The 128,439-nt window shown below is 42.0% G+C and overlaps 2 protein-coding genes across 5 annotated transcripts; both read right to left on the reverse strand.

The window, feature by feature from the left end:
* Nucleotides 1–4,479: 4,479 nt before the first annotated feature.
* arhgap32a (Rho GTPase activating protein 32a) lies at nt 4,480–34,458 on the reverse strand. 2 transcript variants are annotated; one of them, XM_037122191.1, is made up of 22 exons: nt 34,314–34,458; nt 25,407–25,520; nt 24,470–24,575; nt 22,777–22,868; nt 22,436–22,520; nt 17,403–17,489; nt 17,181–17,318; nt 16,912–17,004; nt 16,105–16,227; nt 15,916–15,993; nt 14,248–14,329; nt 13,960–14,109; nt 12,696–12,798; nt 11,429–11,573; nt 10,956–11,038; nt 10,459–10,566; nt 10,141–10,286; nt 9,841–10,054; nt 8,940–9,091; nt 8,695–8,769; nt 7,919–8,584; nt 4,480–7,735 (listed from the first exon to the last, which is right to left on the reverse strand). In XM_037122191.1, exons 2-22 carry the CDS (start codon nt 25,493–25,495, stop codon nt 5,508–5,510), a joined length of 5,043 nt encoding a protein of 1,680 aa, XP_036978086.1. In that variant the 5' UTR covers nt 25,496–25,520; nt 34,314–34,458; the 3' UTR covers nt 4,480–5,507. The 2 variants fall into 2 exon arrangements, with proteins under 2 accessions (XP_036978086.1, XP_036978095.1); XM_037122200.1 differs by lacking the exons at nt 22,436–22,520; nt 22,777–22,868; nt 24,470–24,575; nt 25,407–25,520; nt 34,314–34,458 and adding an exon at nt 19,736–19,967.
* A 6,957-nt stretch (nt 34,459–41,415) lies between these two features.
* igsf9ba (immunoglobulin superfamily, member 9Ba) lies at nt 41,416–112,726 on the reverse strand. 3 transcript variants are annotated; one of them, XM_037122210.1, is made up of 21 exons: nt 112,479–112,725; nt 93,310–93,507; nt 84,027–84,173; nt 76,145–76,296; nt 69,974–70,091; nt 66,005–66,146; nt 63,411–63,556; nt 61,026–61,168; nt 60,195–60,335; nt 59,976–60,095; nt 59,742–59,892; nt 57,010–57,133; nt 55,151–55,326; nt 51,737–51,963; nt 51,261–51,345; nt 50,994–51,155; nt 50,456–50,501; nt 49,491–49,577; nt 47,188–48,801; nt 43,144–43,274; nt 41,416–42,306 (listed from the first exon to the last, which is right to left on the reverse strand). In XM_037122210.1, the coding sequence occupies exons 1-21, from the start codon at nt 112,540–112,542 to the stop codon at nt 42,098–42,100; spliced, it is 4,383 nt and encodes a 1,460-aa protein (XP_036978105.1). In that variant the 5' UTR covers nt 112,543–112,725; the 3' UTR covers nt 41,416–42,097. The 3 variants fall into 3 exon arrangements, with proteins under 3 accessions (XP_036978105.1, XP_036978113.1, XP_036978121.1); XM_037122226.1 differs by lacking the exon at nt 41,416–42,306 and adding an exon at nt 45,279–45,321 and having other exon boundaries at nt 43,142–43,274; nt 112,479–112,726; XM_037122218.1 differs by lacking the exon at nt 49,491–49,577 and having other exon boundaries at nt 112,479–112,724.
* Nucleotides 112,727–128,439: the final 15,713 nt, after the last annotated feature.

Raw genomic sequence — 128,439 nt, forward strand, 5'->3', positions numbered from 1 at the left:
TTGAACCAACTGTAATGCCTCGGATAATTACGGTTTGTTTCTCAGGCTATTATTCATCAGTTAAAGGTCAAGAGCATTATTTGCAACACAAACTGAGCCTTGCATTGCACGGGCCAGCACACAGTCGCCTGGTTGCTTTGTCACTTTGATATGCACATGAATGTCAAATTAAAAAACTGAGCCTTAATAGGCAGCCATTACTTGCAAGTGAGGAGCCTTTGTGTAAACCTGGGGTCTAATCACTTATTCAATCACTAAGCTCTCCTCCAGTGCGCCCTGTATGAAGCAGCTGATTTTTTTTATTTTCCAAAAACCATGATGCACATGAATAAAAAAAATATATTACTGCCCATAGCAACCTACCTAATTGGTACTAACAAGGTTCTCTTGGTTGCTATAATTAAATTAGAATCCTTTGTCATGTTAACTAGGTAATTAAGTGAGCCGGAGATGATCTTCCTTTCTCTTATCGTTGGCAACACAAACACACATTGGGAAAGGATACCAAATCCGGAAAATACGCCGGTAACCACGGTGCAGAAGGCAGCAGCGACTTCTCCTAACTCCATAATCAGCAAGATGTCGAAAAAGATAACAGGAACGTGCCTAAAAGTAGAAACTGCCATCTACTTGTTTAGCTCTTGTGAAGCTCATCTCCTAACCGTCAACAGCGAGGACAAAGTGGCGCCGAGCCAGGAAGGCAGAGTGCGGATCAGACTTCTCCTCTGTCACAGCGACGGGGAGAAGCTACCAAAAAAAGGATGCTTGAGCTCATTATAAGCTGTGCTTCATGTGCTCGCCAAAGCCCTCTATTTTAAAGGCACAATTTCAGGCCATCAAACGGTGTCATCTATATACAGTGGCAGCAGTTTAAAAAACAATATTTCTGAATACATATTCAAGAGAGGGGAGGGAAAAAATCTGCCCGTATGTAGACCGATATGAACTCCAAAAATAAGCCTCGGCAGGATCTTATTAATGCTCCTGCTGCACCATTTTACTATTCAAATACACTCTGCACTTCACAGTCAAGATGCATCAAAGAAGCAACGAGGAAGTGTACATTCATAAAGTTCCAATAATGTTTTGTAATGGAACATTACTCTGTAATGAACAACCAAAAATGGTTCTTTATGGAGCCTCTAAAGTGCCGTGAACCAGAGAAACACAGCTCCCGCCATAATAGATCTGCAGACTGCAGTCGCAGTCAGAGCCATTAAGGATTAAATTGTTCCCCAGAATGTAAAGAGTCTATGATGCACAATTTTGTTCAATTCTCAAGAGTCATCTGCTCAAGTGTGCGGGGCGACTATTATCGCACAGATCACCTGCCCCTGGAGAGGTGACGGTCCTTCACCTTGCAGCTGCCGGTGTTTGGCACCGCAAGCCTCGCACATCCCGTCTCCGCATCTGGACGCCAGCAGATGTTCTTGAATAATTTCTCGCACAGGTGAAAGTTCCTTCCCTTTGCAGCTGAACCTCGACTCGCGCTCCATTTTCTGCCAATTCAGACACGTCGAGACATGTGCGTGCAATTTTTCTTCTCGGATTGTCTTACTTTAAAAACTGCATCGAGGGGGGGAAGGCGAAAACCGCACCACCACACACACACTCACACTTTTTTTTTTCCCACTCATTTCATTTGCCCCCAGCTGAAAAATAAGACTTTAACCTGATCCTGAAAGGTAGCGTGTCTCGAATGCATCGCAATGTCCAAAAAGCAGATGGCTGTCTAGCAGGGCAACAATTCTCTCTCTCTGAAATGCTGAATAATACATGCATATCTTGCTGTGATCCGGCGAATTCAATAGCCTATAGAAAAGGATTGCTCTCAACGTAAACCATTTTGCTACAGGCCGGTCTCTTTCCCCCGGTCCAGTCTCCCATAAATAATTTGCCTTCAACCTTCACATGCATAAAAATTGCAACTTGTTGGTTATGAGAGAGAACAGTGAGGATGCACTTTGAATGCCAATGCAGCGATGAATAAACAATGGCTCGCTGCTCCAGGAGCAATGCAGAGCTGCCAGGAGACAGTCCGCGGGCTCTTCTTAATGGTTTTTGCCACAGACCAGGCCTTTCACTCAGCCGTGAATGGGCGGCTGTTTTGATCTGAGGGGGAACACTTTAATAATTTCCAACAAAGCAACAATTCCAAAGGCACTTGGGACAACCTTGGCCGATTATCCCTCCAGCCACTCAGGTCGCTTTTAAAACCGGGATTGAATGTGCTTTCTATAGCGACAAGCTTACGTTGTGTAGAGGAATAGCCTCACACTCATTTTTTTTTTTTTCTTCTTTCCAGAGCGTGTCATCTTCAGACGAGGTCACTGCCAAAGCCAACTGCAGGGATCTGAATTAGTGTTTCTCCCTTAAAAAAAATCGCGGCACCTCTTCCCAAAAACACCTCCATACAAAAACTTTAAAAGTAACACAAATAGTAATACAGGCAAAAGCCTTCTGCAATGTTTTTTTTTTTTTTTTCTGAGCAGATATGAGGAGTCTCAGAAGCAAATCAAAGTCTGTGATCTCCTCCCAGAATGCAATCTGAAGCCTTCTCATGTCTGCAGTGTTACAGTGCCACCTGGTGGTGATGAGCAGAAGCCCCTCCAACCCTGGGGGTCAAGTCACAAGATGATTGATAAATAAATAAATATACAATTTTTTAAACTGGTTGTTTCCATTGAGTCTTTGCCAGATTTTACTTTTGTTTCTATATCAGATACCAGTTTTACCTCTCAGTGCCTCCAAATAATATTCAGATCAAACAATCTGACAAAGAGAAAAGCACTCCGGTCACGAGCGCCCCTTTAGCATTCATCAGAGGTAATCACTTTCTCCAGAAGATAATTTTCTGGCAATGTTTGAAGCCAGAAGGTAATTTAAAAAAATGAACACTTACAATTGTTCTGAAGGTATGTCCAGACTCCCAAAAGACTCTTTGAACCATCTGGGTGAAAAATATTCCATCGGTCGAATGCAAAAAAAAAAAAAAAAAAAAAAAACGCTTTTCAAAGTTACATCTGTTTCCAAATCAAAACAAAGATGGCAACCTGCTGGAATTGCAACTTGGGGAATGGTTTAAAAATCTTTTGTACCGTGTAACAGATGGAATATTTTTTCCATCGGCAGAGTTAAAGGACATTTTGAAGGGATTCTGCAGATGCTGTGACAACTTGTTTGCATTCTGTAGTAAGGAGAAATTGCAAAGTGTAATGGCTGAAAAATGACACCAGCCGCGCATGGATTGGTTCCCTATGAACTCTCAATATTCTATCTGGCCGTGGCCACCTTGATGGATATTTCCCCCGCAAAAAATGAAGGCAGCATAATGGCACAACGGCAGCGCTTCTGCCATTTTGCAACCAAAACAGGAAGAGGCATTGTTTTCCTCCGGTCATTATCCCATTGATTGAAACTCATTGATGTAGGAGGCAAAGAAGGCAGAAAAGGGAGAGATTTGATACCGTGGTAAAACAAGAGTGAACAGATGGGCATTAGCTTAATAGAGAGCGCTGGGGTGTCGAGTCAAAGTCTGTTCCCTCGCTGGTATGTGTTTCTTCTTTTTACCAGGGGGACTCAGGGCGGTTCGAAACCGGCATCCTATCAGCTGATCAGTACGTAGCAAAACCTGCCTTCTTAATATCATTTTTCATAGAACTGAGATCAGTGATTCTGGGTAAAAAAAAAATGGTGAAAGTTGTTGTATTTTCGTTGGACAGTAACAGGCTGCTAAGTAGCCATGATGCTAACACTGTGTTTTCAGCATGACGCTAACAGTGATATCACAGGGAAAGACTCTGGATTCTGCTTTAAACAACCAAACACAGCCAGGTAATCATCATTTACAGAAACTCATGTTTACCTCTGTGTTTTGCAAACAGGAGCGGCACAAATTGTTGCTAGAAGAGTATTACGGCTAAGTGATCATTTATTCTGATTTGTAATGGTAATGTAGCTGCAAGGTGGTAGAAAACATTCCCAAATTATCAACAGAATGTGAAGAAATAACTTGAAAGTTCTAACATTTATGTATTGTGTTGCACAGGTATCTACTGAGGTTAGCATGCTACCCAGCTAGCCACAGCCTGTGTCAGTTGAAAGCTCCTGTGCTAGTGGTGGAAAAAACAGCATGGACCAGCACCAAAACACAACATATGCTGGTCTTGTTAGCGACTGGTCACCAACAAGTGTGTTTGGTGCTGTTTTTTTAGTGTTGGTCTATGCTGGTTTTTCCAGCAGGGACCAACACTCTCAAAGTGTTTATAGCTCCAAGTCAGGACAGCTAGCTGCATGGCTAACTGATATAACCAACTAACCGCAGATACAGTTAGCAGCAGTTAGCGGGTTCTATTAATGTGCCTATTTGTTTGCATGAATTTAACAGGTGGCCCATTCTTTCATATTGCACCTTTTAAAGCTGGTTTTATGTACATTTCTCTCCTCTAAAATACACCAATGACAAATGAGTTCATCAGCTATATTCACTGATATAATATATCTTTATTTTTTTTAAGACTCTCACTAAAATAACATGTCTTAACAGAATATCCTCATCTACATGTTCAGATTTGAAATAGCATCTTTAATGAATAAAACAACATCATAATTTATGTAAAACACCACATTGTTAAAAGTTCCCTAAAAGAGGAGAGAAATTTTCATTTTTGTGACAAAAACACAATGCAATACAAAATACACCTTTTTTTCACCTAACTGAATGCGCTGATTTGCATTGACTGTATGTCTAGCGTATTTCTCCACAGTAGCTTTGACCTTAACAGCAATCATCGTTGTTATTTTAAGATTGCGGTATACAATGTGTGATAAAGAAAACAAGCGAAAAATATTAGAAACCTTGAGGTTACAGTATCTTCCGTTTTACCCCCCAAAAAGTGCCATTTTAGTATTTACGATGATTCAAAGCAAGCTGAAAAAAAATATATATACTGTATATCAAGAGGCTTCATGTACACCACGTTAAGACAATGTGTTTCATATACAGTTATCCTCAAAAGTGCTTGTTGAAGTCTGAGCAGACTAGAATAGAAAACAAAATGTACAGTACGTTGGGCACATGTTAGCGGTGTGTTATTTATACAAATATAATACATTTAAAACAAATGTTATTTTATACACATTCCTATACTGAAATCATGTGATAAAACCAGTTACTTTAGCTTTTTTCATCTCTTGCTGTTTTAGACATTAAATAAAATATATAAGCCGTCATTTTCTCAAACATGCCTCCCAAAATCTTTTAAGACAATATCTGCATATGATTCACTTGTTCCCTTTGAGCTCCCTCAAAAAAGCAAAATATGAAACTACCAGCGGTGGCGACAGTATGATGCCCAGCAGCAGCCTCACTTCACACTTTTTTTTTAGCAGCTCCTGAAGGTTAAAACAAACACACTTTCAACACAACAGTCTGTTGGTCTGGCAGAGGATAAAGTGCTGTTCTCCTTTGGCCCCGATGTGGAATCAGATGAAACCAGTGGTCAGAATCAGTCGTAGACCCCGGCCTCTGATCTCAGTGCAGCATGATAAAACGCCTCGTGACCCAGAGCCTTGGACAGCAGTCTGTGCCCGCGGGGGGACATGCAGCCCTGGCCAGGCACATATCCGGCCCCGGCTTTGCTGGATCTTGTGGGTTTAGGTCTGGGTGCTGCGTAATACCCCTCCATGTGGTCGTATTGTGTGGGCCTGATTTTAGTGCTCTGAGTCCTTCTGTTGGGTTGAGTGGAAAAGGATCCCAGATGTTCAGGATCCTGAGGGGATTTGGCTTGGTGATAATAGTGGTGGCGATTTTCTCTGGTGCTCTGCGACCTCCCGGGTCTCCTGAGGATGCCGGGCTTCACAATAGCTGAGTAGCTGTTGACAGCATTGGTCATCATCAGTCGATCCTGGTCGTGACCCCGTGTATGGCTTCTGTTATTGTGCTCCATGTTCTTGAGGTTGGGACAGCTCCGCTCTGGAAGCGAGGGGACTTTGCGAAGTGGTGGCTGCTGCTTGATCTGAATCCGCCTGGATGGTCCTGGCTCGGCACCCGAACGGTAACCGTACTGCTGTTGCTGCCTGACCTCAAGGTCGGCCTGCAGGGAAGGTGGGGATGTAGCTACCACAGCACTTTGATTTTCTGTCCTGTTGCTGGAGAGGAGGCAGCCGTTTCCAGGATCTGACTTGCTTCTCGTGTGCATTATGTCTCTGCCTCTCATGTCAGTCGGTGAGACAGGGCTCTCGGCAGGAGACACAGCTGGACTGGCGATGTTGCGTCTGGATTTACTCTCCTGCTTGACTGGTTGATAAACGACTCGTTCAAAAACTTCTGCGTCTCTAGCCTCGTAAACAACAGTGTCCCTGCTTTCTATGTAAAGCTCCCTGTTCACAGGTGGGACACGGCGCGGAGAGTAGTTGTAGTAATCTGATTGTCCACTTTCCCTTGTGGATCTCACGGTGTAAGACTGACTGTGGCGGATACCACTTTGCCGGGAGGGCTCTACATAATAGCGGGAGCCATCTGTTGGATTCATTTCAGAGTAGGGGCTGTAACGATAGTCGGCACGTGCGTTGTCAAACTGCGGCCGAGCAGGGTGGATGCCTGTCTGAATCAGCCTCTGGTAGGGCACATCCTGGCTGTCCTCGACATAAAACATGGTGTCAGGGGGCAGGACTTCTGCCTCTGCCAGCTCGTAGTGACTAATCTGAGGGGCATGAAAGGAGCGAGCCCTCCGGATGGCCGGGTGCCCAACGATTCTATCTTCTGACCTCTGCCACGGGCCTTGCTGCCTGTGGCAGCCACTGATAAGGTGCTCGTCTCTGTGATAACGTCTGTACTGAGGTGACAAAGGGTGCCTTAACCCTAAAGTGCTGTAGCGGCTTTCAGATGACTGCCTGTATAAGCCCTTTGGCCCCACAAGGTGAGGTGGCAGAGCATCAGGTCGTGGGATTCGTCCAGTTTGAACTGGCCGATGGTGATGGTGATGATGATTACTGTAGACATCCTCAACCAAGCCTCGAGGTCTGTCCTCCTCTGGACTGTAGTAATGAGTTGAGGAGGACTGTAACTGACGTGGAAGGACCTCTTCGATAGAGGCAGGCATGGAGGCCTCTGCCAGAACAGCTCGAAAATTAAACACATTGATAGAGTCGGTGTTCACGTACACCGGAGAAGTCGATGGGCTCTGAGCAGAGCACACGGGTTGGGTAGGTGTTGAAACGCCAACGCTCTGATAGGTGGGTTCAGCTTGTGCGACATCTATGAGCTCTTTTTCCTCCCTGCGCTCCCTCCTCTCAGCGCTGCCTTCATCCAAGCTCCCTGAGCCGAGCGGGCTGACATTAGGTGTAAAATTGCAAGTGCTTTCCTGTCCATCAGTGACCTGCGACGGCTCCGAGTCGAGGTGCGCAGGAAGGAAATGAACAGGATGAGGGCAGCAGTGGCTCTCCACGGGACTGTGCGCTGATGTTTGCCACTGTGAAGCAGAGCAGACATGAGGGCTGCAGTAGTCCTGTGGGTACACTTTAAGGTCAAGAACAGAAGGCCGGGGCGGTCTGTCCTGGGCGTGAGGAGCTTCCTGTCTCTGGAGAGGGTACGATGGGACGTTGTGTCTTCTCTGGGAGCCACTGCTGGCCTTCTGGGCAGATTCAGCCAGAGCCAACGCCAACTTGCGGGCAGCACTCGTCAAGGGAGGGTGAGGAGGGAGAACAGATACTGAACTCATAAGTCTATCTGTTCCTGGGGAGGGATAAGACAAACAACGCTACAGTATGACAGGACAAACAAAGCTATGGTAAGACATGATGGGACAAGACACAAAAGCTTTCATAAGAAACTACAGAATGCATTATTATTATTTAAATAGATACTAACTATTTACATTAAATCCTATGTGTAATGTTAGAGAGGCATGGTACTGACCTGGATCAGGCAGATTCTGTGCAGACTGACTGAGGTCAGTCAGGGCTGACGCCTGGCTCGCTGTGCTGAGCGGGCTGCAGTGTGGGTAGGGCGCTTTTGCCACCTTTCCATCTGCCAGTTTTGCTTCACACCTATCCACCGGGGGAGACGAAGAAGGAAGAGGAGGAGGAGTGGCGGATGCATTCTGAACATCTGCTTGTGTTTTAAAAGATTTCTTCCTGAGTTTAGGAGAGATCGGCTTAGAGGTGACCTTCTTCCCACCTTTACCAAGAACGGGACTAATGTCTGGAGAGCAACTAATGTTGTTGTTCGGAGAGATGGGCTCTGATTCACTCGAACAACCTGCGCTCTTCCTCCATTTATTTCCGTCTTTGTTGTGTTGCAGCCCGGGTGTCCCTGAGGGTGGGCTGAACTGAAAAGACATGGGGTCAAAGTCCAAACTGGAGATACCTGCAGCTGGCGGACAAAGATCAAGTTCATCCTCCTGGTGTGGAGGTGAGATACACGCCGCGGTGCGGACGCGCTCAGAACCATTATGAGTCTCATTCAGAGGGTGGTTTCTGTGGCCGTCTTTACTTCTGGAGTGGCGTAAGTCGTCTCTACAGGCAGCAGAAATGGCCTCACTAGTGGAACGAGGTCTGCGGGGGGCATAACTCGGAGGTTCCCCTGGGATGGAGACAAACACATACATCAGTCTCGCGAGTTGTCAATAATCCAGATAATACAGTCTCATTTTATAAATTGATTAACTGATTATATCATTATTGAATAATTACCTTCCACATTGTGCAAAGAGGTGAGAGATTCCTCACTCTTGGTAGAGCGCAATGTGCCACTGTCTCCTCTCCCACCTGCCAATGTATTCAGAGCAAATTAATTTTTCACAATTAATATTTAAACATCGAATTATGTAGATGGATGGAAGAAATCGCCACGTTCATTAAAAAGTACAGAGACAGAATCTGGGAGAGTCACAGAGGCTTTATGTATTCTGGCTGTGTAACGGCAGCAGCGATCTGACCTGGCAGTGCGATGCTCTTTATCTCGTTAGGCTCGCTGGGGTGTCGCTTCAGTTTACGTTTGGACACAGACTGGGACTTGCCCAGGTGGAAGAAAGAGAGCCAGTTCCCCACAGGAGACTTCTTAGCTTTAGGAGGGGGCCGCTTGCTGCTGCTACAACACAGAGACAAATCATCTTCAACACTCCTTGTTTCAATAGAAGTGCCAGTTACCTCAATCACGGGGAGACAACATAAAAAAATCAGGGCTGTAATTAACAATCATTTTCATCAGTGATTAATCTATTTCCCCAATTAAATCAATTAATTACTTAGTCAATAAAATGTTTAAATGTGAAAAACTCAAAAAGTGATGTTTCCAAATTGCTTCATTTGTACAATAAACAGTCCAAAACCCAAATCACTCTTCATCTGCTGTCATATATAACAATGAAAAGCAGCAAATCCTCACATTTGAGAAGCTGGAACCAGCTATTGTTTGACATTTTTGCCCGAAAAATAACTGAAAATGTCGATTATCAAAAGTAGTTGATGATTAATGTTCTTTCAATCCACTAATCGACTGATCGACTAATCATGTCAGCTCTACCTCACATAGGCAGAAACAAATACAAGTAACAAAAACAAAATATCAGGGCTACAACTAAAAATGTTTCTATATATTTTAGTCAGATTTTTTTGTGAACAATATGTCAGGAAAACTATTACTCAAAGTAAAATCAGTATAAAAAGTACTGTGAAATGTTTTGTCTGACCAACTGTTGAACTAATTTACAAACTGATTTATCAACTAATTGTTTCAGCACTACAAACCTTTAAAGCAACTCATATCACAAATGATAACATGTGTACTGATGCTCACGAAGCAGATTCATTCATACATTAAATGATAACAAGGACTACCTCTCCATCGGGAGCTCGATGACGGTGTGGAACTTGCCGAGCAGAGCTCCGGGTCCCTCTCCGACCTCGATGTAGTCACTGTGTGTGAGGCAGGGTGTGGTGGCCGGGGAGCCCAGCTGTGCCTGAGTGCGAGCCTGGGCCTCCTCCAGTGACAGTAACTTTGTGGAAGGGGAGCAGACCAGCAGGGATTTTGGTCTGGATAAGGTGTTGTTGCCTAAAAGTGAGTGTTTAGAGTGTGTTAGAGATTCATATCACCTTGGAACAGACATCACATGTCCTGTTGTTTATATCTTGATCTACCTGTGCTTTCCCGTATGATGGCATTAAGTTTAGGGCTGAAGAGGGCCTCCGTGTTGTTGAGGATGAACTCCACCACCACTGACTGGATGCGCACCTCCATGAACGCCGCTGTGCCGCTAAAACAGGCCGACTCGATCTGTCTGGACCTGAAACACAGTTACAGTACATCACAACCTATTTCACAGCTCTGGACTACAGAGACGTGCCCCAGTTCACTGTCACAGAAACACCAGACGGAAACAGGGTTTTTGTCGCTAATGGTGCCACTTTAACAGTTAGCATGGAGCCGCACATGAAGAGCGATAGTTTAAGAGTCACCTGAGGAGGTTAGGTGCCCAGACGATAGCCAGGTTCTTAGTATGCATGTTAGTGATGGAGCTGAAGGTGGCCAGGTGGGAGAGGTGTCTCATGAGGTACTCCAGAGTCCTGAAGAATAAGAAGGCAAATATTTAGACTGTGATAAATGTCAATCCTGGGTCAGAATATCCTCCCTATTACTCACAGGTTGTGTCACAGGACCGGTCCACTAACAAGCAGGATTAATGTCACTTTCCGTTGACGTTATTAAAAAAAAAAAAGCCCATGCACAGCGAGGATACTGTGCTGTATTCGTCAGTGATGAGACTGACGTTTTTGGCACTTATTTAAAGCAGAGTTTCACATCTGAGAGCAGGATTTTCTCTGTAGTTGAGATGTAAGTAAAAAGAAAAAAGGTTTTTTATCTTCGCACATCAAAATTAGCATCACAGCGTTGACAGAAATCAAACACTTCCCCTTCGGGCCACCAGAGTGCAACGTTGAGCTTTAAAGCTGACCTGTAATGTGGCGGAGGCAGCTGCTGGATGACATTGTGGATTTTGACCAGCCTCTCCTCATCTGTGGCTGCAGACACGGCCTCCTGTGTAGACAGAGGATAAGCGTCACATCACTGAGTGGGCTGATAATCACAACAGACGGAGTTGCTTTAACTTGCCTTCTCTTCTTTCCCCTTTAATATTTGGAGCAGCCTCTGTTTCAGCTCCCTTAATCTGCTGTTCGGTTTTAACGTGCACAATCCCCCCTGCTGTTCCTAGAAAGCTCAGTGCAATGCAGTGACCCCGTTTTGAACAGCACTCAGAAACGAGCCGAAAATTTTGCATTGTCTCACCAGTTCTTTGATTATCACTGAGTAACATTTGTCCTCTGCAGCCTTGTCCTCCTCACGATGCTTAAAAGCTTTGCCAGTTTCTATTCCCATATTCATTCCCAGCATAAATCCCTGCCCCAGTTCCACTGCTCGGGTCCTTACTGAGAATCTGTCGTAGAGCTGGTAGGTGAGCAGAGGGTTGGGCAGCTCTCTGAAGTACAGCTTGCAGAGGGAGCCCACTGAGTGGATGTCCTGCCTGAAGGAGTCTCTGGTGAGGTCTGGGATCTGCTCGGAGTCAAACTCGTGCCTAGACGACAGAGAGAAGAAGAAGAAGATATAGAAGAGCGTGGGAGTCATCCTACTGCCCATCTGTCAGTGTGAAACCACAAAAACAAGGAGGACACGAACACTTATATCTAAAATATATATATATATATATATATATTTTTTTTTATCTTCAATTATCATTATTTTCACATTGTTAAACTATTGGACAATCAGACATCAACAGAAAATAAGGTGCAGTGTCGAGCAAGCATATTGTGAGGTTATTTTGCAAAATTATGTTATGTAATATGACAATTACACAACAGTTGCCAACAAAGTAAAACATAGAATTTACTCTCAAAATGAGGATTTGTTGCTGTTTTTATCTCCATTTGCCTGGAAAACAGTCAGTCACGTCAATAGATGTTTTTGATTAAAAACCTGGTTTACTACTCCAGCAAGTGGGCTGACCCTCAGTAGGGACCGAGCAACAAGGATGATTCCTAGTCTCTCTTGAACCAGCCATCTAACTTGGTCTTACATTAATGATTCCTAGAGTCCAAGTAAAGAAGGAAGTCATTGAGTACCCTTGATGAGATGAAACAGAGAACCATCAACAAATGACCAGATATGTCTAATTTCCTGTAACGTTGAATGTGATGTGGCAATGGTTAACAAGAAAATCCTTTCTGATTGGCTGCCAACAGCCCATCAGATTATGTGCCTTCCAGTTTATCTACTAATGGTGGTTTGTCTCATGGCAGCCTCCTGGCAAGCATGAAATAGACAAGAAAATCATTGCAGCCATTCAAAGCTGCACAGCTTGAATCAGATTGGATTTGATTTCAGAAGCAGCTCAAAGAAACAAAACTTAGAGAGCAGCGTCCATGAAGTTGAAGCTCTACAGCTGAAGCAACTGTATCAATGCTCTCTGTGTATTTCTCTGTGTAACTGATTCCTAATTAGCATTGGCTTGTGTGTCATATCAGTCCATAATGCCCCACGGAAACAGAACTAAGTTACTTTCCAAGTAGCTTGCCATGCTAACACACATTCGCAGCCCCAAACTTGTCAGGCTCTCGTTAAACAACAAATCATCCTGTAGAAGGCATTGGTTGGTGTTAAATTCATCATCAGCATGAAGAATAAAAGTAATACAAACCTCAGTTTCTGGATGTTGGAGGAGATCCCAGACAGTCTGTAGATTCCATCCACGACTCCGTGTTTCTCTATAAAGTCTGCACAGCTCTTAACAACCTGTGGGACTGCAGGAGAGAGAAGAGAGCCATGAGAGGCTGAAAGAAAAGAAACCGAAACAACCTAAACGTCATCTCTAGTATTGCTATTCTACTTAAATTACATTGCGGAAATCAATTCAGTCTACATCAGTGGTTCCTGGCACCCTCAAGAGGTTGCAAGAAGAATCTCAACAGCTCAATAAAACAACCTTGGCCATGATTTTACTAAAGCTGAGGAAACTAGAAGTTACTATCTAGTGCACACAAGTTAAAAACATATCATCTGGGACTGACTGGGACTTAAGAAAAAGAAAAAAAGACTGAAGAAAAAACAAGGATAGATGATTGCTGAGTGTTACTGTGTGGTCATATGCTGTAGAAAACATGGCATACGAAAGCAAACATTAGATTGACGGCAAGGAGCTTTTACTGAAGTAACTGTATTGTCAGGTGATTGTATTGTTGTAGTTTTATGCTTCCTTGTTACTCTTACGTTAATGTTGCCCCCATATTCCGACATGAGACACATGAACATGTAAAAGTCTGACGGAACCAGCTCGGGAGATGGTCCCATTTGAGAAGCACGTGGATCCAGCATTATTCCCAGATCATCAAATACTGTAGCTACACGAAACCTTTAAAGCAGTATTGGTTAAATCTAAAAACGACTGGAATATGAAATATAATAGCCACATTCCAAGTTTTTTTTGTGTGCTTAATGTTAGCCAGAACTCTGCATAGACATATACAACCTCAGACAATGTCTCAGGGTAAACAATACTTTGAAAAACTGATTTCCTGATCATTAATCCAATAAACTGCATAAACTAATATAACATGACATGAATGGTTAAAGATTCATGTGAGCCTCGCCTGTATCATACCACATGCAGTTTAACAACTCTTAAAAAGAGAAATAAAGAAACAGCTTTTGGAAAATCCACAGGAACCTACGCAGACGAACATCCTGCCGGCAAACATAAAACAGCCATTTACACCATCACAACCACAGCAGTGTAGCACAAATCCGCTACACAGGCAGCAGATCCACTGTGAAATCCCTTCTTGGGCTATTTACAGTTTGAAAAAGTGAAACATTGCAGTGTGACCTGCCGGCAGGTGAGAATTACACGTTGGAAAATGAGAGAGGAAATTAAATAGAAAGGAGCCATTGTAAGAGTAATTTACCCTCATGTCCTGAGTTGTGGAGATGCTCCCCCAGGTCACAGCCGAACACTCGCTCTCTGAGGATACCACGCTGCCGCAGCTTCTGAGGCGGTGGGCGAGACTTCATAAAAGTCCTCAGGAACGTCACCAGCTTCCCATGCTTCTTACACACTGATTAAGACAACACACACACACACACACACACACACACACACAACAGCTATTTCAAATCAATCCGTCTCACATCACAGGCGCAAGTCTTAAATAAATCTTCCAGCAATGGGACGGACACACACTGAAATGAAGTACCTGGCTTTGGCACCGAGCTTTGAACACTGGGGGGGATCTTGTCATTTATCAGCTCAACACAGTCGCAGGGGAAGAAACCGACCTGCAGGTGGAGACGAGAGGATGAGCGAGGCGAAGAGGGGATACAAAGATAGTGATAACACTTGTAAGTTCAAAGGAGCAGTGGGGGTGTTCAGTGCTGGGTGAGGGTGCAGAAATAGGTCAGTGAGCATGAGGGTGCAAGCTGCTTCAGGCTGAAAATAGCTAACCCTTATTGGCGTCTTAGGGCCTCACTTAGGGCTCGGTGATGTGGCCTAATACTGCAATATTTTCAGGCTATTTCACACCTCCTCCATAGAATGCTTAAATATCATCTTTTTACCAAATACCTTGATATCGATCAGGTTGGGAAAGTAATTCTAAATGTACTCTGTACTGTGTTTGGATTTTAAAAAGTAATGTAAGATTCGAAAACATACAAGCAACACAAAAAATAACTTAATCACAGTAATTTGTGTATCTGTATTTACTTATTTCCATCCCTGGCCTGGTTAAAATGACAAATGTCATCCCCTTCTGCTTCATGTGACATAAATATATCCTATCAAATGTGATTTTTGGTTGCTAGCTAACACCACGCATCATATCAACCACACTTGACTATCAGCTAGTGCGAAGTAATATCTTAGGAGATCTTTGTTCAGAATTCAGATGGCCAAAACTTTATTTATGCTTCCAAAGAATGTGGCTGGGGTCAAATCATTCCACCTTTATTTATACCAGAGAGATGACTGAGGGATGACATCGAATCAAACAAAACCACAGCAGGCCAGTCATTACAAAAAAAGAGTTACTGATTATCTAAAATAATGTTAAATGACATTCAGTTACATTTGAGCATCATCCTCCTCCTCCTCCCGGTCTAAAAGCACTGGATGATGGAAGCAAACATTCCTCCTACAATTTGTTTCTCTTCACACTGCAGCTCCACATTTATCTATTTGCCCACTTCTAAATTAAAATCTATAGGATCTAACACATAACCGAAGCTAAATATGCTCTGACTTCTGTTTCACTGCCACTTTAATCACCGTTACTACGGGCAGAAGAGAAAGAGTTGTTCTGTCTTTGTTCTCTAATAAATATAATACATGTTATTGGCAGATCAGAGATTCCTGATGTGAACAGGGATTTCTCAGGATCTAGGTCACAGGTAATCAGTAGCTACTGGGCGCACCTGTGATGTTCTCCCTCAGCTGGCTGCAATCAGTCAGCTGGGAGACTCTATGAGGGGGCTGCAGTTCTCGTGCTCAGATGGTCGTGTGTTTTCAGGGAGTCAACACCATCAGTGGGCTCTCTGTGTTTTCTGTTTGGGTGAAAATCTGTCAGATCACTGAGTGTGTTTGAGATTTATTTCTTTTGGCCAGTTTCTATACATTTTGTTGCACCCCTGATCAGTGAATCTCACTTCACCTTTGGTTTTTGGGTCCTATGTGGCTGTTGGTTTTATTCCCACAGCCACCTTTTTAGACACTAAGGCACCAGTTTGCTTTGAACCTTTTGTGGTTTGTGCAGAGATTTGTTAGTTTCCCAACCTGCGACCCCTGTCCTTCAGGTTTTGTTTTCTGGGGAAACGTAAAGATTAAACATCAAGCTTGCCGTCCACCTGATACAGTCACAATGACTCACCTGAAAGCCGTGTTTCCCTCTCCACCAGCCCGTGTCCTCTTTAGGAGGCATGTCTATGACTGACACAATGTCCCCCACCTGGATCACAGAGAGAGTGATGATGAAAATAAAGTCTGATCTCAGCTGAGCACATTAAAAAGACATTATGGGTGGATCAGTATTATGATTAATGCTTCTCTTCAGTCTTACCTCAAAGGTGAGCTCGTCTGTGGCCTGGGCTGTGTAACGTTTGGTGACGTGTGCTGCAGCGATCGCAGGGACGTTGATTGAAGCTTCCTCAGACACCAGCAGATGGTTCCCCTTGTTGTCAATCTGGAAAATGAAAAAAATGTTATTAAAGACGTTGTGACATTTTGAGAAATGGATCACTCAGCAGAGATTCGAAGCAGCTTAATTTAACATGATAGAGGGAGACAAACAATACACAATATTACTGTAGTGTGGGTTCATTAATGCAATCAATTAGTATTTTTAGTGGCATTTACAGTAGGCTCGTCTAGCCAATGCTGCAGCCAATCACATAATTATTGGATTTTGGATATAGAAAATCTGTTTAAAGCAGTAATCTTGTCAAAGAAGAGGCACAAACATGTATTTAGGCCTCCTCCCACATGAGTATTTAAAAAAAATAAACACCAAAGCCCCTCAACATTTAATCTTCATAATTCAAAGAGTTTGCACACCCACGCAAAGCCACCTCTGCACAGCGTCTCCAGCTGCAGAGTGGGACTACAGTACATGTGCCGCAGATGCCCAGCAGTTGTTCTAAAAACACACCACTATCTCCAATTCGGAAAGTCTTGTTTTCACGTTTTCACTTCTGCGTGCGTTAGCGTGACACATTTCCAACAAAAAAATGTGACTGTTACTTTTTAACTGAACTGCTTAAACATTAATGGTGAAGATTAAATATTGAATCAACATAATGGGGTCAGTTTTTGAAGACTGAATAACTGATGGCAAGCGTGAAAAAGAAGCAGCTGACGAGAGAGATACCTCCATCCATGTTAGCACTGGTCCGCAGTTGATCTTGTTGTCAGCGATGGCGGAGAAGCGGGACAGGTATGTGGCCAACATCTTTGTTACTGTCTGAAGGGACACGCAAGACTGTCAAGATCTAGTCAAGTTTGACAAATACAGTATTGCAACAGAACAGGCTCATTTCACATTAAATCTTAGGTGTCACTGAAGCTTGATAATCCGTGTGACTAATGTTTATCACAGATCTTATCACAGAGATAATGGGGTTGTGAGCTATGTGATACCTCGACAGTGTCCTTTAATGTGTCGTTTCTTGGCAGCTCGGTGAGCTCTGAGTATCGGCGGTCATAAATACACAAGTGCAAGTGTTTGTCCAGCACCCGGAAGTCTTCGTATGACCTCTTTACCAGCCAGTTTCGACCCTGACAAGGACAATAAAACATTTTTTGAGAGTGAGGATATAATGACAACATATTTGAGTTATTATAAGGTCTATGTTTTGTTACCTGGCACGTGATCTGGACCAGGAAGACCAGCTCTTTGGAGTCCAGACCAGTCTTCGGTCCTTCGCTCTGCCCCTCTGCGAAGGCCAACTATGAGATTGGGGAAAACCCAAAAAAAGAAGAGACAGAGGGGCAAATATTGAGCGGGCATGTATTGTAAATAATGGATGCATGTGTAATACAACAACCTCTCTGTATGTGACCTGGACGACAAGAAGAACATCGTGTCCAGCTCTATTTTTGCATTAAATAGTAAAACCACTTTAATGCTCAGCAGTGGGTCTGACTGTAGAAACCCAACACTAGAGAGGAAAAGAGCGACAAGAAGAAATGCCTGAAAAAAGATGTGGGTGAAACGCTTTCAAAGCGCTCCTTTAGAAAGTCTCACTGTACAAATGTTCATTGAAAGTGATCGTCTTTATGATGGAGGTCATTTGGCAAATACATCTTGCATTTTCATCCATTTAAAGGAATCATGTGTACGTGTTTAAATGGGCTGCTGTCGCTGATGGTTTGCTTGCACATCCCAAAGTTTTCATCCCATCAAGAAAATAAAAAGTAGACAAAGTGTGTTTTGTCTTTTTCTCACTTTGAATACATCTCTCGTTTTTATTCCTTTTTGGAGGATAAGATCACCAAAAAGTTAAACTCCCCGCCAGGATGCAGATGGCGAGTCGAGTTTCTTAATCAACAAATCATTCCTAGAGCATAACAGCATTCTCCTAAATGATGGGGATGGAGACTTACAAAAAACCCCAGGAACAACTGAAACAAAACATAAAATGGCTTCATACAGCTTATTCTGCATAATCCACGTCTCCAGAAGCCCCAAGATCCCAAATTGATTTGAAAACATGTTATTTACACACTTGATATGTGGTGGAGCTTCAGCTTTAGCTTAGCAGCAACAGCAAAGATTTCTGCTGTAAAAAAAATGTTTTGAATGTCTTTTCAAATCAATTTTGGGAGACTTGGAATACACCAGCCAAACTGTAATGAGCCATTTTATGTTTTCTGGGGTTATTTTTTGTTTGGTATTTGTTGAAGTCCCCATCTAGTTCCGTTGTTGAGCAGAATGATGCCGTTTTTGATGTGATGCTCCAGAAATGTTCTGTGGACTATGAAACTTCACCTGACTCGCCACCGGCATGAGGGTGAGCAGATAATGACCGAATTATCATTTTTGGGTCAATGTTCCTTTCCCGAATACATCTGCGTTTTTGGTATTTTGCATAATAATCACTTATAAAGCAGCACAGACCTTTTTTTCCCAAATGCACATAAATGGATCAATATGTATTTGAATTAATGCATACGTGATAACTTCTGATGCTGCATGGGGGTTTTATAGCACACTATGAGTCAGTCACTACAGTAGTCAAGAGCATTGCAAGACACTTGAACATATAAGTCACTGTAGGTCACATTTTGTTGTTCTAATGCATCACAGAGCGTTGGGTGTTTACCAGCGTAGTCATAATTCACTATCAATGCCCCCATAACACGCTATAGATTTCCCCTGCATAGAAAGTGTTATTTCCTCCGCCACCAGCAAAGAAGTGATTCATATTCTCGCTTCACCATAAATCCTGCAGTATGAAATGTATAATACATAAGTTGATAAGACATCGGCGCTTGAAGGCAGCTTAGATGTAGCACAGATTTCTTCTCCTACTCCTTCATCGTCCTTCTTTTTTAAGACTATTACATATTCCCCAAAACTGAGAAGATCAAAGCCTCGCAGGAGTTTGGGAATACATTGACAAGACATTACTGTAGAATAGACTTCAAAGGCCTTGGAAGCCGAGGGAAGTTCTAGTTATTTATAACTGTTAGCAACTCGTCCACATACACCGTTACACAACACACAGCGACCCAGTTACTCCTCAACAGAGAGACAGCAAAGCAGACTGACAAGAGATGCTGGATGTGAAATTTATTGTTGAATAAGTCATGATGGAAGAGCGCTTATTTGCTGTGAGGTTTTGTTTTGAAATAATAGCCCAAACTAAGCATCTGAATGAAGTGCTGATGGGAGGGCCAGGAGACTAAAAGCATGATGGTGAGTCTGATCATACAGAGAATTACACATAAAGAAACATCCTTTTTAGTGACGAAACGATAAAGCTAGCATCACAAAATGTCAAAATCTGAAAGTTTCCAGTGAAGGCATTCTTGAGCACCACTTCCTCTATGATGCTCGCACACACATCTGAGGCAATTCCCTCCAAAATAAAACATGCTAATGCAGCTTACAGGTTAACCCCTTTGCACACCTAAACATCTGGTGCCAGGAGCTCAAATTAGAAACGCAATCATCCGCACGTCCTGGTTACCTGCCACTAGGGCATCTCAGATGTCCATCCGCAGCTGGAGGAAGTGGTTCTTTCTTTGTGTGCAGCCGCAGTCCTGGACCTCAGCAAGATCCTCCAACAAGCCCAGTCTTGAGAGTTTAAATGCTGCTCTTTACTCGCCTGTTTGCAGTCCCCCTGCCGCCTGACATGAAATACTCATTCACGTGTCTTTGGATCGCCACGCGTTCGCTGCAGAAAATATGAAAAGAGGATGCTTCCCACTGTGTGTCTTACCCCCCCTTCCTGCTTGCCTCTTACCGTCTCTTCCCCCCTCCTCCCTCTCCCGTACCCTGCCTCCATCACCCTCCCCCTCTCCATCGCTCTCTCTCTCTCTCTCTCTCTCTCTCTCTTTCTCTGCTTTCTCCAGTGACAAAAAGGGGGTTTGGCAGTAAATGGGCTCAAACCGGCACACACAGTCGCACAGGCTCATCCATCATACAGAGGCAGAAGCTGCACAAGATAGATAGACGAGCCTTCTTCGTTTCAAAACAATTCTCATTCATTGCACTCTCAAGGCGAGACTGGAGCTAATCTGGAGAGGGATCAGTCTGGCAGGCTTGCAGACGGAGGGCAGTCTGCTGTCCATGTGCTATTCTGCGATTAGGATACATGAGACCTGATCAGTACCCTCCCTTCCTGCCGTCACAGCCTGTGAATATAGAGACGGGCAAATGCATCATGGGAGATTCAACAAGAACAAAGACTTGGTTAATAAATGAATCAAAACTAACACGCAGAAGTAAAAATAAATCCGAGTATGTTTAGTATTATTTGTGCCCTGACAAGTGTGCACACATTTCACTATCAGGGTGGCCCAAAACTGACATTTCTCCTCCAGCTCAGCTCGGCTTCCCTTCTCCCTGTGGAGCTTTTCAAGGTCACTGGGACTGCTCCACTCTGCTGATGCCGCCGCCATCATAGTCATGGCAACCACAGCAGGACATTTACCCAGCGCAGAGAGAGTGCACCCTGGGATTTAACTCCCGTCCAGCCCACTGCACTGTAGTCCATTAACGCTGCATGTAGGGATTGAGCCCTACAGCATGCATGCACCGCTCATGCACCCTTTTGTGTCTAGCTCCATTGGCAGCATCTGTTTGAGGAGAGACAACTGCTGCACTCTGCTGGATAGGAAACTGAACTGCACTGAGGTTCAGCAGACGGTTAACAGCCACTTTCACAAGTGACTGAGCAACCTCCAGTAGTGTTTATTGCACTCATTGTCACTGCTGCAAAAATATACTCTCCAAAGTGTATAATGCAGGATTTTCCTAAAAAAACAAATACTCATATGAAAATAATCCCTTTCAATTGTTAATTATGACCCACTAGTAGTGTTTTGCAGTGCCTGTATCTGCTTATTATTTTGCTGTGTTCTGGACATTTGTGAGCATAAGTGATTATAGAGAAAAGTAGCTGGTTGATGGGTGAACTACTAAACCAAAGTTTAATATTTGTCAACGTGGGAATGAGACAAGGCAAATGACTAGCTAACATCTTCTTAAATGTCTGTATATCCAAATCATTTATTGGCTGGTGAGCGTCACTAAATCTACAATAATACATTATGTCCATGGCGACAGGTTAATAGGTGTCAGATTTTTTTTCTAAATTTTCAAGAATTCATGAGAACAAGAGTTTAAAGCGGGGCTGTCCAAAGTGTTGACCTGCCATATGGTTGATTGAAGGTTGGCACCACGTGTTTCTCAATTCAAAAGTATATGTGGTTTTTTTTTTGTTTTTTTTCAAAATGCAGATATGCAAGTTTCTCTAATCATTCATTTAGTAGATATCAGAAATTTCACGCTGAACCAGTAGTGTCAGTCTAATGGTGGCGCTAAAAGAAAAATCAGGGGATCATTAAAGTCATTAGGATTCATCCTCTGGGGCCCGGGGGAATGTCTGTACAAAATGAATTATGGGAATCTGTCCAACAGTTGTCGAATTTAATCTGCACCTAAGTGTTGGACCAACTGACACAGAGAGCATCAAGATGCACGGTTACAAATCCCCCCAAAAAGTTTGGTTGTAATTGTAAAAATAGTCTCAAAACACAGCACGGACATCCAGCTACATCAAGCTGTTGCCATATTTTCTCACACGCTTCATTGTTTTGTCAGAACAGGTTGTCACTTTCAGAGTGAGTCATCGCCTTTAATTCTTGGATAGACTCATCTGTCTGTCCAGGAAACTACTGTTTCTCACTGACTCACCGTTTGGCATTGTGTGCTTAAATCAAAACTAATAAGGCGGGATCACAGGTTTACCGAGCTCAGATGAGTCCGACATTAATAAAGTGTAATACTGAGGATTAACTGCTGGAATCGGATCAGGGCTTTAATAAGAAAGAGACTAAATAATGTCTGTAGCAGTGTTTTGTTTTTGTTTTTTTGTAGTGGTAGTATTCTGCACAAATATTTTGTAGCTCCTCTTGATGAAATGACACATTAGCAAATTTAATCTGACATTTCAGGAAAAAGAAGGAAAATGTAGTAATGAGAATGGAACTGTTTGAAAAAGACAAACAAAGATATTGATTCTGGTGCCACTCCGCATTTCAAGGCTGATGCATTTCTGGAGCAATTCACCCAGAGAGCCACTGAACATGAGCCAAAGACAAAATTACTAAACATAGTAACTCTCTGCTGCAGAAGTCACAGCATGAGTATTTGCAGGACTCACCTGAACGTTGCCAAAGTCAACAGTCTCATAGTGGAAATGGGCACACTCTGCCAACCTGGGGAAGTGACCTCTAGGGAACGTCAGCCTAAAAAAAAAAACACAGCACAACAGCACCTCATCAGTATTCAACACAGTGACACCGTGATGGAGAGAAAAGCAAAGCAAAGCAAAAGAGGGAAAAGAAAGATATCAGGCCTGTGTGTGAGGCTTAGTGATGCAGCAGGCTGACTTGTCTGTCTGTGCCGCACCCGTCATTTTATAGGTCCTCATTTCACTGGCCTGGATAAGAGCCCTGTTTTACAGCCTATAATAGCAGCAACGCTGTCACAGGGAGCACCTACTTCTTCATGTTCTTGACCTTCATGCTAGCCGTGCTGACGCAGGAGCGCAGGAGGGGCTCGGCTGGGAGCTCTGTGATATCATCGCTCCTCACCTGCCAACAGAGAAAGCAGACATCAATAAGTGTCAGTCAGAGGCAGGAGAACTGATGGAAGGTGATCGCTGTCAAGACAAATTATGTTGATCGCTAATAAACAGCTGCAAAAGAGGCAGGGTGAAAACTTTGAAGTCTGATGTAAGAAGAAAGTAGAGCATTACACATTTGTGCTAATATGTTAAATTACCCTCATAGCATTATGCTAATGTCATGTTATGTTTTGCTATCTTAAGGTCCAACACATTATGTTATGCTACTGTAATGTTTGACTATGCTTCATCTATATCAGGGGTGTCAAACTGATCCAGTAAAGGGCCATGTGGCTGCAGGTTTTCATTCCAACCAAGCAAGAACACGCCTGATTTGGATCAGCCAACCAATCAGCCAACCAAGCAAGAACACGCCTGATTTGGATCAGCCAACCAATCAGCCAACCAAGCAAGAACACACCTGATTTGGATCAGGTGTGTTCTTGCTTGGTTGGAATGAAAACCTGCAGCCACATGGCCCTTTACTGGATCAGTTTGACACCCCTGATCTATATCATGCTGCTGTTATACAATTCTCAGACTTGCTATTAATTTATGCTAATGTTATATCATGATATATAGCTAATCTTATGTTATAAAATGTTATGCTAATGTCGTGTTTTCTATATAAAGGTGTGTTATGCTAATATGTTATGCTATCTTATACTATCATAACTGTATGCTGTGCTTTGCTATGTTAAGCTAATTTATGCTGCTGTGTCATGCTAATATTGTTTATGCTAATGTCATGTTATGTTCTGCTATATCATGGCAAATCATGTTTTGTTTATGCTACTGTAGTGTTATGCTGTGCTTTGCTGTTAATGTTAATTTAGTTTATGCTACTCTATTCAATTCCATCTCATTCTATTGTTATACTAATCTGAGGTTGTTCTTAAGACACACATTTCTATGATAATTTTGATAACAGCCCTTCATGGACAAAAACAATGTAAGTGACATTTGGGTGTCTTACTATTTTAGTTTGTTTTGTCCAGTTTTCAACTGGATTACTGGTCATGTGACTGGTGTGCAGGATGATGTAGGCTATCATTTGAAAATAAAAATACAGACGTACAAAGAAAACATGCAACTGAAAACATGACGTGCTGAAGTGTTATTCACTCAAGAGACTTGTATTCAAAAAGCAGGGGAGTAAATCACCTGCAGCGGTGAGGGTGTAAAGAAAGAGCTGCTGTGGTGGCCTATTACGTAAAACTTGAGCAAACAGAAGTAAACTGAGGGGGAGGGGCGGTGACATCATGTGTCTGGGACAATATTAGCATAATATATTTATCTCAGCTTGAGCACATGACCTTACTCTCATTCCTAACCCGGAGGTGAGACATCAAATCCAGTTTAACACCTGTTCACACTGTGACTACTGTCTCACATGACTGCATGTGACAGTAGGTTGTGGTGACATCATGAAGTGAATCACTCAAACAACCAATGCAGCGGCATGGAAGAAGGCTGACATGTATGTTAGTTCGTATTTGTGTATTTTCTTTGCATAAGTGATGGGTCAGGGGTGTGTGTGTGTGTGTGTGTGTGTGTGTGGGCGTGTACCATGGCAGTAGATGTCTCCTGTGGGTGGTTCTCATCTGGAGGGTTATTGTTGGTAGCTTGAGGTAAGGCATCATCTTTGTCCAGGTCAGTAGATGGTAGTACATCTCTGCAGAAACAGACGGGACATCACATACAGTAATTATAGTACAAGAAAAGAAGAAAGCTGGTGTGGCTTACATCCATGCTGTTTAGGGGGTTTAAAATAAGATTTGTAGTTTTCTAAAAATACACCAGAGGGAGCAAGTGAGAGGGATCTATTCAATATATGTGGCTGAAATCATGACAGTGCACCAACATGGCCCCAAAAAACATGTTGTACTAGGCTTGTAGTGTTTGAATCTCTAATAATTATTCATGAAACATGAGAAAATGATCATCTTTTCTGATTAGATCTAGATGGGGTGGGGGGCTGTAGCATCTCACGGTATAGTATGGTCAACAAACATCCGTGGTGTCTTTTGTATGCACTCCAGAAAGCAAATCTTGTCTATTGAGAGACAGATAAAGGCATTCCCCCCACGAGGGAGTGCTACACAAAACCTTCACTTGAAATGTGATTCAGTGTGCTCGGGAGGGTGAGGTTCATTCAGCTCAACTTTTATGAGCAACAAAAAGACAAGAGAGACAGGTACTGGTCTGCCACTTTGAATCAGCGTGGTGAGATCAGGAGCAACGGCGCACTCACTGTAATTTTACATGATCCACAATGACACACAATATAAATTCATAGGCAACACAGTGAGCTTTGCAGCTTTAACATGAGCAGTGTCTCTCTGTCTTAGTCTGAGAGCAGGGTCACATTTTTGCCTCTCCATTACGCTGCATTTATTCATGTTATTCATGTGGCATCTCATTACTTCACTTGGTGCACATCTACACATAGATTTACATAATTCCCATCAGCTGACATGAAGCGCGGAGAAAGGGAGCAACTCACCCCTCAAGGACGTCACTACTTCCTGGTTCACCCTGGGGTCCTGAGGCAGCGTTCTCAATCACCGCGGCAACCACACATCCAGCCTCCATGATGCTGCCTGACTGCAACAGCCCGCTGTAGAGAAACGTGAGGGGGAGGGAAAAGAGGAGAGAGAGTGAGAGAGAAAGAGAGAGTGTGAGGGCGGGTTGGTTGGTGGGTGGGTGGTTAGAGGATGGGAGGAAGAGTACGATGAAATGAAGCCGCCAGACGTCAAGCCACTTGAGGCTGCGGCACGCGCGACTCTCGAGGCTAAAATCCACAGAGCCCGGACTGTAATCTGTGATGACATCATGCCACAGCGCTGGGAGCAGCTTCAGTGATAACGCACGTCAGGGCTGAGGATTCATGCAATGGCTTTTCTTGAGAATATCAGCTCCTGCTCAGCGGAGCACTGACAAGTTGTGGCCGCAGACAAAAACACAATCATATCTTCCTCAAGGAAATGTCAAGATTGTCACGGCAGCTTCTGTACATGTCCTTGGATGAGGCATGCAGCTTTAGGTGGACAGTTTTGCTTTTAAAACCCTTGGATGAACCTCCTTTGCTTGTTCATTATGTAAACAATTAAAACTTTTAAATATTCATCTGGATTTGGATATGGATTAAGTACTTTAAGAATAGCTGGACAAAACAAAATCAAACCACCCCCATCATGTCAGGCCAACAACTCACTGAAGTTGATATGTTCACCATGTGAAATGGTGAACACACAGTGACTGAGCGCCCCGTGGCTAATTCAGTATTCCTCCCAAATTATTCAGGGTGATGCTGTCATTTTCTGACTCTTTTAACATCAGCAAAACAAGTGCTAGTCCTTATACAATACACAAAATCTGTTGTAAATAGAAGCTTTTGGTTGTATGCATGTAACACGACACAAAAAAAAAGACGGGTTCACTTTGTGTCAACAGGATTTATTATCCAATTAAATACAGTTTAATATCAACTCATTTTGACTAACTAATTTTTAATGACATCTTTTGGCCCTCTCTTTCACAGGGGCCATTGGCCAAAATAAAGTCTTCAAATCGTGATTTTATAAGTAGGTCACAAGGTGCACTTCCATTTTCTCTATACTCACTAATCCCTATCCAAGGGACTGGAGCCAATCCCAGCTCGCACTGGGTAAGAGACAGAGTGCAGCCCGGACAGATCACTGGTCTGTCACAGGGCTGGAGTATAAAGATTTCTTTCCTTTGTTTTATATCATATTAAATTGAATATTTGGGGTGGCTGTGCATAAAGAAGCCACAGCGGGTCGTTCACTATTTGGAAAGTTGGAAGATCCCATGATCCCCCAGCTGCAAGTACGACAAAGTATCCATGTGTGTGAAGGGTTGAGTATAAAAATATCGTGGGGCTCTTTGGTTAGGAAGTACTGTATCACTCGGGAGCACTGCTGTAGTCGCTACACTAGAAAAGTGTTCCATAAATATGTCTGTTTACCAATTACTTTGGGTTTTGGATTGGCAAAACGTTCAGACAAGACATTTTAAGTGACCATCTTGAAACTGAGATGGACATTTTTCACGTTTGTCTGAAAGTTTACAGCCCGAATGATGAATAAGTGAATTTTCAAAAAATAATCAGCTTAATTAATAATGAAAATGATCATTGTAACAACCCTGCACGGTGCTGACACATACACACGGACAACTATTCGCACTTCGTTCATCAACCCAACCTAGGTCGCTGGACTGTGTGGGGAGCACTAACAAAGAACCTCCTCACTGTGAGGCAACAACTCCATCACCTTGCCAACTACGTACAACACAGAAAGTCAGGGGCCCATGTAGCACTCCATCACATCAAGTGCTACCTATGTAGACATGGTTTGGACTGCTTTGTTCCAGTTCTTTCAAATTGCCATATTTCTTGATCGACTATTACAAAACAGAAACAATAATGAAGAGACTACATAACCCTGGACCATAATCAGTCCATGAGAAGTCTGATAGAGGAACAGCCCCTATCAGTCTCACTTCATTATTTCTACTCCTCTGTTTATGTACTGTAAACAGACAGGAGGAATGTAGGAATGTCCTGATGAAGTGAAACTAGACTCTTCCTGACGTCCCTCCTCAACCTTCCCGTGACTTGCCTCCAAATGTATGTGGGCGCTTGGCGTTAAACGATGACTTTAAGGCATGTGGGCACAAAATCGCCTCACACCTCAGAGGTGCAGCCACACAATTAAAAATAAATAAATAAAGTCCCTCCAATTTACACGAGGCAGTTTTACCTCCTCCCTAAGCAGGTTCGCTAATCAACATAACGAGTAGATTCATCAGGCCCGACCGCTGCTGTAGTAGCAGTTTCCCACCAGCCCCTCTGGCCCGTAGCCTCATTCAGTTGCTGTTGACTGACTTCTACAAAACCTCATGACTCAGCAGAATGTGAGCATGCAGACAAGAGTACAGGCCAGTGTGAGCTCCACTCTGAACACATCTCATACTATCTCCCCTCTAATGGACACTGTAACCTTGCCAGAGGAGCGCCAATGCATTACACAGAGAGCAAATTAATTTACAGTAACATCGAGCGCTGATTCAAAGGGGCCATGTTGGGGAAAGGTGTTCGGAAAGTCATGTGAAAGAGCCGTTTGGCACCACATTATGCAGAAGTGGAAGCACGAGGAGTACTTATAATGTAATAAGTGGAGATCTGGATCCTTAAATAGTGGTCCATCATCCACTCAATAAGACCAGGGCTGCTGGCTGTCCATGAGTTTAGTCCCACGTGCTCTTAAATAAAAACAAAACAAAACATAGGACTCTGGACTGAAATTAAGCAGATTATTACATTTGTCCATGAACACACTTGCTCCATTGAGACCCTGGAATCTGGGAGTATTTTGAAACCAGACTTTAGAAAACTCAAAATAATCTGTACCCTGCAATTATATCCATATATTTAAAAGAAAGGAAAAAAATGCCGAATAATTTCCCCCTCTGGGGGATGAATCAAAGGTGAAAACTTACATTAATCATTTTTCAAATTACGTGTTCATTTTTGGCCCCAAGAGCCTTTTCACGCCACTGTCCTACGTTTGTCAGCCTCTCAATGGTGATTGACGTCAGCGCAACCTTCATAAATATCAACACTTCATATTTTTCAAAATGCATGTCCTTTCCCTTTAAACTTCCAGAAGAACAAGGAGTCCTTCTTTCTGAAATGTGGACTGGTGGACCACCGTAAAAACATTGCCAGCACAGCTATATAAAATGGAGAAATGACACAAGAAGGAGAAAAGGAGAAACAACACAAACAAGCATAAGGCCTAGAAGCAGCCCTTGAGTCATGATCAAATAAACAAATATGAACAATATCTCAGCTGAAACCACTTACAGCACTCGATCCGAGACTAAGACAGGGATCGACGTGAAACTAGTGCCAAAAATGACTCCCTGCCACCACAGCTACAAAACAACTACAGATGAAACGCTGGGTGTGGTGCAACAGTGCAGTTGACTACATGCTGTACAGTGCTAACAGACTGTGACAACCAAAAAAGGTTTGATCATTTGTCATGAATCAGGAGAAAGAGAGGGAAACCGGGAGACGACAATGAAAAACTGGAGGGTTGGCAGGTACGTCTGTTAAAAGTACATTATCAGTCCTGAAACAACACAAATGACCATTTGAAATGGTAGAAAAATACGGTACAAAGTAATAAGGTATGAAACTTTTGTTAAAAATTGAATAAAAATTAACTTAAAAATTAAAACAGAAATCAGGACATTTTGTTAAATGTATCAATCAAGTTAAGTGCAAATGTTATTACATCTTAAGGAAACCATCTCATTTTTGGATGCTGCAGTGTCTGCTAATATGTCTCCGCAGGGCAATACAAAACCGTGTGCCACACAGTCACCAGGATATGGGGACTAACTTATATCAATATCTTGGCCGCATGGTGCTAACGGAGGGCAGAGATTCTTAGCGGCTGCGTGCATTCCTTGATTAAAAACACTGCACGGCGCACAGTACAAAGCTTGACCTTGCTGATTGTAGCACATCAGACAGTGAGTCTTTTCAAGTGTAGGAACATGTTGTGCTCCACATTGCAGAAGAGGCTGGCGAGCTTGGCTCTTTGAAAGCCGCTTAAAGCTTTTGTTTTTTGCCAAATTATGCAAGACGTTGTGGGAGAAGAGCTGAAGACAACAGACAGCGACATACAAAATGAGGGAATCTTCTTATAGCGAGCGCCGCAATACATGAAAGGTAGACTATTTTGGAAGTGGCCCAAATAGCTTGAGCTATAAATAGACAAAACTGTCACGATTGTAAAAGATAAAAGGTCAAGAATCTAGGAGGCGATCTTGCTCTGTACGGTGGGTGTCACTGTCCATGGCAGAGAAATGTGGGTGGGGACATACTGACACTGTCTGCAGCATCACAGGCGAGGAAAATAGAACAATGTCAAACCAGGTGACACAAGCCCTTCATCTGGAAGCCTTGAATCTACGTCGCCCACACGCTCGGGCGGCGATCATCTTCCATACCACTACTTCTCCATCAGTCAAGCAAATATATTCCGAATGCAACAAGGAAGGATCCCTCTGTACCTGTCACGCGTGAAGACGAGGGGTGGAGATGTTCTGAGGTGAGGAGACAGGAGCAGAACAGGAGGATGCCGCCCTGGTATCCGATGGCCTACATGGTGTTTTTCAAGAGAAAAATAGGGCAGCCTACACAATCTTTCACACTGTCCATGAAGTCGGTATCAGCAAAGTGTGTTGACATGAAGAATGGCTGCCTACATGTTTGCAGCTATGCACAGCAGATGCGTGTGTGTGTGAGTCACAGCTACTTCTTCACATGTGAGAGGACGGAGGAAGCAAATCTGAGGGGGAGGAGGAGGAGATATGAAAACTGTTTCTGTGTCAGGGTTTGCCAGCACACACTCTAATGCTGATATACTCAAGCTCAAATATGGATATTTAGTAGTGCTTATATGAACCCCTACAGAAGAAGTAATGCAATAACATCAGAAGGCCTCAAAGATAAGACAAACAGCACAATTACATTTTCACAACAGAAGCGTCAGCTTGCTAATTAGAGCAGGTGTTGTGGTAAAGTCTGATTCAAAGAGGTGAATAACAATAGGGGTTGCTGTGTCATTATCTCTGTTGGGTGACCTCTTTTAAAAACAAGGCTGCAACTATGCCAGAATTTTTGAGAGAGATATTGTTGTAGAATTTGGTTTCAGTAAAAGAAATGAATGTGCCTCAAGTGTTCAAACCCCTGTGGGCAACTTCCAGACGTTTTATGCCTCGGTTTGTCTTAAACTGACAGCAACTGATTTTTTCTTTTGGCCATTTGGGGACAGCAGAAACAAGCTACAAATAGATGTAACTGGTGCTTCTTTACACATCTGGCTGATATGGAGTGCTGATATATATTAAGATGGACGACATGACAGCTCCTCAGTGTAAAGCCAAAACAACTCGATCGCACCCTGGAAGCTGGCTGCGATATGTATCACAAATCTCGCCCCCTCCATGTAAGCAGATTGGACATGTGCATATAAAATACACGTTTTTTCAAAAGACAGTTTCTGTCATTTAAACTCATTCTTATTGTGCTGACACGTGTTTTCATTTTCTGAAGTTTTACTTTAGTTATGCTAGAAAAGAGAAAAGGGGCGAAACGTCATGACTGACAGCTGGTCCCTGCTAATGGAGCAGGTGGTTGTATGGGCGACAACTTGAGCCCAAAATATTTTGGCTTCATTTTTGTACAAAGAGGCTTCTGATTCCATCTGATTCATGTCCATGATACAGAGCAACAGAATTATCATTTGCTCTGTATCAAATGCTGGGGAACTATAAGACCCTTAAGCTGCTTAAGAGTAGTTAATGCTCTACTGTGTTCACCAGCGAGCTGCTAACTGTGTCCGTCTGCTGTTTGGTGCTTGGGGGGGGGGGACAGGGTTGGGTAGCATACAATCAGTTTATAGGACTTTTAAGTACACAAGCCGAAGACAATGTAGATACGAGCTGTGAGAATGACCCAAAACAGCAAAGTAACAGTCTGGAAACCCCAATAAAATAAACCAGAAGACGCTACAAAGCTCTGTAAAGCTAAGCTGCAGAGCCGACTTTTAATCTACACTTCAAGCGATCGCGGCTGAACGAGATGCAAAGAAGAAAAATCATATTGTGATTGTTTTTGACAGATACTGTGGTCACAACATGAGTCACAATTTTAGTGGTAACTGTTTGTTTGGGGGTGATAATAAAATGCAAAAATTACACATGTATCTTCAATTGATTGCTCAGCCCCACAAGCGATCCCTTTCAACTACAAGTAGTCATGTAATCAATATAAACCACAATAACTGCACCTTGAACATGTCTTGATTGCGATGCAGATAAAAACATCTCCTCCTCCAGACAGGGCATGTGACAGCACCGTGTCGTCAGCTGGGGAGGAAAGTTGGTTTCAGGCTCTCATTCAGAGCTCTGGACTGCAGTCAACACCAGCGAGAGACGCAGCGGAGAAAGACCCACGGTTGCCATGGTAACCTCTCTCCCGTCCACCGTGACTTGATGCTCCTCCAGACTGAGGATGCGGTGGCACGAGGAGGGAAACGAGGCCTGTAGAGAGACCTTCATGACCACCAGCTTTGACACATCATCACTGCCGCCACCGTCATCATCATCATCACCATCATCAGTCAATCTGCCTGAAGCGATGACATCACCGCTCATCCGCCCTGCAGGATTCGGACGGCCCCCTGTGTGCAGCTGGCTCTCTCAGTGAAGCCACAACGCACAACATTTTTCTGTAAAATCAGCCATCTTTTTAGTGAGGCTTTGTCACTTGTTTCACCTCTTGGAAGAGGATGAGGAGGAGGAGGAGAAGGAGGTGGTGGGGGTCATATGATCCCATAATCTTCTTGAAATCTACCAGAGTGAGATTAACTTTATTTCATCTCACAGCTCAATCTTTGTCCTGCAACCTTCGGAGTTCCCAGTGATCCCTGACGAAGGGCAGAGAGCGGGATGAACAGCAGGGCGATTAAGTTGTAGACAACAAAGACCCAAATATTTAATCAACATGCCGATCTGCCACCTAAGCCTCACAGTGAAGCACAGGCCTTTCACTCCCTCTTATAAATCCAGATATGATAGTAAAAACGAAGAGCCGGGTGGGAATTTTACCAAGTGGGACAAATATTTTAGGAACACTGAGAATGATTCTGGAGGATTCAGCCGCTGCCACTATTCTATTGGCTCACTAATGCAATACTGGGTGTCACAGAAAACTCCCACACAGTCGCACAAGATCACAGTCACCTGCCTGAGCTAATGCAATCAAATAGAACACCCCTGCAACAATTACTGCCTTTGTGAAGCTCATGATCCACTGTATCAGAGATGTTGACTCAACTCGTGGCAATCATCTTTCAGGCTGAGACTGTGTTGTAATATTTGACTGTATTACATCATTAAATACTCAACATGTACTAATATTTTGTCTTGAGTCATTCCGATACTTACAAGTGCTGTATATTGTACGTACATGCTTCATGATATGATGTAAGGCTGCGTTATGTGCTTTGGTCTATTACAAGCCAGATGCCTGCAATGATTTCATAACTCACTCAAAGTATTCATGAACTAGAGTCCAAGATAATGTTATCAAATTACTTGTTTTGTCAGACAAATGAGCCAAAACCCAAAGATATCAAGTTTATTATCACATATGATTTTAAAAAAGAGCAGTACATCCTCACAATCGATCAGATGGAACCAGTGAATTTGGGGAATTCTTGCAAAAAAGACAATTTTGAATAAATTACTTACATCAATCTTTTAAACTTTCCATCTGAATATAATATACCCAACATGTATCTATCAATTTGTCCTCAAAAACAAACAAAAAAAAAAAAAAAACAAGTTTGGTTTATTGTGTGTAAAGGCTTCACAATATGTCACGGGATGACAATTTTCCTAATCAGTCTGTCAGTAAAGTATTCTCCTGAGTCGTTGGTTAATGATTTATTCTTTAAAATATCAGAAGGTAGTGAAAACGCTGAACCCTACACCCAAGATGTTGTCAGATTCCCCCAGAGATACTCAAAACAGCAGCAAATCCTCAACATGGACGAGCTGGAACTAGAGAGTGTTTGGTATTTCTACTTTGACAATTATTTGAATTACCTTAAATTTTCCAACGGTTAACATGAAATACCAAACATAACCATACAGGAACCTCATATCTTGTCCTCCTATCTTCAAACTCGCATACAGGCATACTGTATATTGCAGGTACAGGCTAAGGAACTCACTGTTATTGATCAACCTGCTGATTATTTCCTCGATCAGTCTCTGTTAGATCGATGAAATAATGCTATTTTTGCTGAGGAAAAACCGATCTGCAAATCAGTTATGATTAAATAAGGCAAATAAACGGCTAAAAGATACACAATCATAAAATTCTGAGGCTGATACTGTACTGTAATAGATTACATTGGTCTCTCATGTTGTGCCCACCCACTGCATTACAGAGCTTCCTCGGGAACAAAAAAGAAGAGAAAAAAAAAAAAAAAAAACCCAAATCCTCCCAACAAAAACATAAACAGATTTGTTTTCACAACCTGTCTCTGGTGCAATCAAACAGTCCACACAGCACAAACTCAACTGGGAACCAGTGGGAAAAGTTCACCATCGGTGTACTCTGACCTGTTGGGCCTGACAGATCACCAAGCACACACACACACACACACACACACGGTAATCTGTCAACTTCAGTTATGATTGGCTGATCAATCGAGATGGAAAAAAACCGATCAGACTGAGATGACAGCAGGTTAGTGTAGTTGTGTCAGTACAGTACGTGTTAGTTCAGTGAGCCTACCTGTAACTGTGCACGCTGCTCCACTCTGCTGCTGCTGCCGCTGCTGCTGCTGCTGCTGCCTCCTCTATGCTGCACAGCGCTCAGCTTCTTGACGAGCAAACATGTTGCCAGCATCGCACCGCACCAACGCTCATCTCGGACTCACACACGGGCTTCTACAGCCGACCGTCTGAGGTAGATGTTTCTCAGGATAAAAACGGTGCCGGGCTGCGACATCGCTGAGGCAGTGTGGGAGTCATCCCGGAGAGAGCCGCGGCCGTCTGACGGACTGCTGAGGATCTGCACTCGCCAGCGGGAGCGCGCACCGCTGGTGTCGTGCCCGCGCCTCGGATGTGTTTTTAGCCCCAGGGGTTCCCGGACCTTTTTCAATGTCAAGGACCAGAATATGAGGTAGGCGTGGGGGCACGCATGGAGCCCCTGTTTGATAATATTCAGCAGCCCCCAGGAGCCCCATCTGGCAAGTTGTGCGGTGTTAGGTAATGCTTTGTACAGAATTACATAACCATGTAGTGTAGGTGGGGTGGTAACAGTGAGAGGAGTGAAACCTGGTGTGCAACACTTCGTCCTCATATATCATCTTATTGTCCACTGAAGGACATGATGATGCTATTCCTCAGTGAGGACTCTTTCATTAATCTACCTCTGTTCGTCCCTGCGACTGATGTGACATTTTCTTGGGACCCTCAATTCAAAAGATTTTGCAATTAATTCATCTCCAACTATATTTGACAACGGTTTATGTAATTAGCAAGCAAAACCCATTGGTTGCAGTGTCTGACATTTTGGGAGGCTTACTACTAGCAAGAGACAGGAAAGAGCTAGCTCGGTTTAGCATACATACTTCAAACAGTTAAAGGTTGCTAGCTCATCCCAAAAGGTCGAAAAATGGCTTACCAGCACTTCTGAAACTCACTTATTAACCACTTGTTTGTTTTAAACTGGTTTAAAAACCAGACAAACATCAACTTCCTGTAGTGTGAGATGGTTGCCTAGCAACAACAAGGCAGCTGCGGTTTCCAGGAAGTCACTGCACTCAGCCAAGACATAGCACGGCACATAACCCTCCTAAAACCTCAACATGCTGTTTTTAAATGTAGTTTTATGCACAAACAAATGAGTATGTTTATCTGTGAGATTAAGAGGTGCTGTTAGGAGCTTTTTCTTACCTTTGGACAGAGTCAGGTTAGCTGTTTCCCTCTGTTTCCAGCCTGTGCTAGGCTAAGCTAACAAGGTGCTATAGTAGTGGCACCACATTGGTTCTACTCTCATAATCAGGCCTATCATATTATCTCACTCTATTTATTATTTTTTAAAATGTCTTACAGATATATTAAATATGAGGTTTGCAGCTATGAAATTCCATCAATTGTATATCATTTAATAAGTTACAGCTTCTTTAAGCTGTAGTTCAACATTATGGTTAAATATACTTGTGATTCTTGCATCTGTTTGTTAAATATTAAGTAACAGGCAGGAAACGGCTATCTTAAGCACTGGTGACATATGGAAGCTAGCATGGCTCTGACCAAAGGTTCAGAAATAGCTTACCAGCACCTCTAAAGTTCACTTATTAACACTCTATCACTTTGTGGTTGCCTGCTAGGTACGGGTTTAAACAAATAGAGTGTCTGTAGGAAGCTGGCCTACTGCCCTCACCCAAGAAGTATTACGGCACATAAACCTAAATGTTAAAACATCAAATTGTGTTTTTACTGGGATTAAGTGTGAATTAAACAAACTAAGTAAAGTATGCTTATTTGTAAGCTGTAGAAGTCGTGTAAGGGGTGTTTTGTCACCTTAGGACAGAGCTAGGCCAGCTGTTTCCCACTGTTTCCAGTCCATGCTAAACTAAGCTAACAGCTGTTAGCTCTAACTCTATGGGCCTAGTGAATTATTATCAACGTGAAATCTATCTTATTTAACTCTTGGCAAAAAAGCGAATAAACCTGTTTCTGAAAATGTAACATTTTAAATGTGTGCTTTTGCAGCTTTTTCTAGAAAATTGTGAAATAATGTATACCAAACTATTAACTGATTATTTGAAAGAGGTATTTTATATTAACATGGTTTTTAATAATGCAGCCTGAACTAAAGTCAGTAATGGGATTAAACTCATTCTTAAAAAGTCATAATTTAATAGCCTGTCATTTTTGGTGACAAATATAAAACAATTTAAATGTATTTTTAAAAGAATCTGCAGATGATGTAAGCAAGGGTTCATAAGAGCAGTCCGTTTAAGGGTTGTGTGTTTGACCAGTGGATTAACTGCACCTTTCTTTTTCCCCAGGTGTATGCAGATGGCTGCTCATTTGTTTGTTTCCCAGCTCGCCAGGGGGAATTTGAACAAAAGCACAAAGGTCACTCTGACAGACCTCATCTTCTTTCAGGTTATTTGTTTTCCTTGTTCTGGCTCAGCCACTACACAATTCATTCCTTAACACTTGGGCGGAGACGGCAGAGCCGAAGTCAAAATATTAATCATTGAATGAGGTGCGTGGACTTAAACGGAGCCTTTGATCCTCCTTGAATTTTTTTTTTTTTTTTTTTTTTTTTTTAATCCAAGTTAGGTTGCATTTGTCAGATCTAAGGCTAAATTTAAGGGATGATTGTGATTACTGAGGGACAAATTCTTCTTAAAACCGGCACTTTAACATCTGGCCTGCTGCCTGTGTGCCCTGGAATTAAATAACAAAAAAAAACCCTGACCTGATTACGCTGCTCTTATCCCCCCACACTATCTTGCCCACGCTCTGCCCAACACTTACACCCTGTGTACAGCACATGAACTACACCATCTTCCCCACCGATAGGATCAGAGGAGCTCCAGATGAAACAAAACCACAAGGAAAAAAATAAAGCCTCTTTTGATTTTTTTATTATATCAAAATACAAAAATTTGAGAGGAAAATTTTGTATGGGACTAAGCATTTGAAATGATATGGTGACATGAATACAACACTGCTTTCATATTCTCACAGACATGCCATAGATAGAGCATAGATCATGTAGCTAGGCCCATGTCTAAGTCATGATGAGCCACCAGGAGTGAGCCTGTGCATTTTCCCTATCAAGGCTTTTGATGGCGACTGTCACTGTATATTCAGGCCATGTTGGTAAGAGGCCAGAGTGGTTTTTCTTCTTTTTTGTTTTTTTACATCATAGTTCATTCAGGTTTCTGTTTACCCAATAAAGAAACAAGATCCATGGCAGTTGAACATGAAGAGTGAGTAAGACATGATCTCAGACGATACAGAATTCACTGGACAGCAGTGGCAAACGAGAGAAAAGTAATACAAATATTATACATAAGGCTTTGGTACAGCACCATACAGTATGAGTTAATTGCTCACAAAAAAGTTAAGTGAAGCTTAATACCTGATGTAGTGACAAAAACAGAACGACAAGTCTAAAAAACTGACCCAAAAGAAGAGAGAAAACATCAGGTTATTGTTTTTAAAACAGAGAAAAGTAAAAAATGTTTTTGCTTTGAGATATTTACATATGGACATTGTTGAAAACAGAAACATCATGGAGACAAATTATGTACAAAAAAGAAACAACATATAATACAGAATGTAAACATGTGATGTACAGCACAGAGTTCAGTGGATGAAAATGAAATGTAAATTTTCTTCCTTTTTAAGCACTACTTGGTTTGCTTGAGTATGAGCATTAGCTAAAACAGTCAACGATGTAGTGCTTATTGTAGCCTACGATAATAATACATTCTAGTTTCTCAGTGCTGGTACACATGAAAAAACAGAGAATATAGAAAATACTACATATTTCTATTTTCCGTCCAATAACAACCAGCTCGGATGTCCATGAATGATTGCTAAATAGGCGTTTTTTTTGTTTTGTTTTTTTTTTTTTCTTGTATTGTCTCTACATGCAAGATTAATACAATAAAAAATCAAATCGGTTTCTAAGTATCATCCTACCAGCACCTAGTGATGCACTAAAAGCTGTAAGCAGAAAAATTGGAATAAAATTAAAAAACAAACAAAAAAAAGAATTGAGCTAACAGTACGTCCAAAGCAGCCCTCTTAAACACTGTACATGTTTCTGTTGAATATGCAAAAAAGAGCCCGGAAGACGACATCCATTCGTTAAAACCCATGGAGAGGATGTATGAGCTTTCCCAAGACCTTTCTACCAGGAGCAATAAATACAAACGTGGTCTGATGACTACTCATGGCTATACTGTACAGTACTAGTAGGAATTCTACCGTCAGAAACGGTGGTGAGATGACGTGAGACGGTTACGTCCCTGCAGTAGTGTGCTTGAAATACAGTGCTGTTAACCAAAGATGGTACAGGAAGTGTGTAGAAAAGATCCCCCTCATGGCCTGACGATGCTCTCAGATTTCCCTCCAATGTGTCCTGTGGCGTGTTTACTAATCTAAATCAGGTTATGTTTCTCCTTTTTAGGCTGGGTTAATATTCTCGATATCATCACAAATATACTTTAGAGAGGGTACCTTGGAAGCACAGACAGACATTTGCAAACACACTATAGAAAACAGGTCATCTTTGAGTTCATTTGAATGTCACAAGTCGCTATTATTTGAGGTTATACTACTATTTTTCCAGTATTGTCTATCACTGTCATCACACCATGATACTGTTATGATAAGGACCTATAGTGTCTACCAGAGCTAGTTTAGTTGCTCAAACACACAGGGCCGAAAGAGTCGCTCGTGGTAACGGAAAGAAACCAAAAAATAATCTTTAGACCTCTATTCTACAGCACCACAAAGTTAAACATAGCACCAAGTCGTAATGTTCAAAGCAACTATGCCCTAACACACTTTTTCTTTATCAAACTAATGTAAACACAATTTCCTCCACAGCACGTATTGTACATGACTATAGCATGTCTGTGACTCATAGAAAAAGTTTCCTTCAGTTTTTATTTGCTTTGGACACCTGAAGGCGACAGATCTGGAGTGAATCTACATGTGTGCTCATGAAACGGGCAAAATACAGTATTACTTTGTTTCCAGAAATATTAGTATAGAGGGCAACACACTTCTGCTTCTAAAGCTTTTTCCAATGGGCATTCACGTACTATACATCAGAGAAAATACTACTTAACTTGTGCAGCCAGCGGGCTATGGCAATAATACATCGTACGGTACTAACATTAAGGTTTCTTTTCTTCTCAGATAAAATAACGTCTGCTAAAGTATGACAAATGAGGCACCTTAAAATGTTTTAGAAACATTATCCACTTAAAGCCGTACTGTAAGCAAATACTTTTTATATATAATCTAATTTCTTTTTACGTGGGATCCTTCCCCGTCTTTTCATACATCCTCGTACAAGAACGTCTTCCTGTAAAACACGGTTTTGATTCATCTTTACAAATACAATACATACCATGTACAGTACATAACAAATATAGATCTTTTTTCTTCCTCGTATCTTACATGGAAACCAATTTGTTAAAGTAGAATATGCACTTTTTCTTTTCAGGCAATCATCACTTTCGCACTCGTCAAAAGAGATTTCAGTAAGCAGACATCGAGTCGATTCATTCATGTGGATATATTTGTCGGAAAACCTCGGATTTGTTGGGAGCAGGTGGAAATATATCTGATGCGTCTTTGAGTGGACTAGCGTTGGCAATAAAAGGAAACCGGTGGTTGTTTTGTTGCTGTTGTTGTCGTAGCCGTCAGAACGAAGGGAGCTTGGCTCAGAGCACACAGAGAAGTGAAACAATTTTGGACTTAAAGTGCCAGCTGCTCATCATCACCAATCGCAGCTGCACTATTAGGGGTCATTCAATGCACTGTGACATTGGGACATTCATTTCCTGTACAGCAAAACATACATTCATTATCGGTTAGTGTCAAAAATTAACAAACACACAGAAGTAGCTAGCAAGTAATATACAGTTGTTAAAGATAAACAGTCAGGGTGGCCATTGTTTGAATTTTTTTTTTTTTTTAAAGGTGCAGTATGTAGTTTTGGGGAAGACATTTTAAAGAAGTTCAGCTGCTTTTAATGAAACAAACTCTCTTTGTTTTCATGACTGAATAAACAAACTGACTTTTAAAGGGCAACACAATTTCATTCTGTTTTACTTTGTATGTGGCGGACCCTGCCACCTGTCTAGCTTCAGACATGGTTCTGGGGACCTATTTTACCTCTGAGAACAGCCTGTTTATTCACTTATGGAAAAAAAACTAATATTTGGGTTTGTGTTATTACATTATTAACATATTTTTAAAAGTCTGGCTTTGAATTTCTTCTTTCTCCAAAACTACACAGTGCCCCTTTAACAAGCTTTACAAATCAGTCAACAGCTGTTGTTAAACATTAACATCCTTACTCTACTGGTTTGTTCTCTCATGTACATGCTTCTGTACTTTTCCACTCAAGTTACATTTATTGATTTATTTACCCTTTTTTTTTAACCTAAACTTCATATTTTTTTTTCTATTTGTACGGGTATTCTGGTTCTGTCCTATTACTTGGATATACACAGTCGGAGCAGGTACCCATTTAAAATATAAATGTAAAAAAAACAACAAATAAACAAACAAGAGTTATGCATCCCGTAGCATTTTTTTTTCTCTCGTGTGTCCTTGGCAGAGAAAGTAAAAACACAGAATTTCGGAGTCCCTCACTCCCCCAGAAGAGACAAGTATGTGAAGGCGAAGGAAAAAGGCAGTTTATGTTCAAAAAAACAAGAGAGAGAAAGGCAAAAAAAGGCACCTCTAGAGATGTGCCACGTTTCACAAATGATTCCTTAATAATGAAAATACATACAGTACACTTCACAATTCATCACCCTGTTCTTCTAAGCCCTACAAGTCTGACCTCTGCTGATAAGTCCCAAATTATTTGGAGAGTTCTCGTGAAGGCTATGATCTGTAATCTTAATACGGTGCTATAGCAATGAGTGTAAACACACTGAGCCATCAAGCACTAGCACTAGTGTTAAGACAGTCCTCTCACTGTTGGCATTGGATCGTAAAATCAAAATAAACACAATTATGCCTGCTATTACTGATACTAAAAAGCTGCTTCTAAATCAGATAAAGTTAGGCCATATTATCCATTTGAATGAGCGGTGTGTATGTGTTTGTGTGTGTGTGTGTGTGTGTGTGTGTGTGTGTGTGTGTGTGTGTGTGTGTGTGTGTGTGTGTGTTGGGATATAAACCTTTTTAACCATACGTTTAATATGAAAAAAGGTCAAGTACGTACAGTATACCACAAGAATTACAGCAACTCTGCGTTTACTCTGAGGTATATTTTGTGGTAAGAACCCTGTGTTGAAATACTGACACTATTTGTATTGTAGGAAAGGTAGACTCATGTCCCTGTCCGAGGACGCACCAGGCTTCACAGTACACTGTTTCACTGAAAAACCTAAAGATATGGACCCCTCAATGACCAGTGAGTGAAAAATCTTTAACGTGTTGTGACATACTCAACCAACACATTGTTATTACTGTAGGAGGAAGCTTAATTCCCTTGTTTTACTATTTATATACATTATATATTTTCAGAGCATTTTTCAAGTGAAACTCCTCAAGAGACAAGTGGTGGTGACAACTCAGAAAAGCCATTGTTCTTGTCTTCAAATAAGATCTCCAACCCCGGCCCAGCGTGTTCAGCTGTATGTCGTCCCCGCTCCCCAAACACCGATGAACTTTTAGAGATTATAAGAAATGTATTAGCTTGATACAGGGAGCAGGGAGTGCTGAGGTTGGGTTTTTTATTTCAGGGGAGGTCAGTTTAGTCGAGTCCAATGGCTTGGTGGGCACAATGGGTCAGCGTAGAGTCCCATAATTTGGGCCCTCAGAGTCTGCACTGGCCAGAATGCCTGTCTGGTCCTCCTCAGACTGCCTGCGGTGCAGGAAGGAGGTCAAATAGAGATAGGGGTTCTTCTTGTTTTGCCTTTTCCTCTTTCTGTGGAGGCTGAGATCCTTACCCTCTTGGGGTGTCTGAGATTGCTGCTGGGTCTGAGAGGAACACGCACCTGACAGGGAGGCAGAGAGAAAGCACAGGAGTAACACACCACCCACACCATTTAAAGGGACAGTGCCCCCCTAAAAATCATAAATACATATGTCTCCCTCTTATCTGAGTTTGCATGAGCCCTAGAGATGTCTGCCTGCTCTTGAAAATAATTGAACCAGATGGCACTCGGCTTGTGTTTCTCAAAGCACCATTAAAAATGAATAAATACATCTGAAAAAACTCTCCATGAATCATGATTTGGTTAATCAAGATAATCCACAAATCTTGTCTTAAGTGGATTCATGTAGGAATTATTTTCTTTCTGTGTAACCTCACAGAGAAGTGCCTATCCACTCATGGAGGAACGGCTATCTGACTAAGCTAGCTAACGTAACAGCCATGAATGTAGAGTGGCGTGGGGATGACATTTTTAACCACCTTGAGGTTAGCATTGCCCTGGTTCCGTCTGCAAAAAAAAGCTTATGGGATTTTTCAATTGGATTTTGGATTATTGCAGAAAATAAGCTCTTAGGCAAACACAGATTTATGATATGTTTAGTTCAGCAAGATAATCTTCACAGATGAAGTTAAAGAGCTCATGTTAGGCTATTAACAAACCACATCGTGGTTGCAGTCACGCAAAGAAGAAAATAGTTTAGACATGAAACTGCTCAAAAGAAGTTCTGTGGATTGAGTATCTGGGTCATGATTTCTGGTGCTTGGCACATCTGATACTAAAGCAAACTAGATAAATAAGTTGAGCTAAAGGTAAGCAGTGTATGTACTTTGGATTTTGGGGTTGAACTGTCCCTTAAAGATAAACCTTGTGAATCATCTGTGTGGTGGTCGGACAAACCTGTTCTCCTTCCGGAGGTCGTGTTGTTATTGTTGTTGGCAGCCACTCCCTTGGCTTTAGTAATACAGTGGTGTAGCAGTGCTGGTAAGCTCTCAGACCCGGCAGGATCACTAGACGCACCTAGAGGTTCCCTGAGAAGAGGAGAGACAGCACAGCACACATCGTCCGGCATTAATCCAACAAAGTCGTGTTCGGCCCCGTCTCAGATGTGAACAGACAGAACGTTTGCATTGCTATTCTTTTCCAGTAGGTGCTATCGTATGATTTGGTGAGAGCTCTTGTACATCTACTGAGAGCCCTTTTCACTAAGATGATGAATTTCAGCTTTCTATCTGCATTGATGGATGATAAAAGTTAGACACAAGGAAAGAAAGAAAAAGAGAAAGACAAAGAAGAAGGGAAAGACAGAGAAAAAGAAGGGAGAGTTGACTTAAGGTGGCAGTGGAGTTGGTGAAAAATTTATTGGCTATTCAGTTTCTTCTCAAACAATCACGACATTAAAGACCCATTCAGGAGTTTTAGGATTTATGGAAACACAGATGTATGTATCCATCCTTAAAATGATACTGATTCCAAATCACTGTGTTTTTCAAATTTTAGGGCCAATAATTATCAAATCTGGGACATTGTGTGGTCTTAGCAATACATTTTGGCGATAGACAATATTATGCAATCACTGCGCCTTTTCAGGTTTGGGTCTTTAAATAGTGACTGCCTCAGAAATGCGGGCAATATTTGTCTCTTTGCTGTATAAAACTCATAAAATGAAAATAATTTCTGGAACTGTAAATTGCTGTTCCCGTAACAATAAGGTCTTATTTTAGAGTCTATATTTTTTCAGTGAATACATGAGTATTTGTGTGTGTGCGCTATCATGAAGGCAAAATGTGTTTGCATACGTATAAAACAGAAAATGAAGATCTGAAGAACTATTTTCATTTCATGAGTGATACATGCTACGTTTAATGAAAAATAATCAATGTTCAGTCAGTTAAAAAAAATAAATAACACAAAGATCAAGTGTCTTCTCTGTCGTAGCCTGTCGTAGAAGTAGTTTTACCTCGTACCGAATACTCTGGTTTTGTTGTCCATCTCTCATAGAAAGATGCAATAAGATTCAAATCAATAACCTCACAAAGGCATGTGTTAAGATCAGGTTCATGAGGCTCAATGTTGGCCCAATGTCTTTGCCTTTCAAGGAACTGATTGCAAACAGCTTCAAAACGTGACTTAACGATTCATTAAGTCAAGTTTGTTGTGCCAAACATGTATCGCTTTCAAAAGGCTTTAGGAACAGAAAGCTTAAGAGAGGCTGTCCATCACTTGTCACTGTGGAGAGAGAGATTGAGAGCCATTAGCAGAGAGGGGGGGAGACAAATCTGAGAATTGCAACAGTCCTGGACAGATAGAGAACATTTCCATTATCAGAGGCCACAGCGTGTTAAATATAGTACATTTCCATAGACATGAACACTGTACAGCACACTTTCATAAACATGAACACTGCGTACAGAGGCTTCACCATGCTGACGGGAGGAGATGGCAGGAAGAGGAAATGGCCGTTAAAGAACAAGTCACATGACAGGAAGAGGAAATGGCCATTAAAAAACAGTCACATGACAGAAAAAACGAAAGCACTTAGGACAACAAATGTGACAAAGAATTTAGTTTGAGAATTGTTGTTATTTGTTTGGTCGTAGAGAGAAGTTTAGAGAATGCATGCATGGCATTTTGCACATGGAACAAAACTTTAAAGGGGAATACTCCAGTCTATCATTCATGTGCGTCCTCTATTGATTCAAGGCTTTTTCTTTTTTTTTTCTTTTTTTTTTTTTTTTTGGTGCAAGGAACCATGTTCAAACAATCAAAAGACAAAAAATGCTTCTCCACAGTCCAAAACCGCTCCTCCTGCTTGCTCTCAAGCGTAATTACTGCAGCCTACATGCCACAGCAGGCTTGCTGTGCCTTGGAAGTGTATTGACAAATGTGTCCTGCAGTCATTATTACCATTAGTTGCACTTCACTTGAATCCAGCACAGAGGCACAACCCAAAGCGATTCCCCTTTAAAGGAGAGAGTGATTAGAGCCCTCCCCCTGCTGACCCCTCCCCTCTCAGACATGGGTCCGACCCTTACCTATTGCGGCGTAGGGGACCGGGTCACAACGCTGCCCAGATAGCTGAGATCAATCAAAAACAAATCACGTAAGACCCTTACCCTCTATAAAGCAGCAGCCCTATAAGCTACCTTCCCTTACAGGCCAGTGATGGTGCAGGAGCAAGTCTCTGCTTCATGGCTTTTAGCTACTGTATCATGTAGCTTCTAGGGTTGTGAGGTGGGTGTGAGGGGGCGCAGGAAATGTGTACAGCAAAGAAATACTATGGGGCATAATAGTATATGAGTCTCAGCTATGTTTTTATGTGGGTGTAAAAGTATGAAACTTCCTGCTTTATGTCTCACAGTCTGTATACAGGGGCGCTGATCTACCAGAGAGCTGGGTGTCTGGGTGTGGGTGTCATTTGTTTGAGTAAGAGTTTTTATCATTATTCAGTAGGTACAAATATCAATCTTTTACTAATGGTTAATAAATCACTTACTCATGCTATATGACACTGTTGGCAAGCTATAATAACATCTGGGTTGCCAGGTTGTGGCTGGCTTTCCTTCTTCTCCAACAGGATAACTGAGTTGTCTTCACTAATTCATTAAGTCATTCAACAATTTCAACTCTGATCATCTGCAGAGCACTTGGACCAATAAGCTGCGACAGAATGTAATCAAACAAATGTATTCAGGTACTTAAGGTAGATGTACTTTACTTGAGTTTTTCTATTTTCTTTTACCTAATATTTTATTACTTTAAGTATGAAAGCACCATACTTGCCTCAAAAATGGCAAATAAACTGCTTTTTACTACATTTACATGTAACTTACTTAAGTACATCTATAATTTGGACATTTAAGACCTTTCACTTTTACCAAAGTAACAGGATATCTTTCACTCAAATATGATTCACTGCTAAAATATATTTTTCTACCATCTATTCCTTATTTACAGCTGCAGACTCCTCTAAAAACACAATTACTTATTAACATGTATAAAAATACTGCACAGATTACTTAGTTACTTTTGTTGTTGGATTATTAGTACAAAGAAAGAAACTCCTGGTCCTTCAATAATGACTTGTTAACATAAAATAATGACTAATGAGTTCAATTTATTAACAGCTACAGACATTTTCACAACCTGGCAACCCAAAAGATGTTCTTATTCGTGAATAATAACTGTTCCATAGTAAATAATTTGTCAACCATTAATAAAGTCATTATTTACAGTTTATGAATGTAATCATTGTATAAATGATGAAGTTATAGAAAGTGGTACCTATTTCATTGTGTGTCATATAGTGTTTGAAAAATGATGTCAATGTTGATCAAATATACAGTTTATAATTAAAGTTGAGCATGAAAATAACTTTTTCCAGGGATTCACACATTTAGTTTTCCTTTTCCTATTTCTTTCAGTTATTGATCTGATCAGATTTAATTTATATCCAGCTGTGAAAGATTGTTCACTTTAAGTTTCAGTCAAGTTCAAAATGGGGGACAGATAAAAAAACAGTTTTTAAAACAGTATATGTGAGGTTTTGCTTATTCTCTAGCTTAAGTGATTCATCTCAATGTCCCTATATGTCCCTATTTTTTTTAAAAAATAACTTCAATTTACATTATGATCAATATTTTGTGAGATTAAATATGTTCTATCAAAAGATAAAGACAGTAATACATTATCTTAAAATCATATTGAGCTTTCACATGCCAACCTGTTTAGATAAATGTCATTTTTATGACAAAATGTGTGCTAAATGCAATTACATGCCTTCTGCATATTCATGTACAATATGCATCTTAATTATGCCTAAATGGAGACATCAAAGTAAAACTGGTTAAATACTGAGGAAATTTGGAATAGAGAGCAGACGAGGAGACAAGTCTCCCCTTTAAATAAATATGTGACTATTCTCTACTGGAATGGATCACCTACCCTGAGGCTGATATCTGGAGCTGAGAGGGCTCTGAGGGCAGCATCTCCTCCTCTGTCCTTCTCTGGGATGGCCTCTGCCCGAAAACATCCCTGCCCTCCAGAGGGGGAGAGGGAGACTGGGAGGGGTAACTGGCTGCAGTGGAGGCATACGACATGTGGGCGTGGTAACTGGGGCTGGGTAGCCTGGCGCCCTGAGTGGGAGAGGTGGACAAGGAGGACCTCCGGGAGAAACTGACAGAGGGCTGCAGGGTGATCTCATGCATCTCCAGAGACCGAGAGGTGCGGAGGATGCTGGGCCGCGGAGGGGGCCTCACTAGAATATCGGGGGAACCTGGCTGGGTGCTAAGAGGGCTTTGGGAGAGTGGAGAGAGGCGGGAGGGCTGGAGTACTAGTGGGGGTAGGCTGGGGTCTGCCCGGCGCCCCGCCCTCGGGCTGAGCCAGGACTGAGGGCTACTACTAGGGGCTGTGCTTGGGCTCCCTGCACGGGCTGCCGGGTCAGGGTAAGGCAACACTGGTACACCCACACCGTGGGCCGTGTGTCTGAGCTGGCCGAGACTCTGGGCCTGTTGCATAGCTAAACGCCTAACCGGAGGCCCCAGGGGCCTGTCTCTGCCTGGGGGAGCCACAGGGACCTCCAGCTGCAGGAGTCCAGGACTTGTTGGATCCTTTAGTGGAGGGAGGTGCAGGCGACTGGGGGGGAGAGAGTGAGGAGGGTATGGGGGTGGGTCAGGGAGGTCCTGGGGATGATGTAAGGGATGGTGAGGTGGGTATATGAACCGTGGACCCTCTAGACCGAGGAAGGGTAACTCATGAGGCTGCCAGCTTTCAGGTGAGAGAGGAGGAGGGCTGTGTGTGTGAGACAGAGAATGGCCAGAGGCAGTGTACTGATGGTGCTCCGTCTCTCCACTCTCCTCGGGGATGGAGGGGTAACCAAAGGGCCCCTCGGCGGTGCCTGGGGGGGAGGACAGAGCGGAGCTACGCGGGCTGATGTCAGGCATGTAGAATGGTGGTGGAATCCCTGATTCGCCGCGGCTGCCTAGATACCCATAGAATGGGCCCTGGGGAAAGCCCCTGTAGCGGGAGGCCGGGGCCTGCCCTGAGGCGTGAAGTGCACTGCCCTCTGCAAAGCTCATACCTTCCATGGCCCTGTGTAGGCGGGGACTGTAGGTGGGGGGTTGCGTTGACTCCAGGCTGGAGGACGTTGGGGAGAGCTGGGGCCGCAGCGTGGGCATGATAGGCGGCAGAGGCCCGGGGTCAAAATCATTCTCCTCATCAGACTGCCGGAACTCAGGGTACATGTCAGACTCCTCTGCGAAGGGGAAGCCCTGGATGCGACGGGGCGGTGGGCTGGTCTCCATGACGAAGCGGCCATCGGGGCCGCGGCTTATCAGCTCAATAGGCGTAGTGACCTCTGCCTCATACTTGGACACACTGTATTTCTTGCTGGCTATGGCACGCTTGGTTTTCTTGTAGAAGGAGAGCTCTTTGTCTTTATCTCTCTGAGGGCTGGGCAGCTTCCTGACATACAGGCCTGGACCTTGGGAACCCTCCGAAGAAAGAGAGCGGGGTCGAGATGGAGGGGAGCTCTCTGGACTTATCTTCCCCGATGATAACCTGAGGAATGATGCAGACACAGGGCACTGGTTCAATTTAACACACACACAGATGAAACACAAAGGGAGAGTGCGTATTATAAAAGAAAAGAAAAATCACTAGATGCTGCAACAGGCATGAAGGCGGTTTCATTCTTAAACTAAACGAATGACACAATACAAAAGCCAAAGCACTCTATCAAGGCAGCCATAATGAACTGTATTATGATAATGACCAGTTTATGGCGGCGGCAGCATCCTGATAGGACAGCAGCTAATGAACCAAGCCAGAATGACGGGATGAGAGACGCAACCATGACAACCATATCACAGATCTATTGATTCTACATCTTCTTGAGCAGACGTGAGACCAATTTCCATATGCCGCACCAAATGGCGATGTGGGGGAAGCAGATGACATCTAACCAGGCCTCATTTGCCCACACCAGGAGCAGCGCAGTCGACACTTACTGGGTCACTGAATGCATCAGGTAGACATACATTATAGAAGGTGCATATACACAGTACTGAACTGTACATGCAGCTGAGCTAATGCAATTTAATCCCCGTATGGTGCGTGGAAGTCTGTGCATGCAAATAGGCCAGCTTCGCTACAACATTGTCTTGATAATTTCTATGCAATGCATTAACCATGCAGCCAAGCCAGTGCAGTGCAGCACACTCTGTATTTTGGTGCAGGCAGGCACTCACAGGGGGCTGGCGGGCGGGGGCAAGAAACTGCTCCTGGCAGGCTCGTCCCAGCAGGGCTCTACCCCTGGCAAGGGGGTGAGAGGAGGCCTGCGATGGGAGACAAACGACATATGGGCCTGGTTCATCTTTGACTATGCCACTTGCAGGAAGGACTAAGTGTGAACTCCCTGATCTGCCTGGACCACTTCGTAAAAACACACTCTGATACTGACGATTTCCCTAAAAAGTCTCAGGCAAACAGACATTTCTTCTGGAATGGGATTCACACAGATTATTGTCACAAATGAGCTTCTCCTGAGATTGAAATGCAGTCATACATGTACACAAGATTTACACACGGACAGACAAATACACACATGTGGCGAATACTGTACATTAAATGTGCGGCTAAACAAAAATAAAACAGCATTATTTAACACTCAGTTTCATGCAGAAAGCAGACAGCGTTTGAGGTTAAAGAATACAGATGGATCAAAAATCAATACACATACTGCAGCCTGGGCACTCTGGGTAATGTGCTTAAAATGCTGACTCGCTGCTTTGAACTTTCCTTAATCTGCCCATGATCCGCTAGAGGATGCTACTGTACATGCTCTTCCACACCCTTCCAGCAGCTCAAATATATAATCAATGTCTTCTTTTATAATCCACCTGGGCTTCGTCTTCTTCTTCTTCTGCATGCTCATTCATTTTGTAAGTTTAATAAATACACCACGTCTCGCCTTATTACCTCTTTTAAATGCACAGGAGAAAGCACGCTGTGTCTGCTAACAAGGCTTTAAAAAGATCTATTGTTTCTAGCCACCAGCTGCTTCAAAATAAACTTAACTGTGCATAGACTGTACTGTAATTTATCGTCAAAGATTTACGCCTTGTCACAGCGTACATGGGAAGGTGCACTAGAAGATGCACAGTAGTATCCACCTCTGGCAGACTGCAGGGCCTCCGGCGTTGACTTTACTTACGGTGACTCAATGCTTTTCCTGAAGTGTGTCACCGACAACGGAGGATCTGAGAGGACAAGAACATTTAAATTTAGCATTTCCTTTGCTGAATGCTTCGAATTGAAGTCATAGACATGGATGGATTATGAAATAACGGGATGTCTGAAAGGGCAACAAGCCCACATAGGAGACCCTTTTTGTTTGTTTTGTGTCCCTTCTGGGCAGTTTTTGTCTCTTTGTGGTCACTGTGTCTCTCTTCATAGTTGTTTTGTTTCTCTGCGGTTGTTCTTTTGTCTTTTTGTAGTTTTTCATGTCTCTTGTTTTGTGTAGTTTTGTGTTTTGTGCAGTTTTTTTGTGTCCATTAGTGTTATTTTGTGTCTCTTCATAGTTGTTTTGTGTCTCTTGTGGTTATTTTGTGTCTCTTTGTAGTTGTTTTGTGTCTCTCTGGTGTTTTTTGCCCTGGTCCCCCTATGCCTGTTAGGCCCATTCAATAATCCATCCATGGTCAGAGCTCTACTATGTTTATCACATGCAAATCGAGCAGACAAAGGAGACTGACCTGGTTTGCGTTTGAGTTTGCGACGGTGTTGCTTATTGACAAAGCAAGCTGCTAGAGTGCTGAACAGTACTGCCGCTGCCAGAAAACAGATAGTTGCCACAACACCCGCCACCACAGGCCGCGCCAGCCCCTCCTCAGGCAGCTCTGCAGGGGGGAAGGGATCTGAAGGGGCAGACAAGTGGGTAAAATGGAAAGTTAGCGACAACTCTACCCCTCACAAGGGCCAAGCATTTATGTGTGTACTGCTTTTTTTGTAAAGAAACAGACCTGTGCTCGACACTCCGACAACGTTGCTGCTCTCGCTGATTAGGTCGTCCATGACAGCCATCACTCTGAACTCATACCAGGACTCCTGTCAGAGAGACACACCAAACACACTCTTCTTTGACCGTCACACTGCACTGTACTTTAAAAAAATCACTATGTGATTCAGTTCTTGAAAATTTGGTACATAGATAATGATGTTATACATTACAACTCTTTTATTTGCATCATACAAATTATGATTTGCAGCTGTCTTGTGTGTTTTTTTTAAGTCATTTAAGTGCTACAAACTACCTTTTTGTGATCGTGACCCAACTACAATCTGTAGCTGAATGGTTAATAAAGGGTTAAAAATGTTCAATGATGATGATGATCAACATTTCCTGTAAAATGGATTGTACAGAGGTGGAATAAATGCTATGTTTTTTGGATGCCACACCTCACTTCAGTCTCTTTAACAAACTGTGTGCGTCACTGACCTGAACGAGGTCTCGAGCTATGAGCTCAGTCTCAGTGGATGGGATCAGGTCATCCAGAACCTCCCACCTCTCCCCGAGGCGGAACTCCATGATGTATCGGTCGATCGGCGAGGAGTGGTTGGCTGGAGGGAGCCATGTGAGAAGAACACCGTGCTGCGTGCGATTGGCTGTGAGGCACCGTGGTGGAGTAAGAAGCACCAGTGGTTCTGGGGTACCCAGAGGAGAGCCTTTGGACCAGAAACATTGCACAGAAAAGTTAACAAAGAGGGAACTAATTCAGACACGACCCAGATAAAAAAAGGCTGCTTCTGTGTGACAGCTTATCATTGAGTTGCTGACAGCACAAGACGTTAGAATCATTTACGGCTTTGGGAATCACTGATGTACATTTTTTTTTCCACCATTTTCTGACCTAAAATAAAATACTAGTGCTAACGTCTGCACGCTAACATACTGATGCTAAGCTTTACCCTGATCACCATCCGCTGATAATCGCACTCAACATACAGTAGAAATGAGGATGATGAGAATGTTGTGAGGAAATAGAGATTTTAACCAGACGATGGCGCTGGATGAAAAGTCGAAGGATCACCAAAGTTATTACATTTCATCCGGTTCGTATAGTTGTCGAGCCATTTGGAAACCACGCATGTGAGCCTCATGGTGGGCTGTAGGAAAATCATCAGCTCACCAGAGTCATTAGAATCTGTTCTCTGGTCATCATGAATGTCTGTATCAAATGTCGTATCACCTGCTTCTTGTGTTTTGTTTCCCTTTTGCTGTCAGTTTAATGCTTGGAATATATATTTATCTGGATTTCAACTTTTTGTTAAGTTACCTGCTGGTGAAGCTACATGGAAAAAGTCAGGGGAATCGCAAAAGTCAGTTAGCATCATTAACCCGGTCAACATGAATGTCTGGACAACGTTTCATGGGAATTGAATCTACCCTTTCTGAGATATTTCAGTCTGGATGAAGTGACCTAAAGTGTACCTAAAAATTGGCTAGTAGTACAAACTGATCTCAGCGTGACAAAACATGATTTGGTAACTCCTCTGTATCATATAAACGGTGCTCTGAGTCACTCAGTTTGAAATATGTTGTATGCCCTGGGAGAGTAGAGTGGTTCCTCTCCCTGATATACAACCTCAGAAGTACTCCACCTGACCTCAGACTGAATACTAAGAGAATTTCCTTTTAAAGCGTCTCTCTCTCTCTCTCTCTCTCTGCAACCCAGCCGCATAAAAAAAGCCTCAAATTGCTTAATTTTTGATGACCTTCGACTGTTTTCTTTGAGGAAAAAAACATACGCTTTGAGTCCTGACACAGTTTTCCTAATTGCCCACAAATAAAAATACCCCTACTTGGATAAATATAGACGCAGCACACAGAAAAACACTCGTCCGCTGAACAATTTCACCCAAAAAGGAAATGAAATGTCGGGCATGAGCAAATCAAATGTGGTAGACACTCGAACCGTCTTATTGATGGTGTAGTAATACAGCAAATCACACTCACACAACAACAATACAGTAAAATTATCTGTTTTTTCAAGGGGAAAAGAAGGAGATATTGATAATTAAAGGCTTGCACATGATTAAAAAACAGGAAAATAACCTGAAATGAAATAACAGGGCAGAGTATGAACCATACAGTGTCAACCAAACCCCTCATTGTCCACTCCCTTTCATCTGCCTGTGTGTGTGAACTAGGTCAGAACTATTCAAGCCTCATTTAACCTTTGTTGAATGAAGGTAAACTCTCCAACACGCTGTTTGTTGAGGCAGAATCTGAGTTTACACTGTGTGAAACAAAGCCGTCATTGTGAGGGAGCCGCCGTCGTCAAGTCTTTGAGATTACGTTTTGTCAAAACACCCCAAATCTCAGTTTTTATAACACAGTTCGTCACAGCTTTGGGGCTGGCTGGTAAGTAGGTCGCTTTATGATTTCCATATTTTAAGGAAATGTGATACAACCTGACATTTTTCACCCACTTGCCAGAGCTATACTACATGGACTGAGGGTGCGACTTGATTTTTCAACAACTTCCCTTTTTTTGTCCTTTCCATTATATGGAGGGAAATCTAGCCGTACGCTTCCCTCCCTCCACGCCTTTTCTTTTTTTTTTTCTTTTTTCTTTTTTTGCTGAGACATTGATTTTAAACACTGTACACCTTTTAATTCAGCTTCTGTTCAGGTGGCGGCACACAAAGGCTGAATTGGCAGCGTGCCCTTGAGGCGTGAGCTGGATTTAAACACACATGAATCGAAAAAGATGTAGATACACTTCCAAAACGTGGATTTCAGCTCACTGTACTGACGAAACCACTAAATAACACTGCACATCTTTCAAACAGCACAACATGTTGACTAGTCAAACACAGGTGGAGCTAATATCATTAATAATGACTCAGTTATTGCATGTGACGGTTTATTGGCACACCTGAACGGAGCAGGGCTACGATCAATGTCATCAGTTACACCACTGCCTCTCCTGCTATGACAATTAAAAATAATTGAAGTGAGAATTATTTATTGTATTGCTCAGTGCATTAAAATGTAGTCGGGGTGGGCGGATCGATCTCAAGAGTATCAGTCAGTCTAACAGTCTAAACAGCACTGTTAACATCTGTTCTGGGATCAGTTGAGTCTTTGCATCTCTGCATTTTGTTTTTTTTTGTACATAATGAACATTAAAAACTGTCTCTCAACTTTAAACAGACGTGATGCTTCATGTTTGGCAAATCATGTTGTGATGTTTTCAGAAATGGAATATAACTTTAGTAGATAGTGAAGTATTTTGCATCCTTACATGATAATATGTGCTTTAAACAATATACAATATTGGTATTGTTGTCGGAGATCCAATATATATATATTTGTAACATAAGTTGATGTTTGTGAACATTTTAATTGTCCCTGGACCTTCTGTTCTCATGAAGCCTAAACGTCGTAGACACATTTTTTAAACAACAGAATCATGTTTGCTTACTCATCCTGTGGCATCATTAAAATGATTTGGTGCCTTCTGATGTTTAATATTTGGGCGTTTCTGCTCTTAAATCCTGACAGCAGACAGCCGCACAAATGAGCTTAACAAGGGAGGAGGCAGAAAGTCCTTGATTTAAGAACAGTTAATCACCAGCAGTGCAGTACGAAGGTGGAAGGAATTAAAGCTGTGTGTTGCGCAAATACAAGAATGATACATGAGAGTGTGAATCTGGTCCCAATGTACTGATTTCTTGCTTTCGTGCTTGTATATATTAATTTAAACATCACTAGAGGACAGTCTCATCTCCTGCGTCTGAAGATATTCTAAAAATTATAAATAGTGTTTTGGCGCAGCTCAGCGGGTTGATTCTGAAGTCACATATCAGCGAACATGGATGGAGGAGCCTTTAATGAAGAACCCACCTGCAGTGTTGACTGTCACAACTTCGCTGAATGGGCCTGTGCCCAGTTTGTTTTGTGCCAACACACTGAACTGGTACTCTGTCCCAGGCTCCAGCCCTGGCACCACCAACCAGGTCTGAGCACCAGAAACTGGCATCGAATGCCAGTCATGAGGACCGAAGTCTGTTCTCTTTGACCTGAGCAGCAGAAACGAGACAGAAAAACAGAAACATTATACATAATGTCCTCACTGACAGTGTAGCAAGGAGCGGTGCTGAAAATCTGCATTTAATCTGAGATTCAGGCCCCAGAACACTTCTCAGACAACATCCTGTAACTCGTCTTTACGGCACTTCATGGTCTTGCATCGACCCACTTGTCTGACGTGATTTAAATGTATGAACCAGGACGCCCCTCAGGTCCTCTTGAGTCTTTTAGTTTTTACAGAATGCAGAATATAACTTCCAGACAGGCAGGTTTTATTTTTTGAGCTTGAGGCAGGTGCTTAAAAACTCCTGAGCTTGACGATTGATTCCAATGTTTTATGGCCATTATTTATTCATCTTATCACTTATTTAATTGTATTCATACTTTAAATGTCTCTAATCTATTCATTTGTTTTTTTATCGTGTATCTACTTTAATTTCATTCTTAAATTTGTTTGGTTCATTCTTCTCATCTGCATCAGTCTCAATTTGTTTTACTATAGTCAGTCACGTTTAGAGCACTTAGAGTTGCACTCACCTTCACGCAAGGAGACATCATAAAAAGTTAAAGGTGCACTATGAAACTTTTTTACAGGGCCCATAAACTAACAGACCCAGAGCTCTTCATCTGTGGAATAGCAGTTTGCAAGAGCTAACATGAGCTTTAGGCTTTACTTTTAAATATGATTTAAAGCAAAACAGCCTTGTGCAGTAATTTAAGTTATGGGTGGAGAATAAAAACAGCCTGGCTCTACAGTACAAGAATATTCAACTATATAACAATAATTTACGAAAAAAGTACAATACACACAACAATCGCCCACATGGATCAAGATAAGCTCCTTTTACTATCGACCTATAAGGTAGATCTTCTGAGGACAGGCTGAAAAAGTTAGATAGTGCAAGTAAACGCAAGTTTTTGTGATTTGATAACGGACCGACCAACAAAGACAACAGGTGTCATATTTTGTTCTTACTGATCGTGAACAGAAACCTGAATCCAACTTTTCAGGACTACTTGAAGGTCACTTTAGCAACAAAGTTTTAAGGTCAGCTTCACTCGATTTAAATTTGCTTATTGTAAATTATAATTAAAAAAAACAACTTCATTTCTTTTGGCATTTTATTCATTTAGAGTTGTGACCTTCAATCAGTTAGCACTGCAGGCACGTCAACAACAAGTCACTGATATTTTACATCCACAATACTTCCCAGCTCTCCACGGGGCTTTAATCTGAAATCTATTTAACGTATAATTATCTCCTAACAAGGTAATTACAGGCCTTTGATTTGCAAATTTATAGTTTAAACTACACATGAGGAAAAGTCAGTAGTGTTGTGCGCGTATTCTTATTACAGTCAGCAAACACAGGTTGTATCTGGTGATACTAAGCAGATTATTTACTCCCATGCATCCAAAAATTAAGTTGCATTACTTTCCCAACACAAACAATGAATTATACATATGCACATCTACTGAAACCCCCCCGAGAAATGTGCTGTCAAAACAAATCTGCTGTGAGCTTCTGATTGGATTTCATATTCTATCATCATCGCTGAACGAGGGTTGGGGGCTTGTGCTCATATGTCAAGATCAGGCCGATAACCTCCAGGTAGAGTTTCCACATCTGCACGCTGACGCCCATTGATCTGAGGTTAAGTAAGAGCACTTACACTGGACCGTACCACACAGAGAACGTCTGCTCGAAGCCGCCATCATAACCTGGTTCCCAGGACACATTAGCGGAGGTTGTTGAGGGCAATACGTGGATATTACCAGGAGCGTGTGGGCTGGTGCCTGAGTGGTTCAGAGAGACACAGAGAAGGAATACATTAAAAAAAAAGCACAATTTACTTATCGGATACAAAACTTCTTACAATTATCTTTTGATATCACATGCAGACTATCACACTAGAGAGATCCTCCCTCGTACTGTTGGTGTTTCCGCCCCTGCATCATTTATCTGCCCGCTCTCGTTGGATACAGTGATGCTGGCTGAGGTGGGGACCAGTGTAAGGTCAAGTTCAAGAGCAGCGATGTCTGTCTGCGGTTCTGCTCGCACCACCCACATAACAGCTGTGCAGTGTGGCTGGAGGCCAGTAACTTCTCACTGTGATAAAAGAGACCTGAGCGTGGTCGGAGGCGCGCAGCTGTCTCCGTCGCCCCGTGACACCTGTCAGCTGAGGGCTGGTCACACGGAGGCAGGCTGAGTGCTGCCAGCTGTGAGACAGTATCAAGTCTCCACAGACACCAGGGCAATGGGCTACTGGGGCAGACTTAGTGACCTGCACACGACTGACGATAGAAAAACCAAGACTTAAAGGAACAGGAACTTTTTTATAGACTATATTGCACTGTGTAACTACAAAGTGGTTAAAATTATAGTGTCAATTTTTAAAATTAAGGTTCAATTCAAACATGTTTAAAGAGGCATTGTGGAACGTCTGTGTTGTGCTGGAAGACGCTTGTTTTGTTATGTTAGTCGTCTCCATTTCCAAGCTAACGCGTCTGTCGCTCTCAGTTTGCAGAGCAGAGAGAGATGACAAACACCACCAAAAAAAAGGTGATGAATAACTGTAGCCTCTTGATGAATATATTTAATTTGTGTACATAAGATCCTGGATACTTTGGATATGAAACTGGCAAACCAGCTTTTACAGCGAGGAGATAAGGGAGTCAGCACAAGCCATGCGCCTGGCTAAATATCTGTCAATAGCATCCTTTGGTCGACTCTGGCGAAGACAAAGCTAAAGACAATGTCTGAAATGATATTTTCTTATTGTGTTCTCAGGACCTTATTTTCCTCTGAGAACAGCTTCTTTATTTAGTTACAGGAAGGGGAAAAAAAAGGATTTCTGAATTTGTATTGTTGCCTCACTAATGTTGTAAATATTAAAATCTGAGTTTGAATTTCTTCTCGAAAACTACATTGTGGCCCTTTCGCAGAAAACATTACACTATCTGACAGGCCAGAAGCGATTGCTCAGCTGAAGTCAGGTTGCCAGACTCTTGCAAAACTGGGTTTTAATGACACTCCAGAATTTGTCTGGGTCCGGATCCTGAAACTGAACAAGCAATCACCCCAACAAAAGTGGCGGACTGAGCCAATACTGGCCTGACTCTGGATGAAAATCTTCACCAACACTGACGGCATTTAGCTAGAAACACCCCAACAAAACTGCCAGAACCAGCCCATAAAATGGGCCCAATTCTGGTGCCGATCTCTGCCAGAGCTGCCCCATATGTGGACCAGTTTAAAGCCTGTAGAGAGTAATGAGTAACTCATAATTCCTACCATAGATCTACAAAAATATAAGCTAACCAGTAGCAGTCTTTAGCGTCATATTCAGTGTACAGATGTGATCAAGAGTGATCAAGAAGTATTTCCGAAATTATTTCTTAACTATTTCTTTGAACCTTTTTGAGGAATTCAAAAGTCACAACTTGTGCTCCTCCTTCACAGAAATTGTCCTAATTCGCATGAATTCATCTGAAACCCATCTTTCTCGGCTATAGGGGTTGAATATCTGATACTCAACAGATTGATTTTTTCGGTGGAGGATTCCTTTAAAATCCTGGACCAGGATCTGAACATGAGGAACAAATCTAATAAATGTTTCCGCAGGGGAGAGCACTGTGAGTGTAATGAGAGCAAATAAAGCCCGACAGCACAAACCAACCCCCAAAACACAAGACGTTTGTGCCGCTCATTGCTATGCATTTGTGTACTCTACATCATTCGCATCATTTCCCATAATAATCATGTGTCGTTGAGGATTTTGCAAACCAGCTTCAAAACTTTGTAAAAGGCATTTATCTACTCAAAATGGCTTCTATTAGAGCAGTACAGACATTGTCACAACTTCAACAAGCAAAGGGCATAATCAGTGCTACCATCATAAAGGCCGTTTAATGACGCTGAGATTAGTCCTTAAAACCTGAACCCTATAATTTGCATTATAGGCATTAAAGGAGACTTTTACAGTGCTCACAGAGAACTTAACTAACAACTTACTAACAATGTAATCATTCCTTCAAAGCCCTGTTTTAAAAAATCCAAACTCTGCACGACTTTGTCGACACTTTGGTTAATTTAAAAGTAAAAAGATGTCCTTGGTGCACCGACTCAACAGACAAAGGCTGTGGCGACGGGCGATACCACACTGTAGTCACAGATTCAGCCTTTAAATTAAGCTATTACAGATTAGATCTAATGAAATTTTAATGATGCCCAAGGGGAACTTGGGCAGAGGCAAGGTGTTTGAGGGATGACGGTCGCCTTCATGCGACTCACTCGAACCATACAGAAAAGAAGGACAGACAAGAAGGATTCAAAGCGACTCTGAAAGGTGAGTTTTTGTTGAAACAACGTGAGCTGACAGCAGCGTGCAGATTGTTTTCGTACCGATGACGAGGATACGCGTGCTGGCAGTGATGCTCGTGACCACATTGGTGGCGACACACTCCCATTCTCCGTGGTCCTCCTTGCTGAGCGACAGAAACTGTAAGCTGCCGCTCGGTAGGATGTTGTGCTTACTCTTGCTTGGCTTCCCCACCTTCGATGGACACAGAAGACATGGTTAAGAAGTGCGAGAGGAAGATTCCTAACTTATTTGTCATGTACTTCCGTCTGCTGCACCTTTCTCCAGGTGATGGTTGGTATATCAGGGTCTCCAGAAGCAGCACAGGGGATAACTAACTCTCTCCCAGCCTCCTGACGGTACTCCCCCCCAGGCCTCACATTAAAGTAAGGGGGATCCTGCACAGACACACACACAAACACACAGCAGAGCATCATGGGCACATCAGTCTACGCTACGACATGCAGAATCTGGACCAAACGTGAGCACCAACGTACCTTTAGCACCAACGTGGCAGGGGGGGACATGCCCATGGTACCCAGGGCGTTGTAAGGCACACAGGTGTAGGTGCCCAGGGAGTCTTCTGTGGCCTCCGCCACCCGGATACTTCCATCTGGCATCAGGCTCCAACCGGGGTACTGCGAGACAAGATGGAGGAGCACCTGAAATGCTTGATCCAGAACTTTTGACTCTAAATGATTTCTGACATTGGGCATGGCCGAGTGCGACCTTGATCATATTTTATAATTTGTTTATTTTCTTCCTTATGCTCTTCTAGGTGAGCGTACTTAATGCTTAGATGGCTGGGGCCTGGGGTTGATAATATCAGTCAAAGCATGGCTCGTTGTATTTCTTTCGCTCCCGCCCCCCTCAAGTTGAATTCAAGTCGGATGAATGAGAACGTCTACACGATGCAGATCTGCGCTCGACAGCAGCGAGGAAAATATGGTTCTGACCTCGGGGACATAAAGATTAGACACCAGACAAACGGAGCGACAGATAGCGGAGTGACCAGAGAGATTCTGCTTCTAGATGGCAAATGATTGAATTCTTTGCAGAGGAAGCACGATGCTGAAATGATAACAAAGCTGTAACAGTAATCTTTGTTGGCTGGGGTATCGAAGGCTGTGAGAGATTTTATTTTTCTGGAGAACTGATCAATATCTCCGCACGAGTACAGGACAGATTCAATAATGAGTGTGGTTTTAATAACGGAAACGCTCATACTGACAGCAAAGGGCAGCAGTGCAAAGATAATTATATACCAAAGTACCAGCACCTTAAATATAAAAATACTCTAGAAATCCGAAGCCCTGAGGCAGACGAACCTTCTCCACTCTGAGAGGATAACCGTCCTTCTCCCACTTCACTGATATCACAGGTGGGTTGGCGTCCACCGGGCAGCGGATGATGCCTGGCAGTTTCCGTGGAACGTAGATGACCGGGGGCATGTTGATCACTCGGGCAGGGTCTGGATGGAAAAGGACAGGTTCGGTATTAAGGATACTGGATGCATGACTGAGTCAAATATGCCGTATGTGCCGTCTTACTCGATGGAATACACCAGAGCGGGTATTCATCAGAGAGCAGAGTAAGAGATCCCTCCAGACTGGCCAAACGGTTGCCTTTCTGGTCGTACTCTCAGGACGAGAAGTTGATTTATACATTATTTTTTCAAGAAATCACTGCGATGTACACAACAAATGTGCTCCAGAGAAAGTTCTAACTTGTCAGGAGTTTTCCCACGAGATCGTGTTCAGCCCAGACATATTCTGTCAGAGGAGAGATGTGTCGGTAACGCTAATCAAAAGAATGTTTTATGAGGCGGACTGTGCGCGGGAGGCAACGGAGAGTTCACAGAATCACTCCCGCGGAAACAAATAAGACATTACACTTTTTTTTTTGGGACCCTGGAAAAAAAACAGCTGTGCAACAATGATGATCCTGTCACAATAAAATAATGTATGAAAGTCATTTTCAATATCAAATTCTGCTTGTTTTCAGTGGGAATGGACTGTATCCACCACGTACTGTGATTAAGGAAATATCCACAGGTACAGCTTAGCTCAGGGTTTCATATCTGCCTTGTTTTATCTATTTCAAATGATAGGGGAGCTATAATATTTAGAAGTTGTGTATAGACATGTTCTGATTGTACATTTCTCAAGACTTGGTGACACTACACACCGGGCACTCCTTGCTTGTCGACTGGTGGACGAGACGACTGGATCCTAACATCATGTCTGCATGCGCCTGTGCAGCTTGTGCAAGATGTGTTGCTGCATCACTACAGGCTGTAAAAGGATGCGGCACGCAACGTAGCTGAGTGAAATGACCCACCAGCTTTTTTTTGTTTTTGTTTTCCTGAAGCTATAAGCTGTGTATGTTTCTCTCTTTCCTGCTTTCTCTCCCCCTCTCCCTAGTTTTCTTCTCTCTTTTCACTCCGGCTCATCTCTGCTGGAACATTATCCGACTCTGTCTCCCGGCTGTTGATCCCTCACACAGATGCTGGAGCTGGATTGTCGCTCACTTATGTTACACAACCTACACATCTATCTGTATTTTTGTCGTCAAAATTAGAACATACATGTTGAAGAGGACGTCAAATAGTCAAAGGTGAATTTTCTTTGCTTTTTCCGAAGCTTTTTTGAAGCTCCAAGATCAGAGCGTGACATATACTCTACTGATTGAAAAAGCCCCCTGAGACGCTGTGATTTGTGATTTTGGGCTCAATAAATAAAACTGACCTGACTACGTTTCGACAAGATTTATATATGAACCAGACGAGTGCCTTCCAGATGTTTCTACCTACAGTCTTAATGCCGTTTTTCGCAAATATCAATTTTGAGTTTTAACACATTTTGTCTATATGTTTTTTCCTGTTTTTATTCTTGGTGCTGACAAATAAAAAAGTTGTGCAATCATCTGTAGTTTCTGCACATTGTTTCTGCTTTTCTACTTCTACTGCAGATTTGTGTTGTGCACAATCGAGGAGTCGTCCTTCTCCTCGCTGACAGAAACTGTAGGACACTTAAAAACAAGTATTTTTAGTCCTCAGTTGACTTCCTGCACAATTCCTGAGAGTGATTCTGCGAGGCTTGATAAATACAGGCCCAGAGTTTGTTTTTGCATAAAGCATCCAGGACACTGGTGTAATTTTGGTCTGCTGTATTTGAGGCCAGTGATGAAATCGCTGCCTGTAGTGCTGTGAATCCCCCAGCTCTGCCTCATACTGTAGCGCAGTAATCAATGACCAGCAGCAACTTGGGAGCAAATTAGCCTCAGCGCACAAGGGGCTGGCGATGACACGTCAGATGGCCAGGAGTGGCGTTTGGCTCTCGTCGGTCAGAGCCGATGAGCAGGAAGGTCACCGTTTCATTTAGGCGGAGCCGGACTCAAAAAGAAGAGACGGGGGAGAAATGGAGTCTGAGGACGAGCCTCCTGTCTCCATCTTTGCCTTGGAGTCGGGATAGAAAAATAACTGACTTCACTCAGAATGTTTTAAAAGAAAATTGTAAAAATAAACTTGGTGTGCTCCTGTCTGTCATGTCTGACCTTGAAATTCAAGAAGGTTACACTGTGTTCCAGCGTTGCCAGACACTACAGCAGCCTCCAACACAGGCAGCCTCCATACTGCTGCTGCTGTTCTCCTCCTCGCACAGATCGCTCTGCCCGCCCCTCCCCCTCCACTTTGTTGCCACGGTAACACTCACACTGAACAGTCAGGTAGGCCGATGCCGAGGGCGAGATACCGAGGCTGTTGCTCGGACTGCAGGTGTATTTCCCGGCATCCTCCGGCTTGACCCGGAAGATGATGAGGGTGCCGTCGATGAGGATGCGCACTCGGAGCTTCAGATCACTACAAGGAGACACAGACGTTTTTGTCACACACTGAAGCAGGACAGGCCAGACATCTATTTCTTTTCTTCTATTTCTTTCTTCTTTTTTTTTTTCTTTTTTCTTTTTTTTTTTTGGGGGGCTGAGCTGCATGAGGGTGCCATAAGAGAGCAGCAGAGAGTCGAACAGCAGCTCGGCTCTCTGAGAGGGATCCAAAGAACACACAGTACAGAGCAGGAGACTCAAATAAATCTGCTAATTGCAATAATCGCCAAATGGTGCAGCCATCATGTCCCCCCCCCCCGCTCCCGACACCGTTTAAAATTAAACTCAGTCATGATGGAGCTGCTGTCCTTGTCCACACAGAGAATGAGTTTTTAGCATGAAAGAGAATTGACGCTCAAACAGAATATGTCTTTAGATAGAATGCTTTCCAATATGACCCACTTTTATTGAGAGTCTCTCACTAATGTTGTTATTAAAGGTTCGTGGATTGTTTATTTAAGGGTGTTTAAGTGTTCAGTTGATTTGACTGAGCTATCATAACTGAAGATGGGAGATGTAGTAGATTTGTCTAAAGACGCAACAGATCTCTGGTTAGAGAGTCACACAGGAACACAGATCTCAGCTGCTTTGTGACTTCACTGCCATGGGTGCACAGTGACATAATCTTGAACAGTCCTATATTATATCTAAAAAATACACAACAATAAAATGACGTTATGTCACTATGGAGAAGAAGCTGAGATCTCTGCTCCCATGTGACTCTCTGAGGATCTATTGTAGATGAAGTGTATATTATTTGCAATCATAATGGTGTTGTTACTAGATACATTCCTATTAATGGATTCTAAATGATCTGAAAAGTATTGGTTAATGATTTATTGACGTGATAAAATAAGATGATGTCAGGTACTAACCTGTAGTTTTAGTGTGTTTTTAGTTATTAAGAATCTGCTAACACACTAAAAAACTCAATAAAATGTATTACTATGACTATTATTACAGAGACAGGCTGAGAGGAATATAAAAGCAGACATTAAACACACTGGAAATTTACTTTAAACTATAGTAATGTTGTGCTGTGGAGCCTTTTAGTCACAGGAAATGAGAGGTGTGTAATCATTTCTTTTGTATCAAGCTGCTAAAAAGCTGCGGCACTACGTATTTGCGTTCATTTGTCCTACTTTAGACTATTCAAGTGAACTCAAGCAGTGATGACATGTGAACTACATGTAATACCAGTATAGTCGGATGTTGGTACATGTTCTTGGACATTGGTACTTTACATATTGTAACTTCAGTTGCAATCCACATCTATCAATGATTTAAGAGATGAAGTCGCTCGTCGCTCGTGTTGGAGGGTTCAGCTCTCAGTGACCTGCGGGCATCAGCTGTGTGGCCGCTGTGGTCGACCTGCTTTTAAGCTCAAACACGGAACACTCGTCAGCCTTTTAGATGGATTTGATGTTTGACCAGGTGTTTCCACTGGTTAGATTTGTTACCCTGGGCACTACATATATCTTGGTTCTCACTGTGTTGCAGGAATTGACTTGACGTGAATCTGTACTGATGTAATTTGGTCAATTACGGATATTATATGTATGTAACAGATGTGAATTGCACACATTATACATTTTAGTATTAATGCAGTGCTATGAAATAAAAATAACAAATGGTAGAGAATATATGATTTAGCCTTGAATATAACAATATAAACATATAATAATATAACTGATGTGATTCAATGTAAAGTGCTAGACATGTTACAACTCCCAGAGTTATAACACATGACCCTTTATGAAATTTAATGCAATCGTCTCCAGTGAATCTAACCCATCCTGCAAAAAAAAAAAAAAGACAGAAGAAAGAATTGAGCCTGGCGCCACGAAGCTGTTTAAAATTAGATTGGACTCTTCAGTGCTTCTCCTCAGACACTTGTTTTCACCGCAAGTCAAACTCCCATTCACTTGTTCTTCCTTCCCACTTGTTCTGTCTGTCACTCGCTCGCCGTAAAAACCTCTCAGGCTCTAAAGACCTGCTCTGGGGAGCCCGCAGAGGTCCTGGCTACGCTTCAGATCATCGCTGCATGAGAGGCATATGATGACACAAGGCCTGAGTCATGTGATATTGTCATCAGAGCGCACTAACTCGCCTGGCACCGTCCTGACAGACCCCCGCCAGGCCTCGCTCTTACTCCCTCAAGGGCCGCAGTAGGACAGGGCACCGGCACGCACACACGTACACACACACACACACATAGACACACAGTCTAAATCGAGGGCTCAGAGACACACAATGTCATTCACATCACAAGCGCCTCATGCTGCCTGTGCGGTGGTGATTTAAATGAGCCTTCAGGCGAGGGGCCTTTAAGTCTTAACCTCAGCCGAGTGCTTAACTCAGAAGTCTCCCTGCGGAGAGTTTCACTGCAGCTACAGTACAGAAGCGAACTCGATCATAACTTTACTTCTTGAAGTAGACGTTATCCTCCTCCCAGAACCAGGTGTAGGTCAGGTTGCCAGGATACGCCTCCGCTTGGCAGGTGAAGAGTGCATTCTGGGATATGTTGACAGTGATGTTTTCTGGTGGCGAGACGATGTACGGAGGCCCTGAGGGAAACAAAGACACTTAGTTCAGTTTTTTGCTCACAGAGCAATCTACCGTTTTAACAGATTAAAGCTGCAGGAACACTGACATATCTATATGTTAATATGATGAATTTCCTTGCAAAAAGATGGCTAATACACATCAAACACACACAGAGCAACATTAGCACTGACTCACAGTCGTGTTTCTGTTCATCTGATGAATTTAAGTCTGAAATGAACTCTCTTTTAACTCCGTTTTTGGTCTCCACCCCCTCCTGACAGAAATATCTGTCCCTTCAGCTGTTAAATTCTCTGCTGTGTTCACCAGCTAGTCGACAACTGTGTCTGTTTGCTGTTTGTTGGTGTGCAGGTAGAGTACACCAATTTCATGAAAGCAGAGATTGAACCAAAGCAACGAAAGCTTAAAAACAAAAACAAAACAAATGGCTAAAAGACATTAAATAACTCCATGGAGTCATTCATATAACACATACTGTAGTTCAGTCCAGTGGTTGAACACAAAAAAATAGGTTGCCTACACAGTATCCTGGAAGTACCAAAATAAAAAAGAGGATTATTATTATTGATTAATTCTTATAATAAGAAAAAAAAAGATAATTTAGCTTTAACAGCCTCTCCTGAAAACAATTTTTTTAAGTATAACTACAGAAGTTTCTCAATTGACCACAATAAATGCTTAAAATGCACATTTACAGTCTGCATACATTTGTCTCCATAAAGGTGAAATGACCGACTCTCTCTTTTTTTTGAGGAATGTTTGAAGCCCAGAAAATAAACACTAATTGACATACAACATAAGCGTTAAAGCCCTGAAACATGTTTTTTTAATATTTCCTTCCTTGTTTCTTGATGCCCTGTCTACACCCTTTTCTCCTGTCTTCCAGGAGCACCCTACACAATTCTTACCAACATTCTGTTCAATAGAGCAACCAGTCATCGTCTCTCTTTTAAAAAACAAAATAAAAACAAATAAATATTAACAGCAACAGCACATCAGTTTGACTTGCATGTAACTGTGCACTTGTGAAGTGGTTAGTATCTGCAACCATTCTCATATTATTATCATTATTATTATTATTATTATTACTATAATTATTATTCCCATTATTCCCAAATATGAGCTGTATCACTCAATCGCTCAATTGAAACCGAAACCATCTCCACAACTTTACTATGGAACAGTTAGATTTAATCCTATTACTAATCAGTGACGTTTTCTATGTCACACGTGTCTAAATCAGGTTAAGTGCAACAGATTTCTCACCATCATTACTTAGAGAAGAGAATTAGAGAGACAGACTGCATTAGTTCAAATCATAAACAATCCTATTGAGCCATACGGAGGCCGACTCTGCTTCCACTTCGGGGATGTCAACATTTTTCCAGGATTAGGGTGAGACAGAGCACACACTATGCATTTATTTACAATATATCACCGCAGTCTGGTGTGAAATACAGTGAGCAGGCAGCTACTGCAGCCTTAATAGTAGTCGGCGTTGAAGCTTACGCGTGCTTCACATTGTAAACTTTTCATCCCCGATGTACTCGAGGTTTGCTCTGAACTCTCAATAAAACAGCAGAAGCCATGAAAGGTAAGCTGTCTTTTATGAGTGGGCCCAGATACAAGCCTCCTGGTTATTTTCCTCTCAGCGTGCGCGGCTTTATGCATCAGGTGGGACCACTGACGGCAGCGTGCGGGTGTCTAACATAACAATTAAAAACAGATCACTGGAGTGAGAATCATGACTCCTCAGATATCTGCCTGTTATTGCTCTGAGTCCTGATCACACCAGCTTTTTTATTTCTTGACGGGTTTCGTGCCAATATTCATCTCCGCCGTGAACATTTTATTCATGTGGTTTTTCTCAAACTGGGCTGTGGATTCATCCGTTGAGGGATGTTGTACGAGGTGAACTGTGTCACTGTTTGCATGCACGATCAGTCAGGAATGTAACATCCAACACAAACCTTACTGACGTTATTTTAGTATTAACATGACAGCAGTTAACATGACTTTCAGACCTCATCCCCACACATGGATGAGTGCAAAGCTTTTGTAATAGTGTCCCTCAGCGTATCATTTTCGTGACACTTGTGAAACTAGAGGAACCCTGTTACGGGACATAATAAATATTGGTATGTTTTTATGTTAATGTCCTTGGGAGGCCATTAAAAGTCCTTATAAGATTCTTATTAGCATTGTTATGTGTCAAAACGACCAAATTAGTGTTAATATAAGCATCATGAACAAGTTCATGTAAGATTATAAGAAATGTATGACAGTTTATAGATGTTTAATAATGTCAATAAAAGCCTTGTGAGTTTCTTATTGACTCCTCCTAAGTCCCGCCTATTGTCGCTCTGTGCTCCAATAACAGTTGAGCGAGCTTGGTACCCAGATGAACTTCGGTCATATTCCCTGTTTTCTGTTAAACTGAAATGTGCAACATGCAAGGTCGACATTGAAAAGAAAAACAAATTAAGAAGATAGTCAAAATATGTTATTGGGGGACCTGTACCTGCAACTCAACACCCCAACCGCGTGGAAGACGTTATTTTTATCCTGTCCCCGATGTAAAGAGCGGATTAGCTCGATCTTCATGGACACATTACACTGTTTATAGTATCTTTGGTTAGCTAATTTCAGCAAAATGCTGCCTAACTAGCCAGCCAAATTATAACGGTTACCTAATGTTACATCAAGAGGAGTCAGACCACCAACGTCAGCCAGGTTTGCATCCTCTTTATTTCTGTGGTGACATTAAAAGATTTGGAAATTAAAAAAAAAAAAAAAAAGGTTGTTTGCTGATGTCTTTTTAAGATGACATGATTAATTGTTAGTTAGGAAAGATCAGAGCTTCTCTCTTTGCACAGAGATTGAAATAATAACCAAAACAGCAAGAAATACAAATAGCTAAAGCAAGATTTTAAACCGTTGTTCTCAATGAAACAAAAAACAAAACAGTTTTCACTGCAGGGCTCTTTCTTCATGTTGTCCAACAACAGTCCACCACTGAACAACCTCTGCTGCAGTGAGCTGTGGTCGAGAGAACAGTTATCATAGTATTAGCGGGTCCACTGGAGGCCTGCAGACTTAATGCAGTTGCATCACATGCACCAGTGGCTACGCTGCTCACTAGGTTACAACACAATGATTTTTTAATGTGTGTTTGCAGTGAGTGCGCACGTACACTTACTCCACTGTAAACAAAGAGGAGAGCCGTTCTCCTCCGCTCTGTTTGCAGCCGCAGAAGTCAGACATTAAAAATAGACCTCACGCTAACTCTACTGTAAAGGCAGTATGTTCAGATTCTTGTTAAATACACACTGTTAGCTCCCCTCAGCCCTGCAGTATCAGGAGACTGAGAGAACCGGAGGCTGGCATCGCAGCCATCTATCTGATCTGTGTCTAGCAGAGAGCCTAGTTAATGGACCGGAGACAGACAGTGACGTTCACACAGACAGATCCTGTTGTACACACATGGCTGTGCAGAAAGAGCACGCACACACGCACGCGCGGAGGCCCCAGACTGAGCTATTGACTGACTGACACAGACTCAGAAGCTGCGTTACATACATCAGCACACCAGAGAGCTGTGTGCTTTGAAATGCTACTACAGTCAGTGCCTTCCAGTATAAATAATGAAAGTGAACTACTCTAATGATGCAAATGCAATAGTTGGCCGCAGGAAAAAAAAAAGGATTAGAAACATGTTTGTTTTTTTTGTTTTTTTTCATTTCCAAATCTGGAGCAAATAGATTTGTCAACAACGCTTATTAATAAACTGGTTAAAAAACTCAGAGTGCTGGATTCATGGATCCAGTACCTTGAACCAGCAGACGGGTAGTGTGGAGCACCTCTCCCTGGTCACTGTAGGCTCGACATGTGTACGCCCCTCTGTCGTCTCTCGTGATGCCAAGGATGGTTAGACTGCCATCGTGTACCTGTGGTGAGATGCAGGACACAAAACACATTAACATAAAACACTCTACAGCCTTCACGATAGCGGTGGAGGATATATTCCTCGATTTGGAGGAACAGTGATTGACAGAAAATTAAAAATCAGCAACAATGGTGTTTGAAAAGTAATTGAAAGTCGCCCAGGTTGTCAAATACTGACACCAGTGGTCGGCCTGAATTCTAACCCAAAGCATCAGTATTAGACGAGCCATCAGTGAGACTCAACAATCAACTATCTTTTTCCAGAATTGTCTTCCTTACATTTAAGTTTCTCATATATGAATATTTGCTAGTTTATTTTTAGTTGCTTCAATTATACGAAATTGATATTTTTGATTTAAGGAGTTTGGTGCTGTTAGTGGGCTAGAAACAAGTAATCAATTAAGAGATTAATCATTGATTTAGTTACAGCCTTAACTCAGATCCTTTACTTCAAATGGAAACTGATAACGCTCCCTAATTTTCTGGATTCTGAGGCAAAGACAGCTTTTATTTAGAGTTGGAAAGAGCAACCTTCATTTATCCAGAAGATTTCGTGCCTGTTGGTGGTCAGAGTACAAGAACATAAGTGATGTTTACGGGGAACCAATTGAAATGCTGATGGTGTGGTTATTCTGTAACCACTACACTTCTGTCATTAAAACTTTGTCTGTAGCCAGTTTGAGTAAAAACATCAACACCAAACTATAAAAAAACTCCATTACAAGTAAGATCCCTAAAGTTCATTCAAATTATTATCAAAATAAACTTAAAGTATCAAAAGTAAAAGTACTGAATGCAGTAAAATGTTCCCTGTGAGTGTTGTGCTTTTAATTATTACACCATTTGATTATTTTCACTGATCCAATGCATGAATGTAATGACATTTCATAGGTCTGTAACTACTAATAATCAGTGATAATCAGTTGATATCAGTCATGCACAACATAACGCTTCAGCATTGACAAAGTTAGACATCCTGCTTAGCCTGCAGAACTTAAATATCAACACATTTGCAGATGAGCACTCTTTCTGCCAGTCACTGGTTATAATTATCATGACTTCTGCCTACTGTGACATTGGGTTCATAGCCTCTCTCAAGCTATTCAAGTTGACAGGAGAAAACTCCTTTACTTTTTCACATGACAGTATCACAACGTGACTTTTACCGTTTCAGAAAGTGGTGAGAAACGCCACTGACAATTTCACAGAAGGTCGAAGCGATATATTACAGTTCTGTTGACCATCAAACATTAAATTAAGAAATGTACTGTCATCTAAAACAAGGAGAAGCAGCCATTTCTCACCTTTGACGAGTTAGATCCCTGAACAGTTTGGCATTTTAGCTTGAGAATTGGCTGCAGATGCACTAACTGATTAAACGACACAAAAATTCAGCTCTAGCTTTATGTGCTGTTGGGTAGTTTAATCTAATGTTGTTTTTGTATGCACAATCTCAACTACTGGAGTAAAAAGTGCAAATACAAGTACCTCAAATATACATGTACTTAGTAACATTCCGCCACTGGTCGAAGATATATAACACCCTCACTTCTTGAAGTCTACTCTAAAGAAAACACATCCGACACTTCAGAGTCATGAATGTGTCACGCTTTAATTAACTCCAGGTCTGATTCCTGCATGTGGTAACCTTGGAAACGTCCGACTCCGTGTTGCCGCGCGTCCCCGTGTGCAGCCACTGATGAGAACCAATAAGTGGTGAAGAAACACATTAACCAAACCTAATAGAAACACCCTCATAAATTATGCAACAGGTTTTGCGAGAGGCTCTGTCCATTCAAGTCACACACAGCTGTAGTCTGTCCATTCATGCAGCTGAGAGGGGGAATCTGCTACGCCCGCAGAATTATTCCTATTCATCTGTCTTTCAAAATGCTTTATCGCCAGGAGATGAGACTAGTAGATCGGCATTTATCAGCTGTCAGTCTGTCGGCAAACTGACTCATCATCGGCCGGATTGTCTATCACGAGGTAACACTTTGTGCATCGCTGCTGAAACATGCGTCATGTGTTTCCCGGGGACAGCGAGAAGTGTAAACCAAACACTGACGCGTCGCGAAGCTTCGATCTTCAGGCCCGTGAAGCCCTTTGTACGGATAAAAAAAGTAGGAAAGATATTAAAACTGATGTCTTTGTTTTAATTTAATGCTCCCCCCGCTGCTGTCTAGCTGAGTTGGCATGTTTTCAGCTCCCGCACAGCCTCCTTCACATGTCAGTAACTTTTACTGAGCTGCTGTCATTTGAGGGGTTATGTTACGCCTGAAAAGTAAGAGCCTCTCCCTGAGACATCATGTGTTTAATTACTGCTGGTGGTATCTTATGAAATTCACCTCACATTTCCACCTTACAATTAAGCAACAGCGGAATCTCTACAAACAGATATCTACTCTACCATTCCATTTGTAGTTCATTTGCGATCCGTTTGTAGTCCGAATGGTATCGACCAATCACGTTTGAGCAACCTCATCATTTGAGTGGGTTTGACCGCCAGACTGTTTTTCCTTGTTGATTTCCCCCCAAAACATTAAATCTGACAGCTGTGCAGATGTTATCTGCAAGCTAGTGACTAGCTGTGGGCAGTCACGCTTGTTTTAAAATTCACCTCGTGTTCTGTCTGAATACTCGGCTGCTGCTTTTTTTTTTTTTGGGGGGGGGGGATTTCATGTTGCACTGAATCCATAGAAATTAAATCAAATCACTGCCCAATCGAATCATTTCACTTCAACGGCACGAGCAGCAGCGATTGCAGCAGACTTCCAAGACAGTAACAGGATCTGATGATATGTAATGGCCGCCGGTCCATTCCAATACTTTCTGTGCCATAGCTGTATTCAATCCGAGGTGAGGGGGAGAAGATTAAAGAAAAGGAGGACGTGGAGGAGGAGGAGGAGGAGGAAGTCTGCAGAAGATGAGGGTAAAAAAAGGGGACAGAGAAAAGAAGAGGCAGGAGATAAGGTGAGGCATGAGATGAAGGCAGAATCTCAATTTCTGTCACTTCACTCACACACTCAGAGAGACTGATGTCTGGCTCGGAAACAGCAGGAGGCCGCTGTTGTTTTCCTGCTCACTTTTTTTTTTGCGCTTGTGATTTGAGTGCACATTGGGGAAGACCCTTATAATCCCACATAGGTCTCTGTCCTTGTTTTGTTCTGTATCTTTGTTTTATGGTTCCTTTTTTTTTTGTCCCCATGCAAATAAATAAAGTAATAAAGTAGAGTAAAGAGAGGAGCAGCAGGAGGAGGAGGAGGAGGAGGATTCCTCTTTCTTTCCAACCCTGTCTGTCACATTCCTGCCTTTCTCCATGATGTCTCCATGGATCTGAGCATGTGGGTGAGCAAATACACCCTCATTCGCTCGCTCAGCTCTCTTCTCGCCACAAGCAGAAGCTTTCCCACTCAGAAAAAAAACAGCCAAATGGGTAAAGAAAGCAGATAAATGTGCTGGTTTTTACATTTCTCCATGTACAACACGCAAGCTAGAGAAGGCTCTCACTAGCGCTTTTTACATTTCCGAGTAACGCTCGTATTAGGACTCATGTAATATTGATGCAGAGCAGTGGGATTAATAATACATCAGAATGTTGTCTAATCATTTACGGAGGGAATGGTGTTAAAAAGAGACGACTGGAGGCAGAGATGGCAGAGAGCAAAAAGCAGAGGAAAAAATTAAAGAGGAAGAGGTGCCGCTGTCACTTCCTGTATCACACGCAAGACTGCAATATCAGTGACATATGAGAGCATGAAGGCGTGCAGAAAAAAGGGAAGGCAAAAAAGTTCCAAAAACAATTACAAGCAGTATGAAAGCACCCTGGACTTGTTAAGCATAATGAAGCTACCTATTATGCTCAAAGCAATCCTGCACTTTCTTTTTTTGTAATGAGCCGCTGTGATTTAATTTTCTGTTTACCTTGACCTCCCTCGTCTACTTCAGATTCCTACTTCAGCGAGAACGACTCCCGACAATCACCGGAGTGCAGATGTTGCGTTCGAGCGCTCTCTCCGGCTCCACACGTAGGCGTAGAGAGCACTTGTGCTAGTATAGTGGAGAGCAAGGGAGCAAGAGTTTTCCCACTCGAGGAAAAAAAGCGACATTTGACCCCTTTGCTCGAGATGCAACGAGACGTGGCTGCGATGCATCACCGTCTTGTCGGAGCTGCTGGTGTCTGTGAGTCATGATGGAGCTGAGTGTTAACTGTCTTTGATTCCACACGACTAAACACCTTTACAATCCTGATGTTTATTGTTGATGGTTTATATAGCCGAGACATTTCTCTGCTGTCAGAAACCATAGTGAGGCCGTGCCAGAAATAATCTTGTCATGACATCAGACCGTCTGTTTTTTTTGGCAGTTTTAGCCACGGGAATAAAAATCAGGCAGCGACAGACAACAAAGAGGATTGTGAGGTGTGCTGCCAGGAGCTGTTTTTAAAAAATTGTAAAAGTGATTCAAGGTGGAGTTGATTTTTACTGAAGACATTACAGAGGAGCGGGAAGAGCCTGACTGACAGTCCTGCTGCTTCAGTCACTGACTGACATCATTAATCAATCAACAGCTATTCATTTGGTGTCAACTAAAAAAACAAAAAACAAAGTGAACTTTGTTTTAGTGTCGCACCACCAGACTACTGAGCAGCTTCTTCCCTCAGGCTGTGAGGAGAACTCTTAATCAATCCTCATCAAAAAAAGTTTTAATTTTGAGTCTGACCCGGCTGCGGGCATTAAGAATGCTCTCATTGCTATTGTAGGTCATAAAGGGGCATCAGTACTAATCAGCTAGCTGCTTCGATGCATGTATAGTTGTAGCATAATGGCTCTTTATTCGTCACTGTAAAAAAACTCAATACATTGGCTGATGCACTCGTAAATCTTGCAACAATCCCTCAAATGTGTTTGAAGCTTCTTCTGCATTATTATCCCTGAAACAAGTTTAATACCAGTTATATCACAGAACACATACGAGATCTCTCTATTCTATAACAACCAGGCCGCTGACTAAGAGCAGTGATGGAACGTAACTAACTGCATATTCACTCAAGTACTATACTTTTACTTTACTACATGCTGGAGACAACTAGTGTACTATTACTCCCTTCGATTTATTTGATAACTTCAGTTACTTCTCATTTAGCAGATTGCTGCATCAGCGCCAAAGTAGCATATTTCTCAATTAATTTGCTTTATTAGAAATCAGATTTAAAAAAAAATAAAAATAAAACACTGAATGCTGAATACCATATTCAATAATCAGCCTGGATGACAACCTTTTGACCCAAAGTATACAGTATAAACATACATGTGAACATATGTATTTACATGAACGTGTATTTTTGATATTTAAGTCAAGAAAATCACTGTTTTAATATTTAAGTATAACTTATTGCTTAAGAGTAGAGCATGCAAACTACTAGTGTAATAGTTATGAGTAAAACCTCACTTTGGATGGAGAAACATGTTCTGAGTCTTAATCTACAGTTATTTGGACACTATCAACACTTTTACACAAGAACAGACCATATCTATGATGTGTTATCAAGAGATAATGCCCTTATCAGATGAGATAAGATAAGAAATAAAGCATGTGAAGAGCCTCATTCTTATTACAACTCCTTACTCACTATTAGTCAGCAGTAATAATGAGGTTATTGATACAAAGTTAAAGGCCTAGTAGTTGTAGATTATCATCACGGAGGCATTTCATTAATAGAAGCTCTATAACATTGATGTTTATAAGCAATTAGTTAACAGTGAATATCTTTACCGTAATATAAAGTGGTTGACTCCTGCGGCATATAATCAAGTAAAACCTCATGAATCATGTGTTTGAGAGGTCGACTGAGGTTTTATCACCAAAAGATATGATTTGTCTTCTCAGCACAACAACAGAACAAACTGACATCAGCCTCAGTGAGACGCAGTTCTCCACATACTTGCAGTACAGATGGACTCTGTGGATGACACCATCTGTGCACAAGCCCTGCTTCTATATTTGAACACAATCATAAGTCAGAATTACTCCCGTTATTCGTGACCGTTCTCACCGTGTATTTTGCGTTGGTGGCGAGCTCCTCCCCCTCCCTCAGCCAGCTGATCATTGGTTTTGGATTTCCCTGGGCAGAGCAGCTTAGCAGAGTGCTTCCCCCTTCCTTCGCCTCCACATACTGTGGCGGCGTCGCTGTAAATGAAGGTGGGGCTGCGGAGGAAGCGAGAACACGAATCATTACGACATTCAGATAAACAGCCATCACTATACTGCATGAATGTCCTGTCTTCTATCATCTTTTAAGGCTACGTTTTGGTTTAAAGCTTTACATAGATGTTTAGTTATGCCAGATTCTCTGTAGGATGGAAATGTCTGTCTGTCCTCCACTTTGGTACTGTGCTGACTTTGGTGATTCCTCTGACTTTTCATCTAATGGCATCATCAGGTCAAACACTTAACTTTGATTTACGACCGAAATACCTACAAAACTACAGTAAGGACATTCGCACCAGCCTCAACTGTACTTCAATTAGCAGATGTTGGCTCAATGAACAATTAATGATTTGTGATCATAGATTCTAACATAAGACTCTGGCCATGCACGTGTTGTTAGAACTGGGTTTTAAAATGGAATCCTTTCAAATTAAAATTACTTTCATGGTCCACATCAACCCAAAGACTCGAGGAAGGTTTAGAACTGCACAAACTGGAGATTGGAGATTTTTTGAAGGGGAGATCAGGTCATATAATACATACTATATAATATCACAAGTTATCTATATCGCAATCATAATCCACAAATCTAAATTGCAGAATCTTTCTCCTCAAATTTCAAACAAACTCTTTCAGCATTTAGCAGCTACTGTTTCTGCAAACCACACTAACATCCAAGGTTAACATTTGGACCCAATGTGGTATTTCATGCTTGAATTATATGCTTATTAGCTGATTTCAGGAGGTGGCGAGGATGGTGGTGGAATTATTACAGCCAACTGCAGCTCGATTCGTACCACTGGATATTTTTGCGGACACTTGTCCTACCAAAACCATCTCCATCTATCTTTTTTGGCGACCGAAACAGGTATTTTAAGCCAAACCATGATGCTTTCCTCATGCTAACCAAGTGCATAAACACAGCGTTGTGATGAGATGGAAATAGAAACATTAAACCTGAAAAGACATGAAGTTTGAGGTTATTTGTGGTTTTGCAGAAACTTGCAGGGCTGACATTAATTCTGGCCATTGGGTAATTCCAGCCATGACTCACATTATTCCAAAAACATCAGCCAAGGAAGAGTCAAATCAAATAATTACTCCAATCAGCATTACCCTCTCATCACTCCAGGTTATGTTCAAATAGTGCAGATCTGCTTGTCTATGAGGTTATGTGAAGTTTACAAACAGCAGTAAGATGACATTAAATACTGTGATCTATATGATCTGATTAGAAGTGTGGACTGTGGATGCCTTCAAGATCGATCAGGATGTAAAACTGCTGTAGTACCGTAGCTGGCCAGCAGGACAAATCAACAGCAAGGTTGTCTGACAGTATTCAGCCCTACGAATCCACGATTAAAGCCCATTCCCAGAACACAAGGCGGGATGAACAATACCCTCGTACAGAGGTTGTTCAGATAACACAGTTTCGGTGAGAGCTCGAAACCAGCGAGCCTAAATAAACCACTTAGTGGCATCGCTGCTCTTCCACCTGATGTTTCCGAGCTGCACTAACAGCCACAGGGGAGCTCTTCACCACCTACTGCAGGCCAATAAACTGTAGTTTCCTCCACCAGCTGCTTCCAGTGTTTTCAACATAATATTTTGATTATAAATAGTGCCACTGTGTTTAGTTAAAGAAAAAAAAGGCGCCGCTATACAAGTGGGTCACCGCTCGCCGCTGGGAGTGCTGCCATGCTTCAGACTGCACACAAGCACCTGGCATGGAGTAAACAAATCGCCCAATTAGCACATTTAGACATCTGCCTGTCCATACTGCCCTCTCACTCCCCAACAGTCATTACATTATCTGATACTGTAGAATAATGGAGACTCTAATAAAATGCATGACTGGTTTGTGTGTCTCCTGCTCGTGGAGCTGACGGGGCAGTTGCTTCACTATGAGTTTGTGCTTTCATCTTAAGATACAATTAATTGATTTTAATTGGTTTGACTAAGTTCATTCACTCATCTGGTGTGTTCAAGGACAAACTGAGATACTTGTACTTTGCATTATAGTTACATTCTCTGCTACTTTATACTTCAATCCTGCTGACATTCAGAGCAAAGTACTGCACTTGTTACTCCACTACTGTATCTGACAGAATAAGTTACTCACTTTTTAAATTTTTTGAGGGGGAAAAACATATGAACCGCTGGATGGGAAATACATGGATACATACGGGATGTGCATCATACTCATTATCTATTCATTTTTATGATGATTGTTGGCATGCAGGTATTGACATGTACTGTACTTTAAATGGCTGTCTGGACTGTGATGACATTTATGATGGTTGCTACAGATCATTTTCAGCTTTATGTTCTGTGTTGTACCACAAATTGCCTCTAAGAGGAAGCTGAAGTTTTTCCATGTTCAAATGTGCACATAAGATTGTTTTATCTTTATCCTTAAAACTCTGTATCTTCTTTTAATGTCACCAGCTATAAGCTAATCTTTGAAGGGATGTTGTTTTGTGACACACAAAGAACCTTTGACCACGTCAAACCACCGGATTAAAAACACTGGATCCCAATTTAACTGCCTCAGTTTCTCATTGGGGCGTCTTGTCAAGTTGTCTATGAGTTGTTAGCAGCAGCACTTCTTGTCTAAATTACTGTTTTGGTACTTTTACAGGATCTGAATCCGCTAATGTAAAAGTGAAGACATGAATTCTAATCCTAATTCAGATTTCTCTCGAGGGACTAAGCATCAGATGACAGGAAATAGGTGGCACACATGGCGGCAACAACAGCAGGTGCTTTGGTCAACCTGGGAGTTGTTCCACGCCATCAGGTACGGCTCGTCACGCAGGAAGTGTCATCGGGCTGGGAAACCTGGGAGTTGCTCCACAAAAAAAAAGTGAGCTGAGCCTCACATTTTCGCCCTACTTACTGCAGCTCTTCATCAATTATATACATTAAAAGATTGCTTGAAGATCCAGCACTCCCACTGTTCGTCTTTGTAGACCACACAGCGCATCGGCAGATGGCCTGGATGCTCAGACGCCGCGTTCGGCCCGTTCTTTGAAGGCTTACATCCGCTCTTATTTGCTCACTAACTCGAGAGTGCGTCTGTATCGTTTCATTCCCTCGCCCGGTCTTACTTTTCTCGTCTCCGCTCCTCGGAGAGTGCGGCTACATAGACTACACATTTTTCATTGATTTTACATCATGAGCCTCAAACGTGTGTTTCAGTGTAAACGGTTGCAGAGAAGAAAGAGGCACTCAAGGAGGCTTTGAGTGCCTCTGGATCTGGATTATAATAATTTATAACTTACTCCCTCTCTCCGACACACTGGTGTCCTACCTCCCTCTTCAAACCACACAAACTGGTTGTGATCACTGTGTCACAGGCAAGTTAGAAATTCTTGCTGACACAAATGGGAGGATTAGGTCGGTCATATTACCATCTAACTTCACAGTTTTTCACATGTTTAAGCGTACCAATCTTCCCTCGGACTGAACCACCAACTTTAGATAACAAGAAGCGTCCATATGTGTTTCCTTTTCTGGTACTTTAATGTTAGTAGGTGCCAAATTGGATCTATGACTTCAGAATTGATCTGAACATTATTGTGAAAGGTACTAGTTAACTAAACTGAATAGAAGTAGAGCACATACCAACACCAAGGCCCACCAGTCCCCTTTAGTTCAGCCAAGGCTGATCCAATGTCAAACTGGATCCATAACTGCTTAACCATAATTAAGGGTCATCAGATGTATGTATGTATGTATGTATGTATGTATGTATGTATGTATGTATGTGTGTGTATGTATGTATGTATGTATGTATGTATGTATGTATGTATGTATGTATGTATGTATGTATGTATGTATGTATGTATGTATGTATGTATGTATGTATGTATTTATTTATTTATTTATTTATTTATTTATTTATTTATTTTTTCAATCCAGCAGAGAAACATGCTGGATCTGAGCTTTTATCCAGATCTGCACCAGAAGTTAGTGGGGTCTATTCTGGGCTGAGACCCATCGTCCATCCAAGATTAGTCGGAATCTGTTCAGTAGTTTTTCTGTAATCCTGCTGACAAACAAAACATAATAACCCACTGGATTCAGATTGAAGAGTTCTTTCATTTGTCTGGGTGGACGACACACGTGTCCCTACCGGGTTGATACATCAGCCCGTGTGAGCAATTGCTACCTATTATCTAAATCTGCCTAATGATGATCGCTCACAGGGGCTCCACTCTGAAGCCACAGTGGGCCTGTTATGGTGACTGACAAGGGCAGACACACATGGAGGATATATGGGGCTGGTGGACAAACGAGTTGGCATTTGGGCCCCGGTCGGGTCAACCAAATGAGCCCTAAATGCCAGCCCATCAGTAACCCAGTGGCACAGTGGCAGGGTCTGTTGTTTTGTTTTTTTCCCATGTTTCAGTGTAGATGGTTAAGTTAAAATCATGACAAAATGCTGGTGCGAAGGCGTATTTTGGACCTCTGAAAGGCTTGCTGAGGCTTGAAGAGTGAAGAGAAGGGGAGGACAGTGGAGACGAGATGGGAGAGGAGAGGATGAGGAGGAGGGAGGGCAGAGAAAGAGAGAGTGGCCTTAGTGTCTTTTTCGGGCACAAGGCCTTGCCATCTGACACCTGCCACTGAGTGGGCACGAATTCCCTGTCCGCTTGGCAGGAAGTTAAGGCCAGCAAACAGGAACTCAAAGGAGGAGTGTATGCAAATACCAACAGCCAAAGGAAATGGGTGCCCTTATAGTGTCTGTGCGGAGGCCAGACGAACATGGCACCTGCTTCCCTCACAGACACCCATTTAGAGGACGACAGTAGCATAAAGTCTTCATATGAATTCCCTCTTTGGAGCTCTAGACTCTGCGACAACTGCTGCTTTTTTTTTATATATATATATCCCTATGAATATCTGTCTTTGAATGGCAAAGAAAAATAAATAAATATGTGCTCCAGTTTAAACACGTACAAACAACCGGCTTACCGCATCATTATCGCGCGACACATTACATGCATGAGGTCATGTAAAATGCCGTCGCTTAATGCGCCGAATGCACATGACATTCAGGGATATTATTAGTTCTGCTACAGCCCAAAGAGCTCCGTTTCTGTTGAAAGGCCTGACAGGGGTGGAGGGCAGAAGAGGGAGGGAGGGAGCCGGTGAAGTTAAGAGTGAATACTGATGAGGCAAGCTACACAGATGCAGTATGCCTACACAACAAAACATTGATGCACAAACACAAACACACTCATGCACGCCCACAGACGGTTTTTCACGAGGAGCGTGCAGGTGACAGCAGAGTTACGACCTATTCACTCTTCAGCCGCAGACTTCAAGCAGCAGACAGAGATCTCATTTAGCCGCATACAAACGCACACAATGAGACGCTCTCATGTCAGTGTTGATGTAAGGCGCCCCACGCTGAACACGCCGACGGGGAGTAATTGGCAGTGTGTGACGGCAAAAAAATATATATATATATAAAACGAACCACACCAGCATGCAGCAAAGAAAAACATTATGTTGTGCATTGATAATAAGCATTTATACCGATCAGCATTTCTCATTCCACGGTGATTATGCCGCGCAATGGACTTTATAAATGGCTCTTTACACAGTGTTTCGCATACGGAACGTTGTAGTCATTATTCAAACGCGAGAGAGTTGCATCCATTGTGAAACATATGCACGATGGAATCGAATATGCATGAGGTTCGCGCGGCACTCATAAGCGCCAAAAATATACATGTGAATGAGCTTGACAGGACTTTGCTCGCAGAACTCTCCCTCTCTCTCTCTCTCTCTCTCTCCAACAACACAGAGGATTACAGCTTTCTGAAGTCGAAGACCTGTGAAGCTTTAACACGGGAAAAATCACCACTTTTGGCTCGAACGTCTCATTTCATAGGCGTGAGTCACACACTCATGTCAACCGGTTACATGAAAGCGGAGACAGAAATGCTGGGAACGCAATCAGATTTCCAGCAACGACAATAAAAAACACCTCATCTTGCCGTAGTTTAAAGAAAGGGAGAAACATCCTTTCAGCCAGATCTGCACCAAAAAGGTGACGGGGTCTAATCCGGGCAGAGACACGTCCTCCATCCAAGTTTTCTGGAAATCCCGTTCAGTAGTTTTTGTGTAATCCTGCTCACAAACCAGCAGCAGACTGCGCGCTAAATAAACGAGCCACTATTTACTACATAGTTCTGGAAATTTGCTGCACAGCATTTTAGCTGACTGTCTGAATCCTGAGTGTTAAATATGTGCTTTCGAAAGTTCCCACCATGGAGCAAAGAAGTAGCATCCGTAGCCGTGAAAGCGACCCGTGAAGTTTTAACGTGAGAAAATCACCACTGTTGTCTTGAACCTCTCTTTTCACACGCCTGTTAAGAAAAAACATCCACGCACTCACATTAACCCTGACATGAAAAGCTAACTTAGAAATGCAGAGAACGCGGTGACACAAGAATCCCCTGCATTTACTTTTTTGCTGCATCATGCAGTCTGCAAACCCGCCGTTTAATAATCAATTGCTTGCCAAACATTTGAAGCAGCTTAATATAATATCTGTCTGAAAAGCATTTTCCTCACATGAAACAGAAAACCACGTTAAAACACAAAAAGGCCTCATTGCCTCGGCAGTCTCGGGTGTGCACCGCAACAATGTGAAGGCACACTTCACATAGGATTCTCTGAGCCACTGGGGCATTCCTGGGAAATGCAAAAGGTGCAGATTTTTTTTCCGCCTGGTCATCAGTTTGATAGCTCTCAGACTATCACAGACGATCCCTGCCGGAACCGCCTTAAACAGGACACAATCAATTCTCTCCTAACCAGCCTCTCATCCCTTCTTACCCCAGGCCCCCCCTTTTTTTTTTTTTTTTTTGAAAAGGAGCTGCAGGAACGATCTAAAAAAAAAAAAAACTGACTGACTATCTAACTACCACTCTATCAGATTGGAAACAGAGACGATTATAAACTAGGGGCTGCATCATCAGGATGTGGTGAAAAAAGAAAAATCAGATTGCAGTGATTTTGACAGATATATGATTGCAATGTGATCCTCGATTAGTGGGAACGATCAGTTTTTTGTGAAAATCTATTAAAATCACGACAATGTTGGGATGCGTGCCAAAGAAACTGAGAACAAGATTTGTTGGCAAGAGCTTCTCTGCAGCACCGTAGTACTTCATTATAACGCCGTTTTACCTTTACATAAAAAAATTACAACTTCTGCACTTGGCTGTATTGCAATTTTGGTAATGTCTTGATTGATGGTGCGGCCCTCTTATAAACTGTAACTAACAGGACTGGAAAGTCAACACTTAATTCCTGGGTGTGACCAAAGGGCTGTTTGTAGGTCTGCAATGGGTGATTAGTTTCTTTAATTTTACTAAGCACAAAAAGAATGACGGACACTGTGCTCAACCAAAGACACGGGGCATGAATCAGGGTGTTTGTCATGGTAGTAAAAGCCCAGCGAGTACAAGAAGACTTTGTACACCGCAATCAATCAGGAGCTAACAAAACTGCTTGTGCTCTTAATTTTAAGACAACCCGGGCGTGTTGTTCAAAATGTCCCCTAGAAAATGTAAGAATATGACAAATGAAGCTTCAGTGTATGACGCACATTTCCTTTTTTTTTTTTCCTTTTTTCTTTTTTTTTCTTTCCACTCACAGCCACACGTGTTCCCGGGTCAGGGAACAGGCGCTGAGGGCGGGTGACTCACCATTGACTGTGAGGTGCACCCAGCTGCCGTTGTGGAAGGTGTCGTACTGCTGCTCCAGCATCAGGACCCTGCACTCGTACCAGCCCTGGTCCTCGGAGCGCACGGGGTCAATCTGTAGGGAGGCCTTCCCGTGAAGAGAGGCTCTACCTGCAGACAGAGGGGATGAAAAACCACACAATTTACCACCGTGCGTTGGTCCTAGTCCTCATTTAAACCCACGCCTAGCAACTCTGGTCGCCACAGAGATGGACTGTGTCATAGCAGTTGAGGGTGAAGTGTTTTACTTCAACCTTTTTCTTCTCGCAGCGTCAAACAGATTTCCTTCAGTAGAGTCACGGTGTAACATTTTTCATCAGACGCCAGATTAAAAATAGTTTCTCTGTTAGTCTTTGAAGAGATTCAAAAGACAAATAAAAGATATTCTTCCAGCGAGTATTGTACGTTATTAAGATTAAAGTGCAACATTATATGAATCTTTGCCTCTCCCATTTTTCCTTTTCTTTGCAAGGGCTCCATCAGCTCACACTTTGAACCACTAGTCAGTAAAATAAGCACCAGCCTGTTCTCCTGATTTTTTTCACTTGCTACTTCCTATTCAGGGAGTGTGGCAGTCTGGAGCCTTTCCAAGCGCTGGATGGAAGGCAGGAAAACACCCTGGACAGGTTGCCAGTCTCTCACAGAGTTAACAGAGACAGACAATCCCTAATACTTACTGTACAGTCATACCTACAGGCAATTTAGAGGCCTTCAATCAGGCTGACGTCCAAGTGTTTGGACTGTTGGAGGAAACACAGACGGATACAAAGAGCGTGTCAACTCTAGATGCCCAAACCGACATGACTGTTAGCAGAAGAATTCAGTTTGTAGATTCAGAAAAATCTATTTTAACATTTTGGGAGTTACGCTTGACCACTTGACAATGGTTAGATGAGATAATCGGTACCACTCTCACGTCTTTAAAGCAAATTTTAAGCTAGAGACAGGAGGTTGTTAGCTTAGCGGGAAGCGGGAAACAGGGAGGAACTGCTAGCCTAGCTCTGTTGAAAGATAACATCATTTGCCCAACATCTTTAAAGCTCAACACAATATATCTTGCTATGTGGGAATGAGATACACAACATTAATGAGTGTAAGTTGTTTTTGTTACCTTTGGACAGAGCTGGGCTAGCTTGCTTCCCCTAGCGCCCAGCTCCAGGCTATGCTAACTGTCTCCGAGATGTAGCTTCACATCTAACTGAGAGCAATAAAACATGAATGTTTTCCTATAAACTGATGCAGGGATGATGTATTTATGCAGGTTAACCCTGAAGTCAGCATCCCCTTGGTTCCCTGCACAAAAATCCTGTGGAATGTATTGATTGTATTCTGGATTATTGCAGAAAATAAGATCCAAAGCCAGTTTATGTTATTTTAGACGTTTGTTCAGCCAGATAATCTTCAAAATGAACACCACTTTTTATTACTTTTGAAGTGTTAATGGGATCGCCAGAGGTAAAAAGCTTATGGCTATAAACAGATTACATTGTGGTTGCATGATTTCAACATCACCGCCATTAAGCTTCTTACTACAAAACACACTTGACTATAGATAGATTTACACGTTGCAAAGCTAAAGCTAGAGTAGTTTGCAATTAAGGGCAGTAAAGACAGAAAAGCGATCAGATGCGTCTCCGTGTTTGGCGTGATGACGTTTAATGTCCCACTTGGTTTAAGATATGTAAATGCTTTCTAATTGACTTCAAAATAAGGGAACCGAACATACAAAAATGTTAATTTATTGTTTACTGTGTGGTGATTTGGACAGACCCAGGCCAGCATGTTTACCACAACTTCCAGTCTATACAGTCAGCTAACGTTAAGTTAAGCTAACCATCTCCGAGGTGCAGACAGATGTGGAGGTGATGTTCCCATCCAACTTTGAGCAAGAAAGCAAAAAAAAAAAAAAAAGTTAAAACTTTTCTTTTAACCGATTAAACATCCCAATATTTAACCAAAAACTCTGTCTTGAAAGCGAAGCAGTTACCTCCCAGGATTGGGATTTAGACATAAAAGTACCTCGGAGCCAGACCTTCAGATGGATTAAAATAAAGTATTTGGTGTCTCTGTGGAAAAAAGACCAGCCTTCCACCTCATAGGAAATCATCTATTTCTTATTCAACTTCTCCATCTCCACTTCCCTTTTTTCTTCAAGGCTGAGGATAAATTGGAATTCTAAAAGGAGGAAATCACAAGGGATGAGAGGAGTTCAGGAAACCAGGCATGGTGAAATCTTCAGCTGCTAAGCTGTCTGTCTTCAAGCCGGCAGCCCCGCTGCTCACATGGCTGCGTCTGACAGCCCAGCAGACTAAAACATTCGCTTCTGCTCCGTCTGACGAGTGTTCTCCGACGGAGCATTTTTACAAACTTTGATGTGTAGATGTACTGTAAGCACTGTTTCCTGTTACCTCAGGATGACTGTCAGGCAAATGTATTGACGTTGAGTGCCGAATTGCTCCTCCAGCATTGTATATAAATGCAATAGTTTGGGAGGGGATCACTGCCATAGCTGGGGTAGAGAACTGAGGGGTTTTTGTTTTGGTTTTTTTTTTGTTAGCAGAAAATCAATACAGCAAAGAGGAAGAGAGAGGACTGGGGACTGCAGTCTTGCAGTAAAAAGGTAGCTTGTCTTTAAAAAGTCAGGTCTATTTTTTGCCGGGGCATTGAAGTGCTGAGTGGGGAGGGTGGCGGCGTGAAGGGTAGGGATCAACCTCGGCTCCCATTTGTCAAAGAGTGAGAGGGTGCTGCTGTAAACAGAGTTAACAGCACTGTATCCACGTCAGGACCGGCCCCCGGGGCATACACCACTTGCACAGTACAGGGTTCTGTCTACTGTGAAAACAGACGAGCTAACACCTCATTCAGATCACATCACGAGCTCTGTCAGACAGAAGAGGAAACGCTAAAGACGACAGAGTGACAGACTTGGTGAGGCACGCAGAAAGACAACTTCAGGTCCTAAAGATAGCCAATTAGGTTACCTCAAAGTACTCAGCTTTTGGTTTCAGGTGAAATAAAATCAAAAAGCAGACGCTCACTATAATGCACTTCATGTCATTGTTAGACTGTAATCCCCCCGAGTGCGAAAAAAAAAAAAAAAAAAAAAACACGAACGCTGGAATCAATCCTCCTTTATTTTAATTCAAAGATCTCAGGGACGTCTGACAGCTGCGATGTCACCCACCTGCTGACAAGAGCTACAGAAGTGTGAACAAACAACTAAGCCTCCAATTGCTGACAATTACATTAAAACTAAATCCAATTAGAACACTCACACAATCTATCTGGCTTGTGTTTTTTAAAAGGAGCTGCACGTTGTTTCTAACTGGTTTCACATCTTAACAAATGTCTCCGAACACGTAAGGAGATAATTCACATAGCGTGACCTCAGTCAGAATCACACGAGGCTCTGCAGCTCTGTTCATCCTACCAACACTGCAGTGAATCCAACAATATAGTAATACCAATTAGCAATCAGTTACATTTGTCTTTGAATTTACCGCATAGCTAGCCTCTTCGTCAAACCAAACACTTATAAGCTTATGTATTGAGTTTTAGTGGTTTGTTAATGAAGTAAAGCTTCTTTTCAGTTTGTAAAATTGCATTAATTAGGGTTTATATTGTATCCTGTTAAGATACTGATGGAGTGATCGACTTTCAGCCATTTTCCCACCAGTTTGTCATTCTGTTTGCCCGTGGAAGATATTGTATCGGTCAGAACACAATACAAACATGAATAACACAATGTGATGCAAACACTGTTTTTTCTTACTTCCGAGTGCTTTGTCGTAGGTAACTGGACTTTCACCTCTTATCCAAGAGGCTTTCTTCAGTTCTAAGTAGCTGGAGGGCAGCTGCAAGTTTTTTTAAACTTGGTTGGGTGAGTCATTAAGGTCACGTGTGAGTCGTTGACCCAACCAGAGTTCATGTGGGTCGTTAGGGGCCACGTGGGTCCTGGTGTGACCTCGTTAGTTGCCTACGATATGGCACCTGGATGACTGAGGAGCTTCATCTACAGCATTTTTCTCACCATGGCATGTTAAGATAAAAATGTCACCAGTGATGCCACTTACTACCTGCTAATGTGCTACTCTGCAAGCAATCTAATTCTGGAATAAATCAGAATAACAAGTTGCTGCCCTTGAGCAGTGGCGTTACATAACAGCCAGAACATTTTTATTTTTTTATTTATATTTAATATTTTTGCAGAATATTATTATGTCACAGTGAGACTGACTGTGACCTTTTCATTCACAAAATGTCATCACTTCATCATTTATTCCTATGAGATATTTGTGTCGATTTCATCATAACTCTGATATGAAATGTTGAATCACCTAATAAATTCATCCTAAAGCCCATGTGATAAATCTGAAGACATCCCCTCCATGTGTTCATGAGATATGTCAGGCAGTGACAGTGACCTTGACTTTGAACACCAAATTCTGCTCAGTTCATCCTTGAGTCCGTGCAGGCTTTTCCACAAAATCTGGAGAAAATGTTCACAAGAATAACATATGGACAACCCAATAAACAAAAGCCTCTGACCTGAGCTACGGCCAGCGCAGAGGCACAATAAGTAAAAGACAAAGCCACAAAAAACCCTTTTAACATTGTATCCTGTATGTTCACATACTCATCAACTCCCTTGTTCCCTTAATAGTAAAAAAAAAAAAAAAAACTTTTACATTAATATCCTGTAGCCTGTAGCCGGGAAAACTCCTGAAAGAAATATGCGTTATAATTTCACACACATATTATTCATCTGCGTGCTCCAGCTGAAGTTGTTGCTGAGAGCGATGTTCAGTTTTACAGTAGCTTTGTCCCAAAGCGTTACGATCTGACACTTAAAATTTCACAAGCTGCACATCTGAATTATTGATTGTGTCATTGGGCACCAAAAAATTAGATGTTTTTAAATGCTTGTAATTTGAATATAGCCGCAGGACAAACGGGCTAAATGATCCAGTGTAGATTTGCGAAAGGATCTGCACAACTTCTAACTCAAGATGGGAGGGGGGGACGACATACCAGAGTTTCAATGCGGATTTTCTATTTCTGGGAATCTTGAATCACAGATTAAAATTAATATACAGTAGGTCTCTGAACAATTAGCAAGACTGGAAACCGAACAATGGTAATGCTCACTGATCCGCACAAAATGACCCTCTGATGGATTTACTGTCACTAAAAATCTGCAATCTGCGCTTCCGTGCTTGGTGAAAAAAAAAAAAAAAAAATTGGATTAGTCCATATTGTAAGTGAAGTATTCATGGATAATCTGTTTTTGGTAGCAGCTGTGTGATGGAATAATATCACATTTAGTCTTTTCCACCAACTTTACTCATACTGAGAGATAACAATTGGTGGAAAATGGCCAAAATGAGCTCTGAGGCTACACGACCCCCAAACCGCTTGAACATGCAATTCCCCCAGAACAAACTTTAATCTATGTAATGACACTGCCCATATTCATGCTGCATCTGTTCGCTGGTAATTCCTCAAACGGTGGACTTGACACGCCACATGGCTACCAGAGCCCGCTGCGGTTCGCTCGTACCCTGCTGCTCGTCAGGAGGTTACAGTACACAATGAAACGCTCCGGCGGCAGCTACAGTAGCCACTGTGAAGCACAAAAAAAGAAGGATTCCCCAGACGGTGAGTCACTGCCATTAGTCTTATTTGCGGAGATGACCCTGCTTGAAAAGCCCACAGGGAGGGGATTTCAATGAATTCAGTATTATTTACACCATTTTCATTTTATTTGTATTAATAGAAAAATCTGTCCTCAAGAGGGAGATGAGTCCTCCAGCTTCCCGACAAGCCGCGCTCTGCCTTTATTTCACAGCACATTACCAGGTCAAGCGGGAGGTCTCGTGATGGTAAAGAGGTGGGAACAGGAAGGGATAATTCTGACCCCATTCTGACAGCTCGCCATCTTGTCACAGAAGTAACATCAGAAGAGACAATTTCCTGCTGCAAGGAGTCTTGTGTGAAGGCAGCGGCAAACAGATCGTCTAAGCAAGGAGAGGAAGACTTCACTGTTGTGTGACGCATATATTTAGTCTTATCCCCAATTTAAAACTGCTATAATGATGTTTTTTATGTTGAGAATGAATCAACGGTGAAAGGGGGTCGCTTGTGATGAGTCAACAAAGAATTATCATTCGTCTTTGGAGATCTTTTACTTCACTGTTGTGTTTATGTTGCTGGAATTTCTAACTTTTATACAAAACCAGACTGACAGCACATTACCAGCATAACATTCTAGATATTTATGAAACTACATCAGTGAGCTACAACTTTTTCTTCTCTTGGCTAGAGAACAGCAGAAACACTGTAGTAAACATTAGACACATTTGTTTCTCTTTAGATGAAGTCATTCAGAAAAAAGTGTTGGAAAGAAGAAATTGACAACCAAAATTGAAACCTTTTCAAATATTCATAATTATTTGTATCTGTTCAAAGATGTTTTTGACTGCACTTGTTCATTGTTTTGGTTTCACTGATGTTTTTTCGTTCAGTCAAGCAGCAGCTGTTTCAGTGAAAATGGTAAAATAAAAAAACTCACTGCAAGTTACATAGTCCAGCAGAGACACAGAGTCAGGGACTAGCCGGTGAACATAGTGGAGCATTTAGCAGCTAGAGTCCAGAGGTGGTGGAGATTAAAAACAGAGCTAAAAGAGAGTTGATATTATGGACGTAAATTAAAGGAGGAATGTAACGTGACTATTTTCACTGTTGGTTTTTCTTAATCCATCAGTTAATGTTTGGTCTATCAAATGTCAGAAAATGATGAAAATGTTTATCAATGTTTGGCTCAATCGCAAAGTGACAAATGTTCTGTCCACAACCCCAAGATACTCAGTTTACAGTAAAGAAACCATGATTACTAAAACTGACTGGATCTATTGACTGACTAGTTTAATAGTTGACAGCTAAACTTAAATCATGGAGCTCTAAGGATAAATAAAGTTTGAAGTTCTTTGGGTTCATCTTGCTAAAATCTAAAACTAAATCATGTTTACAAGGCGGTTATGATGTTTATTTTTTGGTGAAACTGTTTCAGAGAGAATGTTACACCGATGTGTTTCTATCATTTTGTCATCCCAATCCGTTAAATCAGTGAGGGTTGGCTGAAGAATATAAGCAATGTTTTGGGTGTTTTAACAATAAGTTAATGCAGGTTTAATAGATAAGGACAGTCATTTTTCCATTAAACGCCATTCATTTGTTGGTTATGGATTTTCATGGTTTATCATCAGAGTACTTCCTGGTGACCACTGCTTCGACATGTACAGCATGTGGGGTTGTTTTAATACACTGTGTTGACTCTATACTGTCCGCGCTCTGTGCTGCATCGTCACCAGACTGTGTAGGAAAGAATGTACGTACAGCGCAGTCATAAATTGCTGAGACACAGTTATTTCCCTATATGCACACACAGGCAGCAGATGCCCCTACGCAGCCCTCGAACGCCATGTTAGAACGGGAAGAAGCGCAGTTAAAGAACCAGAACGGTTTGCAAAAAGACAGCCAAGTCTCTCTCTCTTAAGACTTAAAGGCTTCGGTGTACTGTGCCATGTGTTAGACGTAAAGCCTCGACAGCTGAAGTGCCATTCTGAGGGGAATGAAGGAAATGACGTGGATCAGGCTGAAATTGCGGGTCAATCTTCTCAATGAAATAGGATTGGGAGGTACACGTACGAAGCAGTATGGCTCCGGTCCCAGCCAGAGTCTCATAATTAGGTCAGGAACAGGGAAATCTATATCCTGTATAATAAGAGAAATGTTTACAGAGCAATTTAAGCTATTTGAGACTCTCTGAAAAAGGGGAACTATTGGTCGGGATCCACGATGCAACTGCTGATGAAAAATTATAAACTCTGCAATCTTCCCTATACTTTAAAGGAACAGTTCAAGATTCTGTGCGATTAATATCAGAAGATCGACACCAACTCTCACGTTCCGTATCATAAATATGAAGCCACAGCCTGTAAACGGTTTAGCTTAGCATGAAGACTGGAAAACAGCTAGCCCAGCTCCAGTCAAACGTAACAAAATCCACCTACCAGCATCTCTTAAGCTCACTAATTAACAGGGATTAAACAAGCGAGTAATAATGTGTTAATTAGTGAGCTTTAGAGGTGCAGGTGGGAAGCTAGCTGTGTCTCTTTGTTTCTCGTCTTAATCCCACACTGGGCTAACCAGCTGCTGACTGTAGCTTCTTATATACTGTACATTTTACAATTTGCTAGCGCATTAGCGTATTTACCCCAAAAAGTTGAAGCAGCTTTAATTCTGTAAGTAATCTGTAGGCCACCATCTTTCAAAAAGACTGTCCTGAACAGTTACCACACTACACATTACTACTAGTCTTAATACACTAATAATAAGAATCTTAAGAGTACAACAGGAATCCTTTAGTGTCCTGTCCCACTCATCACCGCACCAATACATAACGAAACAATGCACCCTGAGTCTGACTTCAACAGCGATATGTCTGCATGTGGTCAATCAATCACTGTGTCGTCAAGGCTGTTGCTAGCCTATGAGTCATGGCGGATGACGCTCACGGCTCTCTCTGACACAACCTGTCAGAGCACTAACGGTTAGCTGTCATGCTGGAAGAGAAAGTCAGTCTTTTTTTTTTTCTGAAGAGCTCCAGGATCCTTACTCCTTTGAATGTACCTGGCAACGGAAATGGCGCATTCACGACGTCTACGGTGTTGAAAGCTGCACTCGGAAGTGTGCTAAGTGCCCAAATACTTACCACCCATTCAGATGAAAACGCCCGTGGTGCGTGCTCAGTCATGTAACGATTACCCCGTCTAACGGAACTGCGATTTGTGATATCATCCTGATGATGATCAAAAAGTTCTTAAAACTTTAAAACATACTGGAATCACTTTATTTGTGCGTTATAGAAATCATCATTATTTAGTCCTCCTCTTGTTCTGATAATGATGACATCCTTCACTCTTTAACGGTCAATATTTATCATCACGTACAGTGAAAGTTGGTTGTCGACTTTGTATCTGCAGCAGTGTGAACCAAACAAAGTCCAGCAGATTTACTGTACTTTGCAACAAAGGAAGCTCTTGATCCTGATTCTTGCCAGGATGCAAAGCTCGTTCATTCAAAAGCGGGAAGCTCTGAATCTGTTTCAGGTAAAACAATGTCTCTGGGTTCCTGTCAGAGCTGGAGTACTTTGCTGTGTCTGCGCCACATCTAACAGACATCTCACCTGTGTACTCTGGATCCACATGAGGAGGGTAGAAGCGGAAGTTGATGAAGAAGGGAATAGGCACTCCAAACTTGAACCACTCCACCACATAGGGAGGCTGCTGGCCGTCCAGGGGAGGGGACACGTCACACCCCAGGATCACGCTCTCTCCGGCGCGCGCCGTCACAAACCGGGGCTCCTCTCTCACTCCGTGGGCACCTGAAAGCAAGAAGGAGGAGACGTTTACCACGAAAGAGGGGTGTTTTCTCATAGTCATCCGAGACTGATTTACAAATATAAAATCGGTTGGAAGTTAAGGGTGATCGACTAATCACAAGACGGCCTACATATAGATGGCTGTACATGGGTAGACCCTCTCTTCGTTCCTCATCTCCCCACAGAGAAGCCCATCGTCATCTGTCACCTGCATCTGTTGGTGAAGTGTTCTGTGGTTGTGCCATACTGTACTATAAACGAGCTGCCAAGGGGTTCCATTGATCATCGCTGGCTGCTGCTCAGATAAGCTTTACTATGAGCACCACCAGGCCTGGCGCTCAGCCACGAATGTCCAGGCACGCTGCCGAGCGTTGACCTATCAGATGACTGAAAGGTCGGCATACCTGCCTCTGCAGAACGCTCACTCTGGGAATGGATTTTCTCCAGCTGCCACCCCCGCTTTCATTGAACCGGCTGTATCTCCACCGTCAGAGCGAGCGTGACTACCCGCCCTCGTCCTGGGGGGAAATCGCTTCAGGGATCAAGAGACATGCTGACGTATCACTCCGGAGGAACACCAGCTGCATAACTTAACGCTTTCATTAGCAGCATCATTTGCATTAGCAGGGCTGATTTTTCTACACGAAGAACAAATAACACCAGGACTTTGGGGCTCGAGCAGCGCGAGTGTTACTATCTCTGCTCTGCGTCCCGCCAGCGCCACTGCCAACGCCTTTTCTCCTCTGCACTCTGGAATTAAAACCCCAAATATTTTCAACCCGTTGTTCTGTCTGAAAAATAAACCTCCACCCCTACAGGCCCATATGCATCACTTAGTGATTGTGTTTACCAGTTTAATCTGCATCATCCTGTGACAGAGTTAATCCACTTTATTCGTTTCAGCCGGCACAGATTCTGGACTGAAACAGAGCAGATTTAATCAAATTACACTTTTTAAAAGTGGAGATGTGGTCTGCCAGTTACGAGCCTCAGTCCTGGAATCTGCTTTTGCTAATGTGCCTCTTTGTTAGGAAGGGAGAAAGAGCTACGCCTTGCTACATATCAAAAGCATGTGCATGACTCAGTGACCCGCACATGACCAGCACGAGAATGCAAAAAGCTGCACGAGTCTGAGCGCTGACCTAAAACAGGGTTAATACCCGACAAACAGGCCCTGAATGTTACAAGCAGTGGAGCTGATTGACAACTATAAGCCAAAGAGGCTGTACATCAAAGAAAAGAACAAAACTACAAGCATTAATTTGATTTGATTAATCTAAATCATGGCCGGTAATAAAGCAGCATTTTTCATTAAGATGAATCTGAGGGGGAGTCATGTTTGATCAGGAACAGCACAGCGCGTCAAAATGCATCCAGCCGAGTCTGAACAGCCCGGTAGAAAAATGTTTCAGGGAGCTTTTTTTTTTTTTGCAGGCCTGATGCTCTGACCTGCAACCTGTACAAGCCACGACCTTTAAATGCGCTTCTGAGGAAACCTGTCCCATCCAGTTATGAGCACAACAAAATCAGAAATCTGCTAAACTAATCCTTTCAGGCTTGCAACAAGCCTGAAATTCACACCTGAACACGCTCCATTGCAGCCTCATTTATAACACCTTTAAAAAAGATTATAATAACTCCTTTCAGCGCCCCGTGCAGGGGTTTGTGCAGGCATATGCTCTGAATTTTTCTTGTTAAATGCTCTTTTGAAAAGTCCATTCTGTTTGTATTCTAGATCAGTGAATGCTGACACGAATGCCTTGAAGTGATAGTTGAACATTTTGGAAGAAGCACTACATGGTATGATCCAAGTCTGATGCTGTCCTGTACACAGTTTGTCTGGGTAGTCCTGCACACTTCTGATTTCAGCACCACTTTCACCCGTTTTTCTTTGAGTACAGATGCAGACAGCATAAAGACTGGCAGCAGGGGGGAAACAGCTAGCTTGCCTCATTTCTAACAAATTCTGACTTTTTGGTTTGTTGTATTTGAAAAAATTAAAAGTACATGTGTGGGATAAATAAGGAGCTACAGCTAGCAGCCTGTTGGCTTGCTTAACCTATAGACTGGGAGCAACTGAAGACCGGGGACAAGAAAAGAAAAAGTCACAAAATCCCTGTAAAACTGCAACTTGTTGAGGTTTATTATGTTAAATGCGTACGCTTTAGAGTTCATTTCACTGCCTTTGGACAGCACCAAGTTAGCACCAAGCTTGCGGTCTCCCTCTGTTTTCACTGTTTTGGCTAAAATAACTGAAACTTATTAAACATCTTATTTACAATAAGATGACGGTTTTTGTCCCTCTCCCCTTTTTTAGTTTAGATCACATCTCACTGTATCAAAAATGACATTAGCCACATTTTTATAAGCACTAGACCCAGGCCCGCCAAAATTGCTTGTGCCCAGGACAAGATGACATCCAAAGGCCATTCATAACAGATAGGGTGCTTTCTCTTGGCCCTCCCATGACCCAGGGGCCGGGACAACTGCCCCGCTGTTCCCCTCCTGACGGCAGCCCTGGTAAGATCGATAAATTGGCCAGTGAATATACATCAGCAGATAAACAGAATGACTGCATCAGGGAACACTTAATACCTGCTTATTTGAACTATTGTGTGCTGTATATTTGTATGTCTTGTAAAGTTTTGTGACTCTACCTCGAGCTCAAATATCCTCTGATGCGTCTCAGCCCTTAGCAGTCTGACAGAAGTCGAGTCCAGGACCAACTAACTGTTGTAGATGTTGAGGACACACTCGTGTACCTGACCAGATGTGTTGGATGACAGAGACGTCGAGTGTCTTCTGTCTTTGCTTATGGGTCCAGCACTTGTGCTGTATGGCTTTCAGAAGAAAACAGAGAGCAGGCTCCCATCCATAATGAAACACACTGGACACATTGTTTGGTTTGAGTAAGTAGAGTCACATGACAAGAAGCACAGGCTCAAAACCTGCTACTGAATGCTGCTGAAATCCATTGTTTTCTCTGCAGACAGTTCAGGTTGCAGAAGTTTTCCAGGCTCGGGTTTCAGGCTGGCTTTTTATTTTTGGATCGCGGTGGCATTGGGAGCGTGTCTCAGAGAAAAGACTTTAAAGACTTGCCATAATATATTGGAGGGCTAATAATTCTCCGATTCCTTTATGGGATCCTCATGAGGGGACAATCAGCATAGGCTTGGTCACTGCCTGTGCCTTTTTCATTTCCTTAATGGAGACACAGTGACCCAGTAGGGTTTATGGGGGCTTATTCAGGGAAAATATTTATGCTCCCAACAAGACATAAATGTTATACAAGAGTCCATGCTCAAGATCTTCCAAATAGAAAGAACTGTAGCGATAAAGGGATCGATATAGTTAAGGGATGATTGCTTGGGCATCGTAAATGTCAACCGAAGTCGCACAGGTAGAAAATCTGTCGAGTCAGATCTGCATAAATCAGACAGCTAATAAATCCAGAAGACCAATATGTTTTATACATCCTCCCTCGGCATATAGTGGATTTACTGCCATGATCATGAATTCCTGAAGGGTAACAATTCAGTCACCTGTCAGATAAATCATCTATACGGCAGGCACTTCATGTACAAAAGCAAAATACAGGAGGGGTAATTCCTCATTGCTTGGCAGAGGTTAAACAGGCGGTGGCAACAGTGAGTTAGTCAGTTATTTATCATTGATTAATCTGCTGATTAATCATTTGGCCCATAACATGTCAGAAAAAAAGTGAAAAATACAATTTAATATACATATTTAAGCCTACAGTATCTGTCCTTTTTGGCTGATGACCCGTTAAAATACAGCATGATGTACTAGTCTTGAAATCTGTCTATCAGATCTATCACATTGCTCACAAAAAGCATTGACAGAATGCAGTTTTTCTCCATAACTAGTTCTTTAAGCATCTTGTGAGCGCACGGAAAATGAGAATGAAATTTGTGTAACTGTTTCATGCATATAACTGTAACCCAGCCCACATGGGAGTACAAGACACCATGAACTCATACAAGCCAGGACCAGAGTGCTGCGTAAACACTTCCAAACAACAGAGAAAGTCCAAAAATAGAGAAGCAACTTAAGCATCTTTTTACGATCAAATTTCATAAATCACTGACAAAAACGGTTACCGTGCAGTGCAGGAGGAATCAGAATAAATACTAATTACATTTCACATCTTGCCCTCAAAGTTGGCAAACTCCAAATTAAACAGCCATGCATGTTTTGATCATCTGTGCAGCAGATTGTTTCAGGGTTTTGTCGAGACATTTAATGGGAATACAACCCTCTGAACAGAACAAAAGATAATGGGATTCATTTCTAACTTTTTCCCAAATCAAACAGCTCACACAGTTACTTTTCCTCCTGAATATTTCTGAATCGACCAACATCAACGTCCAGAGAAACAATACTGACTCTCAAATGTGCAACTTCCATCTTTAATTAAAAAAAACACAATTACAACAAAATGGATTCCTGTGGATATACAGCATGTTCGCACTCTTCAAGTAAGGCTCTTTTGCCCAAGGAGAGCTTCTTATTTATTCCGACTCCTGCCATTTTGAGATGTGGCGATTCGGCGAATTAAACAGCATCTACAAATTCAGATTCCTGAAGCCGAATTCAGTACAGGAGACACACATGCATTGTTAAGTTAAGTTTGAGTATCAATAATGTTCAGTTTGTTAATGACTGATCCTGGAGCTCTACCAGCAGAGTCAGTAACAGACCCAATTCTAACCTTATAGGTCATAAATTTATCAAGACGAAAGCCCAAGGATTTATCTCTGCTAGCATACATTGCTGTTTATACCATCCATATTTGTGTTTTGCTAATCTCCACTTGTAACACCACAAACTAACCACATTTAACATCTTGTGCTGGCCAGATTTCGACTCTGAATTATAACATTACATCATCTGCATATAATGAAACATACAATTTTGACATAAACTGCCTATCTGAAGAGATACGCAGGAGTTATTGCAAAAGGAAAATTCAAACCAGTCACTGAAAACATCTAAATCTCCCACCTAAATTAAAGGGAAGGAGATTTCTATTAAGCCTTTTGAAGGTCGCCAAGAGATGCAAGAGTTGATTTGTGTTTGTCACTTCAACTTTTGTTCAGTCAACATCTGTAGTCGTAACTTCTTTTGTAAAGTGTTTCATTAAGCTCAGCTGATGTTAAACACTTACCAACAGTGTAGGAGGACGCTTCATGTTTGATGTGATAAAGACAAGTTGTTACTTCTAATGAGCAGGACTGTTCGTATCCGGTTTGTTATTGTTAGGCATGCATGGGGATGTACTATATTTGTGACTTTACTCTCATAATATCAATATACTATTGCTCTTTGTAATGTTTGTAATACCATGCGGGCTGGGCAACTTTTGATATATGACATTAATTGATTATTAAGCAAATGCAAACAGAGAAAGCAAGAAGTGAGTGAAACGGCCAAAGAAAAATGTTAACTGATAGAGATGATGTGTTGAAACAATATCAGAAACCAATGAAAACATCAAGTTGATGGTCAATAAACAGCTACAGTCCAGCTCATGAATCATCGGGAGAGAGCAGGGTTTAAATCTGCAGGAGAATTTTAACTCGGAGCATTTTTTTTTAAGCGCTGTGGCTGAAAATGGCATAAAAAGCACACAACACTGTACTTTCCGTAATGATCTCAGATTTGTACTGTAAATAGACTCTCGAGGCAATTTTGGGGCAATAATCACGCCGAGCAGAGCCAGCGAAATGTTCTGACTGGAATGACGTCCAATAACACGCTGAACAAAATTGCGGACAAATACGAAAACTGACGGAGTTCAGTGAGACACAGTTTCAGATGAGCAGTGCTCAGATGTTCCGGTGTGGGCCAACAGCAGCGCAATACTTCACCCAGTAAAACTAAAATCTAATATTTACCCCGTGCTCAGATTTGATTCAGCAAATGAGCGAGGAGAACCATTGCTCACTGCAGTTAGAGATTTTGGAAAGGATACATCAAAGTGTGCGTGCGCCTCGCAGCGAGGAGGATATGAGCGCTGCTTTATGCTGGACAGAGCTCCCGATGTGGAGGATGTAATGGAATATAGACTGGACGGAGGCTGGAGAGAGGAGCTCAAGGACGTGCAGCCACTGGGCTGGATGGGCCACTGACAGGGCGGTAATTGAATGCCAGCCTGCATGTGCTGAAGGTCACATCAGAGAATGGCCTGAGTGTGTGTGTGTGTGTGTGTGTGTGTGTGTGTGTGTGTGTGTGTGTGTGTGTGGTGGGGACATGCCTGTGTGTATTTGTATATATCTGTGTTAATATTGGTCTGTAAAATCAAATGTGCAGAACTGAAAGTACATCAGAATATACAGTCAGACAGAGAAAACGCCCATTACATGTATATGAGCTGACTCTCATGCCAGAGGGTGGAGAAGATGGTGGTGGCATAACAGCTGGACAAGAGAGAAACCACGGTTCAAGGCAACGTCTGGACAATCATAAGCTTGAAACCACCTGATATTTTAAGGCTATGACGGGACATCTGCCAGATATTTTAAGGCAAAACAGGATCTTTTCCTATCCCTAACCTGGTGGGTGTTGTGCCTAAACCTAACCAGAGCAGAAGAACAGCGCAGTTACAACATAAAATGGAAAACTGAACCGAAAGAATTGTACAGTTGCTGGTGGATTCTGTTGAAAGAGTACAATTGGCATTTAGTCAAACCTTTATCGGCATCTATTATCAGCCAACGTGATCACTGGAAGTTAGAAGTTAAAACTGAATGTGTCTTCATGTTGCAACTCAATTTTCTGTTAATCTCTTGTTTCAACGATGTGCAACTAATTGGTTAGGGTTAGGAAAACATCATGGTTTGACTTAAAAAACATGTTTTGACCGGCATGATCACAGTTGAAGACAGTCCAACTTCTCCTTTGAAAAATAGTTGGTTTAGGTAGCAACAAAAACAGCAGGAAAAGTCTGCAGGTGTCCTTACAAATACCCAACAGTGTGACTCGACTCGACTCTGACTTATTGTAATAACATCACCACACCCTCCATCTCCTGATGTGAAAAGAGACTAAAAGCATGTAATGTTAATGTGATGTGCCACATTTGGAACATAGTGGATGCTACCGTGGTTTGCAGAAATGTTAATAATATCCTGGCAACTGGGCTGACAACACTTGTAATGCTGCAGTTCCAGAATTTGGCACGCAAGTAGTGTTCAATACGTCTCTGTTGAAGCACCACTTGAACATCACGCATTCAGCATTGAGTTTAAAGAGAAAATAAAGCAAAAGCTATAAAAAAAAAAAAAAAGTTTTTTCTAAAAACGCCTCCATGCTGCTTTTCTACTGTTCCCTGTTTTCTGGGTGGGTTGTAATGTCGAACATCATGAAAACAAGAAAACACCAGAAACAGAAAGGCAAACTTTCGCAATAGGCAAGGAGTTGGTTCACCAATGTTTAATAACCTGCATACACATAGTAATTTTTGTATAAAACTGGGTATAACTACATCAGCCCAGCAGATTTCGGATGATCCCGGTTCGGTTTCACGCTGCATTTACCACCCGGCTAGATTTGGCTTCTGTATCTGATCACCAGTAATGAAAAACAAAAGCAATAACTCGAGTTACAGAGTCATCTGTGTACATCACAGGCAGAAATTAGAAACCTAGATGATGGATGATCGTGGTGGCTTATTTGTGAGGATGCATTTTTGTTGTTGTTGTTATTGGTACAGGGGGAGAGTGCGGTACACAGACACAGACAAAGGACAAGACGTGAAATACACAGAAACAGACAGAGGACAGGGATTCATAAGCAACATAAACCATAATGTGTACATTAATGAATAATAAAATAAGTAAACTCTTCTTCTCTGTCATTTTCCATCGCTGTCAAACTCCGAACATCCACAGTTCTGATCAGCAGTCTTTCACTCATCCACCATTTGGACCAGACCTGTTCGACTGGCGGCCCAATGCTGCCCTTAAACAGCCTCAGTTCGGCCATTTCATAACTTTGTTAGAAGGCTAATCAGCCCATTCTTTAGTTGCTTCTTCTGCTGGTCACAAAAATGCTTAATTCAAAAGTTTTTACCCAGGCAGGCTTAAGTCAAACTGAGAACCTACTCCTTCTTCTACTTCTTTTTCTTCTTTGATTAAAAGGTGCATTAAAATCCTGAGCTTTACAGGTCAGACCAAAAGAAGTAGCTGAATAGGCCAGGTTTAGTCTCTGAGGGATCCTGTCTACTATCCCTACAGGTAACTGTTAACTTGCATTCAAAACTCCCTTTACTTTTCTGCCGTTTTTTACAGATTTAACATTCTGTAGGCCAAAGGGTATCGTCCAGTCCAGCCTATAGGATTCTGTCCACATTAGGTGTAATTCAGCAGACAAGACAACGACCTCATTGTCTCTACTTTTTACTCCTGTACAGGAACAATCCAAGATAGATTTGGTCTCTTCATTATTTAGCCCTCTTTAATGGCAAAGTTCCCTCCTCAGACAAGCAATGCTCAGTCAGGGATGCAATGGATGTGCTGACACCTGCTCGAACACACAGCCAGGAGAGCGAGAGAGGGAGATGTGTGTGTGTGTGTGTGTGTGTGTGCGTGTGTGTGTGAGAAACAGGCTCGGCTTGCCAAAGGCACAAAGGGCGAACCAACGTTGCCGGGCACTGCAGAGGTGCATCACTTTATGGGACATCTTTGGCAGGAGCCGTTCAGTCACAGACATTCCTCAGTCCGGCCACGATTCAGTCATTTTTCAGATGAGTTATAAATGCTTCAGTCGAGGTGTTTTAAATTAATTACACAAAGAGGCATATTGCTGCTAACAGCTCTTATTAGTGCTTTCGTGTGGCTTGTCTAATTACAGCTGCTGTTTATTCAGCCTCAATAAATCACAAGCAACAGTGTGCGAGGATCAGAGCTCCTGTATCGCATGTGAGCCGCTCAGGCGTCCACAGAGCGACGCCGGGCTCCACATATCTTCCAATCAACGTATCCGCTTCCACATAATTCCCATTCACTCGCTTCCTCTTTCTGCTGTATGGCGGTCTCGTATATAAACACTCAAGCTGCAGTTCAGACGACATGAGTGAGCTCTGTGTGGGTTCAACACTTCTCTCTGGAAACAAAGTACTTCTTTACACTGGTGCATGTATGTTTCCCCAAAACAGAGGAGAGTCACAACATATTCAGTGAAACGTTCCTTTCAGACGCACAGAATGTGTTTTTGATTGAGATGGAGTCAGTCTGTGCTTAATAGTATTTTGAAGAAAGACAAAAATAGTAAATTAACATTATTATGCATATTAAGATGGCTTTTTTGCATCACTTCATGGCCTATATAGTTAACTGCATGCATGTTTTAAAATGTCTATTATTACCATGGTAATTCTGTCTTAGCTCATTAGCACTATGAGCATCATTGCCTTTGTGTCTTAGCCTAAACCTCTAATCCTAAACACTGTGAGCTACTTTTTCAGTATCAATTCTAAAAGAAACTTTTTTAAACTAACAACAATTCTACAAAATAATACTCAAACAAACATTTTTCCATTTGGAAATCAATCAAAAGCAGAATTAGATGCTGCTAAATGGGCCGACAGAGTTATTATTTCATTACCATGTTGCATTTACATTTTTATCCCTGGCTGCCCACAGTGTGCATGGTAGTAGTTTTCTCTCCTAACTTTGACTAGAAACTATCTTTTACACCTTTAGACTTCACAACTCAGTGGTGATGGGGCGTTTTTTACACTTTTCTGGCATTTTCATAGACAAAACTATTCACCATTCGAGCCGATGGATTGACAATGAAAATAAGTGCTAGCTGCAGAATTTTCACATAAAACTTCCCAGTCTGATCACAACCTCAGTAAATTACATTATACAGTATAAGCTGAATCACGTTATCGTGCGGGATTGACTATTGTTTTCTCTCTCAGTTTAAATCATCGGAATCCTCCTTTAATCATTAAGTTCATTTATCGCTCGGCTGCCTGATCAATCGCAGCTCTACACGTATTCCTCTCAGCTGTGTGATGAGACGGATGGATTTCAGCGTACAGATCCTATAACTGGACCTGCGGTGAGTGTAACATCAACACGGTCTCATCTTTCACTTCTATTATTACAAGCAGCGGCGCACGCTTTCAGAGAGATGATGATGATCTAGAGGCTGGGAGAGCAGCTCCATCCAACCAGAACCACATGATCTGAAAAAAAAAAAAACAAAAAAAAAAAAACTGGCTTTCCCAGAATGCTCCAGGCTTTGTTTGAAAGGGAAACTCCGCTGGGACCGGACCGGCTGAGGGGAGGAGGAGAGGTGAGGGGAGGCGGTGGGGGAGAGAGGAAGGGGGGAGGAGGGGGCATCACCACCAGAAAAGAGCTGGCACATGCCCAGTACTGAGAGTCTGCCATCCACAGCTTGAGCACAGGCCCGCTCCTAAGCTCATTACCGAGCTTTCCTCTTATGATTGTGAGCGAGGAAGTGCGGCAGCGAGAAATATGAATAAGAGAGATGAAGTTGTTCTGTTTGTCCGCCGGGGGAAAAATGATGAACCGGCCGGACCGGATCATTTCAGAGCGGCTTGGCGGGCGAGTTATAGCGTCAGTCAACCAAATGTGTTAAATACACGTACTTACAGCGCAGGTGAGAAGAGAAATGACACAGCGCTGCCAAGAAATGAAGATGAATAATGACAACTGAGAGTTTAAAGTGTAAACAGGAGTCTGAATTAGGGTTTTATTAAATGTAGTTACTGAGCTGCATGAATGCTTTGTGCTGCATCATCGTGGTGGTTCAGCTCTCGACCTTGTGTTTTTTGTATTTTCTGGGCTGCTTCAGATAGAAAATGAAGAAAGAAAATATTCTTACAATTACTGAGGAGCTTGTACTTGTCTTGAATACTCTACTTTATATGGCTACTATAACTTTTTAGTCAACTTACATTTCTATCACTGCTACATCTTTGATTAAGCATTTCATATTTAATCTTAACATGACAATTTCCATCATTCCACCACAAAGCAGCATATAAAATAGCTCCACCTTGACAAATTGCAACAAAAAATGGTGCTCATGTGTTAAAGCATCTGTAATATTCATCCAGTAATGTAAAATGTTTACAATTTCACATTCAAAGTACTTACTTTTGCTACTGTAGATAGCTATATTGACTATAGCTGCCAGTACAATACTGATTTAGTTTAGTTACATTTAGTTACTACTTACTTTGTAGATTCAGCTTATTCAGCAATTATATGCTGTTAAGTTGTGATAATCAAACATTACTGTGGGAGGGACATAAGAGGATGTTAAATCAGAGCCAAAGTAGCACATTTTTAAATTAGGTCATTTCATCTGCAGTCTGACAGAAAAACCACTGTGGTTTACCAATGTGGTAAAGTTTGACGATTTCACATCACCGACTGGAGTTTCACTCGGACGTTATAGTAACAAGTGAGCAAATGAAACGCACCACTTCTTTAAACAGATTTCTCTGGGTTGGAAACATTTACGTATTGATGTAATGATTACACAACTTAGCAAATATATTACAAACATCTTGTTGTTTTGAGACATTTTAATGTGGAAATGTTGAATGTGAGGGAAATGCTATGAGGTGTCTCAGATACGGGCCATCCAATACAACCTGATATGAATCAATTCACTGTAACAATCAGGACAGGAAACATGTTGTACATCATGCACAGAGCAGCATGTACTTATAGTAAGTAGTCTAACAGTGTAGCAACACACGCAGTAATGTAAGCACAGGGTACTCAGCAGAGAACAAAACCATGGCAGTGGCAGTTTATGACTTCTGCTTCATGTTTCCCTGACTGCTCTGTGCACCTAATTCACTGCAAAACTCTTACTGTTTCATAATTGTGGCATTTAGTCTGCTCTTCATTATGCATGTATATAAACACATCTGAGTCTGTGGACACACACAGTGAGGTGCAGACCAGCCTCAACGCAAGTCTATCTAAAGCACGTCGCACAACTTTTCAACTGTTTCTTCTCCATCAGGAGCTCGTTCCAGCACGAGGAGCTGGAGAAGAGACGCGTGACATGTTTTAATTTTGATGGCACAAAAAACAGTTGCAGGGCATTACTGAAAAAGGCAGTGCAGAGAGAGCTGCACACAGGACTACAATCAATGAAAAATACAAGAATACAAAGTTTCGACATGTCAAATCCATAACCACCACGGGCCAGAAATGCAATTAAAACCAAGTTCATTCTTTAAGTTCTCTTTTTTCATATTCGCAGTACTGATGTAAGCAATGTGTCCACAGGATCCATCATTTCCGTGCATTGCAGCTGTGCAATGCATCCTGGCATCAAGAGACGAGGCATCACGTTGGCCGCTCCATTCCCACAAAATGAACCGCTGTCCATCTAAAATGAAGACGGGTTTAGCAACTGCGAGCGGCCATGTTGATCCAGTTTAATGGAGCAAACAGCCCACAGTGGACACTGCTTTTAAATCAGACTGTCTCAACTATAGTGAGCCGATGATCAGGCCTAGACGATTATCAGGGCTGATATTCTGCATGTTTCTTGATTACGGTTGATTTCTTTGTCAGATTGCAGATAATATAAACACATTTAAAAATGTGCTCCTTTTACTCTGATGCAACATCCTCTCACACTATGTCCCGCCCACAACAATATCTGATTGGTAACACGTCACAATTGAACAGCCTACAAACACTGAATAAGCTGAATCTGCAAAGTAACTAGTAACGAAATGTATCGAATAAATGTAGTGGAGAGGAAGTGTAAAGTAGCAGGAAATGGAAATAATCAGGAAAAGTACCAGGAAATTGTATTCATGATGAGAACTTGAGGAAATTGGACTTTACTGATTCATCACATGTTGTTCAACTTCTCTAGTCTCCTTGATTTCTAATAATCTGGATCGGTATCGGCCTTGAAAAACCTGTATCGGTCGACTCTTAGTCCCAGCCTCCAGTGGCACTATATCATTTAGTGCCCATCATCAGGCTGTAAACACTGAAATACTGCCAGTGCCTGCAACAGCTCTTAGAGGTCATGAGGGTTTTGACTGCATTGATGGTGAGGGCCAAACAACTTCAGTCAAATTGACAAATGTGATATATTAACGTCAATCATATTTGAGAAGAAATTCAACCAAAACTGACTTACGGCTGTTCCTCAGGAAAAAGCAGATCCTTGGCAACAACTAAACTGTATATTCTGTCGCTGTCTGAGGATTGTATTATCATATTTAGCAAAAACAGAAAAGCAGTCACAACATAAAGCATCACTAGATTGCCTAAAGGCAGCCAAACTCATCCCCTTACTCGTATCATTAAAACTTTTGAGAACGCAGCAGAGTTTGTCAAATTAACACACTGCTGTCAAAACATTTCCTCCACCATCTCATGGAAATCAGCCTCACACAATGTCCCAGACAGCTCCAACAACCAGACAAAAACCGAAGACAGCCCAGTCTCTCTGAACTGCAGTCTGAAGACGGACTCCAGACACAGTGGGAGGGCTTTCAGACGCTGCCTCGGCACTACTGGGAGGCCTCAGATATGTGACTGGCAGCTCTGACACCTTCACAGAATACTGTCTGCCGCTATATATCTCCGTCTTTGAAGGAGCGCGCCTTCAGAAGGAACCCAGCGATGAGAACAGGCGTGCCAAGCCCACGGTTCACGAGGGAGCTCCAGATCCGTGTGGAACATCAAGGAGGAAGCGCACAAGAAGGGAATGACAGACGAATGCCATCTGGCCTCGAGCCAGTTCAACAAACGCTTAAAAAACACGAAGTCCCAGCACAGGACCTGAGAGGAGAGCCATCAGTGACTCAGGCTGAAAATAGTCCTTCAAATATACCACTCCCCGACACTTGCCAATGACATTTAATTACTTCTGTATTGCCATCAGCGTCCCTCTCGCGTCACCTTGATCGGTTGCCAAGTCACCGTTGACTTTGTTGAACTAACCTCGAGTCTCCCCGTCCATATGTTGCCTCCCCAATGGGCACTTGGCACAAGGAAACTTCTCTGACCATCCATTTAATGTGACTGATGGTTCCGACCTGAGCTATCCTGTGTAAAACACTGACTTAGAGGTAACTGGGTGGAGAAAAGAGTCCAGGAGTATGAAGTAAACTTATCTAATTACATCTTCTGAAGGCTTTTTGTAATTAAGTTTATTTTTCTTTAGTCATTTTGTGATTGACTTGATTCATTTTTTTCTGATTAGAAAATCACTCTAGAAACTATTTTAATGAAGCAACTAATCCACAGGCTAACACAACAGCTCACTGCAACAAAAAAAAAAGCCGAGCACTTCCAGCTCTCGCCAAGAGAAGAAGAGGACTGCCAAATTCGTGAGATTGTTGACAAGGTGCAGGCGAACTTATCGGGGGCAGAGAACAAGGCTGTTCACCACACGTTCAGAATGGAAACAGCCTTGTGTTTAAAAAACGCAATGAGGTGCGTTGGTGGGGGCGTATTGTTTTAGAAATCAGATCCAGAAGGCTGGTTTGAGTCATAGATCCATGAGTTTGAAGGCTTAACAGACACACAAAAAAACACAGCAGGTTTAGGATATCACGAGGAAGGGTCTGACTTTAAGAATTTTTTATGGGTAGTCCTCCAGGAGTGTTTGACTAATGTATGAATTTATGATGATTAGGATGCTGCCTCTCTGCCTGTTATTACAATAGTACTGTTGTCTGTCTGACGCTGGTCTCACAAGTAGAGACATACAATTTAATTTTTCGGTTTTTGTAGGCTGTCTATTATAGTAATTAGAAAGAAAGGGATGGGCCAAAATTTGAATCAAAAACTGGAATCGGTCATGAAAATCTCAATTTTCTGACAACCTTGTGCACACTGTTCAGCAACCACAGGCTTCAGTTTCAAATTCGCAGTTTTTGCTAGAACACACCAGCAGCAAAAGAACAGTAAGGCCAAAAAGTGTCTTCTTATCAGCCGCAGATGCACTCTTCTTTTTTTTTTTTTATGGACACATGAGCGCAACCTGCCGCATATTTTAATGATTCAGGTCAATTCTCTCCTGTTTAACAAGTGTACTAACAACGACTTCCTTTTGGGCTCTGCCAAAACGCAAGTGACCTACACTTAATTCTGTGCCTGAACACATCATCAGGAGCTGCTGCTCCACCAACATGACGCTCATACTTCGCTGTGTAGACGCAAATTCATGATTCATAGATGGAGGGGGTTATGAGAACAACAACAAGCCAATCACTGTGTAAACATTTCAACTTGTCAAACGACTCGATGTTGGACCCCTTTATAAGTCAACAGTCGACACTGTTGACATCCTGTTGACAAAAATGTTGACACCCATCAGATTTTGTGTCTGGATGCTGTCGAGCGACTTCACCTTCCACTTTCAACACCATCCTGCCAGCCACAAATAATCCCAGCTAAACTTGACCCATTTAGGTTTTTCAATTTCCCCTAAAGATGAAAACATTTCATGCATCTGGGACTCGGCTTGTCAGACAGACTCTCTATGAACACAGCTCAGCATGCAAGTGCGCAGCCATGACGCTCACGAGCAATTATTTTTTCCACTTTTTTCCCTTTAATCATCGGATAGTTCCTGCAGATAGTTACAGTCCACACACTAGACCGCTATGAATCCTAATGACATCTTACAGCACTAAAGTCAAAACTGATGTTAAATTAGATTTTTTTTTTTGCCCTCAAACACAGATCCGTTACTGTAGACTATATAACAGAATTGGACGCAGACTGAAGCTAATGCTGAAGTGCCTTAATGTTGCATTCATTTTAAGGGTGAACAGTGGGTGACTCCACTGCTGGTTGCAAAAAAGAAGCACAATTGTATGTAAGCTTATGATAAAATAAGCCTACTTCTTACTTGTTTTCACCTCAGTGAGTTAGTTACATTTAGTAATGGTTAGTAACAGCACAGTTAGTGACGTTTTGGTCCAAATTAGAGTAAAATAGACGATAAACCAGGATATGCTTTAGGATATGGCTACATTGTGACGCTCAAACATATCCTCATACCTGAACGACCCGAATAGATCGACTGCCAGTGATTCCCATAACTGCGTGACTTTTGCAGCGTACTAGTCAGTAGTCCTGTGTTTGTTTAACTAGACCATCCACCTCAACCAGCTCCTTGTGAGGATTTTTGTCGCTCTTTACATTCCATCATCTGACTTCCTCCAAGCCAACAATAAAGACAAATACAGGTTGTAGTAAGTGGGTTTCAAAGTCAACCTATATAGTCATTTTTCTGCTAAGGACGAGCTGGATTGACACCTTTGACACAAAAAAACAAGATGGCAACTGCCGTCATGCCAAACTGAAGGCTTCAGCATGTTTACAGTCTACAAACTAAGAGCGACATCATGGTGGCTGAGTCCACTTTTCTCATAAAGTCTTCAGCTGTTACTAATAAAAGTTCGGCATATACACAACGAGGTGCAGACCACTGTGAGTTCAATGAGTTCGTCCACAATTCAACACATCAACTCTCCTCCTAACAACAGCTTATGTCCAAGATACTGTAGAGTATTATCTGACTGTGTTTGTGTTATTTCAGACTTTCTGTGTAGTGAAACTGTTAATATCTCCTTAATGTGGAATTATGTTTTTACTCAATGCTTTTTGATGGATGTTCATCTGTACATTTGTAATCTGACCAGTATCTTTCATGCATGAGGCACTGAAAAAAATAATTAAACCACTTTATCAGTGCTCTTACCTTCAGGTCTGACAATGGAAAACCCATCAAATTTTCTTGATATAGTGTCTTTTCTAATTGGCAGATCAGGGTGTGGACCACCATTTTAGTGGTTTGATATCTAATACAGCAGGATGGGATCATAGCAGCTCTGATGAAGGAGTGACACACAGCTGAACATGTATAGCTTTTGGCTTTTGAGATTTCAGCTTATTTAAATACCCATACTTTACCCATACTACTTTAGGTTGGACATTTTGAGAAACACGCTCCCTCACTTTCTCGCTGAAAGCACGAAGACTGGAAAACAAGGGTTGACAGCTAGCCTACTACTCCAAGGCTCACCAAATGCCATGTTTAATCTGCACAAAACAATGTGAAAAAGCTAACATTTTGTGGCCCAGGACGAGGGACTTCATGGAGATTCTGCTGGTTGCCTGGCGACGACAAGACTCCAGGAAGTCACTGCTCCCCGCCAAGTAATAGTCCCACAATCAACATCCCTTCAAACCACAAACTGCTGTTTTAACACTATGGATTTAACGAACATGTTAATACTAAACAGACAAGCTGCTCGGTTGACATTTGTACAGGGCCGGGCTAGCTGTTTCCCCTCATTTCCAGTCTTTATGCTAAGCTACGCTAACCTGCCCGTTGCGGCTTCAAATTGAACGGACAGATGTGAAAGCTGCATCAGTCTTCTCATCTAACTCTCAGGAGGAAACCAAACCAGCTGATTCATGTGGAGTTTCTCTTTTTAAAAAAATACTTATTTTCTAGTGCATATTACTTAATTGGTACCTTACATGTGTCTTCCCTCAGATTGTCGATGGACTGTGCTACAATTCATACATGAAAAATAACAATTGAAGACATTGAAACTGCATGATTGGTGCCAAAAAACATTCAAGTCTAATAGGAGGTTAGTGTGCTGTCTTGAAAGATGAGTTGACATGATTTTCAGAGATTCTCTGTGGCACCAGACTGGGTTCAGACGCTATATTCCGGGACACTGTAGCTCTCATTTGTAATCATAAGCAGACTGCGTTGTGATTTGTTTCAGCCTGTAAAGCCTATTCAAAAGTAAATCACCTTCAGCGCGGTGCCGACGCCAGACAACACCTCTGAGTCGATATTATTAAGCCTCATCTATGCCTTTGTGAAATGGAGAATTTCTGCTTTCTTTTTTTTTTTTTTTTTTCAAAACAATCAAACATGATGAAGTTCCAACATTACTGCTTAGCTCGGACCTGGCTGTCATCAGCAGCAGACCAGTTTTGACTGGGTATGCGGGGGTCATTGGGATCAGTTACCAGGCGACAGCTTGGCACATGTCTCCCTCATCTGGACACCAGTGGAAAAGCAAGGTTAAGTAAGTACATGGGTCAATACTGAGAGTGCTGAGGAAAAAAAAAATAGAACAAAAGGGATATTGTGCAGTTTGTTGCTCCAGGAATGACTACAGTTCATGAAGTACTTGGAGCAAGCATCAAGGCGAGCCCTTGCAAAGCCTTGTGTGTGTGTGTGTGTGTGTGTGTGTGTGTGTGTGTGTGTGTGTGTGTGTTCCCGGTGCATCACACACAGCAGTGTGAGTGTGTCCATGTGCAGTGTGAAATTCGCCATATGATTCCCATGCATGCAGGGGGAGAAGGGCTCCATCCATTCATGAGAGCATTTTATCTGACGCGCAATGCATTATTTAGTTACTTTTCCATCTTGAGGGCTGAGACGGTCACACCCCTCTCTGGAGAACTCAAATGGGACTGCTTGGCTATGATACAATGCACACATCTCCCCTCCTCTACAGGCTGCAGGGACGTTATCTCCAATTTGCTCCTTGTTTTATCACCCCAAACGAGAAACACTGTACTGTGGGTATATATCACAGCACGGGGCCTAAACCCACACCACACACATACACACCACACACACACATCAATCAAGCCATCTTTGTCATGGGCCAATCACCACATGTGAATTGATCACATATGATGCAGGGCCATTTCAGGACTGAACTTTCATGTGACAGATGATGGTGTGTGCAGCCATTTGTTAAGAATGGAGGCAGCCAACCACACTTCTTTCATGTGAAGATGATACAATTTAAAAAATTAAATAAAAATGCCATGCGATGAAGAAGAGGGGAAAAAAGAAAGGCATCAGCAGGCGCACACACAGGCAGACAGCAGAAATCATATGTGCGGCACAAGATATATTGCACTTCAACTCACCTTGAGCGGCCGTTCCTCTGGTGCTGAATACACTTGCTATCAGAGTGGCCACATACCAAATCATAGTACTATTGCCGACCAGCTATTACCACGCAAAGTGCCCCGTTCAACCAATCTCTCATATTCGACCTTGCACCTCACGGTCTCTTTAGCAAAAGCCCCTTTCTCATATCCTATTCTCTTTCCTCGTGGCGTTTCCCTTCATCCCTTCCCTCCCCCGTCCTTCCATCCGCATCCTCTCCCGAAGAGACAGAGCACCTGCACCGCCGCGTTTGTAGTAGACGGAGCCGTTTTACGAGCGCATAGTGAAACCAAGTGTGAGAATGCAGCCACAGGTCCGCCTCTTCTGTCATCGGATTGGCTGCTGATTGAGGCTTTGGGGCGTGTATTGGTTCTCCGTACGGCCCCGCACCCGAATGACAGGAGAGCGGCCGTGCGCCGATTCAAGGTGAGTTGGAGCGTGCCATAGTAGTGGAGCCGCAGTATCATGCGCATTGACGGAGAGACGTGTCCACATCTTTAAATACCTCTCCTTAAAGCTTGTTCTCCCCCACCACCACCACCACCACCAACATCCCGACCCCCCCAAGTGTGCCATCACCGCCCCATCATCCATTCATCCCGTCATCGTATCAATATCGGCACCATGCAGATGTTTACTGTATGTGCCATGAAAAAAAAGAGGGGAGGGAGGGGGCGCGGATGGATGGATGGATGGGTGGATGGATGGATGGATGGATGGATACATGTGGTGGTGGCGGTGGTGGATGTGTGTGACTCATCTGTCGCTCACCCCGTAGCCCTCGGCTGTTGTCATGTCACTGTCACCGACATTAAACCGCTCTCACTGTCTGGCTTTATATGGTGGGTGTGGCGACAGATACAATACAGCTCGCCTGCTTTCTTTCTTTCTTTCTTTCTTTCTTTCTTTACTCCCTTTTTTTTCCTCGACGGCCGGGAGAGAGGATGAGGATGAGGATGAGGATGCAGCTCCATCACGCTGCCCACTGCGCACACATGGTTACCGCTGATAAGGCTGCCTCACACTCACTCCCCCTGTTTTTTCCTACATGCATGACCACAGGAGGATTCATAACGCCTGTGCGCCTCTGGCTGCTCGACATCAGCTCGGATCTGCGCTCGACGCCGACCGCTGCGTGCGGCTGGGGGAGATAAACATATAGGTGATCTATCACGGCTGTAGCCTCCGAGCCATATTCAGCAAATCCTCAGCAGAATTTGTCACATTTTCGTCTCGACATTTGTCTGTCTGTCTCTCTCCCCCACCCCTCCTGTCTGTGTTTTTTTTTTGGAGACTGTCATGTTCCTGTCTGAAATCAGAGGAAATCTGTAAAGACAGCTAGAAATCAAAGATATTCTCCACTTTTTGTCCTGCAGACCTTTTAGTTCTGCTGAGTAATGCTTCCACGACACATTTGAACATTTTTATCGCTATTTTGCAACCAGGCCGGGGTACATTTTGACCTGGATTTGGTCAGCTCTTGGCAATATAATCTATGAAAAAGCCTAACAACTTGCAACTTTGCTTGTACATGCTCTCATATTAATGCATCTCATGTCCCGGCATCTGTGTCTGTCCCTCCCCTCCCATCTGATTTAAGGAGACTGTCACGTTTCTGTTTGAAATCAGAGGAAATCTATAAAGGCGGCTAGAAATCAAAGATATTCTCCACTTTTTGTCCTGCAGACCTTTTAGCTCTGCTCAGTAATGTTTCCACAAGATGTCTGAACATTTTTATCGCTATTTTGCAGCAAGTTCGGGGTACATTTTGACCTAGATTTGGCCAGCTCTTGGCAATATTATCTATGAAAAAGTCTAACAACTTGCAACTTTGCTTGTGTATATGGTTTCATGTGTGTCTGTCCCTCCCCTCCCGTCTGTTGTAAGGAGACTGTTGTGTTTCTGTCTGAAATCAGAAGAAATCTATAAAGGTGATTAAACATCAAATATATTCTCCACCTTCTGCTGAGTAATATTTCCACAACACATCTGAACATTTTTATCACTATTTTGCAACCTAAACAACATTTATAGTCTCAACTGCGCAACCATGACATGCCAGAACAGCTCAGTGCTCCTTGTCATGTCATCTTCAGTAGGATTAGACCATTCTTCATATCTATGATATGAGAAGAAGGCTATAGACCATATTTTGCAGTTTCCAGAAGAATTTGTCACATTTTCGTCTTGACATTTGTCTGTCTCAGACCTCCCGTCTGTCGTATTCATGTTGAAAATCAAAGAAAATCTAAAATGGTGATTAAAAATCACAGATATTCAGCATTTTTTCTGCAAACCTTTTAAATTCATGCAGTAAAATCCTGCAGAATAATATTCAGCATCACAGTCTGGTCTTACAGCTCTTTAGCAACTTAACCAATCGTTATAATCTTTTCAAACTTTCACAACTTGCAATGGTTTTTGCCCATGTCATCATATGAATCATCACATCATGTTAAATACAGATGGAGTGACAATGTAAAACAACACCTAGGATATAGAACATATACCTTTGCCAAGGCCAAACAGTCCCCTTTAATTCAATCAAGCCTATACAGAGCTGCATCAAACTGTACTCATTCATAGATACTAGCCAGCTGAATACATGTGAGCATATGAGTTTCATCAAGGTCAATGCATTATTCCATGATATTGCGATTGCATGTGAGCAAGGTATTATCCTCAACTAGACGCGTGAAGAGAAAGTCACAAAAAAAGAATAAATGACAAGTTCCTAGACACAAATTAAAGAACAGATGTGTAAAAACATGCATGTAAAAAGATGTGTAATAAACACAGTAAACTTATAAATATCAAAGCGTGACCAATAGTGTAGTGCAATTAAAATGACCAGTCATCAATTATCGGTCAGTTCATATCGCTTCAGTGATGTGGAGGGATGGGGACAGGATTCTGTGACTGTTAGGGGATCTGATGCCTTGAGGAAAGAAGTTATTGCATAGTCTGGTGGTTCTGATGCTCTGGTACCTCTTCCCAGAAGTCATTAATGCAAAAAGATGATGGGAGGGGTCATCTTTAATGTTGGAGGCCTTATGGACACACTGAGCTCGGTGGATGTCAGCTATGGCAGGGAGCGAGACACCAATGATTCTCCTCACCTCTCTTTTCACTATTTCTGGCTTTTCTCTTATCTTGGGCTCATAATGTGAAATCAGGACAGTTTTATAGCTTTTCTGATTTTTTCTGATTTTCTGACAGATTCCTGCTGCTCTCAGTCCGAACAAAACAAAAGACTGAGGTAGTTGGGATCATGGGAGTTGTTGTTCTTCACTGCTAATGAAAATCTATCTCTGTGAATTAGGCAGCAGATAAGGTAATTAAATGTATTAAAGTTTTATTCATGTTGCATTTAGTCACATTAACTGAGAGGCAGCCAAATGAAACACACCGTTATCTTGAGCACAGTTACAGACGTCATCGTTGGAAACATTTGGGATAACATGAGCACAAAACTCATCAAAATATGTAACAGAGGTTGGCATTTTGATGCAGAAATGTTACATATTATATCTTTAAAGGGACGGGGGACTCCTCTAAACAAAGCCAGCTTCCTACACAATAGAGCAGTGATCAGATAAGGATGAGGTAACATCTGAGTGATGCTGCTCAGCCGAGCTCCTCCCTCCCAGCTGCACCTCGTACTGTACATGTTTCACTGTACGCAGGCAGAGACGGGAGATCCAGTGTGAGAGAGCAGCTGGAGACTCAGTGGCGTCTACGTCTGAAGCTATGAGTCATACGTTATGGATCCTAATTATCAATAGCTGTGTGGCAGGGAGTTATTGTGTAGTCATCCAGATGAGGGCTGCATGGAGGAACTGTTAATTCATTTCTGAAGGTGGAGCATCCATCAGATTCTCCCAATTACTGTCAGGGGAGGTGTGACTGCTGCATGGCAAAACAAGGTCACACCACGTACGCACACCTCCCCTCCCACCGTCACCTGAAGTCACAGAGGTGCTGACACAACACCTGAACATGCAGTAGCACGAGCGTTGGTCAGTGTAAACTCTGTTCCCATGGCGATACACACATGACATAATGGCATTTGGTTCATAGAATAGATTTTTTTTTTTTCATTTCCATGATAGAATTTGATTTCCTTCCAGCAGAGAAAAGATAAGAACGGTTAAGATAATCTCTTATGCAACCAAACTATTAGTTCTGTGGTTCTGTTAGGGGAGACAGAGGTCGTCAAGTTACTGACTTTCATGTGCATGTTTGAACTTGCAGCCTCTCAGTGATCAGAAAAAGCAGTTATCCCATTAATGATTTTTCCATCTAATTTTATTCATTGTGATCTCAATTGATTTTGTGTTTAACGTTGTTATTTTACTCTGATACGTACAGCACACCATAAAGGTTAAGGCTACAACATGTGTAGGAGAACTATAATCGATCATTACATAATAGATGTGATCAGAGTATATCATAAGAAAAAACATTACACAGGCTGATTAGCCTGCAAGCTATCTAGAATAGCCTAAAGTTAGCTAACATATAAAGACTGTGTCTCATTTTCTGCCTTATAATATGATAGTTACTTACAGTACAGTGCTTGTGTGGCATCTGGGCTTCAATCTGTGAATCAATTGTGTGGAATAGTAGAAAAGACTGAATGACTCACCAAGCAAAACTTCTGCACGCCTGTGGCTCGACAGGTGCGTAGGAGACCGAGACCAATGGTCGGCAGAACAACTCCTGTACGTTGTTCGGTTCATTTGAGATCAGGAGTGAATTTTAATAACAACAGTTCATGTCGAAGACCTTCATCATCATAATTTTCAACAAAAAATAAGTGAGGGGAGCATAGTGCATGTTTTTCTTCCTCTAAAAGAATGAATGAAAAATCGAATCCATGATTTGAGGTTTTTTCTTTTATTAATATGCACAAATAAAATATCAATAATCTCATATCTGCTCCACTGGAATCAATGGTTTGACATATTGATACTTGATATTATACTTACAATCAGCTGTGATCGGCTAGTGTACTCATGCAGCATCGAAACAACGTGAAAATCACAGATGTTGAACATTGTCCCTACTGCTTCACCTCTTATTTACTTGTTGAATGAAAAATACGGTTTTATTCTTCCTTTAAGCAAATTTCAATTTCAATTGATAAAGCAGCATTTTTCTTGGCTCACAAGTGCTACAGCAAGGTGAGATCATAATCTCTGTATCTGTATCTGTCTGTTTGGTGCATGACCAAAAGAATAAAAAATTAATGGATATTTGTCTGCACATTGCAGCACATTGGTTTATTTTTAGGGTCATCGTCCAGTGGGATTGTCTCAGTCTGTCATTCTGTGAGGAGGCGACTAAAGCGGAAGAGTAGATTTAAAGAAAACAGCATTCTTAATCCATTGTGTTCAACTAAAACCTGAGCAAATTCTTGCACTGTTCCTTTATTCCCATGTCGTGTAAGTCCTTACATCGGTGTGACTAAGCATGGCCCCCAAACACTCCCACAGTCCGGGATGCTTTAGTGACGGAGACATATGGATGTGTACGCTGAGAGCCCCGTCCAGCATCAGTCCTTCAGCCCGCAGCTGACTAACCTGCCTGCACCAAACAAGATGTCATGCACGCCAGCTGCTGAACAGATGTTCTGTTGCATGTCTGTTTATGGTGCTTTACACGCTCTGTATGTCCTGACAGCCTCCAACGGCCTCACAAGTATAATTCATGCTTTTGACCAGTAGTGGTCAGCAGTGTTTTGCACATGAGACAGAGCACTTTTCAGCTGCTTTATTTGTGGGTTGACTGAAGTGTTGCTCGGAGGATTGTGGTGTTCGAATCAGTCGGTGATGTGATCTGGACCACTTGAATAATCAAGAAGTCTGTCTTGTAAAATATGCCTCCATTTACTGTAATCAACTGAGACTACAATGTGTACTGCACCGTACTATTGTACACCTTTGGATGAATCACTTTGTTATACGATAACGTCTGCGGCTGGAGCTGAAATGATGCTTTGATTGAATGTTGTAAATGGACAGAAAATGAATTGGCAACTATTTTTCAGTTCAGTTCAGTTTATTTTGGTCATCGTCATTATAATTCTCTATAATGTATGTACATAGAGATAAATAAATGACACAAAAAAGTTTTAGGTCATGTTACCTACATCTTTTTACATATCATATGAGCAGCTCATATTTTATAAGGCTTTGAATAAACAAAATATATATATAAAAAAAACAATATTAAAAGTTCTTCTTCATTCATGTTAATAAACTGAATATCTTTGGGGACATGCTTTACTACTTTACTAACCTTTTAAAGTGATTCATTATGAAAATATTCTAATAAGCAGATCAATTAATGATGAAAACTATTGTCAGATTCAGTTGTCATTGCTTTGCACCTTTATTCTCAATAAGAGCAGAAACTCTCTATTTCATATTCATATTTGGACAATAGAAGTAAAGAGACATTCAAAATACATGCGCAGCAAAACATACATTGAATAAAACATATGGTACATATACATATACATGTAATGCATACATATAGAAATGCATGTAATGAATGGAAAGAGGACTGAAAATCTGTAAGGATAAGTACAGTTGCATTACTCAAATATAACTAAATTACAAGTTAAACTACTGATATTGAAATATCACTGAAGTAAAAGTATTTGTTGCTTTTTTTATCATTGATGTTTTATGCATTATCAATAGCAGTCTTCAGTCAAAGGGGTCTCTGGTCACCTCTCAAAACCTGCATTTCCATTGGCCTGTTTATGATCAGATAGCATTATTGGCCATAAAAATGCAGATGGAGGTTTTAGATATTGACTGATTACATGGTGTAAAGCACTCTTAGTTACAGATAAAAGCACAAATAGTTCAAATATAAATGGCTGTAATTTGAGTGGGTAAAATGACTTATGTCCACCTCTGGAAACCACACCACAAACACACACACTGCTCAGCTCAGAGGGTTTTAAAGGGAACAACGTGTCCAGTCTTGCAACTTTCTGTAACATTAAACACAGTTTGATAATAAACACATCAATTAAATTAGATTCTACCCTCAAGTACTGATACAGAAAAGTGCAGTTTAACATCTAACCAGAAATTCAAATGCAGTTGCTGAATAATGTACATATATAGAGAGGGATGTATAGAGTAAACAGTTCAGCAGGACAACAGAAACACTGGAGGGAAAATGTAACGCATATGTGAGTCTGTGCTGTCAGCGGGAAGTGAACAATTGCAGGTAACATGAGTCACGCAGTCTTTATGAAAAGAACAACGGATAACAGTTTCATCTCAGCGTCAGCAGAACATCACAGCTTTTGAAGTGAGGTGTAAAGACCTTGAGAGATCTGGTGAAAATGCCAAACTTTTACAAAAGGGTTTGTGGTTCAATTTGTTTGTAGTAGTGACATTGCGATAGGAAAGGACCAACATGTGTTCTGTCCCGCTGGTCGGCTGTCCTTGCACAGTATATGAGCGCCTCTCATATGAGAAGCACATTTTCTTTCTCCTCCTCTCCGCTGACGTCAGCCGTCAGCAGCACTGACACATCCCACCTTTACAAAGCAATCAACAGCTGAACTGAGTCAGAGCAAGACGTCGGAAGCTTTCACGACCTGAGTGCGTGTGAAATCTGACGCATCGTAAGGACTCTTTTCATCCGAAAATGGCATTGAAACGAAAACTTTAAAGAGTTGAAAAATGAAGTTATTGTATTTACTTGAACTGCTAGTCACCCTCTGGCCCACCATGCTGTCCTGATTTGCCCTTGGGTGCTGATGGAGACAGAACTGCGTCATGTTATGATAAAAATGTGATTTGAGCTCAACTTCACTGACTTCACTTTCTCCGTCTGTTGAATGACACATGCATCTGGGCCTCAAAGTCACTTTCATTCGCTGCACTTCCCCTCAGATGAGAATCACTTGTCATGTTCGCTGGTCATCAGCAGAGCCTGTGAACAACCTACCTAAAGGGTGTATCTGTGGGGGGAACGCGGGGGTGAAGCTCCATCCTTTGTCTTTTTTGGCACCCAGAGCTTCAGCGGTATTTGCGCGCTGACTCACCTCATCAAAAGTTAGATTTTGCCTATTGATTACGTCTTTGCTTTCTGACTTGCTCCACACAGTAGCCGCATTCTCCTTAAAGGAACAGTTCACCAAAAAAAACTCAAATTAATTAAAATGAAGTCATTCTTTACAAGTTTCGTCGTCTACAAAACACGGAGACATCTTCTGTTTATTCTCAGTTGTTTATTTGACAACTTAAAACAAGTCCCCATCTACTTCAGCATTCCAAAAATGCTGCAGTGCTGTTTTGCCCCAGTAATGTTTTGTGGACCACGAAACTACCCTTTAAAAGTGCTGCACTTAGCGCTCAGTACCACATCTACACGCATTAAAACACAATGTTAAGCTCTAGTTTAGAGCTAACATGTATGGTAGCCATGGTTTCATGGACATAGCACTCCTAATTGGTTGAATACACCCAGTTATTATTATTCCAAGCAGCAGCACAGTTACACAATGTGAAAATTAAGCAAAAAAAAAAAAAAACAACCTTAATTTAAAGCTGCCTGCTTGCCTTTATCACATTGAAATCATCAAGTTCTCCTGCGCATCATGCCGTCTTTCAGCTCGCTTGTGAAAATCTATTAATACGCGCGGTGTTAATTGAGCGGTAGATGTGGCACCTGCTAATTTTCTGAGTCTCATGATATGTTCCGTATAGTCACTTAGCCTCGCTGACACTCTGTCGTCAGCTTCTTCTCGGCGAGAGAGGAGACGAAGTTTAATTTTCTGCGGCCTTGGGGCGAATCTGTACGCGTGTCAGAGAGGGCACACTTAGCCCGTTATTGTTTTTCCACTTGTGATAACTTTTCGGAGAGTTAAGCCCATTGTAACCAATATAGAAACTTTCTGCAGCGCTTGGCAAACGGATTCAGCCTGCCAGCCGGCTGATCAGTGCAGTCCTTCTCCCCAGTGATTGATACTACTGTAGCTATTGAGGTTAGGCTGTTTCTTGGAGAGAGTTATTATCATTACAGCAGAATTCAATCTGTCACTAATTACCCGCGGACAGTCGTACTCATGTGATTATATCTGGCTCTTGTAATCACATTCAAATGCCTTATTACTCGTATTCTAAATTTAAAATACAAAGAGAGAAGTTGAGGAGGTGCGTTAGCTTTGTTACCCCTAAATGATTCACACTAATATGACATATTTTATCATATTTAATCCATTAATATACACAGAGCATGTTTTAGATTGATGCATATTGAGTTGATGATTTACAAGGTAACAGCTCACACAGAGAACTGTACCTGCACAAGAACTGCACTTATGTACAAAGGCACTTTTACTGTCAAGTTTCCATTCTATTCAACTTTATGCTTAAATATTAAACTGTTCTTTTCACCCATTTGTCTGACAAAAGATTAAAGATGCTCATGCGCTTCTTGTACAGGGAAAACCTCCAGCTTTAGTGATTTTTGATTATAATAGTCTGAAGTGATGGATGGAGTTTTAAATTACAGGGAGGGAGAATTCTCCCACCTCTTAGGCGAACTACACTCTTTAAAAGCTCTCTTGGATTGGCTGGAACATTTATGCTGCAAGGCTGAAAAGAGGGCCGTTATCCTGAGCTCATGAAAAGTTGAGTGTCTTTTGCTTTTGTCGAAACTAAACACGGCTGGAATTATCTTTTTAAAACTAATCTAGTGGTGACTTTTATTTAATTGTAATGACAAGAGTGTCTTGTACCTAAGTAATCAAATTACCCTGGATATGATGTATTGGTGATACTTGAAGACAGATGATGTTGCAAAATGACATGTACTTTGAAAGAAGTACTTTCCCTTGTGACGCAGTATTTTCACAGAGTGGCATTAGTACTTTTACTCAAGTAAAGGATCTGAATACGTCTTCTACCGCTGAGCGCTGGTCATGGCACGTTACATAATTCAGCTCTCATGTTCTCCGAGATATCGACACTTGGAGGCCTCTGCAGCACCGCCTCACACTGAGAATAATCCAACACAGAGTTAAATGAAATACCGACAGCAGATTATAAATAGATAAGAGACTGTTTCAGCGGATAATTAATTATCGTGTTCAAGTGTTTGGCAGCTTGGCTCTCTCTGAACGTTCATCTATTTATTCAAAGGGGTGCAAAAGCATTTAAAATGAGGATATTACAGGGTCATTTTTAATTTGAAAACCTTGTAATAAAAAGGAAGTAATCTCTGCAGGATGATTTGGACTACACTTTGTTTTTAAAGGAGAGTACCCGGGTGTGACTATGGTAGTAAGTAAGATGATTTGTGCTGTAAATGCAGCCCCCCCTCCCTCCCTCTCCTCAGTCCCCACGATGTGAAACTCTGCCCTCTCCTGCTCCGTCCGTCAGCCGTTTCCCTGATCGTCGTGTCAGGGAATTTCAGAGCCACCTCCCTATCTGAACCTCAGGCGGCAGCTTCTTAACGTCCTGCTCTGAGCTCTACGATTCCTGGCTGCAGCTTTTAAAGTGAAAGCTGTAGCCGAAATGTGTGTCAGCTGCAATCTCCAGTCTGTAAAATAAAACTCAGAAGAGCACGCGCCAAAAATAGCACATGCACACATCCCGAGGAATCCTCTCGGTTTTACATTTGGATGCGGACTTCGGCTTTGGGGGAAGAATTAGATTACAGCGTTAGAGGGGAAAGAACAATAAGTAGCAGAAATATTAGCGGGGGAAGGAAACGGTCTTTATGTGCACAGTAGTAATACCTGCAGGAGAGAGGTGGAGGAGGGGGAGGGAGCTTCAGAGAGGTTTTCTGATGCTCACAGAAGGTTACTTAGAGATAAGAATATCCATCAAAGAAACTGTGACAGTTATGACCAATACACAGCTATATACTGTGTGCATTAGCATTTCTTTGAATCACTTAAAGACATGGAGTGCTGTTATCAATCCCACACATGTATCATATCCTGGCGCGAAGAGATGGTGTATTACAACAGCTCGCATAACACTTTGAACCTGGGTAGTAATTATTTATGATGATTAGTTTCCACACTGTGTGTACTTTAAAGGAAAAGTTCACCCCAAAAAAAGAAAAAAATTCTTATCTCCTCTCCCCCCACCATGCTGATGGGGAGTCAGGTGAGGTTTCGTTGTTCACAAAACATTTCCGGAGTGTCGCAGTAAAACAGTGATGCAGCGCTCTCCTATGCAACCATAAAATGGCTCCGCACAGGTCGTCCTGCATCATCAAAATCTCCCATCCCAAAATGATTTGAGGAGACGTTATCTAGCCCCTTTCTCAGGCCCAAATCTGCATGGTAGCTGCTAAGCCAAAAGTGTTAGCTGCTTGCACTCTGCGCCTGCGTTAGCAAGGTCCACGAAGGTGTAGATAACGTCTTTTCAAAAACATTTTGGATTTTGGTGGCTCTGGCGTCTTGGATCACGCTCGACGAGCTGTATTGAGCGATTTTACGTTTTTTGGGGGGGCTGTTTTTTATGCTTTAAATAGTCTGCTGCTAAGGTTGAAAGCATTGGTGGGTGCATGAGCTCGACTGCACACTGAGGGTGTAAATAATGTCTTTTCAAACCCAGCTGGGATCTCAGGTGTTTCTGGAGAGTCGGATTACTCCACCATTACTCCAGCCTCATGGACCCATTTTATGTTTTTTTCATTATGTTTTTTAACATAATAAAATAATGTTTTTTTTTTGTTTTGTTTTTTTAAACAAGTCCCCATCTGTCCCAAGCTGCAGAGATGTTTTGTGGACTATGAAACTTCTGCATATGTTCCATCGGCAAGAGGATGAATAAAGAATTGCTGAAATTTCTTCTTTTTTTTTCAGTGGGCTATTCCTTTAAAATCTTCCATAATGTTTGAACTAAGAAAAACAAAAAACATTTTATTAAGGGTTACAACTCTCTGAAAGACAAAGTTACACAGTCAGCCTTTTTAGAAGACTTTCTTTGTACTCTGCTGTCACTCCAAGAGTCTTGCAGCTTGCTAATGGAAGGCTGCAGGAGTAAGATGTGACTGAAGTCTGGGCTAAGAGAAGAAAATGTGCTTGGGCATTAGAGGAGCTACCTTTTTGTTTAGAGCATTTACATGAGGGGGAAAATGTCTTTCATTTAACTGCAATCAATTCAATGAATAAAATCGACAGAGCATCCACATGTAAAAATAGAACACATGTAATGTTTCCTATAAATTCCCACTTGTTTATGAGCCATTTGACATTTTGCATTAACAAACCATAGGCAATCTCTGTATCATGTTCCTTGGTATACTGCAGTTGTCGATGCTTATTGAAAAGAGTATAAACTTCTTTCATTTATTCAACCTGCTGCAGCACCTCGGTGTCATAATCTCCATCTACGCAAAAGAAATTTGCAGTTTCATTTCACTGTAGGTCTTCGCATTATAATAATAATAATAATAGCTGATGTGCGTTTCATATCCTGTGCGTATTTCAACACGGTGCACAACTGAAATAGCTTGCTGGTGTTAAATCCGTCTGTCAACCTTTACAAGAACCTGAGCTCATGGGTTTGAGGCTGGATAGACGAGTGGATATTAAATCTGAAAGCCAACAGCAGGCCTTCATATGGTGGAAGATATACATTCGCAGAGCAAATGATGCAAACAAACAGTCGCCAGGTCGTTCAACATCAACATAGCACAAGAAATGTGTAATATCACCCATTGTTTTGCAAGAAAGGTGCCACTAATGAGATTCAACTTGATTTTCTCCACAGATTTTTTTCCCCCCGTGATCACATGTAGTTGTGATGCAAATTACAAGAAGGAAAAACAACAACAGTTCGGAGCAGAATAACTCCTCCTGGTGTCACTGCATGCATGAAACAATGAATTGTGCTGTTTTTCAACGCGATGTAACAAAGGGCATCCAGAAGTGGCCTTGCTACAGAGGGATGATTGCCTAGCAACATATACTACCGACACTGCGAAAGAGGAAGCCAGCAGGATGTTGTGATGGTGCAGACGTATGTTTTTATTTATGTGTTTCTTTTTTTGTATGTGTGTTTTTATATTTTAGTCTTTGCATCAGAGAGAGCACACACTACCGTCTGTGAGTGTTTTCTGTCTGCAACACAGTTGTTCAATTCAGTTTGACTAAGCGTGGGACATTATTTACGATATTTGAGAAGATAATACAATAATATATCACAAAATCCACTGTATGTCTCATGAAAATTATTATGTTTACATAAGATGCTGTTGTTTGGCTGTGTCTCATGCACTGACAGCTGCAGTCATGATGTCTGGTTGAACACTGCCACCTGCTGTTCACGTGCAGAACAACCAAGCAGCTGCTGTGCAATATGTGAGCAGTGACTATATGAAAAACAAAATACATGACATTAATTGAATCTCAGAGGGGTCCCCTTTGATGTCAGCCAGCAAATACCTACTTGGATGCAGCTATCTGTGTGCAAAATGGAGACACTGCAAAAATATAAATCTGCCCTAATCCTTTCACTGCTGTTTTTCATTTTGCACAGTCGGTGAATTATTCTGATGGATTTGTTTGTTTTGGTGACGGATTGAGGACTGAGCACCAGCACAGAGGAGAGGCGTATGCTGTCTTCAGAGATCAATGCCTGACAATATGATGCACAAGCATTTCCTGTCCATGCAGGGTCCATCTTCCGCCCTGATGCCCTTGTAGTGATTTTTAAGGTTACATAAGCCCTCAGTGTTGTCTTACAGGAAGCAACGTTGTTGCCATTGTTAAATCAGGACACAGAGCTGGGATTTTTCGTGTGAAAGCAGCTTGTGTATTTGCACGACAGTCATCACGTGTATCCTGAAAATGCAGTTACGTCATACATATGGTCCTGTACATGTCGAACAAACACCAACACAAGATGAACACAATTTCTGTCAGGTGTTTGCAGGGACACAGTAGAATGTTGAGACATTGTTGCAGTCTCTAAGACACAATGTGAAACAATATTAAAGGTTTTTTCCTAATCATCTCTCTGACTGCCCTTGACTGCCCTCAACTTGTTTAAAGACAGACTGATAAATGACCACAAAACAATTTTCTCACAGATTCACTCGCTGCCCTTCAACAGCCAAAACATCTGTTTTTAAAAGGCTATGTCACACAGTCCTGTAACATTTTATATATTTGTTGCTGTGGTGTACGTACACATGCTTCATTCTCTCACCTACATTTTTAGAAAACAGAAACACATCATCTCCTGCCTTTGAAATGGCTGAACCTCATACTTATACCATAATGTTTTTCTAAGTTTTATGTAGATATAGATATCTCTTTGACACATATCATTGTAGATTTTGATTCACAAATCACAAGTTTGATGAGCCTGTTGCTTTAGTGTCAGGGAAAAATAAATGGAAAGCAAAAAAGATGCCTGTAATTTGCTAAATGGTTAGCTGTGATGTAAAGGTAACATGATCTGGTGTGTGATCAGTGAATGGGCAAAATCACTGATATGGTCCTTTAAACTTCCACAGAAATATAAAACCACTAGAAGCCTTATAAGTTGACACTTTTCCACAACAGCACATTCAACCTTGTGTTGGTTTTGGACAGTCATAGAATGTAAATAAGTACTTTTCTTTTACTTATTTGATGACTTTTGCATGCAAAACGTGAAAATGTACAAATAATCTGCAACCTTTTTGATCATTTAGTCATTTTTCATGTAGACACATTTCATGGTTCCAACTTCTCATGTTATATTTCATATTTAATTTGCTGCTTTTTCTTTTATCTATTATACAAACAAAATGAATGATGTATGATTCCATTATGAAAAACAATTACTAGTTGAAAACACATCTGAGAGACTGGAAGCAGGGAATGATTTTGTTTCCAAAACAACTAAAACTATTGATCAATAACCATAATAAGTGCTGCGTCGACTAAACAATTAACTGACTAATCGCTGCAGGTTCAGTTTAGACTTAGTGAAATATTAAGACCCTACATAATTAATATCTTGAAAAATCTCCAGGTTACACGCACTGGTGCTACAATCATTGGTTCCTGAATTCGGAGGCGCAACACCCAGGAGGGGCCCTGAAGTTCTAACAGATGGGGCACAGTGAGGCTGAACGAACAAGGCATGGTTCTGCACCACTAGCCAAGCATGGACAAGTTTGTGACAGGACTCCCAGGTACAGGTAAAGCTCGATGAATCCACACCAAACGTGACAACTGCTAAAACAAAGACAAGTGAACATGACGAGGAATATCGCGTCCTTGGCTTCACCAATACAACGGTGCAGTGTGTTTTCTTTTTGAGGAGGAAAATGTTCAGGTTTTTGTTTGTTTCCAAGGAGATGCTGGGTTTTTTTTTGTGCAGAACTTTTTTAGGGAGACATTTTGAAAGCAGTGATGTCTGACTGTTAAACAGTAAAAGGGTTGTAGAAGAACTGCATGCTGCACTTTCTATGCTCCAGTTATCAAGGTGACTGTTCCTTATATAGTTTTGTACATAAGATGTCACACTGATGTTGATTGATGTACTAATTATCACAAGTGTTTTCATTGCATATTATTATATACTTTCAATGATATTTTCACTGGTAAAGGTTACTGAAGGGGACCAATCTCTCTTTTTACCTAGAAAGGCAGGTCTTCAAACCAATTTGACCTGCAACCTGTATTATCAACATTTCGATTTTATTCCTAAAAATATATTTTTTATTTTTTCTTGACATTGAGACTTTTTTCTTCATTGAGAAGTTTTTTCTTGATGTTCAAAATGGAAAAAAAAACCCATCCTCCTCTCATTTTTTCTCCCTCACGCCTTTCCCTAATTCTCTTTTGTATCAATTTGCACACATGTTTTCATTGCATATTGTCATCTACTTTCAAATTATATGTTTTCACTGGTAAAGGTTATCGAAGAATTGAGGGAGGAGGGGGTC

Source organism: Acanthopagrus latus, chromosome 2 (assembly GCF_904848185.1).
Source record: "Acanthopagrus latus isolate v.2019 chromosome 2, fAcaLat1.1, whole genome shotgun sequence".
Lineage (NCBI taxonomy): Eukaryota > Metazoa > Chordata > Actinopteri > Spariformes > Sparidae > Acanthopagrus > Acanthopagrus latus.

Bases quoted from the DNA above. Each gene is read 5' to 3' on its own strand.
- arhgap32a (XM_037122191.1), bottom strand. From the start codon at position 25,495: ATGGAGGCTGGATGTGTGGTTGCCGCGGTGATTGAGAACGCTGCCTCA. The intron at 14,330-15,915 runs GTGAGTCATTGT...CTCCACCTGCAG, and splicing joins GAGGGAAACACGGCTTTCAG to GTCGGTTTCTTCCCCTGCGA. The intron at 9,092-9,840 runs GTAGTCCTTGTT...TCTGTGTTGTAG, and splicing joins ATCGAGCTCCCGATGGAGAG to CAGCAGCAAGCGGCCCCCTC.
- igsf9ba (XM_037122210.1), bottom strand. From the start codon at position 112,542: ATGATTTGGTATGTGGCCACTCTGATAGCAAGTGTATTCAGCACCAGA. The intron at 66,147-69,973 runs GTACTGGATCCA...TGTTTCCCTCAG, and splicing joins TACCCGTCTGCTGGTTCAAG to GGCCTCCGTACATCGTCTCG. The intron at 55,327-57,009 runs GTAAGTGCTCTT...TCTGCTGCTCAG, and splicing joins TCTGTGTGGTACGGTCCAGT to GTCAAAGAGAACAGACTTCG.